Source organism: Neovison vison, chromosome 4 (genome assembly GCF_020171115.1).
Source record: "Neovison vison isolate M4711 chromosome 4, ASM_NN_V1, whole genome shotgun sequence".
In the NCBI taxonomy this organism is placed as follows: Eukaryota; Metazoa; Chordata; class Mammalia; order Carnivora; family Mustelidae; genus Neogale; species Neogale vison.
The window spans coordinates 137,378,834-137,513,123 of NC_058094.1; the positions used below are offsets into that span (position 1 = coordinate 137,378,834).

The following is a 134,290-nucleotide window of genomic DNA, read 5'->3' on the forward strand; positions in this document are numbered from 1 at the left end:
TTTCTTTTTTTTTTTTTAAGATTTTATTTATTTATTTGACAGAGAGACCAATCACAAGTAGGCAGAGAGGCAAGCGGATAGGGAGGGAGAAGATGGCTTCCTGCTGAGCGGAGAGCTCTATGCGGGGCTGGATCCCAGGACCCTGAGATCATGACCTGAGCAGACACTTAACCCACTGAGCCACCCAGGCGCCCCTGGTCTAGCTTTCTTTCATTGTGATAACTTTTGTCTGGCTTTAGTATCAGTGTGATACTGGCCTCATAGAATGAATTAGGAAGTGTTCCCTCCTCCTTAGTTCGTCAGGGGAGTTTAAGTAGGATTGGTGATAAATCTGTAAATGTTTGTAGAATTCAACAGTAAAGCATCTGGTCCTGAGCCTTCTGCTTTGGGTACTCTTGTGTGTTTTTAGGGATTTCATCTAAGTTACCGTACTTGCTGGTGTGCAGGTCAGAGTGCTTTCTTGCCCTTTTTATTTCTCTCAAGTCAGTGGTAGTGTCTCTACCTCCCATCTTTGATGTTAGTGATTTATGTCTTCTCTCTTTTTTCCTTTGTCAACCAAACTGCAGATTTATCAGTGCTGTTGATCTTTTCAAAGAACCAACTTTTGCTTCCATGAACTATTGTTTTTCTAGTCTGTTTTATTTATCTCTATTTAAATCTTCATTGTTCTTTCCTTCCTCTGGCTTTGGGTTTAGTTTGCTATTCTTTTTTGATTCCTTTTTAGTTTCTCAAAGTACACTTTGATGTGTAGGTTACTGATTTGCTCTTTTTCTTCTGCTTTAATGTAGACATTGGCAGCTGTACTTTTTCCTCCGCACACTGCCTTCACTGCATCATACGGCTTTTGCTCAGTGTGCTTTTTCATCAACTGTACATTCTGCTTTCATTCAAGAATGTTTATACCAGTTTGGGCTGAGGTTCTAGGGGTAGAGGCAAACCCGGAAGATGGGCAGGATCTGTGTTGTCATGGAGATGACATTCTAGGACAAACCAATAAACTAGCAATTGACAGCCACTGGAATCCTGAAAACAGAATGGTGGAAGCACTGCTTCAGGGTTTGAAGTCTATGTTATGAAATAGGGGCCATATTCACATAGCTCAGAAATCAGTAGTGTATTACAAGGTCTGCTTTGCAAAGTTTTCCTGGCCCCCTGTTACCATCCACTTCATTATCTGCTGGCTTGCCAGACCCCATCCCTGCTGGCAGCAACTCTGTTCATTGGATTCAGGGGCAGTCAGGTGGGGTAGACAGCAGAGATGGAGGGAATCCAGGTACGTGGGGCACGGCCGTGTAGCAACCAGGAAAGAATTATTTATTTTAGCCAGTACAGCCATACTGCTGAATACTCGCGTTACTCTAAGTAACCGCTGACGTTTTCCAGCTACTGCACACTTGCTTTCTTAACTTAGTAATGCATGCTGGATATCTTCCTGTAACCGAGCCTCATGTCTGCCAGGTTCCCAGGGAGGGAAAGTGGGGGTCCGTGCAGCCTCCCTGCACTGCCCTGAATTGGGCTGAGCAAGCCACAGGGCCCGGCCAGATTCCCATGGAAGGGAACGTCTTCCTCCTCCCCGAGAGGAGCAGAGCGTGCAGACTTGGTGGCGGGAGGGGTGCGTGACACCGGTCTTTGCAGTCATTCTGATGTAGGAAAGACTGTTAGTGTTTGAAGCCAATGGCCAAGAAAGAATTCTTGCAATGTCTTTGATGCCAAAGGTGATTTTATTAAAGCAAGGGAGAGGACCCATGGGTGGAAAGAGCTGCAGTGGGGTCAGAAGTAACCCATTGTATACTTTCAAGTTGGGAGAGGGTTAGGGACAGTGTGAGTCTCCCAAGGAATTTAGAAGCAAGGTTTCAGGACGCCTGGGTGGCTCAGTTGGTTAAGCAGCTGCCTTCGGCTCAGGTCATGAACCCAGCGTCCAGGGATCAAGTCTCATATCGGGCTCCTTGCTCGGCAGGGAGCCTGCTTCTCCTTCTGCCTCTGCCTGCCTCTCTGCCTGTGCTCGCGCTCTCTCCCTCTTTCTCTGACAAATAAATAAATAAATAAATAAATAAATAAATAAAACCTTAAAAAAAAAAAGAAAAAGAAAAAGAAGCAAGGTTTCCAGGACCTTGAACATCTAGTTATTGTTAAGAAAAGGTCCTTTATTACCATCTAATAAAACCGTAGTCATGAGACCCTTCAGATACACGTCTGTGGGCCATATGCTTGGGGGATGATTGCTAACATGTATCTTGGGTTTAGAGATAAAGGGAAGTTTCCAAAGGAATTTTTATACATTACAGTAGACTTTGCAGGATTCTGGGGGTTAGACCTAAGGTTGCCTTTTGCCCTTAGAAAAGTGTCAGCACTGAGGCAGTTGAGTCCCTAGAGGAAGGTCACTCTGCGTGTTTCAAGGACTTGTCAGTGGGCTGTAGGTAGTCCGGAAATCCAATAATTTTTCTTCTGCCTTTGTTTCCCACATCAGTTCTAGCACACCGAGACCCAGGGGCGGCTACATGCCTTGTGTAGTGCTGCACACCTCTGGTCCTTTCTTGCCAGCTCAGTTTTCAAGTACATTTCCCCCACATTTGTTTTTCTTTTTGACTTCAGTGTTCAGGAGGTAGGAGCCAACTGCTCCATATTCTGGATTTGCCTTGTTATTTCCTCATGGCGTACTTGAACTTCTGAATTTCCTGTGAACTGCAAGATGGGACAAAAGACCTGATTTAGGCTGCACGTTACTTAAAACAGCATTCTGATCCGTTGATCCTCCGATGTTCCTTTTCTTTTACATGGTTATCCGCTGCCTGGACAGGATCCGGATTTTAAAATCTGAGTCAGACATCATTCCTCATTCAGAATCCCCTAAGGGGTTCTCACTCATTTGCCAAGGTCCTTAAAGTGCCCTAAGAGGCCCACCCAACTCTCCTGCCCCCAGTTAGGACCTCATTTCCTCCTGCTTCCCTCCCATGCTTGTGCCTCTTGCTACACTGGCCTCCTTGACCTTGTCCAACTCATGACAGCTCTTCAGGTAGCCATGTGACCTGCCCTCCAGGACCTCTCTCACAGGGTGCCTTCTTGATGAGCCTTCTTTGGCCACTGCACTCTACCCCACCCCACTTCTAACTAGACCTTCCCTGTGTTGGTCTCCATAACAAATTAACCAACAGGATGGGTGAAGGCAACAGAAATTAATTCTCTTACACATCTCAAGAGTAGAAGTCCAAAATCCAGATGTCAGCTAAGTCGTGTCCCCTCCAGAGACTCTGGGAGAGATGGTCTTGTGTGTCTCCCAGTTTCTGGCTGATCCAGGCATTCCTGGCTTGTGGCTGCAGTGTCTGGCTCTGGCTGAGTGGTGAGTCCTTTTATCCGTGCAGCTCGCTCTTTCAAGCCTACACAGTTCGGTAACAGGCACCTCGTGGGACAGCTCTCCAGAACTGTTTTCATCCTACAGATCGGAAACTCTGTATCCATTAGACAACCCCCCCATCCTTCAGCACCACCTTACTGTCTCTATGAATTTGACTGCTTTAGATACCGTCTTGTTTGTAAGTGGAATCATGCACTATTTGTTTTTCGTGACAGGCGTATTTCCCTTAGCACGCTGACCTCAAGGTTCATCCATGCTGTGGCTCGGTGTGGGATTTCCTTCCTTTTCAAAGCTAAGTGGTAGCAGTGGTGTGTTTGTGCCGCTTTTGATTTCTTTTCTGTTCATCCATTGATAGACATTTGGGTGCTTCCATTCTCGGCCGCTGTGCACAGTGCTTCTGTAAACGTGGGCATGCAAGTGTCTTTTCGAGGTCCTGTTTTCAGATTTTTAGAGCTCTACCAGGCAGCGGAATGATTGGGTCATATGGTAGTTCTAATTTCTCGAGGTGCCTCCATGTTATTTTCCATAGTGGTTGCACCATTTATGATGCCACCCACAGCTCCTGAGGTTCTGATTTCTCCACATGCTCACTGATCGTTATTTTCTTTTTTTTTTTTTTAAAGATTTTATTTATTTGACAGAGAGAGATCACAAGTAGGCAGAGAGAGAGAGGAGGAAGCAGGCTCCCTGCCGAGCAGAGAGCCCGATGCGGGACTTGATCCTAGGACCCTGAGATCATGACCTGAGCCGAAGGCAGCGGCTTAACCCACTGAGCCACCCAGGCGCCCCTGATCATTATTTTCTATTTGCTTTTTACAGCAGCCACTCTGTGGGTGTGTGGTGTCTCTGTGTCTCTTGTAAAGACCCTGGTCACTGGATTTAGGGCCCAGGATAATCCAGGATTATCACATCAGGTCCTTAATTACATTTGGGAGGACCCCAAGGCAGGTCACATTCACGGGTTCCAGGGATTTCAACATCAATCCTTTGTCTTTGGTGGGGGCACCGTTCAACCCACTACATTCCCTAACCTCTTCCCTGCTTAATTTTTCTCCTTGACACCTTCTCCCTCTGGCATGCTATAGAGTATGTGATAACCAAAGGGTGATAACCAAAATAAACCCATGAGGACAAGGATTTTTGTGTTTTGTTCACCATTGTGTCCCCAGGGTTTAAAACACCAGCACAGTAGCTGCTCATAGATATTGGCTGAATGAAGGGGCAGCTGGCTTAGGTAAGGTTGGCAGAAATTGCCCACCATCTTTGGGGGGAAAAGTTTTCAGGCCTGGGGATTTCAACTACCTAACATAGTTTTTTTCCTGTGAGTAATGCAATCTCTTTACGATTACCCATCAATTAGGACAAATTTTAGGGTCCTCTTGAAGAAAAAACAACAAAATTAGAACTATGAATATCATTTCTCACCAAAGTGAATCAAGATCCTTAAGGTAAACAGCAGACTTTTTAAAAAGATATGATTTATTTATTAGAACGAATTCAGGGAGAGAGCATGAGCAGGGGGAGGGGCAGAGGGAGAAGCAGACTCCCCACCGACCAGGGAGCCCTAGCAAGGCCCCCAGGATCATGACCTGAGCCAATGGCAGACGCCCAACTGAGTGAGCCACCCAGGCACCCCCAAATGGCAGATTTTGTGTGTAGGGCAGGCAGTGTGCAAAGTGGAAAGCAAGGGAGTCAGTAAAGACTACCAGAGTTGTGTTAAAAGGGCGCAGAGCACTTGGACATCTTACGGGATGATCCGAACATTAAAAAGGGGTAATGATTGTAATGTATGCAGACACATTTAGTTTTACTGCAAATCCTCCCTGGTTGTGGATCTATGGTGTACAGGATACAGCAGTGACCAAGAGATACATCTGTAGTGACATGTTAAGATACAAACCCCCAGTCCGGAATGTGGATTCTACTGCTCGGGTGATCTGGGTGCCTCAGTAGGAAATTGCATCATCAGCATCAACAACAAACAGATTGAGGAGCTGTGTCCCTGAACGGCTTGACTTTACCTTGTTTGGACCCTGATTAAGCATTCTGAAGTTTTTTTGAGACAAAGAGAAGAAACTGAACATATGCTAAGTGTTAGATGACATTAACAGTAAAACTGTTTAATTTTGTTGGATGTGGAAATGGTATTTTTAAAAAGTCCTTGTCTATTAGAGACACAAGTATTTTTAGGTGAAATGATGTATTTTTTTTTTTCTGGACATACATCATTTCTGGACACAGTTTCATATACTTCAGGGAAAACACGCCAAAGAAATGAAACAAGGCAGGCAAGAAACATTTTTGTTGAAGGCGGGTGATGAATATATCAAAGTTCATTGTAACTATTCCCTCTTTACGTGTGTCTAGAAATTATCTTTATAAAAAATTTAAGGTTTTCAACCAAGCTCTGCTGTGATTCTATGCCCAGTAACAATGTCCTGGCTTGGTGTTCGTCTTCCTTCGTCCTAGAGAAGGGGGTGCTGTAACTAGGAGAGGCAAACACACCCATGGGTCAGGAAATTCCAGCACAACAGCTGGGTCAGAGGTCACCCTACTCATTCTGTTTCCCTCATTCTCGCCCTCCGTTTTTTTTTTTAGCCCAGATTTTCAGTCTCATCTTGCAGCGCTTAGTGCAACGGAAGGGGGGGTGGAGGGGCTGCAACAGCGCAGGGGTCGAGTCAGTTAACCCAAGCCCGTCGCTCAGATCGGAACTGGGATCAGACCGCAGAAGGTGGCCGAAGCTTATTTATTGTCCATTCCATTAGAAGGAAGTGAGCTAAATGCCTGTATTTAAAAATCGGGGAGTTTCATGCCAAACCCTAGTTTCCAGCTTCTGAAGAAAAGGGCTTTAAACAGAGGCTTTGGCCCTCACACAGAACTACTGGGGAAGCTTCCCTTTTAAATGACTTTCTTTGATCCCCCAGGATACCTGTGCTGGCTCAGAACCAGAACTTACAGGACACACAGCAGCATACGCAACACCAGCCATACCCAGAGCACCCAGAGCCCCGCTACAGCGCTTTTCTGCAAGGAACGGCTCTCAGAATAGGCACGCTGCACCTCCCGGTGGGCCCCCAGGTCCTCATCCCTCACCTAGGACACAGAGAGTAGTTCAGTCTGACTGGCTGGTAGAAGACCCCGGGGCTTGCGAGGACAAAATAAGACGGACTCGACCACACGCTCAGCCTTGCAGAGTCTAGTAAAAACTTGAGGAAGGGACCCTTTTCCTCATTAGTCCCCGTGCCACACCCACCACATCTCCTTTACCATCAGTGCGGTACCTGGCAACCTCCCGCCCCGCACCCAGTGAGTCCCTCCCACGCAAGGGTCAGGAAATTCCAGCACAACAGCTGGGTCAGAGGTCACGCATGGCGGTCACCACTCCGAGTGACACAGCCCCACCAGCTCGGGCAGCTCTCGCCCCGCCTTCTGCGCTGGACCCCTCCTCTCCAGGCTCCTTCCCAAGTGCTGGACCCGACGCCCCCCACAACGCTCCCTTCCCCGCCTGGGGACCCTCCTCCCCACGTCCCTTCCCCACGCCCCATCTCTTGGATGGGACCCCTTGTGTCTCCGCCCTGTCCCCCGCGCTGGACCCCACGCCCCCACGTTCCTTCCCCCGCGCGGGACCCCACGCCCCGTCTCCAGTACGAGACCCCCACCACGTCCCGCCCGCGGAGGAGCGGGTAGCGAGCTCATCCGCACATAATCGCCCCAAGCCCGGCTATGCAGCCTCTCCTGGAAGCCGGGCGCAGGCTTGCGCATGCGCGCAGGGGGGCGGGGGAGGAGGCGCGCAGGTAGGCGTCGGACAAAGTATCGTCTCCCGCAAAGCGACAAAGGGATCCCGGAGTCCTTCGCTTACGTACTCTCTTCTAGGCCAGGCCGAGCGGCGGAGCCAGACGGACGCAGCGCGAGCGTCATGGCGCATGCGTGCTCTGCGCTCGGCTCTGTGGCGTCGGCCGGACTGGGGCGCAGGCGCGCGCATGCGCGACGGCCGGAGGGCGCGCGTTGGCAGGTGTCGGGGCGGGTGGCGGCGGGCAATGGGACGACCGGCGCTGCTGCTGCTCGCGCTGTGCGCAGCCGGCGCCCGAGGGCTTTACTTCCACATCGGGGAGACCGAGAAGCGCTGCTTCATTGAGGAGATCCCCGACGAGACCATGGTCATCGGTCAGGCGGGGCGAGGGAGGACAGGGCCCTGTGTGTCCCCGAGACGCGGCAACGGCGCCCCGCGGAGTGTGGGAGCCGGCCGGAGCAGGCGGGTCGTGACGGCTGTGTCTGCTCCGCAGGGAACTACCGCACCCAGATGTGGGACAAGCAGAAGGAGGTTTTCCTGCCCTCGACCCCCGGCCTAGGCATGCATGTGGAGGTGAAGGACCCTGAAGGCAAGGTAGGGCCACTGCTGGTCTTGCTTGGGCTGTGGCACAGACGCTCTGCAACCTCCACGAGGCCACGCTTCCCCCGACTTCTCTGGGCCGTGCAGGGCTCCGAGGACAGGGCAGCGTGCAGGTGGGGGCTGTCACGGTGTGTCCCGTTGCAGGTGGTGCTGTCCCGGCAGTACGGCTCCGAGGGCCGCTTCACCTTCACCTCCCACACACCCGGTGATCATCAGATCTGCCTGCACTCGAACTCCACCAGGATGGCTCTCTTCGCTGGCGGCAGACTGGTAAGAGGATTGCCTCTTTAGCCAGAGCTCAGAATCTTTCCCCTGATTCTGCCGAGTTCTGACCTAACGGCCACTGTCATTTGGGACACTTTAGGACACAGTCACAATCAGAGATAGGTGTTGCATTTCTGTCTCACTGCTAGGGGACGAGAATAGGTTCCCCAACCTCTAACGGAAAATCCGAGGGTTTCCGACCTTGGGGCTTCGGGGCTCCACCCCGTGTCTTTGTAGCGTGTGCACCTGGACATCCAGGTTGGGGAGCACGCCAACAACTACCCCGAGATCGCTGCCAGGGACAAGCTGACAGAGCTCCAGCTCCGAGCCCGCCAGCTGCTTGATCAGGTGGAACAGATCCAGAAGGAGCAGGATTACCAGAGGGTAAGCATGCGTATGACCATACTTGGACGTGGCAGATGACCTTTGTGCCTGCCATGCCCCCTGGAAGTTTCTGTTTAAGGCCTTTCCCGCTTGGGAGCTCAACTGTTCAGAGAATGGGGTGGAGGGTGTCCGTGTACCTGGCTGCTTCCAAGCTTTGCAGACTGAAGTGCATCGAGCACCGCTCCCAGCCTGGCAGAGCTGGTTGTGGAGGGGCGGGCGGCACTCTCCCAGGGCACTCCCCACGGAATCCGAGGCTGCGTCTCAGGAGGCATTTGGTCCTGAAGCTGAATTTCACACAGCAGGGAAGGGCCTCACAAGAGCGGGGACCATCTGTCCTGCACGTTTAATCCCGGCCTGTTGTCCTACACAGTATCGCGAAGAGCGCTTCCGTCTCACCAGTGAGAGCACCAACCAGAGGGTCCTGTGGTGGTCAATCGCTCAGACGGTCATTCTCATCCTCACTGGAATCTGGCAGATGCGTCACCTCAAAAGCTTCTTTGAGGCCAAGAAGCTGGTGTAGTATCCTCTCCATACGATCCCTCCCCTTCACCTCGATTATTTCGTACTTTCCTCACCCAATACCGTATCCACCTGAATTTTGAGGGAAAGAAAATGAAAAAAGAATATAAGCCACATTGGTTCCATGGCAACAAAGCGCTCACATCAGCCACTCACTCACACTGGTTCTCAAGGACCCAGGACATTGGTCCAGGTTTTCAAAGGTCTGTTTTGGGGTTTGTTCAGAATCGAAACTGACCCCGGATGAAGTCTGGCTTGTTTCACCTGCAGTGATTCCTCTCCTCCTCTTACAAAAAGAGCAAGTGAAAAAAGTCTCTGCTATTCCTTTAACTTCTCTTTTTACGTCTACTTAGGCAGTAGGCTGCTGAAATGCCCCACCAGGGAGGCCCTGCCTCACTGTCCCTCGTGAGTCCTGGGTTTGCTCAGTGGCTTTGTGAATGTAAATAAGGGGCAGAGGCCTCAGAGGATTGAAATGTTTTTTCTATATATTAGAACTATTTTTTGATAAATTATATATATTTTACTTCCTAGTTGAAGTGTTCCTGCTTGTGTGTGACTAGCTGAAAACACCAGTGTGGCCTCGTCTGCTTTCTGTGTACCCGTACGTTTCTGCTAAGGGCCACAGCAGCTCGCAGACACCACAGGTGCTCTCAGGGCCTTCCAAGAGGGCCGAGCAGGGACTCCCTGGACACCGGGGATTTCATCCCGTGGGGCCCCAGAGTGAGGTGGTGGCGGAACTAGCACAGGCAGGGCCCTCCTCCCCTCCCTCTTCTCTTCACTTTTATTTAAGCTGTGCTAAATGTTTCTTCACAGGAACCACATTTGGTTCTTCATACAGATTTTTCCAGTGAAATAAAATGTGTTGTAGTAGCTGTGTTTGAAGTGAACTAAGAGGCTGTGGGCAGACCGGAAGCACAGAGCTGGGTGGAAGAGAGGTCCCAGCCTTCCGGGCTACTGTGCTGACCTGCAGTGGGTGGGACGTCCGCAGGGGGCGCTCATGCTGCCAGGGTTTGGCCTGATGGGCACCCGTAGGTATGGGAACAGTCCGTTGGTTGCTTGGCCACTCACAGAGGTCACCCCGGAGGGCCCACCAGTAGGGAATCATGTGAGGCAATGAAGCACCTTTCTCCGCCCCTAGACTTACACTGAAGCATCTTAGTACACTGCCCTTCTGCCGTATTAAACCTGGCTGCCCTTGCTTCTCCAGGGTTTTGTCATCAGTATTAGTACACATTGCTTATGTGACCTACAGAGCAAAATCTTTTTTTTCATGTTCTAAACTGCTCGTACCTATTTTTACCCATAAAAATACATGCAAGTTTGTTTCTAGGCTCTGTCTTGTAATATTTTTGTATTTTAAAAACCCAACTGTTCCTCATATGTCTCATTCTGGATGGCTAACGGTCCAGCGAGGTGAAATAACCGTAACTGACTTCTCTAAAGCTGGGTATTCAGGATGGTTTTCAGTTTTCTCGCGTTAGAATGAACCCGGAGAAAATGAGATGGTTAGCCCCGTGGGCCTCTGGCCTGAGCTTCCCGGCAACTACGGGACAGGTCAGGCAGGGAACACGTCTCTGCCACCGTGGCTGTTCTGGTGGGCTGTGGGAGGGCAGGGAACCCTGCAGCCTTTGGTGGTCTGTCCAGCTGTAGGCACAAGTCAGTGCATCTTGATTCTGCCAGTAGCTCCCAAGGTCCAGGTTTCCCCTGTGAAGGTTTGATGGGAAGGAGCGTTTGTCCTACTGATGGGGCAGGTAGGAACCGATGGACGGCGGGAGGATGGGCCAGCAGGTGGCGGCTGTGGGGAGGAATTCCAGGCTGCCGTGTGACATCCACAGATATCCCACGGTCTGGAGAAGTTGCATTTAGAAACCAGTTTGGCTACGTTGAGGTAATTCTGTTATTCCTCCCACCACTACCCTAGTTCTGTTCTGGAATTCTTGCTTGCTTAGACTGTACCACATCCTTCCTGCAAAACGCGCGTGGTGGGCGAGGCCTCCTCTCGGGCTCTGGGCAAAAGGGAATGGAGGTTGCTACCGACGGACTCTAAGATAGATGGTCTCGGACTAGGCGGGCGAGCGCAAGGCCATCTCCAGGTTCGTAAAAAGTGGCGGCCAGGGGTCGCCATGGTGGGACGTGAGGACTCCGGCCTCCGGCGCTGGCTCGGAGGAAGAAGTGGGACGCAGACAACGCGGAAGGCGAGGGAGGAAGCGTCCCTCCGGGTCTCCAGGACGACAGCAGCCCCGCGAGACCTTGCAGGACACCGGCGGAACCACAGCAGAGAAGCTGGGCTGCTTCGTGCCGCTGGGCCCGTGGTGACCGGCTAGGCCGCGACAGCGAGCCGACACAGCTGGGGACCGAGTCCTTGTCGTTAGTTACGCCGCTCGGGTGGTCGACTGGCAGTCACAGGCCAGCCCACCTCCGTCTCTCGAGCTCCGCCCGCCCGTGCCCCCGGACCGCGTGCTGGCATCACCACGGACGACCCGCCGGGCACCGCACGTCGTAGGTCACCGCAAGAGCCGCTGAGGGAAGCGCCGTGAGGCAAGGGAGAGCCGTGAGCATGACTTAAGCCCGAGAGGCCCCGGCAGCCGGCGACGGCCCCGCCTCCCCGGAGACCCCGGGCTCGCGCATCTGCGCAGCCGCACAGCCCCGCCGTCCGCCGGAAGCCCAGGCTCCAGCACTTCCGGGAGGGGGCGGTGCCCGCGAAGCTGATTGGTGGTGGCGCCCCACGTGCCGTCGCGCCCTTCCTGCCGTGCGCGCGTGCGCGCTGTCCCCGCCCAGCCGCGACATGGCGGACCCGGAGGCTTTGGGCTTCGAGCACATGGGCCTCGACCCCCGGCTCCTGCAGGTACCGGGGAGGGCTGAGCGGCCGGGCCAGCGGGGCTGGGGGCGGCGGAGGGGCGGTGCGCTGAGCCGCGCGTCGTGTCTCCTAGGCCGTCGCCGACCTGGGCTGGTCGCGACCCACGCTGATCCAGGAGAAGGCCATCCCGCTGGCCCTGGAGGGGAAGGACCTGCTGGCGCGGGCCCGCACGGGCTCGGGGAAGACGGCCGCGTACGCTCTTCCCGCGCTGCAGCTGCTGCTCCACAGGAAGGCGGTGGGTCGCAGCGGCGGGGTTGGGGGTCCGGGGCTCCCGAAGGCCGGCCTGGGGTGCCGCTGGGCTCCGCGCTCCGGCTGCATTCGCGTCGCCTGGCCCCGGCCCGGGCGCTGATGTCATCTTTCTGTGCGTCTTCTCGAGCGCATCCCTTTCTCTTCACCTGCTCTAAGAAGCGGGAGCTTCTCTCAGTCCTGCTTGTGGGGTTCGGGGGACCGTGCAGTGCTCTGGCTGCTGTGTGTTCACTAACGTGCTAACCACGGAGTGGCGTCCTTTGAGGGTCAGTGCGCGGGGAAAGAGCTCTCTGTTCCGCCCTCCTTCTGTCCTGGGGAGGGTGGCAGTCAGTGAGGGTTGGTCAGAACGCAGCTAAGTCGCGTGGAAGGCCCCAGCATTGGGTCAGACTGAGGAGGTCAGGAGGTCCTGAGGATGCGGCCGGCAGGCTGAAGCCTGTCCTTCGTGCTCTTGCAGACGGGCCCTGCAGTAGAGCAGGCTGTGAGAGGGCTTGTCCTGGTGCCCACCAAGGAGCTGGCACGCCAGGCCCGGTCCATGATCCAGCAGCTGGCTGCTTACTGCGCGCGAGACATCCGGGTGGCCGACGTCTCAGCTGCTGAGGACACTGCCTCTCAGCGGTGGGTGAGAGCCCCAGGGCCGCGGAGGAGTGAACCTGTGCGGGAATGTGGGATTGGGTTTGCTGGGTTGGTGTGCAGCAAACAGAGCTGGCCGGGGTGAGGCGTGGGTGCGTACTCCCCAACACGGAGGTGTTGCCCACCTGCAGAGCTGTGCTGATGGAGAAGCCCGACATCGTCGTGGGGACCCCATCGCGCATCTTGAACCACTTGCAGCAGGCCAGTTTGGTCCTGCGAGACTCCCTGGAGCTACTGGTGCTGGATGAGGCTGACCTTCTCTTCTCTTTCGGCTTCGAGGAGGAGCTCAAGAGTCTGCTCTGGTAAGGAAGGGGTGTGTGTGGCCGGGACTGACCCTAGGGCTTGGAGCTGGAGGCTAATGTGCTCTGTTTGGTTTTAGTCACCTGCCCCGGATTTATCAGGCGTTTCTGATGTCAGCTACCTTTAACGAGGACGTGCAAGCACTCAAGGAGCTGGTACTCCATAATCCAGTAAGCTTCTGGGGCCCAGGACATGACACTTGCTGCTCAAAGGAGTTTTCTGGTATTTCGGGTATGACACTCATTAGCGGGTTAGCCCTCTGGTCCTGAGACACCAGAAGCTGATGGGCTTCAGCATGCCCCATCTACTAGTCTGCAGTTGCTACGTCATTACAGGTGTTTGCTGGGGGTGGTCCAGACACGCTTACCTGAAGGCAGGAGCAGAGACCCCTGAGACTCGGAAAGGCTGCTTTGAGCAGCACGACCAAAGCTCTCACGTATCTGAACTTGGTTCTCCTGAGAGCTTATCATTGTAGGTCCGTGTCCTCATTTTCCATGTGTTCTCTTTTCTGTGCCTGCAACACTTTGTAATCTTACATCCTCTGCAAAGCGCACAGCTGGGGTGCATTGAGTTGTCACGTCCCCCAGTGGGCGGGGACGCGGGCTGCCCTGCTTTGAGCCAGCAGCTTGGGGTTCTTCCATCTCCTCCTCTTTCCTGACCGCGGGGTTCTTTCTCTGCAGGTGACTCTGAAGCTGCAGGAGTCCCAGCTGCCGGGGCCAGACCAGCTGCGGCAGTTCCAGGTGGTCTGCCAGACGGAGGAAGACAAGTTCCTGCTGCTATATGCCCTGCTCAAGCTGTCGTTGGTCCGTGGCAAGTCCCTGCTCTTTGTCAACACTCTGGAGAGGAGTTACCGGCTGCGCCTGTTCCTGGAGCAATTCAGCATCCCTGCCTGTGTGCTCAACGGAGAGCTCCCACTGTGCTCCAGGTGCGAGGCCAGGCCCCTCAGCTGAGACTTGGGAGGGGGAGATGGGGCAGGGGTGGGGCGTATGCCTATGTCTTCAGTGGGAAGTGGAGGCCAGGTTGTGGGCTCGACCAACTCTACTGGGTTTCTGTGTCACGGCCCTGAGATTTCCGCTGTCGCTTCGTCTTCAGCTGAGGAGCTGAGGCGTGAAGGTTACGCAGGAGCAGAGCTGGAGAAGAGGGAAGAGTTGGGACAATGGTCGTGATGATGTCGGGGGTGGGAGGGGTCCCCCGACTGGCTCTGGGGCTGAGGCTTCTTCCGCTCTTGGGCCGTAGGTGCCATATCATCTCCCAGTTCAACCAGGGCTTCTACGACTGCGTCATAGCGACCGACGCCGAAGTCCTGGGGGCCCCCATCAAGGGCAAGCGCCGGGGCAGAGGCTCCAAGGGGGACAGGTGAGTCCCTTCCCTGGCGCACTGCGGGGCCTGTTTCTCAGCCTTTCAGAAGGTGGTGAAACTGGAGTCCCTGAGCAAGGCGTCCTGCTTTGGGGTCTGGCTGCTGGTGGGGGCCTCGCTCGCTGCCACGGTCTGGAGAAGTGTGAAGGGCGCGCGTGCACATACTCCGGGGCGGCAGGCAGGGCCGACCCTGTGGGCTGTCGGGTTGGCGTGCAGCTGTGACCTGTCCAGAGGAGGTTTCCGAAGGGATTGGGAACCTAGCGTCTGTCCAGCAGGCTGTCTGGGGGTGGTTGCCAGGTTGCCCTGTGTTGCGGTGAGTTCTGTCCTTCCTGCAGCACTGAGGTCAGGGCGAGGGCTCAGCCATCCCCGCTACCCCAGCTTCTGACATAGTCCTGATTCCTGATTTTAGAGTTTTCAATCTGTTAGAGTTCCCTGATTTGCTGTAAGGCTTTATTGAGTGATTTTACTGGTAAATGGCTTGAGATTGCTGACCTTGGTGGGGAGGTCCGTTTGACTGTTGGGACATCTCCCCACAGGGCCTCTGACCCGGAGGCAGGTGTGGCCCGGGGCATAGACTTCCATCACGTGTCTGCTGTGCTCAACTTTGACCTGCCGCCCACCCCTGAGGCTTACATCCATCGAGCTGGCAGGTGGGAGAACTGGGGCGTGGTGGGCAGGCACCAGGACCTCGGGCCAGAGATTTAGGCTGGGTGGTCTGTTCTTGCAGGACGGCCCGTGCCAACAACCCCGGCATGGTTTTGACCTTCGTGCTGCCTACTGAGCAGTCTCACTTGCACACGATCGAGGAGCTTCTCGGAGGTAAGAACCTTGCGCTCTCTTCCCATTGACGCCTTAGGCTCAGCGGCGGTGACGGCAGCACCTCCCGCTCGGCCCCACCATGTGCTTCCTTCCTGCCCCATCCTCATCCCACCATGGGTGGCAGGCAGGGTCCTCCGAGATGCGCAAGCCGAGGTCCAGACTCAAGGGGCAGAAGAGCCAAGGGTGGGTAGAGGGGGTCTTGGGAGATGGGGCTGGTGGTGTCTCAGGAGAGGACCTAGGAGAGGGAGCTCATTGGGGGACAGGGGGTCCTTCTCTGACTCCCAAGTTGGAAGGCCCAAGCCTGGGCGCCACACCCCCCCCCCCCCCCCGCCCCGGGCCTTCTGGAGGCGACGCTGCGGCCGTGGCGCTATTTCAGGCTGTGAGTGGTGGTCGGCAGAGGAGGCATGGGGAGGCCTGTCCACCAGCCAGGGGGCTCCCCAAAGGGGCCTTGTTCCTGCCTTTGTTGGGGGTCGGGACAGACACTGGGCTCGTGCAGGCAGGGGTCCGGGGCGCTGGCTGGCGGGAGCGTGAGGGCTACTTCCGCACTGAGACGCCACTCTGTCGCGAATGTCGAGTGTCCAGAGTGGCTGTGGGGGAGGAGGGTGGGAGGTGGGCAGGTGGTAAGGCTGCTGTGACAGGTACCCAGGGCCCGAGAGGCTGCCCCGGCACAGTGTGCTGGACCAGCTGTTGTGGGCCGTCCACAGGACTCGGGCGTTTCACCGCATGTGTTCCTCACAGGGAAGGTGTGGGCTGGGGGCTGGGCTGCTTCATCCTTGGGAGGGGCTGGGGGCTCTGGGCAGATGGCCTCCGGTAGACCCGCCCCAAACACTGCCGTGCTCTCTCTCCACAGAGAGCGGGGCCCCCGTCCTGCTTCCCTACCAGTTCCGCATGGAGGAGATTGAGGGCTTCCGCTATCGCTGCCGGGTGAGTGGGGTCTGTGGTCGTGTGGGTGGTGAGTCCCCCCTGTTAGGCCCCTGCCACTGAGCACTGAGGCAGGCACAAGGGAGGACAGGGCAGTGCCCTGCCCCGCTGCCATCCTGATCTTTGGTGTGTACGCGCAGGACGCCATGCGCTCGGTGACCAAACAGGCTATTCGAGAGGCAAGGCTGAAGGAGATCAAGGAGGAGCTTCTGCACTCGGAGAGGCTCAAGGTGAGGCTTGGTGTCTGTGGAGGACGCGTGACTGCCGCTGTGGAGTTTGTCCTCGGGACACGCCGTGGGGAGGGCGCCCTGGGGACCTGCTAGGCAAAGACACATGTTTGCAGGAGGTGGCCCGCATGGGGCCCTGCGTGGAGAGCGTGTGGGGCGCGGCTGCCTCGCAGGAAGGGCAGTGTCCCCGCAGACGTGGCACTTGAGGGAGGTGGGAGACCAGCACTGCAGCGGCTCCAGGAGGGCATGGCACACCCGCTCAGAGGCCCCCGCGGAGCCACGGAAGGCAGACTGACCCTGTCGTGCGCCCGTCCCCCATAGACGTACTTTGAAGACAACCCGCGGGACCTCCAGCTGCTGCGGCACGACCTGCCGTTGCACCCTGCCGTGGTGAAGCCTCACCTGGGCCACGTCCCTGACTACCTGGGTAAGCTGCTGGGACCGCCGTGTGTGCTGGGCTGAGGCAGGACCTTGGAGGCCGGGCTGCTGGCACGTGCACGAGCACACACGGACACATCTGCTTAGATGTGGGCATGCTCCCCCTGCACCCAGGCAGACGGGAGCCCTCTCTGCTGTGGATGTGAGAAGCAGGCAGTGTGGGGACCCCCGTGCCATGGGTGTGGGCAGTGTCCACATGGAGGCCAGGTGCCTGAGGGCAGGAGCTGGTAAAGGGCCAGGCAGACACGGAGGTGTGGAAGGGGGTGTCGGGGGCGGGAGGCAGTGCCGCCCCTGTCAGAGGACACGGGGCCAGTCATCAGGCAAAGATGGGGTGGGGCAGCTGGAGTCTATTGTCCCCGGAGAGAACAGGCCTGTCGGCCACGTGGGTACCAGGGACCCCTTTCCTCTGCCCTGTAGGGGCAAAGTCTCTGGCAGGAATGTGAGGCTGGAGGGCCTCAAGGGTCAGGGTGAGTGGGGAGAGGGCAGCCGTGGGGTATGGAGGCATGTCGGGATCTGGGGCCCTGCCGAGGTCAGGTGGAGGAGAGACTGGAGGCCAAGGGTCGTGCCACAGGTGGCAGCAGTGACCATATGGCCAGGGGTGTTGGAAGGCTGTGAGGGGAGAGGCCCATTGTGCCGGGTGCACATGTAATTATGGGCCAGGTAGGGAGAAGTTACACAGAGATCTCTGTTGTATTTCAGCAGGTTTTTTTTTTTTTTCTCAGAAACATGCGAGTTTTTATCTTTCTGCCACGTGCTTACTGTGAGGGACTTAAGGGCAGCCGGGGAGGGATTCAGCACAGGTTTGTGCGGCCTCGCCCCGGCGGCGCCATTCTTGGCAGCCCTGGGCCCGTCAGAGGTGGGGCTGGTGTGTCAGAGGTGGGGCTAGTGTGTCAGGCGTGGTGTCGGAGCCAGCTGGAGGTGGGGTGGGCTGCGAGGGTCCGTGGCCGCGGCTGAGTCTGTGCCTCTTCTAGTTCCCCCCGCTCTGCGCGGCCTCGTGCGCCCTCACAAGAAGCGGAAGAAGCTGGCCTCCAGGAAGGTCAAGGTACGTGTGTTGGGGCCTTGGCCGTGCCGCAGGGCTTCCCTCCTCCCTCCTCTGTGTCATTATGGTTCGCGTGCCCCTTGCTATTTGGGAGGGATGAGCAAGGTCCCAGACCTGGCCCCAGACTCTTGGGTTGAGGGGGGGAAGTCGTGAGGGTCAGACACTCGCTGGGCCACCCCCAGGCAGCTTCAAGAACACAGGACGGTTTGCTTTTTTGTCCTCACTGCCTGGCTCGTGCTCTAGGCGGTGGGAAGAGGAAGGTGGTGTTTAGTGGGCCACAGAGGGTGACCAGAGTGGCTTCTGTCCTTAGCTCGTGGCCTGTAGGGCCTTGCCAAGGGGCCCCACCTCTCCCCTCCCTGAGTCCATCTAGGCAGACGGACATATGGTGCCCTCGGGCTAACCTGCGGCTTTGCCCAGCAGAAGGCCAAGACCCAGAATCCCCTGCACAGCTTCAGACATCGGAAAGAGAGACGCAGACCCACAGCTGTGCCTTCCTGAGGTCTGCGAAGCCTCGCCATCTCCCAGGGCCCCTTCCAGGGCTGCACACCGAGCTTCCTACCTGGCTGGACTGGATTCCGGGGAGGCCCAGCCAGGCTGGCCTTGTGCTTCATGACAACAGATTGCAGCTGTCCTGATTCGGGTTTCCTGCAAGCAGGAAGGGATGCTCATCCCTGGCAACCTTGGGAATTAAACTGCTTCCAGGAGGCCGGGCGTGGCTCTCTGCCTGCTGTGCATGGTGGCCGCCTGGCCAGCAGAGGTCACCTGTGAGGGGCTGCAGTGGCCTGTCTGGGTCCCTGGGCCAGCCCACTGCCGGCCAGACGGACCAGCCTCCCTCCCCTGCATCTCAGAGAAGGTGGGCCTGCCCAGCTAGGAGCCCTTTCCCTCCACTTACAAATTCGGGCACATTGTAAATTCAGCCTCTGTCCCGGAGCTGGGGTACTGGCTCCTGTCCTGTCCTCCCGTGGGCACACGTGTGCGTTTCCAGAGTACGCGTGCTGCTGGGCTGCGTGCACCGGCTGTTGGGTGCTCCCTGCCAAGCCAGCAGCTCCCAGCCTTCCCCGCCTGCGGCTTAGAAGGTGGGTCTTCTTTCCACTGCTCCACTGCTGTCAGCAGGTGGGGGTCTTAAGGGGGCAGAGTCCTGGTATCATCGTCACTGGCTTGTGGGCGTCCTGAGGCCAGTGTGGCGTTGGGAAGGCTGTGCCTCCACTTCGTCTGCGTGTGGTCTGTGCTTAGGGCAGGCAGGGTCTTGACGTTTCTGGTCCGGTTGTGTTTGAGGATTTCTGCCTACCTGTGGTTTGCAACGGGACTGCTCAGGTGGGGTTCTGCTAGCGAGCCCCAGTGGGCCACTGGGGTTCCAGCAGGTCTGGAGCCACCAGGCTGCAGGGCTTCAGTCCACGGGGCACTGTCCCACCTGCTTGAGGCAGGCAAGGCGCTGAGGCCTGGCTGTGGACAGCCTTCTCCCAGATGGTTCTAGGCCCTCTGAGTCTATCACTTCCAGTGCTTCTGGCCAGTGGGCTTGTGTCCCAGAACCAGCCTGGATGCAGATGCAGGAGCCTTGGGGGCCAAGAGAGCTGGTTTGGGCCTTTGTCCCTGCCTGGGGATGGAGCCGGGGCTGTATACCCGTCACCCTCAACAAGCCCCAGGAAAATTCCTTGGCATGCTGAGTGCATTGAGTGCAGGGAGCAGGCGAGGGCTGTTGGGTGGGCGTGACTTCAGGACAGTCTGCTCTCTGCTCCCAAGGAAGTATAGCCATCATGGCTGGCGCTCTCACCAGCTGGCGGGGCTAGTGGAGAAAGTGGTGTGTCTCTGCGCCCAGACCCCACAGAGGGAGGGTATCCCGGGGCTCAGAAATCTCACCCCACCCTGAGGACGGGCCCCACTGTGTCTTTACTTAATTTGTATATGGGGAAACTGAGGCTTCTAGGGACTTGTCCATCTGATGGATGCCCAAACCAGGGCCGGACAGACCTTGCAAGGGAAGGGCACCCTGGGCCTGGGTGGGGTACAGTGGGGTGAGCCTGCTCTAAGCTTGAGGCAGAAGCTCCCCCAGGGAAGGCTGGCAATGACCACCCCACTCCTTTGCTGCAGTCAAACCCACGCAGAAGCCTCAGCAGGTGCCGCTATTCAGGCAGGCGAGGGGCCTCTGAGCATCAGGCCTTGGACGCATCCAAGCTGTGGGCTCCACTGGCCGGGGCCTGTGAGGGGCTGGCACTGAGCCGGGGCAGAAGGGGTGGGGTGCCTGCGTGGCAAGCACACAGACGGGGACCGGTGTGTACGAGTACAGCAGGTGGGAGGGGACCCAGCATATCTGAGGTCGAAAGGAGTCAGAGGTGGTTGTCACCAAAATTGGGAAAAGCTAAAAAAACTGTCTTGTGTCAGAGATAACGTGGTGACGTACTGAAGACGCAGGAGGTGAATGGGCAGGTGTTTTTCAAGCTGGGGAGCACCCGATCAGATAGGCCAGTGGGTGATAAGGGCAGGAGGACACTGTGTTTCTGGGAACCTCTGGACTCGGAGCACAAAGTGCGCGGGTGCCCTGCCGGCGGCTACGCACCCCAGAGGACCTGGGACCCGGGACTCCGGAGCTCACTGCACCCTGCACTTTGGTCTCGGGGCAGCAGCAGGTGGGCAGGTGGAATCCGTGTGAGGAGGCACTGCTGACTTCCCGGCCGCGAGGGAGCACCAGGATGTCCTGCCTCGAGGCTCTCTGGTGTCTGTCCCTGCCGGGTGTGCCTGGGAAGCGAAACTGTGCTTACCCGCTGGGGAGGGGGCCGGACCCCGCTGGGCAGACACCCTCTCAGGACACCAGCTTGGGTTTTACCCACGAGCCTGCAGCCAAGCTGAGAGTGCCACGCCGGCAGGCCTTCAGACGACGTGCTGGCCTAGCTGGGCTTCAAGCGAGGCCCCTCACTTGTCTTGGCTTCCCCCTGGGGTCTCATCTGTGAGCGGGGTAAAGTGACTCACACAAGCGTTCCTGTGTTAGGACGTGCCATGAGGTCAGGCAGCCCCAGTGTCCCTGCTGGTGGCTGTGCCCAGAGTGCCCCTCATGTTGTGTGCCCCAGTCACAGGGGCCTGTCCCTAAGATGCGGGTCCCAAGCACCCCCTTGCCAGGGGAGGCCTTAAGGCCTGCGCAAGTACTGCATTCTGCAGGTTGGGAAGCCGACGCTTGCAGAAAGCCAAGCCAGGCCAGTGCCACCTGGCTTGGGACAGAGTGGGCAGGTGCTCAGATCGCAGATGCCACTCTGGAACCCTAGGTGAGCGAGTGTGACTCAGGCTCATCCCGTCCCTTCTCCAAGCCTGGTCTGCATCATGAGGTGCAGTGATGAAGAGTGTCAACTTGTTTTTTGTTTTGTTTTGTTTTGTTTTTAAAGATTTTATTTATTTATTAAGGAAATGGAAAGAAATCACAAGTAGGCAGGGAGAGGGAGAGGGAGAAGCAGGCTCCCCACTGAGCTGGGAGCCCAATGTGGGGCTCGATCCCCGAACCCTGGGATTATGAACTGAGCTAGAGGCAGCCACTTAACCGACTGAGCCACCTGGTGCCCCAAGAGTGACCCTTTTTAGCCTAAGTATGTCTTATGCAATACTTGTGATACACTAAAAAATTATTCATTGTCTGAAATTGATATCTGGATGCGTGACCTCCTTGTGTAAATTTGGATACACTCTTGCTGGCCCATGGCTTTCTCCAAATCTTCCTGACACCCTGCCTGGGCTGGGCACCCTCTTTGTGTCCCTAATACTGCCTTGGTCCCACAAAGCTGTTCTCTGGGGCTTGCTCTCCCCGCTGGCCTGTGAGGCCTGCAGAGGCAGGGCTGAGCCAAGTGGCGTTGCTGGCCCAGCTGGGACTCCTAACAGGGTCAAGCTCTTCCCTGAGACCATCCCTGTTCCCCGAGGCTCTTGACTGTTTCCAGTTCAAAGTGGAAGGAAAGGATGTACTGACCAGGCTGGACTCTGCCCCCTGAAGCAGCAGCCTGGACACACCCTCTGTGTCACCTCTGTGGCTCAGGGCAGAGACTGGGGCTGCCCCAGGCTGTGTCTGGTTGCCAAGGCAGTTTGGTTTCTGGTGAAGTCAGAGGTCCATCCCTTCCTACCCTCATCTGCTCCTGGACAGGGCGGTCCCCCGCCTGGGGACCCTGCTTCAGACCTTCTTCAGGCTCGTTGGGGTCCTGCAGCTCACCGTCTGACTCACTGACCCCTGATTCAGGAGTCCAGAAGCTGTGGCACCTTGAGGGACCACTGCGGGTGGACTGCCACAGATGGGCCTCCGTGAAGACAGCCCCCCAGCTGCCAGGGCTGGGAGGAACGTGGGAGCCACACAGTGCTTGTTAGGTAGAGAGCAAGCATCCAGGCTCAGCTTTGCAGACCTGTCCCCACTCGGCCCGGATGACTGGCTCCAATCCCAACAGCCCCTGCTCGGTGGCCTGGCTTCTGTGTTCTTAGCCCTGCCCGCATCTTGGTGTGTTGAGAGCTAAGGTCTCTGGTGGGTCCTGGAGGTGGGCCTGAGGTGCTTATGGAGACAGCAATGAGGAACAGATTGTCCGGGCTGCCCACCTGCCCCATCTAGGGGGCCCTTGGGAGGGGTCTGGGGTCTTGTCCATGGAGGGGGGGTTCTATAAAGCTGACTCTGGCTTCTGCTGGCCTCAGGCCTGGGTCACCCTCTCCATGGGCCTGCGGTTCCTTCCCCACTGCAGCAGGGGCCTGGAGAAGCAGCCTCCCAAGGTACTCGTGGCTGCCGCCCCGGGAAACAGGAACAGAGCCAGACAGCTGGACTGCTGCTGAGCCTCAAGGACAGACAGTCTCCAGTGTTCACCGAGATGTGTAGATTGGACCCTTAGATGTGTTAAGGATCGCTGCCCCCTGGAACCACAAACTTAGCCTTCAGGAGCAAAAGACACACACAGAAGGCCACAGGCCGAGTGCTGTGATGGCTGGAGCAGGGGGAGCCATTGGGGGTCCGGGGTGGTGGTTGCGGTCCCCACCATCCCCCCACTGATGGAGGGTTTGGTGTGAGCAGTAAAGGACAGGCAGAATTTGAGAAGCCAAGAAGGGCCTTGGTGGGGTCCCAGCCGAGCTGGGAGGAGGGCACCCATGCTTGTAGCAAGCAGTGAGTTGGGGGGGGGGTTGCTCAGCAGACCCTGTGGTTCTCAGAACACCTGGGGCCTCAGTCTGTTAACCTTTGCTCTTGACTAAGTTCATGATTCCGGGGTCCTGGGTTCAAGTCTTGCTTCGGGCTCTGCTCAGCAGGAAGCCTACTTCCCACCCACCCCCTCCCTGCTTGTGATCTCTGTCAAATAATTGAATAAAGTCTTAAAAAAAAAAAAAAAGAAGAAAAAGGTAATGGGGAGACAGGGACGATATGTGCTTGCAAGGGATCTGGTAAGGAGTGGAGACAATTTAGGAGGTCTGGGGGGCAGTGTTGCCAATGTGCCCTGGCTAGAAGGCAGGGATGCTGCTGAAACCCTCTTAATGCCCAGAAAAACCCCACACAGAGTCACCTAGCCAGGGAGTTTGAGGGCCCCACAGAGCAATGGTGGCGGGTGCAGGGGAAGCCGGGCGGTGGGGCGCGGTCTAGCCACTCGTGGCTTTGGAGTGCGTTCAGCTGCATTTGGAGAAAGCGAAGGGCGGGCTGATTCGAGGGGTGGCTTCTCTCTCAGGTGTCAGGAAGTCTGCAGACTATCACTACGCCTCAGAGACCCAAGTTATTCCATCTTGCCATCTTTTTTTTATGTATAAAAAAATGTCTCACCTTAATCATTTTAAGTGTCCAATTCAGTGGCATTAAGCATGCTCACTGCCCATGTACGGAACGTTCTTACCTCCTGTACCAGGAGCTCTGACCCCATGGAACACCAGATCCCCGGCCTGTCTCTGGCGCCCCCCACTCTGCTTTCTCTTCTGTGGACTCAACCACGTGCACATGGGGTCACGCGGTGTGTCCCTGTGTACTGGCTCTCCCCACTCAGCCTCTGTCCGTGCAATAGCCTGGGTCAGAGCTTCCTTCTGGGCTGAGGCTGCAGGATGGTCTGCGGTGTCCTCTGGTCCGCGGATGGGCACCTGGCTTGTGCCAGCTTCTGGCTGTTGTGAGCCGTGTCGATGCTGCAAGCATTCCATGTTTGGCCCTTGGGGACCTCACCCTGCGTCCCCCCAGCAGCGCCAGCGGCTGTGCCTCCGCGTCGTGGACGACACTTGCTAGTTTCCATTGTTTTGGTGACCGCCGGCCTGTTGGGTGTGAGGCCAGTGGCCTGACCGCGTGATCCACGCCGCGTCCTCCTCGGATGGATGGTGCTGAATGTCCTTGTGCTCACGGGCTCCTCGTGTGTCTTCTCCGGCAAGACGCCTGTTCCGCTCTTGCCTGCTTTTAAATGCGGTGGGTGGTTTGGCCACTGAGTTGCAGGTCCTCTTTGTGTATTCTGGGTATTAATTCCTTGTCTGGTGCGCATTTTGCAAATGTTTTCTCCCATTTTGTGGGTTACCCCTGCCCATGTCCTCTGATGCAATAAGCACGTCCACCCAGGCGCCCCTTCTCTCATCTTTGATTGAATTAATTGTCTTCTCCTTTTTCCTTAGTCTACCTAAAGTTGTTCTTTTTGAAGACCTAACTTAGTTTCATTGGTTTTCTCTACTGTTTTCTGTTCTCGATCTTGTCTGTTTCTGCTCTAAGCTTTATTATTTCCTTCCTTCTGCCAGTTTTTAAGTTTAGTTTGTCTTTGTTTTTCTAGTTCCGTAAGATACACAACTAAGCTATTATTTTGAGATTTTTGTTTGTTTGAGATCTTTTTTTAAAGGTATGCCTTTACAGCTATAAGATTTTCTGTCAACAACAGTTTCCCATGAGTTTTGGTATATTGTGTTTTCACAATGTGGGTCTCTGTATCTATCCTCCTTGAAATTGATTGAGCATCTTTGATTTATACACTCACATCTTTTATCAAATTTGGGAGTTTTCAGTCATTATTCCTTTGAATAACCTTTCTACCCCCTTCTCCTTGCTCGACTCCCATGATGCATCTGTTACTTTACTTGATGTTCTTCTGAAGTCCCTTAGACTGTGTTCGTTTTCTTCATGCTTTTTTTTTCAATTTCTGCTCCTCACGACTTGATCATTTCAATTGTTCCGTCTTGAGCTCATGGGTTCTTTGCTCTGCCTGCTCATGCGCACTCTTGAACCCTTTGGCGAGGCTTTCATTCCGCGTAGTGTATATCTGAGCTCTGGACTGTCTGGTTTCTCTGCAGGTTTTCCATTTTTTGTTGATAACATCATTTCACTGATACGTGGTTTTCTTAGCTTCCTTTAATCTTTGCGCCTTTTTCCTTTGCCTCATTGAGCATATTTTAGATGGTTGTTTTAAGTCTTTGTCTACGGGCTTCCTTGGGAGTAGTTTGTATCAGGATTTTTGTTCCTTTGGCTTGACATATTTTCTTTATTTCTTTGTACACTGTCATTTTTTGGTTGAGACCTGGACATTTGACTGTTATGATGTGGTTACTCTGGAAATAAGATTATTCTTCCCCAGCATTTGGTTTGTGTTTATTTGTTTTTATTGTGGAAGGCTGTCTTAGTCCAGTAATTTTGATGCTTTTCCAAATTACATGTTCAAGGACTGCCCCCCGTGTGCTAACTGTGGTTTCCACTCATGTAACTCACATTCAGCCCATACTTGGCAGACGTTGCCTTCAATACCAGGAGCTGAACGAATGGAATGTGTGTGCAGGCGCGCATGCACACGCACATGCAGGAAAGCAAACCAACCAACCCTCTTTCCCATCCTCTTGGATTGGCTCCATGCCCAACCTCTCCTTTAACGTTCAGCAAGGCTTGCTGAGTCTCAGCATCAGCCAGGGTGAAGGCTTTAGGTCTTTGCCGGTCTTTCCAATTACTTGTCTCTTGCTGCGTATGTGCGGGCCTTTCTAAGTACCCCTATATATGAAGCTGACTTTCCAAGCTTCTCCGCGGGGCCTGGATAACCAACTGTATGTCACCACCCGTAATCCTTTGCCCCAGGCATCTTTTATGAACAGTGACTGCTGCTTTGCCCTCCCAAGTCCTGCATCGGGTGAAAGAGAGTCGAGTGCCTTGCATCGGTCCTTTAGGTCCTGACACAGGGGAGAACATATGTACACAGAAACGTGCAAAGAAGGCTGGCTCTGCTCCCTCTGATTCAAGGGAGGGAGGGAGGTGATTGTGCTGCCATCAAAACCGAGACCTCCACCGAGCGGGGGACAGAATCGGGCAAGGGTGAGTGAAAGCACCACCAAACTTTCCCACTGTTTTGAAGACGGATTTTTCTTGGTTGCGCCTTTGGTCATTTTCCAGAGCTCCTGTGAGGTTGTTTCTGACTGTTGTGCTCATTATTCTTTATTCCTCCACTTCATTTTCTGCTTTATCCCCTTTCAGGATCTAGACATTAAGAATTAGGACATTCAAAAACAAGTGCATATACAGGGAAATTAGAAAGGGACTGTGCCCATGCCCAGGGAAAGGCTCAGAAAAGAAAATACCTCAGCAGATATTGCATTCATACCTCGGGCTGATCCTTGGCACAGAGACAGCCTACAACAAACCCCAATAAAAATGATAACAACCAAGCAAACTCTGGGAGGGAAAGGAAAGCTTTCCAGAGTTATCTCATTATTAGATTCAAATGCCCAATGTGCAACTATGACAAAAATCACAAGGCATACAAAGCTGTGGGAAAGTATGACCCATTCAAAGGAAAAAAATCAATAGAAACTGTCTGAAAAAGAAGTAATGGCAGACATACTAAGAAAATACTTTAAAATAACTGTCTTAACTAAAGGGAGATGTAGAGAAAGTGAAGAAAATATTGTATGAAATGCCAGTAATAGAGAACCTAAAAGATAATTCTGGAGCTAAGAGGTACAGTAATTGGAATGAAAAATTCACTATTGGAATTCAAGGCAGATTCGAGCAGGCAGAAGAAAGAATCTGTGAACTTGAAGACAGGACAACGGAACATACCATGTCTGAGAAAGGGAAAGAAAAGCAGTTGGAGCCTAAAGGACCCGTAGGACACCAGCAATCTACCAACACACCCGTCACAGGAGTGCCAAAAGGAGAGGAGAGAGGGGCACAGAGAGGATATCTATTGAATAATGGCCAAAAATGTCCCAAACATGACGAAAGGCATGAATATAAACATCTAAGAAACTCCGTGAGCTCCAAGTAAGATAAACTCAAAGTGACACACACCGGGACACATTACAATCAAATTTACAAAAGCCAAAGAGATAATCTTGAAAGCAGCAAGAGAGAAGCAAATCTTCTCATACAAGATATCCTCAATAAGATTATCAGTAAATTTCTCATCAGAAACTTTGGAGGCCAGAAGACAGTGCCAATATATTCAGGATGCAGAAGAAAACCAAACCAAGTATGAATGAGAGTCGCATCCAGAAAAAAACGGTCCTTCAGAAGTGAGGGAGAAGTTAAGACCTCAGTGAAACAAACCCTGATGGAACTTGTAGCCACTGGACCTGCCCTTTGAGAAGTGCTCAGTAGAGTTCTGCAGAGTGAAGTGATGTCCCTAGGCTGTAAATTAAAGCCACGCAGAGAACTCAAGACCTCAAGAAAAGTAAACACATGGTGATTATAAAAGCTATTTCATCATAACGGGGGTCCGTACCTTCACTTTTTGTTTTCTGCATGATTTAATTTTAACTAATAAATTTAAATTAAAAGACAATTATTCGGGGCGCCTAGGTGGCTCACTGGGTTAAAGCCTCTACCTTCGGCTCAGGTTGTGATCCCAGGGTCCTGGGATCGAGCCCCACATCAGGCTCTCGCTCATCTAGGAGCCTGCTTTCTCCTCTCTCTCTCTGCCTGCCTCTCTGCCTATTTGTGATCTCTGTCTCTCAAATGAATAAGTAAAATCTTTAAAAAAAAATACAATTATTCATTATCAATGAATAATTGTTAACAATAAAAAGTTAGACTATCTTGTCACCCCAAATCTTGTTTCTGCATAAATGAAGAAACTAAGGCATTTTAAAGAAAGGTAAGCTTATGTTTTGGGGCACCTGAGGTATAAAGGTGTAATTTTGTGATATCAGCAACTGAAAGAGGTGGAGTAGAGCTACAAAGAAGCAAATATTTTGTATATTATTGAAATTAATCTGGTATAAATTCAAATGAGAGTGTTGTAACTTTAGAATGTTAACTGTAATCCCCATGGCAACCACAAAGCAAACAGCTATCGAATATACACCAAAGGAAACGAGGGAGGACTTTAAACATGTCTCTATAAAATAAAAGGTAAACACAAAAGAAGACAGAAAATGAGTTCAACAAGCTGTAGGGTATATGGAAAACAAAGGACACGGAGTCAGAATGCACAGTGACAGAAGTTAAGTCCCTCCTTTTCTTAAAAAAAAAAAAAAATTATTTATTTATTTGAGGGAGAGAGAAAGAGAGCATGAGCTGGAGGGACAGAAGGAGAGGGAGGGAAAGAATTCCAAGCAGACTCCATGCGGAACCTAGAGCCAGACACGGGGCTTGATCTCATGACCCTGAGATCAGGACCTGAGCTGAAACCAAGAGTTGGACGCTTAACCCACTGCACCACCCTGATGCCCAGTTCCTCTTTTTTAAGTTACTAAATTTAAAGTAGTTACTTTAAATGTAAATGAATTAAACCATCCAATAAAAAGTCAAAAGTTGACAGAATGGATAAGAAAACATCCAAATTCTGCTGTCTACAAGAGACTCATTTGAGAGCCATATAAACCCACAGGTCGATAGTGAAAGCATCGAGAAAGATATTCTATGCAAATGTTACCAAAAGAGATGAGGGGTAGCCATACTAATATTGGACAAGATAGACTTTAAATAAAAAAGATTATAAGAGGGACACTTGGGCAGCTCAGTGGGTTAAGCCTCTGCCTTCAGCTCAGGTGTTGATCTCAGGGTCTTAGGATTGAACCCCGCATCAGGCTCCCTGCTCAGCAGGGAGTCTGCTTCTCCCTCTGTCTCTGCCCCTCTGCTCACTCCTGCATGCTCTCTTTCTCTCCCTCTGACAAATAAATACAATAAAAAAAAAACTACAAGAGACAAGGAAGGACATATATTAGTACAAGGTTCAGTACAGAGAAGATTAGTGTGTATGAACATTTACGCATCTAATGACAGACCATCAAAATTTATCAAGCAAAAATGAACAGACTGGAAGGGAGAAATAGAAAGTCCTACAGTGATAGTAGGAGAGTCCAGGACCCCTGTTAACAATGGGTAGGACGTGCAGACATAAGTATGGAAATAGAGGACATGAACAACACAATAAACCAACCAGATCTAACAGACAAATACAAAGCACTCGGCCCACCAGCAAAAAAAAACCCACTTTCTTTTCAAAATATACATGCAGTCAGTCCACACATTAAATCCCAACATTTAAAAAGGTAGATATCGGGGCGCCTGGGTGGCTCAGTGTGTTAAGCCTCTGCCTTCAGCTCAGGTCATGATCCCAGGGTCCTGGGATCGAGCCCCACATCAGGCTCTCTGCTCAGCGGGGAGTTTGCTTCCCTGTATCTCTGCCTACCTCTCTGCCTGCTTGTGATCTCTGTCAAATAAATAATAATAATAATAAAATCTTTAAAAAGGTAACTATCATGTGATATATTTTCTCTGACCACATCTGAGTAAAGATAGAAATCAGAAACAGAAGGAAAACTGGAAAATTCAAACTTGTGGAGACCATCCCTCACACTCACAAACAAACAAGGGCCCCAGGACCAAATCACAAAATCAGAAAATACTCAAAGCCTTGGTCACCTGGGTGAGTCAGTTAAGCATCTAACTCTTGATTTTGGCTCGGGTCATGACTGTGGTCATGGGATTGAGCCCCATGCCAGGCTCTGTGCTTAGTGGGAACTCTGTTTGAGATTCTCTCTCTCCTTCTCCCTCTGCACCTCTGTCCTCCCTCTCAAAAAAGAAGAAGAAGAAGGAGAAGAAGAAAATACTTTAAGATAAATGAAAACACAGCACACCAAAACCTAGGGTATGCAATGAAAGCAGTTACTAAGGCGGAAATTTGTAACCATAAATGTTTACGTTAAAAAAAAAAAAAGATCGGAAATCATCATCCTAACTTTACAGCTTAAGGAACTAGAAAAGAGGAACAGACTAAACCCAAAGATAGTAGGGGGAAGGAAATACTAAAGATGAGAGCAGAGATCAATGGAATTGAGAGAAGGAAAACAGTCTAGAAAATAATGAACCCTAAAGTTGGTTCTTTGAAAAGATCAACAAAATTGACAAACCTGTAGCTAGGTTGACTAAGAAAAAAGAAGAGAGGGGCCTCCAATGCCTAAATCATAAATGAAAGTGGGGAAAATTACTAGACTTTTGTAAGAGAACACAGTGGACAGTTGTGTGACAAGCAATTGAATAACCCAGATAAAATGAACAAACTCCTAGCAACAAAACCTGTCAAGACCAAATCAGGAGAGAACAGACAACCCAAACAGAGCTACACGAGTGAGGGGATTGAAACAATCAGAAACGGCGCCAACAAAGGGGAACACTGGTCCCGATGACTTCGGGAGTGACTTCTACCAAACATATGAAGAGCCACTAGCGCCCATTCTCCTCAAACTTGCCCTAAAAATTGAAAATGATGGGGGCAACTGGGGGGCTCAGTGGGTTAAGCCTCTGCTTTCGGCTCAGGTCATGATCTCAGGGTCCTGGGATCGAGCCCTGCATCAGGTGCTCTGCTCAGCAGGGACCCTGCTTCCCCCTCTCTCTCTGCCTGCCTCTCTGCCTACTTGTGATCTCTGTCAAATAAATAAATAAAATCTTTAAAAATAAATAAAGTGTATAGTTCAGTGACATTTAAAAAACAAAAAGGATGGGGGCGCCTGGGGGTTTCAGTGGGTGAAGCATCTGTCTTCAGCTCAGGTCATGGTCCCGGGATCCTGGGGTTGAGCCCCAAATTAAATCCCAACATTTTTTTTTTTTAAATCCCAACATTTGAAAAGGTAGATACCATATGCTTTGTCTTCTCTGACCACATCCTGCTACTTCTCCCTCTCCCTCTGCTGCTCCCCCTGCTTGTCTCTCTCTCTCTCTGTCAAATTAATAAATAAAATCTTTTTTAAAAAATTAAGAGGTGGGAACGCTTTTAACTTATTTGAAAAGGCCATCATTCCCGATGCCAAAGCGAGACAAAGAAACCATTCAAGAGAGGAAATGACAGACTAATATCCCTTGTGAATATTGATGCAAAAGTCAACAAAATTCTAGTGAGCAGAGTTTAGAGCATATTGGCAGGATTAAACACCATGACTAAGTATGATTTCGGTGTGTTACGCCACATCGGGGAAAGCCCAATAAATTTCTCATTTACATCATCTCAATTGATGGAGAAAAAGCATATGACAAAATCCAACATACTTTCATGATAAAAACACTCAAAAGACTATGAGTAGAAAGAATGTCTCGACATAATAAAAGTCGTCTATGACCAAGCCACAGCACACATCCTACCCACAATGCAAGATGGAGAGATTTTCCTCTAAGATCAAGAATGAGACAAGTATGCCCAAATCACAACCCACCCGGCATACTACAGGGAATCCCAGCCAGATCAGTTAGGGGAGAAGAGGAAATACAAGGCATCCAACTTGTAAAGGAAAAAGTAAAATGATCTCTGTTTGCAGACAATATGGTCTTATATGTAAAAAAGCCTCAAGACTTCACAAAAACACCTGTTAGAACAAATAGACAAGGTATTCAGCAAAGTTTCAAAGTCTACACAGAAAAATCAGTTGCATTTCTATACAAGAACAATGAACAAACTGTTCTGGAAACTGAGGGGAAAATTCCATTTGCAATAGCATCAAACTGAGTAAAATCCTTAGGAATTACATTCACGGGGGAAGTGAAAGTTCTCTAGACCAATAATGAGAAAACATTGCTGAAAGAGACTAAAGGAGATGTATACAGAATAGAATCCTGTATTCGTGGACAGGTTGGAATAGTTGATATTGTTATCCAAAGCAAGCTACTGATTTAATGCTATCCTTATCAAAATCTCAATGTCATTTTTTGCAGAAATGGAAAAATCTATCATATTGGAATTTCGTATTGGAATTTCAAGGGACCTCAAATAGATTAAAAAAAAAATCTTGAAAAGAGATGAAGTTGGAAGACATCACATTTCCTGAGTTCAAAACTTAACACAAATATAGAGTCATCAGGGGTCAGTCCGTGAAGCATCCGACTCTAGATTTTGGCTCTGGTCATGATCTCAGGGTCTTGAGATAGAGCCCCATGATGGGCTCAGTGCTGGGTGTGGAATCTGCTTAAGATTCTCTCTCTCCCTCTGCCCCTCTCCCCACTCTCTCCCTCTCTAAAAATATACAGTAATGAACACAGTGGTGCTGGCGTAAGACAGTCATATGGACAAATGGGATGGCACCAAATGAACAGCTCCTAAGCAAACCCTTGCATATATGGTGGAATGAGTTTTGAGAAACGTGCCAAGACCTTTCAATGGAGAGAGGACAGTCTTTTCATGAAATGTTTGGAAAAGTGAATATCCATTGTGTGAAATAATGAAGTTGGGCCCTTATTAACACCATATACAAAAATGACCTCAAACTGGGTCATAGATTGTGGGGGTGCCTGCCTGGATCCATCAGTGGAGAATGCCCCTCTCAATCTAGGATCATGAGTTCAAGCCCCACATTGGGCATGGGACCCCCTTTTAAAAAGGGAGAGTTTAGAGTATAAACTCTTAGAAGAAACCAGGACAAAAGCTTCGTGACATGGGATTTATCAGTGAGTCATTGGCTATGACTTCAAAGGCACCGTTAGCAAATTGGCAAATCTGATACGGTGAAAATTTAAAAATTTGGTGCCTCGAAGGTTGCTGTCAACCACGTAAAAAGGCAACCTACAGAACGGGAGAAAATATTTGCAAACCACATCTCTGATAAAGCATCAAATATGCAACAAGAAACAACCAAACAAGACACCCCGTCTGACTGCAGACTAGACACGGATCTCGGAGAGACCCTTCTCCAGGGATCTGCAGATGAGGACTTCAGGACTGCTGCTGTTGAAACAGTGGCAAACCCCATGCAGAGGGTGTGAAAAAGTGGGAGTGTGGAAGGCTGCAGTCACTGTGGGATACCATAGGCTAGCTCCTCGGAAAGTTAAAAATAAAGTTGCCTAGTGGTCTGGCAATTCCATGGCTAGATACATACCCCAAAGATTTGCAACAGGGTCTGGGAGGCAAGCAGCACACCCATGGTCATGACATTATTCACAGTAACCAACAGTGGAAGCCCCGGGCATCCTTCAGCAGCCCCTGGTCTGTCCACACCATGGCACAGCATTCAGCCTTAGAAAAAGAATTGCTGACACCCGCTCCAGTGGGCATGAAGCGTGGGGACCTTCCGTTCCGTGCAATACGCCAGTCACAGGAAAGACAAGGACAGTCTGGTTGCACTTACGTGAGGCACTTGGAGTGCACAGAATCGTGCAGACAGAAAGCAGAGCGAGGGTCTCGGGGGGCCGGGGAGGTGGGGTTTAGCAGGCACAGAGCTCCTATTTACAAAAGGGACGGTGGTGATGTCGGCACCACAGTGTGCAGGTATTGAATTTCAGACGGTGGACACGGTGAGTTTTGTGGTGTGTGTTTTGCCTCGCCAACAAACGTCTGCACGAAGAGCTGTGGTGGTCGGGGCTTTGGGAAGGCAGGATGGGTAAAGGAGGAGTGCGGGAGTTTTAGGCAGAGAGACTGTTCTGTACGATGTAAAATCCCACAGCTCCCCAAGGGTGAGCCCCAACGTAAACTGTGGACTCGCCTTAATAGTAACCTGTCCGTCCTGGGTCATAGACAGCAGCAAAGGTACCCCACTAACGCACGCAGTTAGTAATGGGCTGAGGCCCGTGGTGGGGCAGGTGGGATCTCCTGCAAACAGGGGACCACTCCAAAAAAATGACACATGAGAAAAAAAGTCTTCACACTGGCCAGAACAGGACCACAGGACCACGGCCTGCTGCAAAGGAGGCAGGGAGGGCAGAGAAGCGTCTCTCCCCCGCATGGCAGACACAGTCCTGCACACAGCACTGGGGCTCTGACAACAGAGAAGATGAAGGCTGCCCCGAGGTGCCAAGACCCTACATCTCCCCCTCCAGGCCGGCCGCCCAGGGAGTCCCCACAGCGCACCTGGGCTGGTCAGAGCGTCACCCGCACACCCAGCCCAGGGTCGTGCCAGGCTGGCCGAGTGCTGCAGCATGACCCCCACATCTCAGCCCAGACCGCGGACTCTCCGAAGGCCTGGGGTGCGCTGTCCAGCATCCGCCAGCTGGACCCCAGCAGGCTTCTCCCCTGCGCCGTCTTCTGAGCCGGGAGACCCGCTCCCACTCACCCCTCTCTGGCCCAGAGCGGGCCCATGACCCCATGTCCCTTGTCTGAAAGGAAACTGGGAAAGGAGGCGTCCGGCCTGACAGCAGAGATGGCACGCGGTGACGGCGAGGCTGCTGCCTGGGGCGCTTGGGTATCGCTGGTGTCAGCGGAAAGCATTTCGGCACTGGGGTTTCGGCCGTTTGAGCCCTTCCCCCGCCAGTGCCCAGGCGATCTGCTAATCACCGCGCTCCAGATTAGCCCAGGGAAGCGCCCGTGGGCCCGGCACGCAGGACAGAAGCTTGGCGCCTTTTGGCCCCCTAATCTGATCTCCAGGATCTCGGTCTGAATCAGTGCGAGATGGAGGAGCTAACAGTTGGGCACAAAGTCACGAACCGAATACTAAGGCATGATATGACACACGCAGGCACCGGCCCAGGAGCTGGATCTGTCGCTCTGTGGGACACAGCCTGGGCGCGCATGGATTGTGGGGAGCACGTCCGTCTTCTGCTCTGGACTGGGCGTGTGTCAGCTGAGACCCCGGAGACCACGCAGGCTTCCTTCCACTCCCTGGCTCATCCCTGCGCCCCTGCTGGGGCCATCTGGGTCACCTGTGATAAACTGTGTGCAGTAACATCCCCGTCTCAGGCTTTGCTTCTGGGGGGAAGATCCAGGAACAGGGACAGAAGCCCTGAGGGGGGCCTGGAGGCTCCACAGCTGCTGCACACGGATGGCCGGGCCCTTGACTCCTCTCTACGCGAGGTGACTCAGAGCTGACTCAGGGTGGGCCTGAGCCCCCCTCGGCTTCTGTCTTCCCGGCACGGCTGGGGTGGCTCCTCTGAGTCAGACCAGGGTCCTTGAGCCGCGGGAGGTTAGAGATAGCAGGCTTCTTCCTGCAGCTGCCTGGGGTGGGCGGCCACGCAAAAGGTGCTCGCACAGGCTTCCTTATCAGCCCAGCCTCCGCGCGGGGGCCAAGGTCTGGACCGCTGGTGATAGGGAGAGCCCGAGGGAGGGAGCAGAAGGTGAGTCCATGCACCTGCGCTGTTTGCGTGGGGCTCGCGGTGACACTGCCCCTCCAGGGATGGCGGGGACAGGCCTGGCCTGGCCGGGATGGGACGGAGGGGGGCAGGCAGAGGAGGGCCTGGGCTTTCGCATCTGGGAACTCTGTGTGCCGTCAGGGGAGCCGATCTTCCCTCTCCGCCCAGAGGAGGACATTTGTCACTGGTCACTCCACCCCTAACTGTCCCCTCTGTTATCAGGTTGTTAATATTAATTAACAACTGTTGCTAAGGCTGACAGTGCAAGGGTGTGTCCCAGCCCCAGCTGGCTTGGTCTCAAGAGGGGGCTGGGTAGAGGGGGGCGCTGAGGCTGGACAGGCCGGGGGCGAGTGTTGAGTGGGGTTCGGATGGCCTTCTCTTGCTTTGGAAAGTGGGCCCAGGGGAGACCCCAGCACCTCACTGGGAGGCTTATGGAGAGACGGGGACAAGGGCAGGAGGGAGGAGAAGTGGATCATTAACCAGCGGGGAGCCGAGGGAGGTGTGGGGCTCAGCCCCATTGGTCCTGGCCAAGTCAGGCCAGGCTGTCCCTGACGGAGAGCCCGCCTCACTGTGTACCCCGAGTTTCAGTACATGAGCTACCTCGACAAGCACTGTGAGTCTCCAAGAGCCAGCCCTTGGCTGTCCCCGGCTGTCCCCGTGGCCTAGCCCCACTGCCCTGGGACCCCTTCCCGTGCTGGGATGGCAGAGGCTGGCCCGAGGGGCTGGCTGCTGTGGGCGCTGCTCCTGCACTTGGTGAGTCTGGGTGTGGGCGGCCATAGCCACTCTGCCACCGCCGCCCTGGGGGAGTACTGTGCTGGCGGCTGCGTGGCCACAGTGAGGAGGGCCTGGATGGATGAGGGATCCCAGGCAGCCCTGGGAGGGGTGCAGGTGGGGGTCCTGGGGACCGGGGTGGCGGAGCGCCTCCCACCTCCCATGGACGTCCTGTCCTGAGGTGGGAGCAGAGGGTTGAGGGAGGCTCCCATCCCGGGGTGCTGTGGGAGAATCACCTGACGAGGATTTAGCATCTGGAGGCCGGGTAGTTCCGGGGTGCTTGCCTCAAGTTTCTCTGTCACTCGCACATCTGGGTGGATGGGCGAAGGCTCTGGGCCCCAAGAATCTCCAAGAGGGGCCCCGGGCCTCTGGGTACGGGCCGCGGCTCAGGCAGACGGCAGCCACCTTTGAAGCAACCATGCCTCGAGGGCAAGGCCACTTGGTCTCAGCCCCCGACCTGTCAGAGGCCACTGTGTCCCAGCGGGACTACGCGGCAGCCTCCGGGGGTCCCCCAGACCACCCCATTCTCCCCACCTGTCCCCTTGCCCTCCACTGTGACCTTGTGAAATGCAGGTCTGTCCGGCCACCTCCCTCTCCAGAGACCCCACCACTGTGGCCTTGCAGAGGTGTCCTCCAGACACTGTGGGAGGGGCCCTACCTCTCCCTAGGTCTCCCAGGAGTGCCCCCCACGCCTGCCCCTGCTCCGGGTCCTTCGGCCCCCGCTGCCCGTCAGCCTCCTGAGGTGCTGCCCGGCAGGGGGCCGTGCTGACCTCGCCCTGCCTGTAGGCCCAGGGCAAGCCGCACACGCCCATCCACGAGCCCGGCTACTGCGCTTTCTACGATGAGTGTGGGAGGAACCCGGAGCTGTCCGGGGGCCTGGCCCCGCTGTCCAATGTGTCCTGCCTGTCCAACACGCGGGCCGTGCTCGTCACCGGCGACCACCTGACCCTCCTCCGGCGCATCTGCCCCCGCCTCTACGCGGGGCCCAACTCCACGTACGCCTGCTGCTCCTCCAAGCAGCTCGTGTCCCTCGAGGCCAGCCTGGCGGTCACCAAGGCCCTGCTCACCCGCTGCCCCGCCTGCTCCGACAACTTCGTGAACCTGCACTGTCACAACACCTGTAGCCCCGACCAGAGCCTCTTCATCAATGTGACCCGCGTGGCGGGGGGTGGGGGTGGCCGGGCCCCGGCCGTGGTGGCCTACGAGGCTTTCTACCAGCACGACTTCGCGCAGCGGACCTACGACTCATGCAGCCGGGTGCGCATCCCTGCGGCCGCCACGCTGGCGGTGGGCGCCATGTGCGGCGTGTACGGCTCCGCCCTCTGCACCGCTCAGCGCTGGCTCAACTTCCAGGGGGACACGGGGAATGGCCTGGCTCCCCTGGACATCACCTTCCACCTGCTGGAGCCTGGCCAGGACCCCGGCAGTGGGATACAGCCTCTGAATGGGGAGGTCCAGCCCTGCAATGTGTCCCAGGGCAACGGCACGGCCGCCTGCTCCTGCCAGGACTGCGCCGCATCCTGCCCCGTCATCACCCGGCCCCAGGCCCTGGACGCCACCTTCTACCTGGGCCGGATGGCGGGCGGGCTGGTCCTCGTCATCCTCCTCTGCTCCGCATTTGTCCTGCTCACCACCTTCCTGGTGGCGACCCGCCTGGCCATGTCCCGCCGCCAGCACAAGACACCGGACCCCAAAGCAGGCACAAGCCTGTCCGACAGACTCAGCCTCTCCACCCACACTGTCCTCAGCCGGTGCTTCCAGGCCTGGGGCACGTGGGTGGCCTCGTGGCCGCTGACTGTCCTCCTCCTGTCCATTGCCGTGGTGGTGGCCTTGTCGGGGGGCCTAGCCTTTGTGCAGCTGACCACGGACCCCGTGGAGCTGTGGTCGGCCCCCAGCAGCCAAGCCCGCCGAGAGAAGGCCTTCCACGACCAGCATTTCGGCCCCTTCTTCCGGACCAACCAGGTGATCCTGACGGCCCCCGGGCAGCCCAGCTACCACTACGACTCCCTGCTGCTCGGGCCCAAGAACTTCAGTGGGATCCTGGCCTTAGACGTCCTGCTGGAGCTGCTAGAGCTGCAGGAGAGGCTGCGCAACCTGCAGGTGTGGTCGCCCAACGAGAAGCGCAACATCTCACTGCGGGACGTCTGCTTCGCGCCCCTCAACCCGCACAATGCCAGTCTCTCCGACTGCTGCGTCAACAGCCTCCTGCAGTACTTCCAGAGCAATCGCTCGCACCTGCTGCTCACGGCCAACCAGACACTCACGGGGCAGACCTCCCAGGTGGACTGGAGGGACCACTTCCTCTACTGCGTCAAGTGAGTCCCCCACAGCCCGCCCCAGCTGGGGCTGCTGTGCGTGCCGGGGCCTTGCAGCCACTGGGCTCCCAGGTGGCTCTATGTCTGGGTCTCAGATCTAGACCCAGACCACCCCCTTTCTCTCCATGTCTCCCCCCAGGGCCCTCTCTCTCCGTGGGCTCTCACTGGCTATTGCAGATTTGCATGGGGCCATTTGGGCCTCCCGACTTCCACTCCACTCGGACAGAGCAGTGGCATCCTCGCACGTCCTTCTTTGTGTGTTATAGAGTGATGTGACGGCCCCACACGTGCATGGGCTTCTGCACAGGCCCCGGAGGCCAGCAGGGTCCCCAGCAAGGTGCCCTTGGGCCAGGGCAGGGGCTGGGGCTCAGCTCAGGTTCTGCACTCCTGGGCTGGGTGTCCCCTGGGCAGGAGACGGCCACACAGCCTGGCGCTTCTGGTGCTCAGTCCCAGCTGCCTCCTCTCTGCCACAGGGCAAACCAGGAAGCTAAGGAGGCTTCTAGGCCTTGGGGCTGGGAGCGAAGGCTCCCAGGCCACCCCAGCCCGGAGGGCAGCATGTGGGCAGGCAGTGGCTGAGGCTGTCTGAGGCTGCAGTGGACAGAGGTCCCCAGCATCTGGAGAGACCCAGGTCCCCCGACCTCTCCCACATGAGAAAGCAGAACAGAAAAGAAAACATCTGTGTTAGTTCTTTACAAACAACAGTACCGAGCCCATCGCAAGTCCACAGAGGTGGCACAGCGTCTCGCTAGATAGAGTCCAGTCGGGCCCTGGTCCGGAGCCCAGTGAGAATGCGCGGCCTCACCCGTATGCACCAGACAAGGGAGGGAGGCTGCAACAGCCTTCCACGGGCTTGGGATTAGCTTTGCTACTGCACCGGAGTCAACAGGGGTTTGTCTTAGCTGTCGGTTGCAATACGGAGCCTGAACCTGTGTTGGTGAACTGTCTGTACCCCTTAAATTGTCAAATGAGGGGGAAGGCAAACAGCATCTTAGTGGTTATAAGAATAGTTCTGGCCTTGCAGACCCTGGGCCCTGACGCCACACTGAGAACCACTGGATTAGGGGTGGGAGACCCAGGGCCCTGCCCCTCGGGGAAGCCTATGCTCTGAGCCGCTTCCCAGAGTCTGTGCTTGGCCCTGGCTGGCGGGCTGGGGAGGAAGCTCTGGCCCTGGGTCCAAAGCTCACACTGGCTTGATTTTGATTTCGGAAGCTCACGACAGCTCTCCGGTGGCTGATGATGCCTGTTCCAGAGATGGGAAAAGAGGCCCAGGGGTGTCGTGAGCCTCTCCAGGTCCCAGGCAGCCAGCATGCCCAGTACAGCTGGTGACGGACGTACTCACAAAGAACACTTCATCCCCATGCCCAGGATGTGTTTGCAGGAAGGCTCAGTAGAGACGTGCCCGAGGCCCCGGGCTGCTCACCTGTCCGCAGAAAGAAGGATCTGAACTCGGGCCTGGAGGGCTCCAGGCTGGCGAGGGAGGAGGCTGAGCGGTGCGAGGCCCATGCAGCTACTTGTGCTGACCCCAGGGGCGAATTCCTGGTTTCCCCCAGGGAGCTGTGTGTGTGAGGCCCACCCACCTTGTCTGGGTGCAGCTTTTAGCCCAGATCCTTGGGCAGCTGTGCAGGGAGAGGGTCCACTGTGGGTTGGGTCGCATGAAATCTTACTGGGAGAAACGGTTCTGACCATGGGGTCAGGTGCCGGTGCTGGCAGCCTGGGGCTGGCACCAGGCCTGGCAATAGGCACAGGGCCAGGAAAGGTCCTTCCTTCTGCCCCCAGTGCCCCACTCACCTTCAAGGACGGCACAGCCCTGGCCCTGAGCTGCATGGCTGACTATGGAGGTCCGGTCTTCCCCTTCCTTGCCGTGGGAGGCTACAAAGGTAAGCCAGGTGGCCCTGGGGGAGGCCAGCGAGGGGGCCATATGGGGCAGGGGCAGTGCTGGGAGAGAATAGTGATGGGCTCTTGCTGCTTGGGGGTAGCCGGTCCTAGCAGGGGCTGGAGGGGACCGTGGACCTGCCACCTCCTTCAGCTTTCCCCTGCTCGCTCAGGTCCTCTGGTCTGTGCCTGGGTTCCCAGATCTGGCCCTTGACTGAAAGAGGGAGGTCGGGTGGAGGGGTTAGACCATGACTTGGATAGGGAGGAGAGTAGGTGTGATGCTGGAGAGGGGAGGGGAGACAGGGATGGGCTGGCGTGGGGGAGAGGAGGCTGGGTGAGGAGGGGAGCAGAGGTGAGGAAGGAGGGTAGCTGAGCATTTTGCATCCCAGGGAAGGACTACTCTGAGGCGGAGGCCCTGATCATGACCTTCTCCCTCAACAACTATGAACCTGAGGACCCCCGGCTGGCCCATGTTAAGCTCTGGGAGGCAGCCTTCTTACAGGAGATGAAAGCCTTCCAGCGGCAGACAGCTGGCAGGTTCCAGGTCACATTCATGGCGGAGGTAGGTTTCGGGGTCCCTGGCTCTGTGGGGAGGGGACCCGGGACGGGGCTCAGGTGGGTTCCTCCTCTCCTGAGCAGCCCTGGGCTTGCTCATCTGGGAGGACGGACCACAGCCCTGCTGGGGCTCCGGGAGCCCCTGGGTCAGCGGGGCTGACGGGGTGTGTCCACAGCGCTCCCTGGAGGACGAGATCAACCGCACCACGGCCCAGGACCTGCCCATCTTTGGGGTCAGCTACATCGTCATCTTCTTGTACATCTCCCTGGCCCTGGGCAGCTACTCCAGCTGGCGCCGAGTGCTGGTGAGACTTTGGGGCAGGTGGGAGGGCAAGGTGGGGTGGCTTGGCTTGTCAGGATATCTGAAACCTTCCCCACAGGGGCTCCCCAAGGGGTAACGCTTCTTGGAGGTGCGCTGCTCTCGGACAGGCCCCCGGAGCAGACGCAGAGCTGACCCTTAGAACACCCTGCGACGCGAGGCAGCCCAGAGCTAAGCCTGATTCCCTTGCAGGTGGACTCCAAGGTGACGCTGGGCCTGGGCGGGGTGGCGGTGGTGCTGGGAGCAGTCACAGCGGCCATGGGCTTCTTCTCCTACTTGGGGGTGCCCTCCTCCCTGGTGATCCTTCAGGTGGTGCCTTTCCTGGTGCTGGCCGTGGGGGCCGACAATATCTTCATCTTCGTTCTGGAGTACCAGGTGAGAGGGCGGGGGGCTCCTGCAGCCCCCGGGGCCAGGCCGACTCTGTTCGTGCGTGGGCAGACACGGGCACATAGACCACAGACGGTTCCGTGTCATCTTTGTGATGCATGTGTCCCCTGCACTTACTCTCCCTCGGGCCGCCATGCCCTCTGTGGGGCATCACGTGGCACCACACAGCCTCCCCCATGGCATGCCACGGATGGGCAGTGCTAGTTGATCTGCTTTTCCTGTGGGCGGACGTTGAGGGACCCAGGGGCATGCTGGAACGAGTCCCGAAGTGCGCCAAGCATGTGTCTGGGCCAGACCCTAAGAAGAGGTCGAGGCAGAGAGCATTGGTGGGCTCTGCTCCTGACGGGCAGACCGCGGGCACAGACAGGCCAGCTCCCTGCCCATGGCTGGCTCTGGACACTGGCCCTGATGTCCCCATGCAGAGGTTGCCTCGGAGGCCCGAGGAGCGGCGAGAGGCCCACATTGGCCGCGCGCTGGGCAGAGTGGCCCCCAGTATGCTGCTTTGCAGCCTGTCTGAGGCCATCTGCTTCTTTCTCGGTGAGCCTGGGCGGCCAGGGGGGCTGGGGGCACTGGGGGTGGGCAGCCCCCTTCCCTGCGCTCCTCTGAGCAGACACCATGCCCTGAGACTCACCCCTGCACCTTCCAGGGGCCCTGACCCCCATGCCAGCTGTGAGAACCTTCGCCCTGACTTCCGGCTTTGCGATCGTTCTCGACTTCCTGCTCCAGGTGTCTGCCTTTGTGGCCCTGCTTTCTCTGGACAGCAGGAGGCAGGAGGTAGGGGTGGTGCAGGACCCAGGGACCTGCCCGGGCTCATCTCTGCAGGGATGGGGGTGGGGGAGCCTCATGCCTTCACAGAGCAGGCTCAGAGAGAGGGGCTGGGTGCAGGGACAGGTGCTGCGCTGTGTGGGCATGAAGCCCCCAGGGCCCCAGAGAAAAGGTGGTTTAGGGGAATACAATCAAACCTGCAAAGTACAAAAGGTCGAGTAAAAAAACGTAAATGAGATGAGGGAGCTAGCGTTTCTGCGACAGTGCAAAGTTTAGAGGTGTTTAATCAAGACAGAAAAACAAACAACAAAGCACTCTGGGACGTCCCCTGGGGAGGCACTTCCACAGGAGGGAGGCAGTTCTGGGGGCTGTTTTGGGACCATCCCAAGGGTCTGCCTCTTTCCAGGCTTCCCGGTTGGATGTCTGCTGCTGCATGGGCGCCCCGAAGCTGCCCCCACCTGACCAAAGTGAGGGGCTCCTGCTCTGGTTCTTTCGCAAGTTCTATGTCCCACTGCTGCTGCACCGGGTCATGCGCGGAGTCGTGGTGAGTGGGTCGGGAGGTGAGGCAGGGGGGACGGGTGGGTCTGCTCAGCCTGGCGCCTGGTCCTGCGGCCCATGGAGGGGTTGATGGCTTGCCCTGGCCCGCTGGGGCTCATGTCCTGGATGGCTGGGATTCACGTCCGCCCAGGTCCAGAATATTCCCCCTCTCCCCAGCTGCTGCTGTTCACGGGCCTGTTTGGAGTGGGGCTCTACTTCATGTGCCACATCAGCGTGGGGCTGGATCAGGAGCTGGCCCTGCCCAAGGTGAGCCTGCTTGGTGGCCTCACTCCCCTGGGGTTCAGGAGAGTCAGGGACAGGGCTGGGGGCAGGGGCTTGGCAGGTGGTGCTGAGTCAGCGTGGGTTGGACGCCTCCCAGCACCTCCCGGAGCCAGGACCCTACAGCGTGTCCTTCTGTGCACGGCTCCTTCCACTCAGCATGGTGTCCTCCAGGGTCAGCCGCGTGGGAGCGGGTCGAGGGCTCCTTCCTCTTCCAAGCTGGGGATTTTCACGCGCACACACACACACCACATTTTGTTTATCCATCATGTGTCTGCTATGACACGGGTTCCTTCCATGTTCGAGCAGGTAGGACTGAGGCTGCTATGAACAAGCATGCAGAGCTGTGTCTTCCAGAACGGGCTTCCCATTCTTCTGGATGTGTTCCCATAGGTGGGACTGCTGGATCGGATGATAATCCTAATTTTAATTGGTTGAGGACCGCCATACTGTTTCCCACGCAGCTGTTCTGTTTTACACCCCCGCCATGGTGCTCCAGGGCCAAAAGGTCTTGACGTCCATGCCAACACTTGCTGTTTCTGGCTTTTTTCTTTTTCTGCTTTGATGGCAGCCATCCTGACTGGTGTAAAGGGGTATCTCAGTGAGGTTTTGATCTGCTTTCCTTGATGATCAGTGATGCTGGACACCTTTTCATGTGCTCATTGGCCATTTGTGTGTCTTCTTTGGAGAAATGTCTGTTCAAGTGTTTTGCCCATTTTTGAAACAACTTCCTTTTTTTTGTTGTTTTGTTTCTTTGTTGAATTTGGGGAATTCTCTAGATATTCTGGGTAGAATCCCTTATCAGATACATGGTTTGCAGATGTTTCCTTTATTCATATCTGTTGCCTTTCTACTCTATTTGTAGTGTCCTCTGATGAATGAAAGGTTTTTTTTTTTTAAGATTTTATTTATTTATTTGACAGAGAGAGAGATCACAAGTAGGCAGGGAGGCAGGCAGAGAGAGAGTGGGGGAAGCAGGCTCCCTGCTGAGCAGAGAGCCTGATGTGGGGCTTGATCCCAGGACCCTGAGACCATGACCTGAGCCAAAGGCAGAGGCTTAACCCACTGAGCCACCCAGGTGCCCTGAATGAAAGTTTTTAATTGTCGTGGTGCCTGGTTGGATCAGTTGGAGGAGACTGTGACTCTTGATCTCAGGGTCGTGAGTTCAGGCCCCATGCTGGGTACAGCAATGACTTAAAAATAAAACCTTAAAAAAGTTTTTCATTTTCATAAAGTACAATTTGCCTATTTTTCTGTTTGTTCACTGGGCTTTTGGTGTCATTCAAGCAATAGTCACCAAATCCAGGATCTTGAAGCCTTTCTCCTATGTTTCTGCTAAGGGTATTAAAAATTCAACTCTTAAGTGTTGGATCCATTTTTTATTTATTTATTTGACAGAGAGAAATCACAAGTAGGCAGAGAGGCAGGCAGAGAGAGAGAGAGGGAAGCAGGCTCCCCGCTGAGCAGAGAGCCCGATGCGGGACTCGATCCCAGGACTCTGAGATCATGACCTGAGCCGAAGGCAGAGGCTTAACCCACTGAGCCACCCAGGCGCCCCTGTTGGATCCATTTTGAGTTAATTTTTGTACATAGTTATATATATTTTTTCTTTTTTTTTTTTTTTAAGTATGCTCCATACCCAGTGTGGAACCCAATATGGGACTTGAACTCACAACTCCGAGATCAAGACCTGAGCTGAGGTCAAGAGTCAGACGCTCAACTGACCAAGTCACTTAGATGCCCCAAAGTTGTGAATAATTTTTTATTGTGATTACTTTATTAATGTAAAAAATTATCATACCTATGTCACAAACACTTCCTTATATAATTATTTTTCTTATAGATTGCATAGTCACTTCATTATCTGACTAGGATGAGGCACACAGAAATCAAAGCAAGTTTTACATTATTAAAAGCTAATCACAGAAGAAAATGTCCTTATATAAAAGAGATAACACATTAGAAAGAGTATAAATCTTTGTATAAAATTTATAAAGAGATACAGGTATTTTGATAATTGTTTAATAGCATATAACCAAAATTATATGTAATTATATGTATATATATATATAACGTATATATTATTTTTTTAAATTTAAGCTAAATTTGGTTAACATGCAGTGTATTACTAGTTTCAGAGGTAGAGGTGAGTGATTCATCAGTCACATATGACACCGTGTGCTCATCACATCACATGCCCTCCTTAAGGCCCATCACTGTTACCACTTCCCCCCACCCACCTCCTCTCCAGCAACCCCCAGTCTGTTTCCTAGAGTTAAGAGTCTCTTATGGTTTGCCCCCTTCTCTGATCTCATCTTGTTTTATTCTTCCCTCCCTTCCCCTGTGATCCTGTTTTGTATCTTATAATCCAGGAGTCAGATCATATGGTAATCATCTTTCTCTGACTTATTTCATTTAGCATAATACCTCTAGTTCCATCCATGTCATTGCACGTGGTAGGATTTCTTTTTGATGGCTCAGTAATACTCCACTGTGTGTATAGACCACATCTTCTTTATCCTTTCATCTGTCAATGGACATTTTGGCACTTGTGGACATGGCTGCTATAGTTGTGTATATTTTTGAAGGTCCAACTTCATTCTTTTGTGTGTGGATGCCCCATTGTCCCAGAACCATCTGCTGAAGAGACTCCTTTTCCCCACTGAATGGCCTTCACTCCTTTGTCAAATTCCATGTCACCATATATGCCAAGGTTTGTGTCTGGGCTTGCTCCTCCATTCGGTTGGTCTGTGTGTTTTTCTCCATGCCAACACCTCACTGATTTGATTACTGTATTTTTTTAAAAGACTTTATTTATTCATTTGACAGACAGAGTTCACAAGTAGGCAGAGAAGCAGGCAGAGAGAGAGGAGGAAGCAGGCTCCCCGCTGAACAGAGAGCCCAATGCGGGGCTCGATCCCAGAACCCTGGGACCATGACCCAAGGTGAAGGCAGAGGCTTTAACCCACTGAGCCACCCAGGCGCCCCTGATTACTGTATTATTGTGGCAAGTTTTGAAACCAGGAGATGTGAGCACTCCAACATTGTTTTTAAAGATTTATTTATTGAGGGAGAGTGAGCAAGCATGGGGAGGGGCAGAGGAAGAGAGAATCCCACGCAGACTGCCCATTGAGTGTGGAGCCTAAGGAGGGCTGGATTCCACGACCTGGGCCAAAATCAAGAGTCGGACTCCCAACTGACTGAGCCACCCAGGCGCCCTGAGTCCTCCAACTTTGTTCTTTTAAAGATTGTCTGTGCTATTTGGAGTCCCTTGTGAATTTTAGGGTGGATTTTTCTGTTTCTGCAAGAAAGGTTATTGGGTTCTGGACCAATTGCACTGAATGTGGAGACTCTCTAGTGGCTTGAACAATAGTCAGTTTTCCAGCCCACAGACGCAGATATCTTCCCACTGGTGTGTCCTTTAGTTCCTTTCAGTGATGCTGTGTGGCTGTCAGCGTGTAGCCATTCACCCCTTATGTGACCATTAATTCCTAAGTACTTTATCCTTTTCATGCTATTAAAATTAGGCTTTCCCTAGTTCTGTTTGGGCTAGTGAGTGCTCGTGTACAGAGATGTGACTGATTTTTTTTTTTGGTGTGTGTGTCAATCTTGTAACTTGCAACCTTGCTGGATTTATTTAAAAGGGGTTTGGAGGGCGCCTGGGTGGCTCAGTGGGTTAGGCCGCTGCCTCCGGCTCAGGTCATGATCTCAGAGTCCTGGGATCGAGTCCCGCATCGGGCTCTTTGCTCAGCAGGGAGCCTGCTTCCTCCTCTCTCTCTCTCTCTCTCTGCCTGCCTCTCTGCCTACTTGTGATCGCTCTCTGTCGAATAAATAAATAAAATCTTAAAAAAAAATAAAAGGGGTTTGGAGTGGAATTTTAGAGTTTCATGTACATAAGATCATATAATCTATGACCAGGATTTTTCATGTAATCCTCATACTTTCCAGCTCAGAAATTCCTTTCTGGGTTCTATTTCATGTTTTCTGTTGGTTAAGTGCTCCCGTGTGCTCACACTTGTTTCTCCTGGCTTTGTCCGGCTGCTCTCTGAGCATCCCTAAGACAGGAGTTTGAAGTGTTTGTCTGGTGCATCCACCATCTGGTCTTTCTCGAGATCACCTGTTAATGAGTGCTGGTTCCTAGGTATGGGCCATACTTCTCTGATTGATTGTGTGTCTGTGACGGTTGTTGAGAAATGGACAGTTGAGTCTTACCGTATGCTAACTCTAAAGATCAGATTCTCCCCATTCCCTGGGGGTTTGCTTTAAAAAAATGTGATTGTTGCCGGTGTCCCTGTTCTGGAGATTAGCCTGAGCTGTAAAATTAAAGTCTTATCAGGTATTTTCTGAGCCCAAGCCTTGCCCGGGTAATGTGTGGTGACTTCACTTGTATTTGTGATTACCTTTGAATGTCCCATTCTTTATATGTCTGGCTGCCAAAAGGGGGAAAAGGGAAAACATGAAGAGGCAACTTAATAAACCCGTAACTAGTCACTTAGACACCTCGACAATCGCGCCAGCTCGAGAAGAGGAGCTGGCAGCAGCAGCCTGACTCTGCACCACTGAGGTCAGAGCAGTGGCCAGTGGTCAGAATGCAAATACGTGATCTTTGGGGGCCGGGGTCTTCGTGTCCCACACTGGACCCCGCAAGCTGTGTGCAAAGTGCCTGCACGTGGCCGGCTGGCCACTACCATGCTGAGAGCTAAAGGCCTCTGCCATGGATCATGATTCAGCTTCCGGGCCTCCTCCAGGGTGCTGTGAGCCCTTTGCAGACCCCAGAGTGCCAAGCTCTATCAGACAGGTGTTGCCCGCGCAGGGCTGCCCAGGTCAGGGGACAGATGCCTGGTACCTTCTATGCCATCTTCTCTGACACCACTCAGGGGAAGGGAATAGATCAGGTAGCTGCCTGACACACGGCCTTGCAGGTGTGCAGGCAGACGTTCACAGGTGCACACACGTGTGGGCTCCGGTCACAGAGCAACTCATTAGACTGTTGCTGTGGTAGAAAAGAGATAATGGGAAGGGGTGGCAGGACCTGAACGTGGGTGTGTCAGAGTGTGCTCACGCGCGCTTCTGTGCTTACACCTACGTGGGTGTGCTCTGTGTGTGTCCCTGTGATCACGCAGGGATGTGACTGCCTTTGAGTGTGTACTCTGTGGGTACAGTTCCGACCAAACCCCTCTGTGAGGTGACTGAGAGTGTACTTCTGTGGGCGCGGGTCTGTGTGGGCGTGGGCGTCTGTGCGGGTACCTCTCACATGTATCTGTTAGGATGTACCTCTTGCATGTCTTCTGTGAGTGTGTGCCTCTCTGACCGTGTATGTACCTCCGTGAATATGTATCTCATGAGTGTGTGTATATGTGTGTCTGTGAGTGTGTATGTACCTCTATATGTGCCTCCATGTGTATGTGCTTCCGTGAGTGTGCACTTGCCTCCGTGAGCCCCTGCAGGAGAGTCAGGCCCCAGCCCCGGGACTACCTTCTGTTCCAGGACTCATACCTGCTGGACTACTTCTTCAGCCTGAACCGCTACTTCGAGGTGGGGGCCCCAGTCTACTTTGTCACCACAGGGGGCTACAACTTCTCCAGCGAGGCGGGTATGAACGCCATTTGCTCTAGCGCAGGATGTGACAGCTATTCCTTAACCCAGAAGATACAATATGCCACCGAGTTCCCCGAGGAGTGAGTGCCCCTGCCGAGCCCTGTCTGTGCCCCCCGCCCCGCTTGCGGACTCCTTGACCCCACGCAGCTGTCCTCCCGCTGCCCCGTGCCTGCGGGGGAGGGGGGCACTGCAGGAAGGACTCACTGCCCGCCCACCGGGTCCTGCCCCCACCCAGCCTCCTCTCTCCTGGCCCTCAGGTCGTACCTGGCCATCCCCGCCTCCTCCTGGGTGGATGACTTCATTGACTGGCTGACCCCGTCCTCCTGCTGCCGCCTCTACATCTACGGCCCTAATAAAGGCGAATTCTGCCCCTCAACAGTCAGTGAGTATGGGGTCTCTGGGGGCACCCGGCCTTCCAGCACTTGGGAAGCTGCGGCAAGGGAAGGAGCATGGCTAGGCCCTCTTCACCCCTCCCGCGCTCTCGCAGGATCAGTCAGGATGGGGGTACGGGCTTGGGGCATGTGCGGGGGTGAGCGCACCCCAGGCTGCGGTCATGCGGGTGGGAGGGAGAGCCGCACCTAGCATTCGGCCTTGGCCTCAGAGGAGTCTCCTCTGTCGGCGGAGAGGGGAGGCCGTGGGGGGTCATTTCTTGGCCCCCTGCTTGGCTCTCCCACCTGCTAGACTTGCAGGCAGCTTCCGTGACTGAGAGGGGAGCCCCTCCTCTGCCAGAGTACACCTGTTACACGCGTGTTGTGTGTTTCGGTGGCAGCAGTGCCCGGGGACCTGCAAGGGAATGGGGGGCCGCCCGTCCCGGGCTGGGGGGCCGCTGCCCAGAGTCCCCCCATCTTTGCAGACTCCCTGGCCTGCTTGAAGAACTGCATTAGCCTGACGCTTGGCCCTGTGAGGCCCTCGGAGGAGCAGTTCCAGAAGTACCTTCCCTGGTTCCTGAGCGATCCCCCGAACATCAAATGTCCCAAAGGGTAAGCCTAGGGTGGGGAGCACAGCTGGCCCTCGAGGGTGGCCAGGTCCCTGATGAAGCCCTTGCTCTGGCCTTGCAGGGGACTGGCTGCATATAACACCTCTGTACATTTGGGACAAGACGGCCAGATTTTAGGTAAGCCTGGCCTCACTTGGTGGGGACGGCCAGAAGCAGTGGCCCTGGGGGGTCACCGCAAGCCCCTGGGAAGAGCCTCTTGATCTGGGATGGTCTCCCCTTCCTCCTTCCTGGGGAGCCTTCCACTGGCCCTGTCCTCAGAGGCCGTGGTCCCCATTCTCTGACTTCACCCCTGTGTGCCTTGTTCCCCCTCCCCTCCCCCAAATCCTCAGTCAGCGGGACATTCTGGGACTCCTCAAGCGCTGGGGGGTCAGCCACACCCCTCACTCACATGCACAAACGACCGCCGATGTGGGCAGCGGGCTAAACGGATGACCATTGCACCGCCTGCCCTCACCCTGTCAACGGAACGGCTCCCGCCTTTCTGTCTCCCCTTCCGGATCTTCCCTCTGGAAGGATGCATGCTAGAAAAGTAATTGACTTAGTCTGAAAAACCCAAGGCATGTTTTGAAGCCCTAGAGCACAGCATATGGGTATATCTGGGAGGCGTCTTTAGGGTGCACTGGGCAGAGGCAGGCTGGGCCTGGGGCTCCCTGGGGGGTAGGACTGACACTGCAGGGCTGCGGTTGGAAACCCAAAGGCTGGGCCCCTTGCTCACTATGGAAGAATGTTCCACTGTGGTGGCCTCCGAACCCTGATTGCGCCCGGATGTGCCCCAGGGTCTGAGGGCACCTGCAGCGGGTTCTGACCTTGCCTCTGCCCCCTGTCCCCTTCGGGCGCAGCCTCGAGGTTTATGGCCTACCACAAGCCGCTACGGAACTCGCAGGATTACACGGAGGCTCTGAGGGCATCGCGCGCACTGGCAGCCAACATCACTGCCTACCTGCGGCAGGTGCCCGGCACCGACCCGGCCTTCGAGGTCTTCCCCTACACGTGAGGCTGGGAGGGGAGGGGGAGGTGGGGGACGGGGGCGGCGAGGGTAAGGGGGTGGCAAGGGGTGGACGTGGCCCACGCAGGAAGCCACGCGCCCCAGCGGTGACAGCGCCCTGCCGCCTGCAGGATCACCAACGTGTTCTACGAGCAGTACCTGAACGTGGTCCCCGAGGGCCTCTTCATGCTCGCCATCTGCCTGCTGCCCACCTTCATCGTCTGCTGCCTGCTGCTGGGCATGGACCTTCGTTCGGGACTCCTTAACTTATTCTCCATTGTCATGATCCTCGTGGACACCGTGGGCTTCATGGCCCTGTGGGGCATCAGCTACAATGCTGTGTCCCTTATCAACCTGGTCACGGTAACCCGCCCTCACCCGACCCTCCGCTGCCTTCCGGAGACCCTGCGCCCTGGCCCTTGCTCGCCTAACGCCCCTCTCTGCCCCTAGGCAGTGGGCATCTCCGTGGAGTTCGTGTCCCACATTACCCGCGCCTTTGCAGTCAGCACCCGGCCCACCCGGCTGGAAAGGGCCAAGGAGGCCACCGTCTTCATGGGCAGCGCTGTGAGTGGGCCCACCGCCTCCCATTGCCCCCTCCGCCCCCCACCGCCTGCTTGGCCTCACGCCTGCCTGTGACCCCCAGGTGTTCGCTGGCGTGGCCATGACCAACCTGCCTGGCATCCTCGTGCTGGGCCTGGCGAAGGCGCAGCTCATCCAGATCTTCTTCTTCCGCCTCAACCTCCTCATCACTGTGCTGGGCCTGCTGCACGGCCTGGTCTTGCTGCCAGTGGTCCTCAGCTACCTGGGTGAGCACCCAGGCGCCTGCGCGCAGGGCAGGCCCTCCCTCTCCGCCGCCCCTGCAGTCCCAGCCCAGCAGGACCCCGCCCACCCCGCGGCCCCGCCCCCGCCCCGTCGTTCCCTCCCAGCAGGGCCCCGCCCACACATCAGCACCACCCCCTGCACCGAATGGGGCCTCCCCCACCCCGCACTCAGACTCCCAGCCCAGCAGGTCCTCTCCCACGCAGTCGACCCCACCAGTCCTATCGCTCTATCTCGCAGAGCACATCCCAGCCTCCCTGTGCACCCCTGTGTCCTTTCTTCCTGGAACGTCCTGTGGCTGTACCCAGCAAGGCCTGCTTGCTAAGAGAAAAGCTGTTCCTCCTCCCGTTGACCTACTCAGGGCAGCGAGGAGCCTCCTGCTCAGCACATGGCCCCCCTGACCGTGGTCCTCTGTGGCTGTTCCCTGCAGGGCCTGACGTCAACGCAGGTCTAGTGCTGGAGCAGAAGCAGATGGAAGAGGCCACCAGGGTCAGGATGGCATCCTGCCCGAGCCACCCAGGCCCGACATCCACCTCCAGCAGTACCTACGTCAACTACGGCTTCGAACATTCCTCCAAGAGTGGCCTTCACAGCTCTCTGCCCCGCAGTGGACACTAGTTCTGATGATCCCAGGGCCATGCGGGTTTCCTGATAGGGGTCCCTGGCAGGTCCTCCCACTCAGATCTGGGAGAGGCTGTTCCCACGGGGGTGCCTGTAGTGGGATCTCCTTTGGACATCAGGTCAGACTGGTAAGGACATGATTACACAGAAGCACAGAAGGTGGCATGTGGCAGCGTGGGTGTGACCTGTTCCTGTCCCTCGAACTTGGCGTGTGTCTTCTTCGTGCAAGTTTTGAAACTTTAATTCCATGTGTCTATATGTAAACAATGTATAGTATTATCTCAGGTTTAAAAATGTTTCGTAAATGGAATCATGCTTGACGTCTGCTTTCGCGAGTTTCCCAGGCTACACAAGTTAGATCTATTCACTGGGGCCGTGCAGACCTGCCGAGTCCTCGTGGCAGTGGCCCCACTGGGTTCCCTTGTGTAACCAGTGGTTTCCTCCCGTCCCCTTGCTGGCACATTGCTCCTGATTACTTTTCCACTCCAGCTCCATAATCGCTTATGCAGAATTCCCAAATCCCCAAATCTCTGGAAATCTAGTTTATCTTCCTCCTCTTTTGTAAGTTTGGGGCAAACTCATTTGGTCACAAAAACTGACCAGACAAGGTATGTCTAGTGTGTCTATTTATACTCTTCACGAATGGGGTGTTATACCCTTTGGTGTCCTTGATGGGCGTGGTCAGGTATTGGGCACACAGCGAGCCTGGTTCCACTGTGTATAGCCACAGGCCCTGGTGCGGGGTAATACCTAAGGCAAGGTGAGCATCATGTTACTTTTCTAGAAACCTAAATCCTGAAATTCATTGCACCGGTGGGATTTCAGGTACAGAGCAGGAACCTCTATGAGGCTGAGCATGGATTTGTACGTCTCTTTGTGCATACACAGGAGGGTTACCTGGAGGTGGTGTTGCGGAGCTAAGGACCGGGTACAGATGAAACGTGCCCAGAGCGGCTGCTCTCTTCACACTCCCACCAGCAGCGGATAAGGGAGCCTCCCTCCCCAGACCCACACCAATGCAGCACATCCCACTTGCTCTTGGTTGGGGGGAAGGGTAGGATTACGGATGATTATCATTTAAAAAATATTTAATTTATTTCTTTGAGAGAGATCACAAGTAGGCAGAGAGGCAGGCAGAGAGAGAGAGAGAGAGGAGGAAGCAGGCTCCCCGCCGAGCAGAGAACCCAATGCAGGGCTCGATCCCACGACCCTGAGATCATGACCTGAGCTGAAGGCAGAGGCTTAACCCACTGGGCCACCCAGGCACCCCACAAACTTAACATTTGTAAAATAGTTTTCGATTTACAGAAAAATTGCAAAGATAGTAGAGAGAGTTCCTATAGGCCTCTCACCCATTTTGCCTGATTAATATATCATACTAGCATAGTACCTTTATCAGTGCACAATTCATAAACCAGTATTAATAACGGCTAAGTCTACCTGGTGTCCCTCTTTCTGCCCCAGGATCCCATGCAGGACAGCACATGACATTTACTTGTTATATCTACTTACGCTCTTGGCTGTGACAGTTTGTCAGACTTTCCTTGTTTGTGATGACCTTGACAGTTAAGGAGCACTGGTCAGGAGTTTGGTAGAATGTCCCTCAAATGGGGCTTGTCTGGAGTTTTTCTCCTAATTAGACTGAAGTTACAGGTCTTTGGCTGTGAGACCACAGAAGTGGAGTGCCCTTCTCAGCAGATCATATGAAGGGTGCCTGGTATCCCTGTGACTTCCCACTGCTGGCATTGACTCTCGTCGCCTGGCCAAGGTTGTGTCTGTCAGGCATCTCAGTACAGTTACCCTTCCCCCGTCCAGTCTGGTTATACAGTGCTATTTGGAGGGAAGTCGCTGTGCACAGCCTACACTCAGGGAGAGGGGTGTTATGTTCCATGCCCTGGAGAGCAGAGTACTTACATAAATTATTTGGAATTCTTCCCAACAGGAACATTGTCTATTTCCTTCCATAGGTGTATTCATTCAGTATGATACATACTGTATAGACTCATGGATATTCATTTTGGGAGGTCTCTCTGCGGGCTCCTACGTCCCTTTGCCATACCCCCATCATGGAGGGTTTTTCCTTTTTTCTTGCTGCCTGGCATGACTAGCAAGTTGGTCCAGGTTCAGCTCGTATACTTTCTGCCCCAGTCCCAGAATCAGCCATTTCTCCAGGGAGTCTTGGCCCTTTGGTTGGAGATGGGATTCAAACCCAGGATCTGGTGCTCTGTGTGCACTTTGCTGCTGGGGCATTGTTGCTCAGTCGAGAGAGCAACGAAATATGTGTGTGTAAACTGACACATGTATGTGCCCATTTCTATAAATAATTCTACATGCAGCCATTTGCAGCTAGACAAAGCTAAACTCAGTTCATGCTGACGCCTCCAGCTCTAATTCGCCGCCACACAAATCATTCTAGGCTCCTTCCTGGCTTCTCCGTGAGCTCCCACGCCAGCAGTGAGACGCCTCAGTTCACCACCCGCACAATCTGCTTCATTGTTCACCTCTGCTGTACGTGAGTCATGTTTTCAGAGATGACAGCCCACACCCCCCTGGGAAACAACTTTAGGGTGAAACGCCTCTTTTTAGCTCCCTTTGCCTTTAGCAAAAGACTCTGCTCATTTCCAGAGGTACTTAGGTCAGCATCTTTTTCTCCCAGCCCTGTCAGTTGAGTGTGCCACACATCTGTGATTCAACAGTCTGCATTCCGATCTGGTGTTAGGAAATCGTGCCTGTAAGAGATCCAGTCAAGGTTCAGGACAGACCGATGGGTGTTAATGTGACAATTAGCAAACATTGGTGTTTCAGATTCCATATTACCACTGTTAAGAAACTATTGCCTGTGCAATTTCGATTTAAGCAAAGTAATGTTTTTATTTGAAAAGACAATGAAAATGCTCCTTTCCTTTCCAACTACAATCTATGTAAGATGGGATTTCTTCATGCATATCCATCAAAACAACATATTGCAATGCAGTGAATGCAAAAGTTCCGAATATCTTGCTGCCTTCGATGAAGCCTGAGATTAAAGGGATTTGTGAAAATGTAAAACCATGCTACACTTCTCAGTAATCCTAATTGTTTGAAGAATATTATTTCTTCATAAAAATGTTAGCACGTCATGTGCTTTTTGTGGTTATTTAAAAACGAATAAATATTTAAAATTTGTCAGTTTTAATATCTGAGATGGTACCTATCTATAAGAATGAGACACAAACAAGGTCTTTGGGGTCTTCAATAAATGTTAAGAGTGTAAATGACTCGGAGAAGTTTCAGAATCACTGCCCGAGGGCAATTCTCCTGGTTCTGGCTGTATTTGCAATTAATTAGAGCCCGCAGGCTATGAAGATGCACGTTCATTTGGAGATTTTAGTCCAGCGGAGATGCAAAGCGTTTCTGCCCGCTGGAGTAGCTAAGCCACGGTCGCGTCCTCCGGCGGGCCACGGCCAGCTCTGCGCCCAAGCTGACGATCTCGCTGTTTCTCAAAGCGCTCATAAACGCCCAGCTCCTGCGCACGCTCCTGGAACCAGTCCTACCCTGCGCTGCTTCCCGCAGGATTCGGCCGTCGGACGGCATCCTCGGCAGGTGCTCGTCCCGCGTCTGACCGGCGTCGCGGTCGGAGCTAGCCGAGGCCGCACTCAGGCGGACCCTGAGGACTCGCCGTCCGGCGCAGACGACGCGCCCTCGAGGGCGCGTCACACAGCGTGCGTACGGGCATCGCACGACGAGGGCACGGCAGTGTGCGCCCCGCTCCGAGCTCCCTCCACGGCGCACTCGCGCACGCTCATCTCCGCGTGCTCACTCCCGGGGCCGCTAACGCCACGCGCCCCCGGCGGGGACTCGGGCAGCCCCGGACCAGCTCTCTACCGAGACAGTGGCGGTGCCCCGCCCACCACGTGACAACACCGGGCTCACGTGACGCGGCCCGAGCCACACCCCTTCCGCCCGTTTTCAGCATGGCCGCTAGGCGCTCTCGGTCCCGCCGTCCCGGGCCTTCTCGCGCCTAGGAGCCACTTCGGGGCTCGTGTGTGGTTCTCCGCGAGGCTGCCCCGGAAGGCCGGCCGGGCGGCGGGGGCGGGGCTCGCGGCGGGGACTCCCGGTGCGCAGCGGCCCGGCCCGACCAGCGGGGGCCGGGCGGGCGCGGACCGGAAGTGGCGCCGGCGGCGGAGCCGTTACCGCAGCGTGCCGGAAGTGGCCGTGGGCCGGCGTCCGGGCCGCGCCCGCAGTGAGTAGCGTCTCCGCGGCCGGCGACGCCATGGAGCCCGGGGCGGCCGAGCTGTACGACCAGGCCCTGCTGGGCATCCTGCAGCACGTGGGCAATGTCCAGGACTTCCTGCGCGTGCTCTTCGGCTTCCTCTATCGCAAGACCGACTTCTACCGGTTGCTGCGCCACCCGTCCGACCGCATGGGCTTCCCGCCCGGCGCGGCGCAGGCCCTGGTGCTGCAGGTAGCGCGCGGCGGGCGGCGGGCGGCCTGGCGGGGGGAGTCCCCCGCTCCCGGCCTCGGTTCCCCTCGGGTGCTTCCCCGGCCCCGCCCCCCGCGGCCGCGCCCGCGAGCTTGCCGGGACTCCGCTGGGCGCGGGAGCCGAGCGGCCGACGCGCCCGGGTCGGGTGTGGGCGGGAGCCGTCGCGGGGCAGGGAGGCCGGGGGTCCGGCTGCGGCGCGGGCCCGGGTCTCCTCCGCGCTGGGCACGGGGGCCGGGGCGGGGCTGGCGCCGGAGCAGGTGTTACCAAAGGAGCGTGCGTCGTCCGCGGAGCACCTGGCCCCGCGGGGCCGGGCTCTGACTGGGACGCGCTCGCCGCCGTCCGGGCGCTGACAGAGCCGTGCGGGGCGGCGCGGGGCCAGAGCCCTAGCCGGGAACGGGGCAGGCGGCGGTTCGGAAGTCAGAGGACCGTCTTGCGGGGCAGGCGGGGTGCAGGTGCTGGCGGGCCCGGAGAGGGGGGAGCTGCTGCCGCGCCTCCCATAGCTCCCGCGGCACTTTGCGGTTTGCGGGGCGCTGGCAGATGGTGTCTCCTGGAGTCCCGCAAGCCGCGCGCGGCTGGCTGTCCTGCTCCGCGGTGCCCGTGTGGAGAAGCAGAAGCTGGGTGTCGCGGGGCCCGCCAGGAAGGCCCCTCCGTCCTGGTGCTCCAGCGGCCAGCGCCAGCCCAGTGTCGGGATGGCTTCTCAAAGGCCGTGAGGGAGGTGCGGGCGGAAGAGCAGCGGTCAGGCGAGGGTGGCCGCCCAGGGGTCTGTTCAGCGGGCGTAGGTGATCTCACCGCACTCCTGGAGCTGGCCCCTGGGCTCCGCGGTCGCCTTCCGGCTCTTTCCGCTGCAGAGTGGGAGAGCCTCCGGGGCTTGCAGGAAGGGGGTTTGCTGAGTACCTGGGGGGCAGCCCTTGCCGTCTTAGCTGTTCCTCTGTTTAATCCCACGGAGCCGAAGGTTGGACTTTGCCCTTGTTTGAGGGGTGATGTGGTTGCAGTGTAGGATAGACCCGTTTGGGCACCGCAGACAGGGAGGGGTGGGTGGGAGACAGCCTGTGGTTTCAAACCTGGGTGACGGGAGTAAGGATAGTGCCGTCTCTGAACTGGCCCTGCGTTGAGGGCGAGAAGCTTAGTTTTAGGCAAGCCCGAATTGCAGATGAGTCCGCGGGACAGGGTGTTGCAGAGATGAGGAGCCAGAGCGCTGTGAGGGGAGGAAGAGCTGACAGTGGAGGGCAGCACCTTGCTGGACGACCCCAGTGGAGGGATGAGAGAGGCGGGGGGCTGCACGTGCGGTTGGGGGTGAAGGGAGTGGGCAGAGCGGAAGGCTTCATAGAAACCCAGGGGCCGCTTCCCAGCGTTTCTGCAGTTGGCTCCCAGCAGTCTGCGGTGCCGGAGGACCTTTGAGAAAGCAGGTGTTCCCCGGGTCTTTTGTCGGGCCGCTGAGGGCAGGTCCTGAGCTGCTGTCTCTGCCCGGGGCCCCGCGCTCGTCCTGGGTCCAGTCTCAGAAGCCGGTCAGGCCTGTTGCCCGAGCATCAGGAAGGCCAGCTCCTCCTGGGCCTCGCTGAACCTGCCGGGAGAGTCTCCTCCGTGTCAGCAGAGGGGCTGGCGGGAGATCACCGACGTCTCCTCCCTCCCCACATGGTGCGGTTGCTGAGTGCGGGCTGGGTGGGCAGAGCAGTCGCATGTGTGAAGGGAGAGGCTGTGGACTCTGCGAGGAGCGTTGGGCCCTGTGTCTGGGAGGTCCCGGGGCTGAGGGGACCGAGTCCTTGCTGTTGATTTTTTATGTGGAGTGAGGATGAAGGGCTGGGACGTCAGGAGGATGAGTGGCTCTGAGGACACAGTAAGGTGTCCTCAACACCAGTGTGAGAGGTGCGGCCAGGGGCTCTGGTTCCCGGAGGGAGTAGAAATGGGAGTAGAAAAGGGTTCCGCCTTAGCGCGGCCTGTGTCTTCCTCTGCGTGCATGGCCGCTTCCAAGCGGAGCGCCGCCTGGACGACCGCTCGCTTGCCTCTTGGGCAGGACCGCCGGCGAGTCCCTTAGCTTCTCTGGGCGTAGTTCTTCCTCATCTTTGAAGCATCAGTGCTGCCTTCCTCCCAGCATCTCCTGAAGGTTGTGAGAGTGTGAAAGCAGGTGGTGTAGTTCAGTAGTTAGCGACCTTCCGGTTTGTCGTCCTGCTCCGTGCAGGGAACTGGATGGTTTGATAGACAGGTGCATTCTGGCCGCTTGGAACGGGGCTGCTCCCGACCTGCCAGCACTTTCTGAAAGCAGCTTTACATTCAGGGCCCAGTGGAGGGGCAGGTCCAGGATTCCCGAGCGCCTTCTGTCTTGCCGGCCCTTCCTGCTGGCAGCATCTCCACAGAGGGGCCCTTTGCTGAGTCCACAAACCCGTCCACATTCCACCCCAGACACCCGCGCCTTAGTTGGCATTAGGGTTCAGTGTTAGTGGTGCTCATTTTCCGGGGTTTGGACAAACACCTAAAGACAGGTATCCACCACGCAGAGTCTGTTCGCTGCCGGAGAAATCTCCCGTGCTCCCCTGCTCATTCCCCACTCCCGCTCCGCCCCGGCAACCGCCGATCTTCAGCGTGTCTGTAGTTTCGCCTTTTCCAGAATATCCTGGAATTGGAATCATGCAGAACATATATAGGCTTTTCTGTGGGCTTCTTTGACTTTGTGGCATGATTTCAGTTTCCTTTAGGTCTTTTCATGGCGTGATCGCTCGTTTCTTTTTGGTGCGGAGTGATAAGGATGCCGTGGTCTGGATGGACGGTTCACCCGCTGGCAGACAGCTCGGTTGCTTCTGTGACATGTATGAGCAGTGCTGCTGCGGTACCCGGGGGCAGGTTTCTGTATGGATGCATCTTCAGTTCCTCTGGGTGGATAGCAGGGAGCAGGCTTGCTGAATGGACTGTAACAGCCCCGGTCCCCCCACACAGCCCTCAGGGAGGCTCTCCCAGCCTTCCCTCTCCAGCTCCCGCAGACGGCCCTACCTCTCAGTGCCGCGTCCTTCCCCCGATGGTCTGCTGGCCAGCGTGAGCTTTCCTTTGGGGTCTGCCACAGAGCCCTTCCTCACAAGGAACTTCCGTAGATTTCCAGGACTAGAGTGGGCGTCTGTGCGCTCATCCTCCTCACGGCCCCTCCTGTTGGTGCTGCTGTGAGAGGGTCTGTGCCCATGAAAAGTGCACACAGAACGCGTGTTTCCCGTGTCCTTTGTGGGTGGAGAGTCCCAGGGTGTGTATGGATGTCACTGTGTCCCGGGGAGGGCTGGTCCTCACACCGCAATGTCGAGTTCTTAGAGGGTGGGATATTTTTGTCTTCCTCACTCATCGTAGGCACATGCAGAGGTTTGTGGAATTGATTGCCACATTCTCTTTTTTTTTTTTAAAGATTTATTTATTTATTTGATAGACAGAGATCACGAATAGGCAGAGAGGCAGGCAGAGAGAGAGGAAGAAGCAGGCTCCCCGCCGAGCAGAGAGCCCGATGCGGGGCTCCATCCCAGGACCCTGGGATCATGACCTGAGCCGAAGGCAGAGGCTTTAACCCACTGAGCCACCCAGGCGCCCCTCTTTCTTTCTTTTTTAAAAATTACATATTTATTTGTCAGACACAGCGAGTACAATAAGGGGGAGGGATAAAAGCAAAGGGAGAAGCAGGCTCTGAGCAGGGAGCCCAATGCAGGGCTTGAGCCCAGGACCCTGGGATACTGACCTGAGCCGAAGGTAGAGGCTTTGCCGGCTGAGTCCCCAGGCGCCCCCACTGCCAGGTTTTCTGAGAGCCACACCTGTGCGGTGTAGGAAGGCAACGGCAGCTTGGTTATGCTGCTTACACTTTGTGTTCAACTCAATTCCCATCTTCTCTTCTCGAGTTTGAATTGCTGGCACCTTTGCAGCTCTTGGTACCAGGACAATATGTTCTTTCCCTGGCAGACAAGTCTTGCTGGGCACTATGACAGAAAGGACAGGGAGGCCACGTGGTGACGTCTCCTTTAGACCCCAGTGTCCAGCTCGTGGGCGTGTGGATACCGTGGCTTACAGAGTTTCGCTTCTGTTGCTCTCAGAACGCCTGTCAGAGATTACTTTGTGGTGGCTCCTGGTCAAGTTGAAGCGTCTGTGTTTTGCTCGTGGGAACACAGCACAGTTTCCTGTTCAGTTGCTCTGCTCTGAGCCAGAGTTTGGGACCTTCCTGCTGCGCACGTGGTTTGGTCCTGGGCAGGCGGACTCATTGTTGGGTTGCTGTTTGGTTTTAGGTGTTCACAGCCTTCGAGCACATGGCCCGGCAGGACGACGAGAAGAGGAGGAAGGAGCTGGAGGAGAAGGCCAGGAGGAAGGAGGCAGAGGAGGCTGTGGCCACGGCTGCTGAGCAGGAGCCAGTCCCGGCCCCAGGACAGGAGGTGGAGGTCGGCCCCGGGGCAGACTCAGGCGGGCCTCCGGGCCCACAGGGTGCCGGACTGGAGGTAACCCCCGGCTCCGAGGAGGCAGAGCCACCAGGAGCTCAGGCGGGGGCCACCGAACTTCCAGAGGAACCCCCGGCTCTTCCCAAGTAAGAGTTTGTCCTTCACAGTTGTTCTCATGCTCAGTATCTGCTGGCTTTGGGAGTCGGTGGTACCCCGCCCACTCTGTCTCTGCATTTATGGCACAAACAGTGCTTTGGTTACACGGGGCGGGAGGTCACTTGGCTGTGGTCTTTTTTTCCCTCCCTCGACGGCAAAGTAATGAACTGCCTGCCGTATGGCCAGTTCTGAGCCAGAGTGAGCGAGAGCGCGGGTGCCCGGACGCTCTCCCTGTGACCTGCCCGCTGTGTGCCGCTGGGACTCGGGGGCTTGGCTCCGTTCTTCTCATGGGCGCGCTGCTGGGGTGTGGGCCCCAGACCTTCGGGTGGGATGGGGGACCGTGGCCCCAGAGTCCCCTTGGAGACTGCTACTCTGTAAACGGCCTCCTTGGCACGCAGTGTTCCCTGTGGCTCAGTTTTCACCTCTGCAAAGTGAAGGTGAGCTTGCTGGCCCCTGCCTCAGGCTGTTGCAGTGGTCCGTGCGCCTGGGGTCGGTGTGTGTGCCCAGGGTCAGTCTGTGCGCCCTGGGGTTGGTCTGTGAGCCCGGGGCCCTGCGGCTGGGGCTTGGCTGCTGCCGGCTGGCCTTGCATCCGGCCCTGCGGGGCTCCTGCCTCCCGGTGCTATGCTCTGTCCTTCGCTGCCCCACGTGGGTGCGAAGATCTGCTTGCTCCCGTGTGCAAGCTGTGGTGGTGTCTGAAAGGCAGCGCGATGCTGTCAGCCTGCTCCATTCTGGCACAGTCTGCCATCTTCCCGATCCTGCTGTGGTCCCTCCTCTGGCTTGGCTTCTTTGCGGTTCTCTGCGCGCTCTTTGACCTGTTTTAGTGTCTCTGTGGTTCCTAGACAGTGAGGCAAAGCCGACAAGCTGTGGGGTCATAAAACACGGGAGTGGGGGGATACACTTTGTGATGCTGATGTGGGGCAGGAGTGCAGAGGCGGAAAGGCCAGGCTGAACAGTGTGGCTCAGAGACCTCTGGGGAAGAGCAGGGCTTAGATTTGGAGCTCGGGTGGAGAAGGGGCAAAATAGGGTCTGGGGCCTGGTTGTGGGTGGGGACTCGATCAGAGAGCAGAGATTGGATAGTTTCTTGGAGCCCAAAGAGCTTTCTTTTTTTTTTTTTTTAAGATTTTATTTATTTATTTGACAGAGAAATCACAAGTAGGTGGAGAGGCAGGCAGAGAGAGAGAGAGGGAAGCAGGCTCCCCGCTGAGCAGAGAGCCCGATGCGGGACTCGATCCCAGGACCCTGAGATCATGACCTGAGCCGAAGGCAGCAGCTTAACCTACTGAGCCACCCAGGCGCCCCCCAAAGAGCTTTTTGCAGCATTTCCTGTAGTGTGGTGCAGGTCTGCTGCTGGGCAGTCTTTTAGCTTTCTGAAAGATTTTTAGTTTTCTGAAAATCTTTATTGGAGGTTCATTTCTGAGCATGTGTTTGCTGTCTGTAGGGTTCCTGATAGATGCTGCTTTTTTTTTCAGCACTTTAAAGAATGTCATGCCCTATTCTGTTGTCTTCTGATAAGAAGTGAGTGTTCTTTTGTTCCCCTCTGAGGGTCCCCGCATGCTTGTGAGATATTTATGATAAGTCTCAGCAATCTGGTGACCACCCGCTTCACGGTGGGGTCTCTGAGTTTGTGCCACTGGGGTTTCTGCACTTTGTTCCGCCTCTGTGTTGTGAACCCCCTTGTAAGATGCTCTCTGTGCCTCCTTGGGAGCCTTTTATTGCCCTGTCGTCAACTTTATTGTCTTTTCTTCTTCAGTGTCTGATCCTTAGTTAAATTCATCACTGATTTTATTTATTTATTTTTTAAAAAAGATTTTATTTATTTATTTGACAGACAGAGATCACAAGTAGGCAGAGAGGCAGGCAGAGAGATGGGGAAGCAGGCTCCCTGCTGAGCAGAGAGCCCAATGCAGGGCTGGATCCCAGGACCCTGGGATCGTGACCTGAGCTGAAGGCAGAGGCTTTAACCCACTGAGCCACCCAGGCGCCCCTATTTCTTTTAAGGTATTTTTCGGCTTTGCATTTCCTGTTGATTCTCTTTTACGGCTTTGATTTCTGTTACCCTTATTGTTTCTCTTAAAGTTGTTTAATATGTTTATAATAGCTTTTTATCGTCTTCATCTGCTAATTCCATCATTTCTGTAATTTTTTGTTTTATTGGCGGTTTTCTCCTGATTTTGGGACATATTTTCCTTCTCCTTTACATATCTGGTAATTGTTTTTTAAAGATTTTATTAATCTGAGAGAACCAGAGTGCATGTGCAAGTGAGGGGGAGAGCAAGAGAGAGGAGCTCAGGCAGACTCTGTGCCGATCTCGGGCTTGATCTCAGGACCCCGAAATCACAACCTGAGCTGAAATCAAGAGTCAGACACTTAACCGACTGAGCTACCCAGGTTCCCCATATCTGGTGATTTTTTATGGGATGCCTGCCGTTGTGGGTGTTATGTTGCTCCATCTCTGGATTTTATTTTTTCCTTTAAAGAGTGTCGAGTTTTTATCTCGAAGGTAGTTATTCGCAGATCAGTATGACCTTTCAGAAACTTGTTTCTGAGCTTCTTGGGGGAGTATGTCCAGAACACCTTTGATTCTATGGCTAGTTCTCCTTGTTTTAGAACATGGCCCTCTTGGGCTCTCCAGAATGTTCTGTTGCTGCTTGAAACAGGAACACCTCCCACCGCTTTGTTAGTTTTGGGGTCATGCAGGCTAGTTCCCAGGAATGTCTGTCCTCCCTGTTATATCGCACGTGGGGGTGGTTGATGGCAAAGACTCAGAGACACTGCAGTTTTCTGAGCTCTCTCTGTGTGTAGCTGCCCTCTTCCAGGGCTCTTTGCATAAAATATTCAGGTATCAGAATAAAGTCTGAGCATATACTTACTCACTTTAGTTTTATTTATTCTGGTATTACTCGTTTCAGCAAAATTTTGGAAGAGTGCCACATTTGCATTTGGGGAACAGTTATGGACATTTATAAACTATTTTTTTTTTTTAAAGATTTTATTTATTTATTTGACAGAGAGAGATGACAAGCAGGTGGAGAGGCAGGCAGAGAGAGAGGAGGAAGCAGGCTCCCCGCCAAGCAGAGAGCCCGATGTGGGACTTGATCCCAGGACCCTGAGATCATGACCTGAGCCAAAGGCAGCGGCTTAACCCACTGAGCCACCCAGGCGCCCACATTTATAAACTATTTTAAAAGCTGACCAGTGTGGGGATGTGACGGTCCATTTTCTGTGGCAGCCTGGCCGGGCCCCATCCCTGGGTATCATGGAGACGCTGACCTGGGTGTTGCTGTGAGGGTGTTTGCTAGAGGTGCTCAGCATCTGTGACCTGGTGGCTTCAGGTAAGGGATATCGTCCTAGGTGACTGAATGGGTCTTACCCATCAGTTGAAGGGCACTGACAGCAGAGCCAGGGCTTCCCTGAAGCAGAAGAAATTGATGCCATGGAGGCGGCTTCACCCCCTTCCTGGAGAGCTCCGCTGTGGCATGCCTGTGGATTTGGGCGCGGCCCAGCTGGCCTCCACGGCTGCTTGAGTTGGTCTCTGGCATAACTTTCTGAACGTGTGTGCGGGGGTCCTGCTGGTTCTGTCTCTGGTGAACCCTGATGTTCGCAGATACTCTTGTCCTGGAATGTTGTATGGCAACAGCGGTTTTCAAAGTGGTAATAAATTTGAAAACGTTTGAGGCTGTAGACATGCAGAGGAGAAGGCTGGCAGGAGACCAGTGACAAGCAGTGGCTGTCAGGACTGGTGGATTCGGGTCTCATTGTCCTCTGTTCCCTAATTTTCCTGCAGTGAACATACATTTTGTTTTATTAAATTTTTTTTTTTTTGCATTTTGTTTTATTTTATTATTATTATTTTTTAAAAGATTTTATTTATTTATTTGACAGACAGAGATCACAAGTAGGCAGAGAAGCAGGCAGAGAGAGGGGGAGGCAGGCTCCCTGCTGAGCAGAGCCCCCTATGCGGGGCTTGATCCCAGGATCCCAGGTTCTATTATTATTTTTATTATCTTACTTTTTATATTATTTTATTATTTTTATATTATTTTATTATATTATTTTTAAGATTTTATCTGTTTGTCGCAGGGAGTTGGGAGAGCAAGCATGAGCCCGGGGGGGGGGGCGGCAGGCAGAGATGCAGAGAAACAGGCTCACCACTGAGCAGGGAGCCCGATATGGTACTCGATTCCAAGACCCTGGGATTATGACCTGAGCCAGAGACAGATGCTTAACTGAGCTGCCAGGTGCCTTTTTCTTTTCTTTTCTTTTTTCTTTTTTTTTTTTTTTTTAAAGATTTTATTTATTTATTTGACAGATCACAAGTAGGCAGAGAGGCAGGCAGAGAGAGAGGGAAGTGGACTCCCTGCCGAGCAGAGAGCCTGACGCGGGGCTCGATCCCAGGACCCTGAGATCATGACCTGAGCCGAAGGCCGAGGCTTCACCCACTGAGCCACCCATGTGCCCCGTTTTTCTATTCTTGAACCCACAAGTTGTGTCCTGGGCTAGAATGAGAGCGAGTTGCTGGAGTTTTGTGCTGATGTGGGTTCAGCGAGGCGGTGGGGCGTGTTCTGGGAGAGCCGGTGCCGCAGGGCTGGCCCTTCCCTGCGCGGGAGTCTTCTTGGCCTTCGGGTACTCACTGGCTTCCCATGAACAAAGCAGGAAGTTGTGGCTCCCCCTGTCTCGTTGCAGCGGGAGGGCAGTGTTGTGGACGGTCGGAAGGGCAGTGTGGAAGCCAGCCTTTTCCTCGTTCTCCCTTTAGTGGCACCCCTCGTGCCTCCCGTCGGTGCCAAAGACTGCGTGTCCCGTAACTGTAGCGCTCTGCGCCTCCCTTGACAGGTTGACACAAGGTGGGGGCTCTGGCCGTGGGCACGCAGAAGCATGCTTGTTCTGGGCCCCCAGTCCGGCAGCCACTTACCCACAGTCTGGGCTGGTTGGCTGATTTCTGCTGCTCCTATTTGCCACCCCCTGCCAGTGGTCCTGCCCCGTTGGCCGGTAGGGTCACATGTGTGCTCCTTGAATCGAACAGGAGCCTGGGCACTGGGGAATGAAGGAAGACAGCGCAGGCGCAGGCTCCTGCGTCCTCCGCACGCACGCATGTCCTCTGCTGTCTGTCATGTGCGGCGCGGGCTGAGACACACTTACTAGAACGTGGCGGCTCGTCTCCAGATAGATGAGGCTCTGTCTGCCCGGGTCCCGGCTGCCTCTATGAAGTCACCCTGTCCCCCATCCAGGCCTTGCCAGCCACAGATCTGTTTTCTGCCCCAGAGATGGTGCAGGGTACACTTTCTTTTGTATACAGTTACATACTGATTTTTATAGTAAAGCCACATGAGTGGTATTTTGGGGTCACTGAGGGGATGTTTGAGGGAAACTTGAATTGGGTTTAGTTTTCCCATTGCTGTGAATTTCATTCTTTGTCCTGCTCTGCTGTCCTTGTCAGCAGGGATTTTCCAGGGAAAATCGGGAACGGGGCCTGCCCTGCTACTTCAAGTGCTTGGTTTTGTTCCTTAGAGAGGAGATTGAGGTCCAGCTCACAGAGTTCCTGTGCACGCAGGGTGGCATTTGAGAACATGTCTGTGTCTGCACGGAGTCGTCCACAGCACACATCCCTCTGTCCCAGTGTTCACAGTGGGCTTGACTCCCGGGGTGCTGGGAAGCTTTAGAAACTGCAGCCCAGCATCACTGTACTGTGGAAGGAGAGGGGGACAGGCTTTGGGCCCCTCTCAGAGCTCGGTGGGGCTCCGGTTTTGCGTTTTGTGCCTGCGGTCTTGTTCTGCACGGTGGTGGTGGTGGGGGGCTGGGCAGGCGGTGGCAGAGCCAAGGGTCATCCCTGGCCTGGCGTCCGTCCGCTGCCGGCCTGCCGTGGTTCCTGCAGCCCCCTCTAGAGGCCCGCAGGTGTCGCTGCCGCTGCCGCACTGATCCCTGCATTTGCTGGTGCTGGCATACCGGCAAGAATCCACAAACGCTGTTGTGCCTTGTCTGGCTTTTGCCTTCATAAGTCACAAACAGAATTCTTTAAAAGAGAAGAAAGGGAAAGGAGAGATAAGCAGAGAGTAAATAATGACGTGGAAATGGTGTCTGCCCGGGAGCTGTGCCTGGATGGAGGACGGGTGCTCCGTGCTGCCGAGGTTGTGCAGCCATGTGCGTGGGGAGCACCGAGGCCGCCTGTTCCCTGCGTGGGAAGGGGTAGCAGGGAAACCCCGGCGTGCTGAGAGCATGCAGTGCTGGGCAGCTGCTCGGTGCTCTCTCTGGCTTCGGTGGCGTGGCCTTCATGTGCAGCTGGTAGAGGGGTTGGGTCGGGGTGCTGCCTGGGCAGGGGATGGCCTAGCTTGGAGGAGAGGTTTCAGCCTTCCTGCGCATACCCTTGGCAGAGGCTTTGTCCTTGTCCTGCTTCTCCTCTGGGTTCGGCTGCCCTCAGAGCCAGGTGCCGCCCTGTTCCTTGGTGCGCCCATCTATGCCCACCCCTCAGCAGAGCCTTGCAGCGCCTCTGTCCCTCCCTTCTGCACGTCTCTGTGCCTTCTCGGAGCCCATGTCTCATCTCGCTGTCTGCTTAGACTGCTTGTTCCCCCATGTTTCAGTGCTGGGGCCGAGAGCTGCGCTGCCCTGGGTGAGGGGAGCTCCCGATGCGTGCTCAGCTCCTCTCCCTTGGGTCTAGGCCCTACGTGGCCTTGGGGAGGCTGCCATGGGAGCAGAAGGTGCAGCTCCCTGCTGGGGCGTCTGCTCCCTGAGAGCTGGGGTCCTTGGGTTTGTTGCTCAGTGGCTCCTTGCCTTTTCAGGTGCCTGTGGGAGGGGGCCCCTTGGCGGAAACATGTGAACATACTTGAATGGCACCCCTGATGCCCGCTGTGTCCTCTGAAGAGAGAGGATTGACTGGAGGGCTGTGCAGGGAGCACTCCTCTAGGTCCCGGCTGCTGTTAGCAATGTTACTTCTCTTAAAAACAAGCTGTCCATTTTTCTTTCTAGTTACACACAACATAGATTATTTGGAACATGAAGATGTGTCTAAAGAATAAGAACATTCTGCCGTTTCCAGTGTTCTGTGAGATTTTCTGGATTTTCTACCTTCTCTGTGTGTGAACGCGTGTGTGCTGGTGTACACACATGCGCACGCAGAAGTTTTTCCAGTCGTGTTACGCTGTGGCTTCTGTTTCGCCGAGTCTCTCCTGCCTCCCTGTTGCTGACTTTGAACCCACGTCACCCACTGTGGAGGGCTGTGTGCCTTGAGCTCTTGTGCTCACACAGGGGTGTTGGCTGTCATCCTGTGCGCAGAGAGCCGTGGACAGAAGCTGTGCCTAGGGGGGTGTCTGCCGGCCTTCCCTGTGGATTCATTTGTGCCTGCTCAGGGCTGTGCCTGGGTGAGTGGCCTCGGGGTCCATGTTCTGTGACCTCCGGGGCAGCAGCTGCTTCCTGGCCCTCTGACCCCTCTCTCTGAAACTGCCCCTCCTCTACGAACCTGGGACGCCGAGCCCTCCGCAGGATGTATCTAGATCCTGAGGCAGGAGATCTGATTTGGGTTGTTTGTTACGAGTACTTACTTCTTTCTAGAAGCTGCGTTTTGTCTTTATTTTGCAATGCGCTGATAGGCGACAGGCTTCGTTCTTAGAAGAGGCTGGACTGCACATCTTACGACAGTGACTTCTCTTGACTGTTTTCAGTACTGGAAGTGTCTGGGCACAACGACCGGGTACCCTAACGTTCAGGGTGGAGGGCTGTGGGGAGCGCATGTGTGCGTCGGCGGGGAGGCATGTGGGGAACCTGGGGAGCTCGTCCGTTTGAAGTGTGTGTGGAGACGGAGGACCCGGTGTGCTTGCTTTTTACAGGTGAAGAGATCTGCTTAAAATCATGCGGTTAGAAGATAGGGTTGGGGGACTCAAGTAAGAGTCCGTGCACGCAGAGGCCTGAACTCGGATATGTTTGCTTCATTGTGTTAAGAAAAAGGCGACTATTAACGGAATAATCTGACAGATCCTTTTCAGAAGTAAAAACAACCGGTTTCGGGCGCCTGGGTGGCTCAGTGGGTTAAGCCGCTGCCTTCGGCTCAGGTCATGATCTCAGGGTCCTGGGATCGAGTCCCACATCGGGCTCTCTGCTCAGCAGGGAGCCTGCTTCCCTCTCTCTCTCTCTCTGCCTGCCTCTCTGTCTACTTGTGATCTCAAACAAATAAAATTAAAAAAAAAAAAAACAAAAAAAAAACAACCGGTTTTTAGTTAAATGTTTTTCTAGAACATTAAAGAATATAATTTTGTATGCTAGCTTTTTTTTTTCATTGGAAAGGGCGTATATGCCCCTTGCTGAAAATGCATTAGGTAGAATTTAAATACAAAGGAGAGCAGACAGCAGGGAACCCGCCCATGTGTGCTCCGGGACCCTGTGTGTGCGCGTGTGGGGTGCTCAGGTCAGCCTTAGCGCCTGACCCCTCCCGCGCCGTGAAGCACGTCTGCCTCATCATTTCATCTGTACGTACTCCGAAACCCTTGAAGCTTCCAGGTTTTTCTATAGCTTACTTAATGATAAAGTTCTGTTGGAATCTACAAATACGGCTTCAGCCACACGCTGTTTATTTCTCTTTTCTTTTCTTACACTTTATTTGTTAAAAAAAAAGCCCGGGTGTCTGGCCGTGGAGCACGTGACTCACGATCTTGGGGTCTTGAGTTCAGGCCCCACATTGGGCATATAGCTTTCCTGAACGCACATCAGACTGTGGTGCGTGCAGTTTCCCGCTGTCTGACCGTCGCACAGTGAAGGAAATCGGCAGTTACGTTTATGGTGCATGTGTTGGGCGAGTTACATACAGTAGGAGTGTGTAGTGGAAGTGTGCTCTCCCTAAGGGGATTGTTGTGTGTGCTTTCTTTTGTAAATGTTTCTGTTTTATATAGTTCCTGTGTGTCGTGTTTGTAGGTATATACATCTGCCTGTCTCCTGGCCCCCGTCTGTACGCTGTGTGTGGACTTCCTCCTACCCCCCGAGAGTTCTGAGGTCTCCCCGCTCTCCTGGCGCAGGCGCCCCGGATCAGGTCCCTGTGCTGCAATGAAGGACCCAGGGAACGTTGGAGATGAGCCATGGAACCTGGGTTGGCCTTGAAATTGCTGGGGCTTCAGAATGCTGATTACTGGGTCAGCCCGCAGTGATCTGATTGAAATTCCCTGGGTGGGCCCTGTGTTGCGATTTCTAGAAGCTTTCCAGGCTCCTCTGACTGTAGCCGAGATTCCTCCTCCTGGCGGCCTCCAGCTCCCCCACTGTGTGGCGTAGTGCCATGGCTTAGAGTCCCTGTGGGGAGGGTAGCTAGCTTGTTTCGGGTGTGCTGCTGTCGCAAAGGGTGCTGCACTGAGTGTGCTGTACGTGCGCCTGGGATAGTGTGTGAGTGTCCGTGGAGCGAATTCCTGGGGCAGGAGTGACTGGGTCAGAGGGTGCAGGGTGTGTAATTGTGATGGTGTTGCTAGATTGGCCCCAGGGGGTGTACCAGGTTTCTCACTGCCGGGGTGTCTGACTGTGGTGTCTGACCCAGCCCAGGTGCCAGCTGGTGGCCCTGGGCCTATTTCTTGGCTTCTCTTAACCTTTGCTGCATCGGTTCGATTTGAAATGCCATTCCCTGTGACTTATGTTGGATTCTGATTGTCTTTGTGTATGCTTCTGTGTTTTCCTTTCGTGTTGTGCTTATTCTCAGATACGGAATCCTTTGTCCTCTTGGTTTGCCGGTACTGGGCTCTTTGGTTCACAAGGGCTTTATTGTAATATGGTTGGTTTTCTTAAAAGATTTTATTTATTTGGGAGAGAGGAGAGAGAGCATGGGCTCGGGCAGGGGGAGGGGCAGACAGAGAGGGAGAAGCAGGCTCCCCGCTGATTAAGGAGCCCGGTGCAGGGCTCTATCCTGGAACCTGAGATCATGACCTGAGCTGAAGGCAGATGCTTAAGAACTGAGCCACCGAGGCGCCCCTATTGTAATGTGTTTTTACGCTTGGTAGGACTAGTGTTTCATCTCTCTGTCCCCTGTATCCACCCCACAACTTTTCTGGAAAAATTTTCCATATGAAAATTCTTTTGAAATCTTCATTGGGATATATCAGATATATGTTTAAAATTAGAGGCAATTGGCATGTTTACATTATTGAGTCTCTTTGTTTAAGAACAGGCTAGGTCTTAGTTACTTGTCCTATTTTACACTCTTCTAGAATTTCACCGGCATAGTACTTTATTACTTTGTTGAAAGAATACAGCAGGTACGACGTACGACGTACAAAACAAGCTCATTGTGTTCCTGCTGAGGCTTCTAGTCAGCAGTCGGCTGTTAGTCTTTAGGGAGTCAGAAATCACATCTGGATTTTCTAATGCAGGGGGCGGCTGGTGCCCTTAATGTCTGCATTGTTCAGGGTTCATATCTAGTACTTACTATAGTATTTTAGTAACTGCTTAATACATTCAATATATTTTTAACATTGAGAATTTTCAAGGTACCTGCGTTTTTTCTGTCTCTCAAAATTTGCCCAGAGCAGCTGGAACTGTGGGGCTGATGTTAGCTGAGGAGGCAGGAGCAAGCGAGGGGCTGGTTCTTTGGGGCCTTGGATTTGGCCTTGGCTGCCTTGCATCTGAGGAGCTGAGAGGCGTGTGTGTGGAGCCCAGGCCTGGATGTGCTGATTTCCGGAATTCTGTGTATCACTTAGTGCTCAGCACGACAGGTGTACGCCTTCATCCCCATCACCTGTTTCCCAGCTCCCCCATCACCTTCATTGTGTTCTTATAGTTAAGAGTCCGTTTCTTGGTATTCTCTCTCTCTTTTTCCTTTTGCTTGTTTGTTTTGTTTCTTAAAATCCACATACGAGTGAAATCGTGCTACTCATTTTTCTCTTACTTCGCTTCACGTTACATTTTCGAGATATCCGTGTTGTTGTAAATCGTAAGATTTTATTCGTTTTGTGGCTGAGTAATATTCCAACAGTGTACGGGGGTTCCTTTTCCCTCATATTCTTATCATATTTCTTTTCTTTTCCATTTCAGCCATTCTGACTGGTGTGAGGTGGTGTCTCATTGTGGTTTTGACTTGTATTTGGCTGATGCTGCATGATGTGGAGCAACTTTTCATGTGTCCATTGGCCATTTGGATGTCATCTTTGGAGAAACGTCTGTTCCATGTCTCCTGCCCATTTTTTAATAGGATTACTTGGTATTTGGGTGTTGACTTGTATAAGTTCTTTATAGATTTTGGACACTAATCCTTTGTTGGGTATGTCATTTGCAAATACCTTCTCCCATTCTGTAGGTTGCCTTTTAGTTTTGTTCATTGTTTCCTCCACTGTGCAGAAGTTTTTTTTTTTAAGATTTTATTTATTTGACAGATCACAAGTAAGCAGAGAGGGAGGCAGAGAGAGAGGGGGAAGCAGGCTCCCCACTGAGCAGAGAGCCCCATGCGGGTCTCGATCCCAGGACCCCGAGACCAGGACCTGAGCTGAAGGCAGAGGCCTAACCCACTGAGCCACCCAGGTGCCCCATGTGCAGAAGCTTTTTACTTTGATGAAGCCCCAATAGTTTATTTTGGTTTCATTTCCCTCGCCTCCAGAGACCTATCTAGAAAAATGTTGCTGTAGCTGATTCAGACATTACTGCCTTTGTTCTCTTCGAGGATTTTTATGGTTTTAGGTCTCACATGTAGATCTTTCATCCATTTTGGGTTTGATTTTGTGTGTGGTGTAAGAGACTGGTCCGGTTCTGTTCTTCTGCATGTGGCTGTCCAGTTTTCCCAGCATCATTTGTGGAAGAGACTGTCTTTTTCCCATTGGTTATTCTTTACTGCTTTCTCGAAGTTTAGCTTACCATAGAATTGAGGGTCTGTTATCGGGCTCTGTATTCTGTTCCATCGATCTGTGTGTCAGTTTTTATGCCAGAACCATAATGTTTTAATAACTATATCTTTTTTTTTTAAGTTTTTTTTTTTTTTAAGATTTTATTTATTTGTCAGAGACAGAGGGAGAGCGAGCGAGCGAGCACAGGCAGATAAAGAGGCAGGCAGAGTCAGAGGGAGAAGCAGGCTCCCTGCCGAGCAAGGAGATGCGGGACTCGAGCCCAGAACCCTGGGATCCTGACCTGAGCCGAAGGCAGCTGCTTAACCAACTGAGCCACCCAGGCGTTGACAGAGAGAAATCACAAGTAGATGGAGAGGCAGGCAGAGAGAGAGAGGGAAGCAGGCTCCCTGCTGAGCAGAGAGCCCGATGCGGGACTTGATCCCAAGACCCTGAGATCATGAGCTGAGCCGAAGGCAGCGGCTTAACCCACTGAGCCACCCAGGCGCCCCAATCACTATATCTTTATAATACAGCGTGAAGTCCAGAATCATGAAGCTACCACTGTGCTTTCCTTTTTCAAGATTTTTCTGGGTATTTGGGGTCTTTCTGGTTCTGTACAAATTTTAGGATTGTTTGTTCTAGCTCTGTGAAAAATGCTGTTGGTATTTTGATAGGGATTCCATTAAATCTGTAGACTGTTTTGGATAGTGTAGAGATTTTAACAACATTTGTTCTTCCAGCCTGTGAGCATGGAGTGTCCTCCCATTTCTGGTCCTCTTCAAGTTCTTTCATGAGTGTTGTACAGTTTTCAGAGCGCAGGTCTTTCACCTTTTTGATTAAACTTATTCGTGGGTATTTTATTTTTGCTGCGTTGTAGATGGGATTGTTCTTAATTTCTCTTTCTGCTACTTCATTGTTAGTGTATAGAAATGTAATGGATCCTGTATGTGGATTTTGTGTTGTGTGACTGTCCTGAATTGTCATTTCTAGTAGCTTTTTGGTGACGTCTTTAGGGTTTTCAATATCTAGTGTCCTGTTGTGTGCCTAAAGTAGAGGTTTTATTTCTTCCTTACCAGTGTAAATGCCTTTTTTTCCTTTTCTTGTCTGATCGCTGTGGCTACAGTCTCCAGTACTACGTTGAATAAAAGTGGTGGGAGTGGACGTCCCTGTCTTGTTCCTGACGTTAGGGAGAGAGCTCTCCGTTTTTCCCTGTCGAGTAGGGCATTGTAGGTTTTTTATGTAAGGCCTTTGTTCTGTTGAGGTGTGTTTGCTCCAGACCTACTTTGTTGAGGGTCCTTACTGTGAACTGATGTTGTACTTTGACAGTTGCTTTTTCTGCATCCGCTGAAATAATCATATGGTCTTTATCCTTTCTGTCACGGATGTGATGAGTCACACTGATTGAGTGGCATACATTGAATCATCCTTGCATCCTGGGAATAAGTCCCTCTTGATCATGGTGAATGATGCTTCTAATGTGTTGCTGGATTTGGTTTGCTAATGTTTTATTGAGAAATTTTCTGCCCTTGCTCATCGGTGGTACTGGCTGGTCCTCTTTTTTAGTGGAGTCTTTGTCTGGATTTGGTATCAGGGCAATGCTGTTGACCCTGTTTACTTGTGACCCTCCATCCTAGCACCTGGAACGTGCCTGGCACGTAGTTGGCCCTTGGTACCAGCTGAGTGCATGAGTGGTTCAAGTTTAAAGTCAGGTCAGAAAACAACCCTTTGAGCTTGAGCGCATCTAGTGAAAGTCGTGACCTAGTAGCTTTCTGTGTCTCTTGAGTTTTCGAGTACTGCCCTTCACACCGGCATCTGTTTCGCTTGTCCCTCATGCCTTTTAAGGCAACTTGGTGTTCTTCAGACTCCCTAGCCAGGTCCTGAGGCTGCTGTGGCCTTTCCCTGAGAGGTCAGGTGCTCAGCCTCCCTGGCGACATGAGCTCCCATGGGAGGGAGCCAGGACGGTGTGCCGGGGGCCTACTCCACACAGGCCTCAGGCTTGTGAGCCAGACCAGGCTACATGCCTCACGCCTGGAAGTGGAACCTGGGACGCCCTCGGTGTAGTATGACAGGCGGAGTTTGGGCACCTGCCCATTGGAGGGTCGGGGCCTCAAGCAGGGCCCGGGTGTACGGGCGGCCTCGTCTGGAAGCTTCCATGACCATGTACTTCGGGCACGTCCGGTCCGCCGCCAGCAGAGGAGCCGGCCCTGGAGCCGGGTTTGATGGCCGATCAGGGCCAGCGCGTGCTCCGTCCGCGCCTCTCAGCTTCTGCCTGCCCGCGCGCTCTTAAAAACTTCGCGTTTGCACCTAACTCAGGTCTGCGAAGAAAAACGTTGCCAAGATCGTACTGAGAATTCCTGCGTCTCCCGGCGCCAGTGTCTTCCGTAACCACGGGCAGCTGAGAGCTCCCCTGAACCTTGTTCCATGTTGCTGTTTTTCCAGTAGTGTCTTTTATCCCAGCCCAGGAGGTGGCCCGTGGTCATCACTGCGTTTGGGGCCCAGTTCCTCCATCTTGTCTCTCAGGACCTGGACACTTTTCGGGAGGGCCGGCGTCTCTTTCTCCTGTCAGGGTGTCTCTCAGTGTGGCTTTGTCTTGCTCTCTGCGACCAGCTGAGGTGGTGGCAGTGGCCGCCGTGCTTCTCTGCTGAGGCGTTCCTCTGCCCCCTGTGTCACTCCTGAGGTGTGTTGTTGGAGGTGTGTTGTGACGCAGTGTGCATCTTGTTTCCCCAGGTAGTTTTCCCCACAAACAGCTGTCAACCATTGTCGCCTGACGCTGTGATCGCTGAGGTGGCCGCTAGGTTGTGACTCTGCTCCCATCCTTGCTTCTGCTGTCATCCCAGGAGGAGAGGCTGCTCTCTCTCCTCCCTTGCTCAGTCATGGGTGCGACTGTGTGTGTGCATTGTGCTCACTGATGATGTCCCCTCCTTGGTTTTGCTGCTTGCGGTGTCCCTTCCAGGGGATGCTTCCTTTTCACGTGTGGATGTTGTCTCTCAGCCTGGCTCTGTGTCCCTGCACCACGTGACGTGCGGGTCCTCCCATAGGCCCGTTGGCAGCCTGGGCCTTGGACCGGAGAATCAGGGTTTGGGGCTGGGCTCCAGGCCTGGTGTTTGATGTCTTTCCTGGTGTGTTTCTCGTCACCCTCTGAAACCCTCCTGCTCAGCTTTTCCCCTCCTGACTGCAGCCCTCTCTTCCCTTCTTTGAAATGTGGGGTACAGATGGGAGTAGAGTACAGATGGGAGAATGCCCTCTGCATTCATGTGCCGGCTCTGAGTCACTCAGCCTCTGGTCTTGGGCCCGCTGTTGCCTGCCTGGGAACAGGGGAGGCTCCAGGCTTCCAGGCCCGGCAGGACTGTGCGCGGCGGTGTGGGGAGCATGTCGTCTGGAGCTGAGCGCGGGGCCTCTGCTTCCACTTGGTGGGGCCTGGGGCGTGAGCGTGTGGGTCCTTTGTCTCGGGACCTGGGCGGCTGGTGGGCAGGGTTGCCAGCCTGCATGGGCCTCTGACTGGAGGCCGGGGGGATGGAGGGCTGGGCGCTCCTCCATCACCGAGGATGCGAGCCGTGCTGCTTCCTGAGGCCGCGCTGTCGCCTTGTGGGGTCGGAAGGAGCTTCTCCCCTCTGTGGGGCAGCTGTGGCTTACCGCAGGCCCAGCCTGGGGGGTGGCAGGGGGCCGTTGGCAGGAAGGCGGCCTGCGCTCTTCAGGGGTCCACAGGAGGGGTCCCGTGCTCTCAGACAGCATCTTCTCTCCGGGGGGGATGGGCGCAGTGGGTTCCGGCCTCTCCCCCCATCCCCCAGGGCTATCCTTCCCCATGCACGGCATCCCAGTGCAGGCAGGCCCCCCGAGAGCCTTCTGTTCCGCTGCTGCCTGAGCTCCACAGTAAGTGGGTGGTAGGATGAGCTGTGACCTAAAAACACTCGAGCGCGTTCCAGGAGTCCCTGGGGAAGCGGAGTACAGTAGGAGGGATGTCATTTCAGATGTTCGTGTCCGCCCAGGAGAACACTCTTCCAGGTCCTTGTTTCCTCTTGCTGCGGAAGGCGGTGCTGCTGACGCCACGACCTGCTGCCTGTGCCCCAGCTGGAGGGGGCGGGGTGTACGGGGTGGGCATGGGGGCGACTGACTCCCTGACTTGCTCCGGGGCTGCCTGCCTATCCTGCCCCCTCTCTTGGGTCCCACGTAAGAGAAGAGAGAGAACCCTGCTGTACCCCCAGGAAAATAAGCCCCAGAATCCTCAGAGAGCGGAAGTAGCAGACCCCACCTCACAGGAAGGCGGGGCGCAGCCCCCTACGAGGGCCCGCACATGCCCCTTTGCAGCTGGGGAGAGCTAGCTGTAGCTTGCCACGCATTTCAGATTGAGGCTGCATCTGCTTGATGACGGGGACGCTGAGGGGGCCCCTGGACAACGCGCTCTGTGGGCCTGGTGGCCTGTCCTGGCTGTGTCCAGCGGCTGCCCCCGCCGCGGGTCCAGCGGTCACCGCCGCACTGCCTCTCTGCGCCAGCTCTCGTCCCCGCGCCGTGTCTGCTTGGGCGCCTTGGGTTTCGCCTGTATTTAGATCGGTTTCCATGGTAGCCCTCCTGCCTTGGAGCTTCCTTCCCCCCAAATGTTTTTTTCCTGGCGTTTTGGACGTGCCGCCTGCAGATATTTGAAGAGATCGTGGCAGTGGAAAAGAGGGTGCGGTGGATCTTCTGTTTCCTTGACCGGGACCCCTGCCTCCGTGTCTCCATGGGGAGCCCTTTCGGGAGAATTGTGCAGGCAGGAGGATCCTGGCTGCCTCGGGATCCCAGCCAAGTGAGCGGGCACGGTTGTCGCACACCGGTCCACACTCAGGGCCTCCCCCACATGCTGCCCGCACCCCCTGCCGCCCACGGTTGGTTTCGCACGGTGGTGGCGTGCCCACACATCCACACCGGCCTCGCCAGTGCTGCGGATTCTCTGGGCCAGCTACCTGGGTGCCTTGCTCAGCTCTGCCCGTGGCTTGGTGTCTGCTCTGCTGGCTTTGTTCTGGAATCAGAGCTCAGCATGGATGAATCACTTGACCATGAGGTCTGCAAAAGGGGCACTTGTTCATTGAGGAAAACTAGGAAGTACACGTTCAACCAAGATGAAAGGAGTAGGAGTATCCCCCGAGGGCCACCCCGTGGCTTAGTCCGGCTCTTGGTTTTTGGCCTAGGTCATGATCTCAGGGCTGTGGGATCAAGCCCCACGTCAGGCTCCTTGCTCAGTAGGCTCAAGACTCTCTTTCCCTTTGCCTTCCCCCCATGCTTTCATGAGTTCTCCCTAAAATAAACAAGTAACATCGTTTTAATAAAGTGTTTGTCCTGACACTGAGGGAATGACCGTTGTGTGTCCTGTGGTCACCAAGTCCTGCCCTGCTGGGCCCCCACTGAGTCTGGGCCCCTCTTGTCCTGCAGACGCCTAGAGCCCACCTTCCCGCATAGATAGTGTGAGTCAGCTACCGTGGCGGATGCGTGCCCTGCTGGCAGGGTGGGCCCGCCTGTGCCCAGCAAATGGGCGCGGAGCAGGGGGAGCAGCCTGAGGGCCGAGGGTGGCCGTGAGTCCTTCCCAACGCCGGTGGGCATGCAGGCAGGGCGGTGAGGGCCGGTGCACATGTCTGGGCAGGCCCGCGGCGCAGGTGGCCAGGACCTTCCCCTCCAAGGGCCGCCACCCCGCAGCTGGGGTCCAGCCCTGCGTGAGGTGAGCCCCATTTCCCACGGGAGCTGGATCGTGTGGCCTTCGCTTTTGCCAGTTAGCCTGCTGTCGTCCTGTGGGACGGTTTTCTGGAGGAGCCTGAAAGGTCGTAAAGACCCAGATTCTCCCCATTTCATCTGGAGAGTGTGTTTTCTTGCAGTGTCTCCTTATGCTTTGGAGCAGTGGCAAGACCCTTGTGAGGAGCCGCAGAGCCACCGGAAATGACTCCCCGAGTTCAGCTTCGGAGCCGCGCTGTTCACTTTCAGTGAGCGCGGCTGGCCCGTGCGTGGACAGCGGCTGTGGCGTTGGAGTCAGTCTGTCCCCGGAGTGTTTTGGGGACGTGAGCGTACCTGCTTGGCATCCCGCGGCCTCAGCCTCTCCAGGAAGCTGGCTTTCCTCGGGCTCTGCTGAGCCGCGGCTGTGCATTCCAGGTTCCCATCGCCCAGCGAAGTCTGTCCCTTTCCATGGCTGTGCTCTCCAGGTTCCCATTGCCCAGCGAAGTCTGTCCCCACGCGGCCTGGGCTCCAAGCCGGCTGCCGCACTGTGGGAGCGGAGCCCTGGTGTCTGCCTCCCAGCTATGCTCTGGACTATGTGCTGCCTGTTCGGGTGTGCGTGTGTGCGTGTGTGTACGCCCGTGTGTGCAGAGGGGGTATGCGCACAGAGCTGGGCTTTGAGTCTTCGCCCCCCCACCCCGTGCCTGCTTGTTTGCCTGAGCGTGCAAACAGGCTGCCCCGTGCGTATGTGTGCACACATGAGAATACACGTGTGAGCCCCACAGCCCTGCCTTGTGTGTGGGGGTCGTTCTGCCTTCTCTTCAGGCCCCACATGGCCTGTGAGCGCTGGGCTCCAGCCCATGTCTGTTGTGTGTGCCCGCCAGCCGAGGCTGTGGCCCTGTCGAGCGTTTCACGTTGTCCTCGGGCGTCTTCTGACTCAGAGCTGTGCGGGAAGGGGGTGCAGGAAGACGGGCCCCCGCAGCCAAGATGACATGCCTCCCATGTCTGCTGTGGGTGTAGCTTCAGGTACAGCCTGGCGTGTTCTGCGAACTGCACATTGCCCTAAGTCGCCACCCAGAACGAGCTCTTCTCAGATGGGAGAGAACTGGAAGCTTCCCCAGGACCACCCCCCCCATTTTCCCCGTTCCCTGTTGTTAGGTAGGGCACCCCAGCCCATGTGGACAGCTCTGCACAACATGTGACAGCCTGTCCCTACAGCTGGGCCAGGGGCGCGCTACGCTCTGGAGTCGAGCTTGCCCGGAAGAGGGGCGTGCTGACAGCTTAGTGCTTACCTGGATGACGTGTGACATCATAGTTCCACACCATATCGTTTTCTGAGAACGCTCTCTGTGTCTTCTGCCTGTTTTCTGTGAGACCGTGAGACCTTGTTGTTTTGTCCTTCGGTTTTTCAGAGCTCCCTATGTATACTGGGAAAATTAGGTCTTTAACTGTAATATACTTTTTCCAATTTATTTGTCTTTTTTTGTTTTTGACGTTGCTTATAATTTTTTTCCAAGCAAAGGTGTTTAATATTTAAAATGTTTGTTATAAAATGCATTAGTCTTTTATTTTTATTTATATTATATTTAACGTTTATATTTTTATTTATTTTTTGCATTGGGAATTTGAGTTAGAAAGCCCTCCCTACAATGAGGTTATGAAGGATTTGGCCATTTCCTCGTTTGTACACTTTGTAATTCCATGGACGTGATCTGTGGCGTCCTCGCCATGTTCGCGCCTTAGTCCATCTCCTGCATCTGTGTACGTGAGCCACGGTCCCCCTGGTCCCCCTGGCGTTTGTTACAAAACGCAGGGGCTGGGTTCAGGAAGAGAGTCGAGTTGTTGGCGTCAGCAGGCTGTGGGACCTCTCAGGACAGGCCCAGCTCGTGTGCCCCTCTGTTGGGGCTGGGGCAGTGGGCAGACCCGCATGCATGTGGACCAGCGTGCTGCTCGGGTTCACGGGAGCGTCATGCTCCCCCATTGGACCATCTTAGTCTGGAGCTCTGTGAAGCCGCGCGAGGACGGGGCTGGGCCTTCACGAGCCCACCGCGTCCCCCGGAGCCAGGCAGAGCCCTGTGGACGCCCCTGCTGGCAGTTGGCAGTGTCCTGCCTCATGTCTGGTTTCACTCTTCAGACCCATACGTTTATCTGCAGAGATGTCTCCAGGAGAGACGTCTCTCTGCCGGAGAGCAGCTTGGTGTCCATTTATATAAAATGTGAAAACTAGGTTTCCTTATAAGCTGTTCTCTAAACCCTGCCTGGTCGGCGCTCACCCCCTCTTTATAAGTGTTTTGCAGCCCTGCCCAGCACTACCTTGAGGTAGAGGCTCCCGGTGTGGTCACCTGAGCAGTGCTGCAGGGGCTGCGAGTTTCAGGAAGGTGGGGAACTTGCCATAGAGCTCAGAATCAAACACGCTTACAGAGTTGTGTGCTTGGGAAATGCACATTGTAAGGGACCAGGTGAAAAATGGAGTTTCTGTCTACGCTAGAGCTGGGCTCCAGGCTTCCACCTGCTGGCGCCTGGTGGGGTGTGTGGAGGGTGTGGGGCCTGCAACCACCAGCCCCCACCAGGCCTCCCGTGCTGGGCAGCACCGCTGCCTCTGAGAGCCGCCCCTCAGCTGGGACTTTCCTTTTTGCAAGGGTGGGGTGACCTGCTTCAGAGTTTCCTTAACCCATGGAGTGTTAAGGTCGTATCTGGATGAACTTTGGCTGGGGATTTTCCTGGAGACACAGCTGTCGGGTGATGGTGCGGGAGCAGTGTGTGTGCTGCTCTGCAGGTGACCTTGCCGCGGGCGTGCTGAGGACGCTTGGCAGGGTCATGTCTGTCCTCATGTTAACATTTTTGTATGAAATTTCACAGCAGTTTATGGAATATGTTTTTTTTTTTTTTTAAGATTTTATTTATTTATTTGACACACAAATCACAAGTAGGCAGAGAGGCAGGCAGAGAGAGAGGAGGAAGCAGGTTCCCCGCTGAGCAGAGAGCCCTATGCGGGGCTTGATCCCAGGACCCTGGAATCATGACCTGAGCGCAAGGGTGACGCTTAATCTGCTGAGCCACCCAGGCGCCCCTGGAATATGTTGTTTGCAAGCAAAATATGTCCAGATCTTTGGTGAAGTTGCTGGACATGTCCTTTAGGACACGGGCACTGTACAGTTCTCTGTGTCTCCTCCTCCCCGTGTGTGCACATAGGTCTGTGCAAGACTACTGGCTCTGGGTCATGGAAGAACTCTCTCTGTACCTGCGCTGCCCGTGTTCGTGCTTCGCCGTGCTGAGGCATCTGCCTGGGAGACAGCCTGCTCAGCCGGCTGGTCAGAGCACTGTGCCATTTGCTGTAGAAGCCCCGGCATCACATGCTCATCCCAGGTGTGGGCACTTTCCTTGAAGGCCCCAGGAGCTGCCGTGCCCCGTCTGTCTGAGCTTGGCTCCCAGGCTTCTCTCCATCTCTCTTATAGGCACTGAGGGCTCCACGAGTGATGCTTGAGGGGCCGGCCGTGTGCAAACACGGATGGACAGCTGCATCCCAGCACCCAGGACACCCAGCATGCTTCTCTTCTGCAGAAGGTGTGCTGGGCAGGCCACGGGACCCGTGTGGGGGCCGGTAGGCAGGAGGGCCCTCCCTGGGGGCCTGGAGTCTGGAAGGAGCGTTGGCGGGGGGCACCTAGGGAATGTGGTGCTGGGAAAGAGTTAGGGCACAGTTCAAGCAGCTTTGAAGAGACAGAGTTCTTCCAGCAGAGGAAAGCTGGAAGCCCTCCATGCAGGGCTTGTGGGAAGGCTGGTGGCCACCGTTGGGTGGTGGAGTCAGTTCCCAGGGAGTGTGCTGTGCCTTGTATGAATGCAGTGCAAAGTGCAAATTGGAGTTTCCTCTGAAGCCGGCACTTAAAATCTAGATCTTTCTTTTCCCCACAGAGTTGAAGCACTGGGTCCTTCTGTCCTTTATGTCCATGCGCCCCTCCAGCTCTCCTCTCCTCATTTGAGGAGGCTGATTCTCTAACGTCCTTCGGGGAGAGGACAAGGGTCACTAGGCGTCAGGGCTGAAAGCTGTTTTTTTGTGTGTTTTGGTTTTTTTTCCTCGGGTCATCTAGCTTTGGTGTTGGTGACATTACGTGTACCGCTGGGTGTCGGAAAGGGCTTGTGACTGAGGGTGGTGTGCTCCGCCGACAGCCTGTGGGCCGGGGGCCGTGTCCTGACCGCCCGTCCTGGAGAGTGGGTTTCGGTGGTACTGAGACCTGCATGACATTACCTTCGCTTAGGTTGTGCCGCTGTGGTGAGAAGAGACATGAGGTTTCCACACCATGATTTACCCACGGCGTTTGCCTCTGTTCGTTGCTCTGGCGCCTGGATTCTGGCCACTGCCCTTCTCTTGGGTTTGTAAATAAAATTCGTGTTCCTTCTCGTGCACTGCTTTCCTCTTTCCTGTTGATCCTGCCAGGGATTTGATCATGTGTCTTGTCTCTGGTGATTTCCCCTGTTGGATTTTAGGAAAGTTCTGTCTCCCTTCATGCCACGTTGTGGATGCACCATCGTCTGTGAAAGGGACCAAGACTGCACTTTGATGTTTGATTCCTTTAAAATGAACATCACTTGACATGGATAGCTTCTGCCTTACACCCTTGTGGTCTTCAGCTGATGTCACGGTGAAACTGCGTGTAACTGGAGAGTTATTGCTGGTTTCCTCTCGTGAACTGTGCTGCGGGAAGCTGGCATGTCGCGTTGTCGCAGCTTCCACTCCTCTCCTGCTGTATTCACATGTGGAAAGTCATCCTGGAGAGTGGGACACGATTTCGTGTGTCCCGAGATCAGTGGACAAGCAGGTATTGATTATGTGTGTTGCATTTAGGAATGGCATCTTTCCCGCTGTGTGCTACAGCTCGTGGAAGGGAAGCGGTTACTTAATTATAAGAGTAATAAAAGCAAGGGCGAGAAAATTTGGGAAACAAAATTGTTCAGGTTTCATCATGATTAGTATCTTGTCGAATTTCCAGTTAAAAACTACATTTACAATTTGTTAGATCGTTTTAACGTTAGAAAATCTTTGGCCACTGTAACAGGTGAGTCACAAATACGTATGTGTAAAAATAAATTCTTCCTCCAATTCCGTAGCTGACGGTGGTTAGTACGGGGAACCTGTTCACGCACCTTTCTCATGCTCGCATGCGCGCAGATGGCTGAAATCGGACCCCAGAGCCTGCACCACAGGTCCCTTCAGCAGGTGCGGTGACGTCCTGAGCGTCGTTACAGGATGCACAGCCGTCGCTGCCGTCAGGTCAGTCCTATGCGTTGTTAGTACCCCAAAAAGAGCTTCCCTCCCCATTTCTCCCCTAACTTCCCAGCTCTAGGGAACCTCCAGTCTACTTTGTGTGTCTATAGTTTTGCCATTTTCGACAAAATAGTGGCATTTTGTGTACTCGGAGTCACGCCAGCTGTGGGTGGGGGTCTGGCTGCTTTGGCTCCGCGCAGCCTCTGCCAGTTCGCCCGTATTAATGGGAGGTGTCAGCACCTCATTCCTTGTGCTGAGTCCTACTCTGCTGTGTGGACGCGCCAACTGGCTGATGAAGGCTTCACGGACATCCGGCTTGTCTGTACGAGGAACAGTGCTGTAAGTATTTGTGTCTGTGTGGACACACGGCTCTGTTTCCCCGGGCGCAGCCCTGGCAGTGCCTGGCGGAATCCGACACTAGCTTTGTGTTTAGCCATTTGAGACACCATGAGACTTCTCCAGAGCAGCTGCCCCTGCACACCAGTGCCCGGTGGGGTGCCGGTTTCTCTACAGCCTTGTCAACACTTGTTACTGTCTGTCCTTTTGGTTATAACCATCCTCCTGGTTTAGATCGGCATTACCCAATGACTGAAAATGTCGCATATTTTTTTCATGTACTTATTGACCATTTGTACATCTTCGTTGGAGAAATGCCTGTTTGGACCTGTCACTCACTTTTTAATTGGGTTGTCATTTTATCTGTAAATAGAAGAGTTCTTTATATATTCTGGATGCGAGACCCTTTTTAGATAAATGATTTGCCAGTATTTTCTCCCATTCTGTGGGTTCCCTTTTTTCTTTCTTGACATTGACAAGATGCACAAAAATCTTTAATTTTGATGAGGTCTGATTTATCTCGGTTTTCTTTGGTTGCATGTGCTTGTGGTAGCCCAAGATCACCATGATTTACTCTTGAATTTTTTCCTAGAGTTTTATGTAACCTACTGAGTTCTTTTCTGTGTGTGTGAGGTCATGTTCCATATGGATATCCGGTTGTCCCAGCATCGGTTGTTGGAAAGACTGTCATTTCCTTGTCCAGTGGACCTGGTTTCCTTGTTGAGAAGCCATTGGCCATGAACCTCCAAGTTTCTTTTTGGACCCTCAGTTTTATTCTGTTGAATCTTGTGCCTGTTCTGTGCTAATGCCGTGCTGTCGCGACTACTGTGGGGGTCAGGAAGCTGTGAAATTGGGACGTGTGAGTCTTCTAATTGGCCTTCCTTTTTCAAGATTGTTTGGGCTTTTTTTTTTTTTTCTTAAGAGAGCATGAACACGGTAGCAGGGGCGGAGGCAGAGGTAGACTCTCCAGCAGACTCCCCACGGAGCACAGAGCCCGCTGCGGGGCTCGATCCCAGCACCTGAGATGATGGCCTGAGCAGAAATGAAAGAGTAGGGACGTGTACCCGACTGCGCCACCCAGGATCCCCTGTTTTGGCTGTTCTGTCCTTGCATGTCCATGTAGGTTTCGGAGTCAGCTTGTCTGTTCCTTCCCAGAAGCCAGTTGCAGTCCTGACAGACGCTGCGCTGGTTGTGGACTCGTCTGGGGTGCATTGCTGCCTTAGTATTGCTTGTCTTCCTGTCCGTGACTTGAGGTGCCTGTTTTATTTGCTCTTCTTTAGTTCTTTCTGCCATGTTTTATTGTTTTTGGAGACTCAGTTTTGTGGGGTTATTTTTGGCCATTAAATTTCTTCTTCAGTATTTTATTCTTTTTTTTTTTTTTTTTAATAGTAAGTTTTATTTATGTCAGTAACCTGTGCACCCACATGGGGCTTGAACCCAGGGCCTCGAGAACGAGCCTGCACGCTGCATGGGCTGAGCAACAGGTGCTCTAGATGCCGCCGCAGGCGGAATGGTTGGTGTGATCTTCTCAGGTCGTTTGTAGCGACGGCAGAGAGACACGGTTGAGTACTACATTGGTTTTGTAAGCTGCAGCTTTGCTTAACTCCTGCATTAACTTCAGTTAAACATTTAATAGATTGTTGAGGATTGTGTGTGTACACCAGGTCGTACCATCCATAGACAGAGTTTTGCTTCTTCCCTCTGGCGAGTGCCTTTTACTCGTTTATTCTTCTGCTTGGTTGCCCTGCCTGGATTCTCTCACTGAGCAGAGGTGCAGAGAGTGGGCCCCTTGTCTGGCCCCTAGTCCCAGGCCAGGGCTCAGACCCACCCCTAAGCGCGCAGGCAGGTGGGGTGGCAGCTAGGATGTCTCGTCCCTGTCAGGAACGTCCTCTGGCCCCTTGCAGAGGAAGTGACCCTGAGAGGAGCCCCTCTGAGATCCCGGTTTTGGGAGATCGTGGGATGAGGACTTGCGCAGTCTGCCCGTGACCTGGTGGGCCTCTGGTGCTGCCTGGAGGAAAGCCCGGGACCCAGGATGCCTGTGCGTGGCGGGGACCCCTCGCGCAGTGGCCCTGGCTCTGGGAGGGCATGCTGGTGTGGCTGCCGCTTGGACGTCTGTCCTGCACGTCCATGGACGTTGCTGCGGTTCTTTCTGGTTCTCGCCTCCCCTCTCTACGGCTCCCGCTTCCAGCGTCCCAGCCACCTCCTTCTGTGCTCCCTCTCTGGTTCTGTTCCATTTCCGGGGAGGTGCACGCGTCTTCTTCAGCTGCATCTGCTGGTCCTCGTGTTTAGTTGGCTTTGTCTTTGCTGTCATTACTCATTTCCACAAGCTCGTTGTTTTTGAGAGGGATTGTTGCCGCGGATCTTCAAGTACCACGCTGTTCTCGTGTCTGAGCTCGGTGTTGTCTTGCTGTGAGAGCGTGGATGCCTGCAGATGCGCCTCTACCTCCAGTGCCCTTGCTAGTGTGGAGTGGGACGGGCTCCTCCTTCCTGGACACAGGCTCGCTCCCTCCCTGCACTCAGCCCACCTTTCTTCTCTTAAGGGGGCTCGTGTCCCGATTCAGCAGCCTTTGGGGGTTCTGTGGTATAAATTGGTTGCTTTTTAAGTCTGTTTTTCAATTTAGAAAAGAGTTTTTGAAACTTATCTTTAACTTTGTGGTAACAGAATTTGAACTAAGAATTCTTGACTTAATTTTTTTTTAATTTAAAGCCTGAATTAAACCTTTTTCCTACTCTTGAGTGGGTCTCGTTTCTATATTTGTTTCTAATGCTTATGTGTCGAGAACACGTGTTGTTTGCAGAACAAGATCAAATCCAGGCAAATTTAAAAGCAGTAGAACTTATTTCAGGATAATTGATTCTTTTTCATCTTTGTGGGATTGTGTATGAAGGAGGTTTCTCTACCACTAAACACAGTGGTGGTTACCTTGTGCTGATTCTGGAGAAAAGTTCATTTAATAGAAACCTTGTAGTTCCTCATGTGCTTCCAGAATGGTGATGGCAGGCATGTGCGTGCGGTGAGGGAGGTGTGTGCCTGGGTCCAGGTGGAGAGCCAGTCCAGTCTCGCGCTGATCATTCCAGGTTATGGGGCTTGTGCAGATGAGGACCAGGTGACAAAGCTGCTTGGAGAGCATGGAGGCTTCCTGGGGACACCGATCAGCACGGACACCCTCTTCATGCCAAGTGCTTGGGTCCCCAGGCCTCCCGCCCCCGGCCTGCTGTGCTGAGATCCCGTCTGTCCAGAGCCCTCCACCAGGGCCGCTGTTGGTAGGATGCATCTGTCTTCGGGGGATTTGGCTGCTGAGCCTGCGAGGCTGGGGGGGGAGCTGGCCCCAGGGTGCAAAAGCTGTAGTTTTGATGCGCATGGTAAGGGCCAGGCGGGAAGCACGGGGACGTGCATCGTGCGACATGGGGGACAGACATGCCAAGGAGGACAGCTCTTCACGTATGTCGGGCAGGAGAGCTTGGTGTCAGGTGTATGCGGTGATGGCTGGAGGCAGGGCTGCTGCCGACCTGACCTGCGGGGAGTTGTGCCCTGTGTGTGGGAGGTGCGACGGACAGAAGTCCAGTGGGGCGACACGACGTGCCAGGGCCTGTGCCGAGGTCTTGCTCACCTGCGTGGCTCAGACCTGCCGGTGGCAGCCTTTCCACGACCCCTGGAGCCCTGTGACCCTGCCTCGTCCCCCAGCTCTCACATCTTCCCTCCCGCCGAGTCCTGGACCTCCGAAGACCCACTGCCCTTTCCAGCCTCTGCAGCGTCCTTTGCCCAGCGTCTTCGCTTTACCTGTTGTGGAAGTGACGCCTGCCCTGGCTCTGCCAGTGTGGCACTTTGCAGTTCTCAAAGCTTGGCCCACCTGCAGCAGGCTGGGGGGTCGGCGCCCTGCCGTGTCCGTCTGCGTGCGTGCGTGCATGTGTGTGTACCTCGTGTGCTGGCATGTGGTGGCCCCAGAAACCGCCATGTGCCCCGCTGGCCTGACACGTCTGGCAGCAGCTCGCCTCAGGGACAGCCTCCCAGAGGCCTTCCAGATGGCAGTGTGGGCTGGGGGCCCGCCTGGGGCTGGGTGCCGCGGGGTTCCCGGTGCGAGGAGCGGTTTGGCTCTCATGCTGGGGCTCTCTGGTTTGCGTGTCACCCTGACCGGGCCTCCTGCCGCTGGGGCTTCTCTGCATGTGCTGTGTGCGTTTGGCCCCAGGGCTGTGCTGTGGGCTGCGTCCCTCCGGCAGGGGATCTGGGGTCCAGTAGTGTCCCCCGTGTGTGACTGCTTCTCCGATGGGTATTGTGTTACGTCGAGCATTGCAATGGGAAGGCTGGTTGGGCTCGTCTGAGCTTTTAACGGGTAAGAGTCGAGCGTTCTGCACCTGACGCGCTCCTGGCGTGTGTTACCTCGTTTTGTTGGGAGGTAGGAGTTTTACACGCATGTGCTCGTGAAACGTTTGGAACGCTCTTTCCCTTGTTCAGGTAATTAACGTGATTTTAGAAAAAGTCTCACCTAACAAGCTTCCCCTTCCGGTGAATGAGCACAGCGTGCAGTAAATACCGATGAGGTTTGTTTGGCGACAGCTGCGCACATGGTCCCAGGTGCTCCTGTGACTTGCAGTGAAACCTATCAGATCGGTCATGGTCATATTCTGGCGAATGTCACCTATCTTGCCTCATTTCTCTTAGGTAGAGAATCATCTGGGATTTTTAAATTGTGCTGCAAAATTAAAATGTTAAAAGCAGATTATCGAAATATACTTGTCACTAGAATTTTGTATGAAATCCTGACAGTGGTGGGCAGAGTCCCTGCCAGTCCTTCTGGACCTCTTGGCCTTAACACTCTATCTTCATATGGGCTTTTGGTTCGCCTGGTCAGGGCCGAAGTGTGAACACACATGAGCAAGGATAGACACAGGCTGGTGACTGGAGGACCATAGGGATCAGAGCCCAGGAGGGGGCCCTGGTAGGCCATGGGAGGGCCCCCAGCGAGGGAGGGCCCAGGAGCCGTTTATTCCAGAGATGGGGCTTGTGTTAAACAGACATCATGAGGAACGTGTGAGGAGTGCTTACCCACCAGGAGAAGATGTTTGTGAGCTGTGAAGCTGACAGAGTTCCCCTCCCATGATTATAGAGTCCTGGTGCAAACCAGGGACAGTGCCAACAGAAGCCGTGCAGGACTGCCACAGAGGTGAGAGGACATGGCCAGGAAGCCTGGGCACACACAGGAACGTGAGTGCAGGTCGCACTGAGACACTCTGTCCTGTGCACTTGGTGGGCAGAGGCCCCAGGGGTCGGTGGGACCCCATGCAGGCACACTGCAGGGGCTGGCTCATGGGGCGGCCTTGGAAATCCACAGGTGAGGTCTTTTGGCGGGGTGCTTCCCCCACCGCCCAGGTCTGTGGGTCCCCCACTGGGTGCACAGCCAGGACAGACCACCCCCGCCCCCGACTTTCACAATTCCGTGAAAGGAGAGAGCCGCACCGTCTGCGCCCACGAAGCTTCCTTCTGCTTCCTCACCTGGCATTCTTGATACCTCGTCCATCTTTATCTGCCCCGACTTTGTTTTGGTTTTGGTTTTGATAGGACAAATCCAGAAATCGTGAAACTTCACCCATCCAGACTTCAGTAAAGTAGGACCGAAGCTTAATGTACTTGCTGTGACCTTCTGTTGGTCGCCCACTGCCAGACTGTGTCCAGTGTTCCGCTGCTGCGCAGTGCCTCATCAGTGGCTCTTCTCAGATGCGCCTTCGGGCAGCCCCAGCGTGCTGTTCGCTGGCTGCCTCTTCTGAGCCTCTGGGTTTAGAATACTTCCCCTCCCTCTTTAATGTCTTGCTGTTTGCTTGTAAAGAAACTTGGAGCTTGGAGCGCCCGGGTGGCTCAGTCTTTAAGCGTCTGCCTTTAGCACAGGTCATGATCTCAGGGTCCTGGGATCGAGACCCACATTGGGTTCCCTGCTCGGCGGGAAGCCCGTTTCTCGCTTTCCCATGCCCCCTGCTTGTGTTCCCTCTCTCGCTGTGTCTGTCAGATAAATAAATAAAATCTTAAAAAAAAAAAAATAAAGAAACTTGGAACTTTTCTTAGATTTCCTACGTTCTGGACTGGGCCGCCAGTGCGTTCACGGTTCTGATGACCTTGTTCTCTGCTCCTGCCCTTGTACCCTGCCAGGGGTAATGGGTTTAGGCCCGGCGCTAGGGACTGTCACAAAGGTGGGGACATCGCAGGAAGCACCTGGGGTCTGGCATTGTGGACATGGGTATTCTAGACCCTTCTTTGGGCAGACCCCCACCCCCCTTGTCAGCCCTTCAGCCAATGGCCCCCCGAGCACTGCTGCCCAGAAATGATGGTTTCCAGTGCAGGCGACGAAATGATGACTTTCTCATGCTGGTCTGCCTTCTTCATTTGCTGTCTGGAGTCCTTGTAGAGGGACAAGGCTTTCTGAAATTCTAGCTCCTGTAGAACAGTTTTATTAATTTTCAGATGGTTCTGTACTCTGGATGTCAAGGGGGCTGATGAGCTTTTGTTTCATGAGCTTATGGAGCTTTGGAGACATCACATGTTTCAGTCTTCTGTGGACCCTGTGTTTTGGCAGGGGAGCAGAGAACCTTCAGCAGGCTCCACGTCCAGCACGGAGCCCGCTGTGGGGCTCGGCTCGCAGCACTCCGGCACACTGACATTGTTCTCTTTGGATTTTCAAATGGTCTCATCTTTGCCAGCAGGAGCCCCTTGAGGGCTCATGTGTCCCTTTCTCGGGGCCTCCTCGTCTTACATGGTGTCCTTTCTCAGGCTCTGGTCCTGGTAGGACACGGGTCGCTCCAGCTGGGAAGACTGAGTGGTGCTGGATGCTGACCTGGTGATGCCAAGTGGAGAGAACAGAACTGAGGCTGGATTGTTGAGAGGGAAAGGGTAAAGCATGAACATCTTGGGATGTGCAGTGTGTCTCCCCAAGTGCCCTAGAGGGCCAGGAAGCCTCCCTTTCTTGTGAAAGTGGCTGGCCAGACTGTCCAGGCTCCTGTCCTGTTCAGGCAGGAGTGCGCTGAGAGGATGGCGACAGTGTGACGCCCTGGTGACCCTCGCAAGAAGGGACAGTGGATGTCAGGGAGGCTCCTGGACTTCATGAAGCTGGGCCTGGAGTAGGGCACCCCACGCTGTGGGCTCTCTTGCCCCAGGAGCTGGGAAGAGGTGGCGGCTGGAGAGTCACCCGTGAGGGTGGGGGGAGGAGGGCATGCAGCTGCTGCTGGGAAGGGAGGCTGTGAGCATGGTGGACCTCCCTGGAGCCCCCAGGTGGGTCGCTGCACACACTGCAGTCTGACCTTTTCTTTCCAAGCTGCACGGTGACCCTGGCGGTCCCGTCTCGGTGCCACTTGCAGGAGGGCGTGGCCGGCAAAGGGTCCTGCAGCAGGGCCTTGGCCTGCAAGGGTGGGCTCACCTCTTCCAGCTTGCGGAACGCAGACACCCAGAGAAGAATCCCTGTGTTCTCACGTGCTGTGGCTCCTGTCTGGGTGCTGGATGTGGTGGGGGAGATGGAGCTATGGGGGAAGGGAGAGATCTCACTGCTAAAACATGCACACGCTCCCCATGCCCCCCACACGTGTGTGCACATGCACACGCTCAGGTCCCGGTCCCTCCCACTAGGCGCATTCCAGGGAGCCACCTGCACTCCCAGAAGCTGGGGAGGGGCGTGAGGATGGCCCCCGGGCGTCCCGTTATACAGCGGTCCCCGTTCTCTGTGCGCACTCGAGCCTCTGCTCAGACCCCTTCATGCTGGGCCTGCGGCCCCTTTCCCCACCGTGTCTCCTCCTGGCCACTGCTGTTCCTGCCTGCGGGAGGAAGGAGGCCCCTGGGTGCCTGCCACGCACCGGAGCCCACGTGGAGGGAGGGGCTGAGCAGAGCTCCCACGTGTGCAGGCCAGGGAGCCTGGCCTCACGTTTCCTTTAACACCCGGTCAGAAGCCTGTCATGGGGCTGATGGGCTCCTTGGACGTGGGCGCTGCGGGGAGGCCTGCCTGCTGTCTGCACCCTGGCTGCTGACTCACTCTTCCCCTCCCCTCTCCCCACCCCCAGTGTACTCAGAGGCAGCTGCAGGGGTGTGGCTGCAGGCCCAGCAGGGATGACAAGGCGAGAGGGGCCCTGAGCACCTGCACATGACAGGAGGCTTATTTTTACTCATCATTGGCTGGAAATAATCAACTTTATTTAAAGAGAATGTGGATTCCAAGTGTTAAAAAAAGCACCCAGCCATGTGCCTGGCTCCATGGGGAGGAGGCTGCGGGTCCGCTCGGGGTGAGCCGGCCAGGGGCCCGCCTAGCTGCCCGGCCTGCGGTGCTGCGTGGCCAGAGCCCCTGTGTGGGAGCCCGCCTCTGGGTCCACACCTTTGGCACAGCCCCACGGGCAGGGGGCCCCTTGAGCAGGTGTGGCCCTGTGTTGTCTCTGGAGGCATCTGCTGTGTCTTACAGTTGAGGGATCATGGGGACCCCAGCTGGTGTGGGCTCTGTGCTGCGTGTGGGATGGAGCCTGCTCTCCACTGAGAGGTCCCAGGGTTTATGTCTGGATTTCTGCCAAGTGCAAAGCCACGTTAGCCTTTATTTTGTGTGTCTCTTCGGTATGTGTTTTAGTAGCGTTGCTGATTTCATTATTAGTACACGCAATTGAAAAGGCCGTGTAGGGAGGATGTCTCCTGGCGCCATCCTGGCCGGGTGTGCTGGAGCTGTTCTCTGCACACTCGAGCACGTCCGCCTGATGAAAGCTTCCGAGCCGCAGTGGGCGCTAGAGCAGGTTGGGGTGCAGGTGCTGTCTCCTTGGCCCCGTCCCAGCTGCAGGGACGCCAGCAGGCTGGTGCGAGAGCTGCCTGGTAGTGGGCTGCAGGGCGGGTGGCTGCCTGCCCTCTAAGAGCTGTTTTTCTCTCGATTAGACATCTGTGTTGCCAGGAGCTTGAGTGAGGCATAAAGGTACAGAGAAGAAAGGCGGAGTGCTCATGGCCTCCATGCCCAGGGTGCGTGGCCGTGACCTGTCCTGCCTCTTCCACCTTGCTCTCTACGGCTCCTTTCCGAGCTTCCTTCCAGGCTCTGAGGAGGGTCGTCCTGGCGTCTTTCAGCCCTGTGGCCTGCGGCCGCACAGCCGCATTCCTGCCGTCGTCCCTCTGTGGGCATCTTCGTGTCCTGGTGAGGCACAGGTCGGCTCAGGGCCCCACTGACCTCATTGTCACTTGGAAGTGAGGCGCATCCTGAGGTGCTGGAACTTAGGACAGCGTTGGATTTGAGGGGGTCACATTTCAGCTCCTAATGGGAGCTAGCTAGCAACCCCACGGGCTGGGCTGTGTTGGATGCCCAGGCTCTTGTGTAAGGCGTGTGAGGCGTACCCACAGGAGGTAAACACGTTCTTGTCCTACAGCTTCGGCCTGAAAACGTGCATCCCTGTGAACCGCCACCTGGCCGAGGTGAGGGCCTGGTGGGGTGCGTGCACTCCGCGCCTTTTCCACGTGTGCGCCCGTGCACCCCTGAGACCCTCGCAATGCTGTGTCTCTCCACGGGGCTGCTGGCCGGGCTTCCTTCCAAAGGGCTGGGGATGGTGGCTGAGCTGCATCGGTCGTTGGGATGGCTGCCTCCGTGACTGGGCTTCTGTCTTTCGTTGAGGCGTTAAACTCGCCGTTGTGAGCTCACGAATCCACACGTACTGTGAACATGCTGTTTTTGCTGTGCTTAGCGCCGTTTGGTTTCACGGCAGGCTGTACTGTATTTTGTTGCACCTTGGCCAGGCCCATGTGTGTGTACACTGGGCCGGCCCGGCAGATCCAGGGGTGTGACGGGTGGGTTTCTGGGCAGTCCGTGGCTCGGTATGTTGCCCTCGCTGTGTGCTCTTTCCCAGGAGAAAGCTGGGGCTGTGGTGGGTTAGGGTGGGAGCTGAGCGGCCACGGGCTGAGGTGGTTGTGCTGTGCTGTGAAGAGAGGCCCTGCTGAGCAGGTGGTGCGAAAGCAGGAGCCTGGACTGGTCACTGCAGCCCTTTGGTGAGCGACGGGCCTGGTTGGGGAGCTTTGGGAAGCCTGGCAGGCGCGGCATGCTGTGGGCCGTGGCTGCGGATGCTGTCCCCAGCCCTAGGGTGCTGCCCTCAGGGGCTTCTCTGCGGTGTCTCTTGTTCCCTGCGGTTTTCTGGGAAGCCCAAGTAGGAGGGTCAGGAACTGTGCCTCTCAGGCGAAACGTCTCGGGAGTTGGAGACAGTGTGTGGTCGGGGCCTGCGGCGCTCCCATGGGCGCCGTGCGGCTGGGGCCACTAGCATGGGGCGGAGGCTGGGCGCATCTCACCTGTCACTCTTCCGCAGGAGGCAGGAGCAGTTCCAGAGAAACCCTGACAGCTACAACGGAGCCGTGCGCGAGAACTACACCTGGTCGCAGGACTACACTGACCTAGAGCTCAAGGTGCCCGTGCCCAAGCACGTGGTGAAGGGCAGGCAGGTAACCATGGGGCTCCTCCGGCTTCTCCGCGCGGCCTCTTTCTTCGGGCACAGGCATCGGGGGTGGCCACCCTGTCTTCCAGAGGCGCCTGCCAGCCCTGCCGTGCTGCGTGGGTGTACCTGGTGGCGGGCAGTTCGGGGCCACTGCTGTACCGTGGGTCATTCATTGCACGGTGTCTTCGCAGGAAGCGCCACAGAGGACGCAGGGTGGTCGTTAGGCCCATGTCATGGGGAGAAGGTGATGTTCCAAGCAGGGGCCTCTGGGCTCTGCAGTGGCATGTGGCTGCCCGGTCCTGGCTCTGCGGGGTTCCCCCACGGACCAGTGGCGCTCACAGCTCGAGGTGGTCTCCCCACCTCTGCAAGCCTGAGTAGAAATGTGATCTTTCATCAGGAGACGCGTTTACTCGTTTTAAGTAGGTGGGCTTCACTTTAAAGGGAACAGCCCCACGTGGTCTATGGAGCGGGGTGAGCGGAGAGCGTTCTCACGCCCGTCGGCTGGGGTGCATCCTTGCTGCAGGCATCGCATGAGCCTGCGGCCTGTGAGGGGAGCAGCGCCTACCATGTTCCGTAGGCAGGACAGTGAGGCCGAGGGCCCGCTCAGCCTCCTGAGTTGACACTGGGAGCTTACCGTGTCTGCCACTCTGGCCGGGCCCGGACACTGAGTGCGCCGGAGCGTGTCTGGGTGGCCGTGGCCTGTGTGAGGCTGTGGTTGGCGAGGGGGTGTCAGCTTCCGAAGCTCATGCTGCTTTCCTACGTGTCCGAGCAGCCCCGTTGGCTTCTTTCCAAGGGAAGGTCCCAGAGCACATGAAGTGGAGCTCCTGCGTGAGTTGCGTGTATGTTTTCTGGAAACAACTGCCACGTGAAGTGGCACTGGCCTCTGCTGGTCTGGATATGTGTGAACCAGGCTGGGCAGTGCGCGGCCCTCCAGTTCCCCATCTCTGCGTGCCGACCCCGGACTGCCAGGCTCTACCTGTACGGGCCCACCCTGCGTGCGGGAGTCTGCCTCCCGCCAGTGTCTGGTGAAGGCGGCCGGTTCTGCTGCACAAGCTTCGTGGCTCCGTGTAGATGTGGCTGGCGGTCATGGCACTGTCCCTCGTTTCCCCCTTCAGCCCTCTTCCCACCCTGTCCGAGGAGCTCTCACCAGGGTCACTGACCCCGATCAGGTAGACTTTGGGATCCAAAGCAAGACCTGGCGACTGTGGGTCACCTGCACAGGATCTGGCTCTGCTGAGCCTTTCCCCTCTGGTGCTGATAGGTCATGTCAGCTGGTGCAGGTGGCCTTCCTGGGGGAGCACTTTGCCTGGCATTTTCTGAGGGTTTATGGGGGCAGGTGTTGATTCAGGGCTCATTTTTTGGTGGGGTTGCTTAGTGCACAGGTGAAGGAACTATGAAACGTGCTACTGACTTTGCTGACTTCCTGTCCCCTGACCGATCCATGAACCTCTGGAGCTTCTCCAAAAGAACTTTGTCAGACCTGGCCCAAAACTAGTGATTTTCTGTTGGCTCTGGAGACTCAGGGGACCTGACCTCTCCCACTGTCCTTTCTGCCCAGGAGGTGAACTTGCTGGTGATGGCAGTGTGTCTTCCTGACTCTGCTCTGCCACGAGCCGTGTATCGCAGGGTTCCTGCTGCCCTTCACCACGTCGCCCAAGGGACAGGCCATTGTACCTGGGGGCCACATCCACCCTTCCTGCCATGCCGGTGGCCTGAGCTCTGGGATGATGCACCCTCACTCTCACCAAAGGCAGCCCTGGGCTTTGCTTGTTCCTGCAGGAGACATTGACGGGGCCCGTGGTGGCCCCCAGGACTTGGACGAGATGGCCACTCTGCAGCAGACGGCCGTGGGGCTCAGGCGGTGATTGTTGGCAGCTGGGTGGTCCGCACTGGCTCAGGGCCAGACCCCTTCCTGCCAATGCTCTGTGGCACCTGGGGTGCGCCCTGGAGGCCATGGTGGACAGTGACCCAGCAAGGGTGTCGCGGGCCGGCCACGCTCCTGGTGCTGACGGTGGCACACGGAGGGGCCGCATCCGTGCGATGCCTGCTGCCAGCCTGTCTGACGTGCGGGAAACCGCCTCATTCAGGGCCGTCCTGTCAGGTCAGCGTTGCATCTGGTCTTCTTAGCCGGGATGCGGCTGACGCGCTGGGATCAGACATGCCCCTCAGTAATTCGATCCTGGTCTGCGGCCAGTCTGGCGGACGCCTGTCGCCTTGCACGGGTGCGGAGTCTCTCCTGTGACCAGGACGCTTGGGATCTCATCTCTGAGTTACTCCCACGTGGCAGCCTGCTCCTAAAACTCTGTGGTCTCTCATTGTTTCAGTGATCTGAGCTTTTTTTTTTTTTTAAAGATTTTATTTATTTATTTGACAGAGATCACAAGTGGGCAGAGAGGCAGGCAGAGAGAGACAGGGAGAGAGGAGGAAGCAGGCTCCCTGCAGAGCAGAGTCCGATGTGGGGCTCGATCCCAGCACCCTGGAATCATGACCTGAGCTGAAGGCAGAGGCTTCACCCACTGAGACACCCATGTGCCCCTGATCTGGGCGCTTTTGCCTTGACTCACTTTAAACTTGGGAATACGTTTATTTTGTGTGTCTTGGCTTTTGCTGGTCTCAGGGTTTTTCCCTCTGAGTCGCGGCATTCTTCCAGACTGGCTGCCTTCCCGCTCTCCCCTGAGGTGCCTGTCACAGCTACCTGGGAGCAGTGTTTATTTTTGGGTTTTGTCTGTGGCACCTGTCAGATGTCATCGTGACAGCAGCTGTGGTCGCAGCCGCTTGGGGACGAAGTCACACTGGTGGGTGGGGGCGGCAGGGGGCAGACCATGTGCTCAGGAAGGGCCCCTGCGCCTGTCCCCGCAGCTGCAGAGCGTCGCGTCTGTGGGCTGGGTTCTGGGGTAGCGGCGGACAGGAGGGAGCATGTGCGGGAGGCGTCCCGCAGCCCGTCGGCTGGCGACCTGGGGAAGAGCTCACAGTGAAACTCTGGTCTCGTGTGGGAGAGAGATGCGGTCAGCTCTGCTGAGGAAAATGGCATCCCTGTCCTCAGTGCAGAGCGGGGAGAAGGAGCTGCGTGGTCACCACAGGCATCACCGTGTCGCCCGTGTCAGCTGGGGCCGGGTGGGACCCTGGCCTGGCACCGAGTCCTAGCATTGCAGTGCCAGGACGCCGGAGCCCAGAGACTGGGGTTCTAAACCTGTCTGGCTGGTGCCAAGACCACAGACCCTCTGATAGAACAGTGGCAGAGTGGGGACCGGGACCCTGCCTGTTCACCTGCGGCCTTTCGGAGAACAGTGTCACGGCGTTGCTACAGAGTCATGGCTGAGTAGCCGAATGACAGGCAGATCCTGTCCTCCTCAGCGCGCTGCTTCCTGCTGCGGTGGGGCTGGTCTTCGCCAGCAGGCGATGTCCTGCCGGCCGGGGGGCTCACGGCTGTGCCTCACGCAGTCTGTGTCTTCGCAGGAACCTTCCAGAACAGCGCTCAGGCTTCTGGCATGTCTTGGACGGCACTGCTTTTCCCCTGAGCTCGGGGCAGCGGGTGAGGTTTGTCTGGAAGCTCCGAATCCCAGTTCCCATCCTGGAGGGTGTCGGGAGAGCCGGCCTTGGGCGCGGAGGCTCCGGGCTCCCGTCTGCTGCGCGTGGCACCCTGCGCCCAGGACGTTCATCTCTGCAGAGTGCCGGCACGGGTGGCTGAGCGTGTCTCCCCTGCGCCCATCCTCTTGTCCTCTCCCAGTGCCTGCCCAGACCCCAGCATCACATGTGAGCTGCCAGGACGTTCTGGCAAATGACATGCATGCGACCAAGTAGGAGCGTCTGCTGTCACACACTCCCCGCCCCCAGCACGATGACATGTTTCTGCCCCCGTTCCCAGAGCGGGCCATGCTGGGCAGCTCCGGGCTCTGGCACCGGCTACCACGTCCCCATGCTTGAAGCAGGCCTGCTCAGGCTGCCAGAACCCTGCGGGTGCCCCAAGCCCACAGCCCCTCACCCAGGCTCCCATCTGCCTCTGTCCCTTCTGGCAGCAAGCTGGGCATGAACCGAGTCCCCTGGTGATCGACACTGAGGCTGTTTCAGCCATCCGCCATTATAGGCAACAACACGACAAATGCCCTTTAATGAATTTTATTTGGGGGGCTCCTGTGTGTATCAGTTTGTTAAGTATCTGACTCTTGGTTTCAGCTCAGTTCGTGATCTCAGAGTCGTGGGGTCGAGCCTTGGGTCGGGCTCTGCACCCAGCGGGGTCTGCCTGAGATTCTTCCTCCCTCTTTCTCTGCCCCCTTTCCCCCAACTCACACATGCACACTTTCTTGCATTCTTTCTCTAAAACAGATCTTTATTTGTATTTCTATTTTTTTTTAAAGATTTTATTTATTTATTTGAGAGAGAGAGCGCAAGTGGAGTGAGGGACAGAGGGAGAAGCAGACTCCGTGCTGAGCAGGGAGCCTGATGCAGGACTCGATCCCGGGATTCTAGGATCATGACCTGAGCTGAAGGCAGACGCTTCTCCGACTGAGCCACCCATCACCCCATAAATAAATCTTCTTTTAAAAAAATAGGTCTGTTCAAGTCCTTTGACTTTTTTTTTTTTTTTTTAAGATTTTACTTATTTTTTTGACAGATCACAAGTAGGCAGAGAGGCAGGCAGAGAGAGAGGAGGAAGCAGGCTCCCTGCTGAGCAGACAGCCCGATGTGGGTCTCGATCCCAGGACCCCGGGATCATGACCTGGACCGAAGGCAGAGGCTTTAACCCATTGAGCCACCCAGGTGCCCCAAGTCCTTTGACTTTTTAAGAAATTGGATTGTCTTTTTGTTGAATTTTAAGAGTTCTTTTTAAGTGTAAATACTGTACTGTTGTTGGATAATTTACAAGTATTTTCTCCGTCTCCATGAGTTGTGTTTTTACTTCTTTTTAAAGGATTTTATTTATTTATTTACTTACTTATTTACTCACTTACTTAGAGGGAGAGCATGCCCAAGTGGGGAGCAGAGGGAGAAGCAGGCTCCCCGCTGAGCAGGGAGCCCAACACGGGGCTCGATCCCAGGACCCCAGGATCACTGACCTGAGCCAAAGGTGGACGCTTCACTGACTGGGCCCCCCAGGTGCCCCTCTTTTTACTTTCTTAAGAGATGGTGGGTTTTATTTTGTTGTTGTTGTTGTTTTTTAAGATTTTATTTATTTATTTGACAGAGATCACAAGTAGGAGAGATGCAGGCATAGAGAGAGAGAAGACGAAGCAGGCTCCCTGCCGAAGCAGAGAGCCCGATGTGGGACTCGATCCCAGGACCCTGGGATCATGACCTGAGCTGAAAGCGGAGGCTTTAACCCACTGAGCCACCCAGGCGTCCCAGAGATGGTGTTTTTTGAAGCACAAGAGAATCTTTAGTTTTGATAGGGTCTATAATTTATTCATTTATTTTTGGTTGCTCGTGCTTATCTAAGAAACCATTGGCTAATCCAAGGACATGGATGTTTACATTTTTGTTTTCTTCTAAGAGTTTTATAGTTTTAAGCTCTTACATACAGATTTTTGATTAATTTTGAGTTCAGTTTTAGACGGGGTTTGACAGAATTGTCTAACCTCATTCTTTGCATGTCAGTATTCATTTGTCACTGATGCATGTATTAGAAACGATAGTCTTGCCCTCACTGAGTTGTCTTGCCACCCTTGTTTAGAATCAACTGACTGCGAATCTGTAGGGTTATTACTGAATTTTAAATTCTATTCCGTTGACCTGTACGTCTGCCCTTATGCCGGTGCCACAGTTTTGATGATTGTTTCTTTGTAGTAAGTTTTGAAATTTTTGTTCTTTTTTTCCCCCTCCTTTCTTTTATGTTAAATAACAGTTTTCTAGTGTAGTATTTTATTTATTTTTATTATTATTTTTAAGAGTTTTAAGATTTTTTTCTTTTTTTTAGAGTGAGAGAGAGAGCATGCCAGGGAGGGGCAGAGGGAGAGAGAGCATCTCCAGCAGATTCCCTGCGAGTGTGGAGCCCAAGTGGGGCTCAATCCCAGGACCCTGAGGTCATGCTGTGAACTGAAATCAAGAGTTAGGCACTTCTTTTTTTTTTTTTTAGGAGATTTTATTTATTTGACAGATAGAGATCACAAGTAGGCAGAGGCAGAGAGGCAGGCGGAGAGAGAGGGAAGCAGGCTCCCCGCTGAACAGGGAGCCTGATGTAAGACCCCAGGGCCATGACCTGAGCCTAAGGCAGAGGCTCTAACCCACCGAGCTACCCAGGTCCCAACCGGTTGAGGCACCCAGGCACCCTGGATAGTATTTTAATTGTCTCATCTTTTTTTTTTTTTAAACTATATTTTTTGGTTATTGTCTTAATGTTTTCTCTGGGATTACAATCTGTTTCATGTTTCAGATCAATACGACTTAATTTTAATGTGTACCCGGAATTGGCTTTTATATGATAATTTCTGTTCTCTGTTCCTGGGGTATAGTTGTTTTAAATTAAATAGGAGAGAAAGAGTTAACACAAGGTACACTTACCCTGTCTTATATTTATCTTCACCAGCACACTCTAGTTCTTCACATGGATTCAAGTTGCTATCTAGCGTCCTTTCATTTCAGTCTGAAGAACTTTCTCTAGTTTCTTGCAGGGGTTATGTAAGAAAAGATAGGCTTGTTAGGGATGAATTCTCTCAGGGTTTTGTTGTTGTTGTTTGTTTTTTAAATCTGCAGTACTCAATTTTTCCTTCATCTTTGAAGGATAGTGTTGCCTGATACAGAATTCTTTGCTGATGTGCCTTCCTGTCATCCTTTGACTACTCCGCCCGCTGCTTTCTAGCCTGCATGGCTCGCTCCTTCCTTTTTTTTTTTTTTTTTTTTCATTCCTTTTTTTTTCTCTCTCTTTCTTTCAAGATTTTATTTATGTATTTGAGAGAGAAAAAGGGAGAACATGAGAGGGGAGCAGGGGTGCACAGAGGGAGAGGGAGAAGCAGTCTCCCCGCTGAGTAGGGAGCCCCACATGGGGTCATGACCTGAGCCAAAGGTGGATGCTTCACCAGCTGAGCCACCCAGGCACCCTGGCCCATGTGCTCTCTCAGGCCAGATCCGCTGTTACCCTGTTGAGGAGCTCTCCTGTGTGAGAAGTTGCTTTTCATCCTACTTCAAAGATTCTTTCTTTGTCTTTAGCTTTTTTGACAGTTTGATTTTGATCATCTAGGTCTTGATCTCTTTGAATTTATCCTGCTTGGCATTCATTGGGCTTCGTGAATGTATGTTTTCAGTCATTTTTTTTTTTTCAGTCATTTTTTTTAAAAAAGATTTTATTTATTTATTTGACAGACAGAGATCACAAGTAGGCAGAGCAGCAGGCAGAGAGAGAGAGGAGGAAACAGGCTCCATGCTGAGCAGAGAGCCCGATGCGGGGCTCGATCCCAGGACCCTGGGATCATGACCTGAGCTGAAGGCAGAGGCTTTAACCCACTGAGCCACCCAGGCGCCGCTCAGTCATTTTTTTCATATATTCTTTCTACCCTTTCACTTTCCTTTCTGTGGCTCGGTTGTGTGCATTGTGCCTAGTGTGTCCCTCATGTCTCTGAGGCTCTGTTCATTTTTTCTGTTCCTCAGATGGAGTAATCTCATTTGTCTGAACTTCTGATTTCCCGATTTCTTTCTTCTCACTGCTGTGATTTACTTTTGAGACCCTCATTTAGAACTTCTGCTTCAGTTTTTTTACCCAGTTGCTTTTAAATTCCAGAATTTATATTTGGTTCTTCTAAAAAAAGTAGTGTCTCTTGCTTTATTGATACTCTTCATGAGATGCTATTCTCTTACTTTCTTTTAGTTATTTACACATGGTTTTCTTTAGTTTTTTGAGTATATTTACAATAGCTGATTTATAGACTTTCTACCAAGTCCAGAGCTAGACTTCCTTGGGGACAGATTTTATTGTTTGCTTTTGTTTCATGTGTATGGGCTATCTTTTCTTATTTTAGGGACTCTTGTCATTTTTTGTTGAAAATTAGCATTTTAAATAACAACGTGGCAACTCTGGAACTCAGATTCTCCCTTTTCCTCATGGTTTGTTGCTGTTGGTACTTGATGTGATTGTTCTTGGTTTGATGACTCCTCTGAATTAATTTTCCAAAGTCTGTATTCTTTATTGTGTGTGGTCAGTGAAGTCTCTACTTGGTGAACTTAGTGATCAGCAAATGATTGGACAGACTTTGTTTAAACACCTAGAACCAGTGAATTTCTCTCCTAAGGGACTCCACGTACGTATTAGGGCCTGCCTTTAACACTTAGCCTGGCAGTTGAAAATTTTGCCTTAGCCTCCACTTGCGTATGCTGAATCTCAAAGTTGGCCAGTGATGAGAGGTTAGGACCTCACCGAAGGGCTTTTTCTAAACCTACTCATGGTCTGCACATTCATGTGTCCCAAGTTTTCAAAATCTCCATGGACGTTATATTCCACAACTTTTTCTTTTATTTGCCTCAGCTGTTATTCACTATTTCAGTCAGCTGTGAAGTTAAAATACTTGCCTCTAATTGTTTTCAACAAACACTTCATGGGGATAAAGGCTTTTCTGAGTCCATTTAAAAATAGCCTAACAAGTGGGGTCTTCTAGGGAGCCATCCCACAGCTCAAGTAATCAGTTCTTTGGGAATGAAGCTTTGAAAGAGCTCTAGGTTCTTTGTGCTCTCTCTTATGGCTGCCAGGCTGTACTGGGAATGTGGATTACCAAGGGGCTAGAGAGTGAGAATGGATCTAGGGGTAAGTTAAAATGTCATAAAGCTTGTTTTTCATGAATAAATGCTCTCTGGGTTCCTGCAAACCTTTGGTTAGTTTCCAAAGTTCAGAAAAAGTACATATTGACAGTTTTTGCCAATGTTCTTGTTGCTTTTTTGAAAGAGCTTTTTTGAAGGTGTTACTCTACTATTTTCATTTTTGGATCAGGAATTTCTTGGGTAGCTTTTTGTTTTCCTGGTGTTTCTTGCTTTCTTTTTTAACTTGTAAAAAATAGTATCCTTTCATCGTAATATCCAAATCACCCAGACTCACTAGTACAGTGTATTTGTCTAGAATCGCTTGTCCTGAAGTCCTGTCACCTCTGATTACAGTCTGGACCAGTTGTGTTTCAGTTCTGCTGTATAGCTCCCATCCTGGAGCTTCCATTCACTGTACTTCTAGATTAAATTCAGTGTTTTGGATCCCTTTTGGATCTTCCTTTCACACCCAGTTTTATTAAGATATAATTGACTTATAACACTGTATTAGCTTTGGGGTATAACATAAGACTTTGATATCTGTATTGCAGAATGGTCCCCATGGTAGGATTTGTTACACTTGTGACTGTACGGAGAGTTTTGTGTGTGTGCGATGAGAGTGTCGGAGTTCTTCTTTCTTAGCAGCTTCTGCATGCATGGTACCATGTTGTGAGCTGCTGTCACCATGCTGTGCAGGAGGTCTAGGGCCCCACTGACCTTCTTAATGGGCGTTTGTGCCTTTGGCCTTCTTCTCCCCAGGTCTTCCTCTGGTTTGTTTTTTTCCCTCATTTTGTTGGGCTTTTGCCTCAAGGAACTTTTTCAAGGTACGTTGTAAGTAAGGGATTCTTGAATGTCTTAAATTGTAGTTATTTTAAACTTCCCCATATTTCATGGTTTGGGTGTGAATGCAAATCTAACTTCAAAAAAACTCTCCCCTTAGCAGATCGAAGGCATTGCCTGTTTGTCGTCCTGTGTCCGGTGTTTCTAGAGATCTCTTCTGTTCAGGTTCTTGTGAGTAAACTTTTATCCCTGGTCTTTGGAATTTTTAGGGCCGTAGTTCGGATTCTTGGTGTTCTGAGCGCATGCGCTTGTGTGCATCATGTTTCGGTCCTTCTGCACAGCTCTTGGTGTGCTTTTGTCCGAAGGCACGTTTTCCTCCACTCGGGAGTGTTGTCTTGCTGGATGGTTTCCTGCCACCCTCCCCACCCTCTCTGCCCGGATTGGTCCTTGTCTCTATCTTCATGTTTTTTGACTTTGTTTTCCAGTCTTTTTTATGTTTTGAGATTCTGTTTTAGCCTCTGTGTATTTAATTCTAAGTGGTGTGTGTATGTGATTGTTCTATTTTCATATTTCATTTTAGTTCCATAGTCACACCTCTCACACCTCCCTGAGGATATATACTGGAAATAGTTTAGAATTTCCTTTTTTCCTATTCATCCTGTAGTCTTTTTTTTTTTTAAGTCTTTGTTTTTTAATGTTGCTGGTTTAAGGATGCCTTTCTTTCTTTTTTTTTAATAAAGAGAGAGCACAAGTAGGCAGAGAGGCAGGTAGAGAGGCAGGTTGAGAGAGGGGGGGAAGCAGGCTCCCTGCTAAGCAGAGAGCCTGATGTGGGGCTCGATCCCAGGGCCCTGAGATCATGACCTAAGCTGAAGGCAGAGGCTTAACCCACCGAGCCACCCAGGTGCCCCAAGAATGCCTTTCTTAATTCCCTGGTAGTTTTTTTTTTTTTTTTTTTTTAATTAAAAAATACATCTTCTCATTCTTTTGAGTAGGGGATGGTATTGATGGTTTCTCCATTATGTATCTGAGGTCTGCTACTCTATGGCTGCTGAGAGCTGAGGGGTCGACTGGCTATCCTTACTTACAGCACATGGGGCCGACCGCCTGCGCAGTCCCCTCAGACTGCTGATCGGTGTCTCTGGAGCACAGCCCCCATCGGTCTGTACCACAGTGGGATCCTGTCCCTTCTGACGGGACTGCGATAGCTGTCTCAGGACTGACCCTGAGAGGCTCTGCTCCCGTCCTCCTTACCTGCCGACTGCCAGCCGGAAGCCCCTTGCAGCTGAGGCTCTCAGATGCAGACCAGCAGACCCTTCACCCGGCCCTGTTCTTTTCCTGGTCTTCTCATTTCCTCTTCCTCCTTCCTCCCTTGCATTGTCTGGGGGCGGTTTTCTCTTTGTGCCTTGTTCCTGTCGTTTCTGTGGGTCACAGAGGCGGGGACACACACGATCACCCTTACCAGCGTGACATCTAGAACTGGAAGCGTCTCCTGTCTGTGGGTCCCCTTTGGTGCTCTGGCTCATCCCCTGTTGTGCAAGCCTTGCAGTGTGAGAAGCTTGCCCAAATTTGGAAATTACCGTGTTATGTAAAGTTGGCTGGGAGGATTTTATTAAAGTGAGCTTGCTCCTGGGGCGCCTCCACTGCACATCGAAGTTCATGGTCAGGGACACCATCTGGGAGTGTGCCAGGCTGCTGTTGAGTTGGCCATGGGATGCCGAGTAAGCCAGTTGGGCCCATGTCTTTGCAGAGCCAGCCAAGTGAACGGGACACCCGCAGAGGTGGGGTGAGGGGGCAGCTGTGCCCACAGGACACCCCTGCCCCGGGTTTGGGCACAGTGTGGGCCGTGGGTCACTCCACTCCATAGGAGCTCTTTTGTCCCTGCCCGCTCAGTCCAGGAGGAGCTCCTGCTGTCTTGCCAGAGAGCCGCCTGAGGGTGCGGACTCCAGAGCCGCAGCCCTCCTTGGCCCGTCTTCCACGGGAGGGCATTTGCAGTGCAGTTAGGCTGCGGGAGCTAAGCTCCAGTCCTCCGGAACTTGGAGAGTTTCTGCTCAGTGCCATACGAGCTTTCAGTGAGCACTTACCAAGCCATGTGGGAGGGTCGTCTCCAAACAAAAGCAGATGGAGGCCCCCCGCCATAGGCCTGAGTTCTCCCTTCCAGTGTCTGTTCGGGTAATGCACGCATTTTGCAGACGCTGTCATGAAAAGATTCTGCAGTACAGACGCACGTTTTAGAGTTTACAAAGAATTGAAATGGCGTAGCGATGAGTTCTGCGTTCTTTCCTCTTCCAGTTACTGACCCTGACGGACCTCCAGGTGTTCACGAGCTTTGGACGCTGCCAGCCAGGGTCCCAGCAGGGCCCAGTGTGGTTGTGGAGACAGATGACGGGGAAGAGGGGAGAGACTGTCCAGGACAAGTGTCCCCAGTGAGAGGATGGGGAACTGAGAGGCTGGGTTTTTCAAGAACAAGGGTGGAGGGCACAGTGGCTCTCGGCTGGAGACCGGGCAGGCATGTGGGGGTTCGGCCCTCCTGGGCATCCTCCGGGGCTGTCCTGCTGACAGGGCCTGACAGCAAGATGGGGATAGGAGGCACCCCCACACCTGCACCAGCCATGCTTGCTTTCCGCCATGGGCATTGGTCTCCCCTTTGGAGAAGGGATTTCCTTGGAAAACCAGCAGTTTTCCGTGCGTCGTCATTGCGCATATTGAAACAGAACTTCCAGTAACATTCTCTTGAAGGAGTTGGCAGTGTGCGGGCTGCTCCCGTGCTGCTGGGTGGGTGGGACGCTCTTTGTCCAGAATGCCCGTGGGCCCCCAGGACGGCCTTGCCTCCTGCTCCTCTGTGGTCTGCAGCCAGGTTCTGCTCGGGAATGTGCCGGGCGCCACTGTCCCAGCAGAGTGACTCCCTTCTGCTCGGTTCCAGGTCTCGGTGGCCCTGAGCAGCAGCTCCATCCGGGTGGCTGTGCTGGAGGAGGATGGGGAGCACGTCCTCATGGAAGGGAAGTTCACGCACAAGGTCAACACTGAGAGCTCCCTGTGGAGCTTGGAGCCTGGCAAGTGCGTCCTGGTGAGTGTGGGTGTCGGTGCTGGAGCTCAGGGAGGGGGTAGGGGCCGCACCACTGCGAGGCCTGGATTCTTGCTGTCCGGGGCATAGCTCGGGGGCGCCCTTGCTGGCCTTGGCCCCGTGGGGCCCCAGCAGGTGGTTCTCTGGAGTGGAGCTCATGTTAAGGTGAAGTGCCTGGTCCTCCGTCCTTGCCCCCCATGGTGGCCACACGTGGTGACCACAGCAGAGCTCCTGTGGGGTCACCCCCAGAGCGTGGCTGTGCCTGTATGGGATGCCCCCTCTGTCCCAGAGGCTTCCGCTCGCCTGCGACCTGGTTACATCTGAGGCAGAACCAAATGAGTGAAAAATTGGAAGGCAGATCGAATTTCACGGACGTCCTCCCGGAGGGTGCGGAGCCGGCAGGTTCACACAGACAGCTCATTTGACAGGGGGGCTCAGCGGTTCGCGTCCCTGAGGCTGGAGAAGCCAAGCAGAGAGCTCTAGTGCTCCCGTTCCAGGTGTCCTCGGTGGCCCCGTGCCCTCCTTAGGGCCTCACGTGCAGTCTGCTGAGAGGGTTTAGTTCGTCAGGGACAGACCAGGTCAGGTCCATGACAGAACCTCAGGATTTCACACAGACCCACTCCTCACATGCGCTGGAAGCAGGGAAGGGAAGTTTCAGTTTCACGTTCACGGGCCGGGCGCCCGTGGGGAAGGGTCTGCTGTGCAGGGGTGCTGGGGAGTGCTCACAGAGCCCTCTGCGTGATGAGGACACCAGGTCATGGGCACAGGCCAAGTCCACCTGCTCTTGTTCTCAACCTTGCTTTGTGCCCAGCCCTGCCCTCTGTGCCCCTGCTTTTCTCTGGGGGAGTGGGACAGTCGTCGTCCTGGGGCTCTGCCCCTCTCGCCATCACGCCACGCTTCCGTGTCCCCCGGTACACCTGAACTGTTCCCATGTTCCGGCCCTGTGGCTAGTCGTATCTCTGGGCCCTCCCAGCTGCACAGTGCTTGCACAGGCCTGTGGGAGGTAAAGTCAGGGTCTCCTCAGCGCCGCACCCCAGCCTCCCAGCAGCCGAAGGCTCAGCCCATCCTAGTAGAGCTACGAGAGTTGAGATCCAGGGTGCTGCTGCCCGCGGACAGGGCGGGGTGGCTCCTGGGCAGCGCCCCCGAGGGAGGCCCAGGGGCACCCGGTTGCTGTGCGCCCACGAGGAGCACGTCCAGGAAGCCAGCAGCACGTGGTCTGCTGTGACACCACTGCCAGGATGTGTGAAGCAGCAGCCCTGCACACATGGGCTGGCCGCACGCTCGCTGGTGCTTGAGGCCCCTGGCTGCTGCCCTGGTGGCCGTCAGGGTCGCCGCCCGCATACTGTCTGTTACTGCTGTGGGATCTCTGAGCTCGTCTGGTCCAGCCTTCGGCTGGTAGAGATGACTTGTGACTTTGTCACGGCCGTGTTGCCATTTTCTGCGTTTTGTGTGCGAGCGCCTGGACACAGCTGTGGCTCGTGGCAGACGGTGAGCTCCTTGTCACCCCGCTGCCACTTCTGAGCACACTTGGGGCCTGTTTAACTTCCCAGAAGCTCGTCTCACAGATGGGGACACGGATGCACCACAGGGTTGTGACTCGCCCGAGGCAGAGCCTGACCCCTTCCCCAGAGCCCACCTGCTTCCTCCCCCTCTCTGCCTCCGGCTGTGGCTGCAGGGCACCCTGGAGGGGGTCGGGGGAGCGCATGTGCGGCCGAGGGAGGCCTTCCTCCCGTCTGCCTACATGGTGTCCTGCTGCCACTGGCCTTCCTAGTTTGCGAGTTCAGCCAGGTGGAGCTGGCCGCGGGCAGAGGCCACTTGGCACTGCCCATGAAGGTGACTTCTGGGAATGTTCCCCGCTGACCCCTGCTGGCAGGGTCCGTGTGGGAGCCCTTGGGTGCACGGGCGCTGGACGGATTCCTTCCTGCAGGCCCCGGAGCAGCCTGGCTGTCAGCAGCTTGCACTGCGTGTGCAAGGGCCTCACCACTTGCCCGTGCTCCCCCCGAGCTTGCCCGTCGGCACAGCCCCGGCAGAGCCGGTATGCTCTGCCCGTGGGAGGTGGGGCTTCTCCCTGCCTCCCCTCTTGACCATGGGCCATATTCCGGGCTTTGTGGCTCATTTGTTGGTGGTGTTTGGGGTCGCATATCTGAGATGATACCACAGCTGAGCAAGCATGTTGCTCTGACACGTGAAGACCCTCACTGCTTTTGCTGCCAGGAGCATGTGCAACGTCCCTGAGGCCTCGGGGGCGGGCAGTGGAGCTGCCACACCTGCCGCAAACCTCAGCTACACTTGGCACTGCCTGGCTTTGTAGTCCCGTCAGCCACATGGGAGCTCTATTCCTGACCATTAGGATGAGGTTGAGAGCCTTGGTTGGTCCGTCCGCTGACATCTCTAGGTTGCTGACGGTTCAGGGCCAGGCCCTGTGATGGGCACCAGGTCTGCTGAGGAACATGGCAAGGGCCAAGGGCTGTAGCGGGCTGCAGCGAGCTCCAGTGTCCTCGCCAGAGCCTGGAATCTGCGAATGGGACCTTACGAGAGAACAAGAGGGAGGCTGGGGACAGAGGAGGGCATGCAGGAGGACTGGCATGAAGACAGGCAGACGCTGGGGAGATGCAGCCGCCCCCTATACCTGGAGACCTCGGGAGGGAGCCCAGCTCTGCAACACCTCGTTGTTGGACTTCCGCCCTCTGGACTCAGAGAATACAGGGCCCCAAGGGGCAAGACTGCCTTGAGGGCCGCGTGGACCACGAAGGGTGACCCAGAGTCTGTGGCACCCGTGCCTCTGACCTCCCAGCGGGCGAGGCCCTCCTCCCCGAGTGGATGCTCATCAGACACGACCGGCAGGCTTCCCAAGCAGGCAGGGGTGGCAGCTAAAACCGGATGACAGCTCTTGCCTCCCTCCCTCCCACACTCAGGAATGTTAAACGAGGCTCCTTGCCTCTCAGGCAGGCTCCTTTCTCGGCTCGGAGACGTGGAGTCAGCGCCTCCCCCGTGCCATGCTGTCCCAGAGGCGCCCCGGCGCCCTGTCCTTGTTTTCCCCCAGGTGGTGCCGGTGGCCCCCTCTGCTAGGGCGGGTCCCTGCCCGGCTTAGCGCTCGCCGAGCGTGTGTCTTCCGTGGACCCCAAGTGTGTGCGTGCAGGCTGTGCCCCCACATTCTCAGATGACTTAGGTCGTCCCCTCAAGTTCGGTTCTCGGCAGCGGAGCTACAGGCTCACCGTAGTCTTTGGCCATGTGCCAGCAGATATGCTCCTACACCCGTGTGTGGGGCCGCCAGTTCCTGCGCAACTCTAACTTACCATGGCTGGGCTGCCCACACTCCTTCCTCTGTCTCACTCGGTCTCCTGGTGAGAAGTGCTGTCCTGTCGCTTGTCTCCTCGGCGGCCAGCAAGGTCACAGAGCGTGCATCATCCGTTCCGGCTGTGGGCTTGGGGACCTCTGCGTTTTGGTGAGCGCTGGAAGCCTGGAAACCTGTCCACCTAAAGGCCTTTGACGCTCGGGATTGTCAACACCATGGCGCTTCCCAATCAGCTGTTCAGGAAAACACCGGGAAACAGGCACGCGGAAGGATGGCGGCATCTTCGGGCATGGAACCATGAACCAGCACCACAGCAGCGCGCCCCTTCCTGCCTGCGACTGTGGCCGCTTGGTGGCGCGGACAGACCGCGGGGATAGCCCGGTTAAGTGCAAGCAGCGGGGTGTGGGGGGGGCAGGGGGGTGGCAGGGTACCTGGTGTGCGCAGTGGGGGAGGGGAGCATGATGACACGGTGGTGCAGGACTCCTTTCAGGGTGAGGATGGTGTTCTGAAGCAGACAGGGGCGGTGTTTGCCCCATACCGAGCAGGACTCCTTTCAGGGTGAGGATGGTGTTCTGAAGCAGACAGGGGCGGTGTTTGCCCCATACCGAGCACTCAGCGCACTGAATTGTTTGTGTCGGAACCATCAGCTGGTTTCATATCGAAATGTGGTGTTTTTAAAGGTCATGCTGGGCTTCTCTTGGGTTTTGTTGGGTTTATGAAGGGCCCGTGCAGGTAGCAGGGCCCAGGAGCTCCTTTGTTTGCAGAGTCGGACTGCCCTGCAATGTGGTTCTCCATCCATGTGGAAGGGCCGGCAGTGGGGCTCCTGGCAGTGCGGGGCTGACCCCTGCCGTGGCCTTGGGAGGTGGGGCTGATGGCCAAGGAGCAGCTCTGCCCTTAGCCGTGCACGGTCAGGCATGTGAGGTGCTAAGTCCGGGGTGTGTGCAGTGCCCTCTACAGAAGTGATGACAGGGGACCTGCAGGTGGGAAGAGCCTGAGGGTCTCTGTCCCCCAGAGGGAGAGCGGCCTGGAAGCGCCTCGGAGTGCCGTCCAGGAACAGCAGGAACAATGAGGCCTCTCCCCTGGAAGGTTCTCATGCATTGGAACCCAGATCTGTATTCGGTGGAGGGGGGCTGCATTCTCGACTCTGGGGTCTCAGAGGTCTGGGTCAGGTCCCCGCACACAAACTGGGGAGCAGAGTCCGGGAGAAGCGGCTAAACGGAGCATCTGCAAATCCAGTCTACCCCAGACGCCGGCCATGGCGTTGGCAGGGAGCAGTCCCTCGTCTCTGAGCCCACGGCCTCATCCTCCCATCTTCACGCCCCACACCTGCTGGGGTACTCGGCACGGGAGAGGCTTATTCCATTCTCAGACATTGACACCCTGCTGTTACCCGGACACCCTCTCATTGTGTGGCCTGCCCTGCCTCTGTGCCTGCACCCCGAGTCCTTCTGCAGGACTGGGATGGAGCCCTGCTTTGGTGGCCAGGGCCGGATGTTCCGGGGGGCTGGGCTCAGGCACATGGCGTTCTCACAGCCATCCCTGATAGGGGCCAGTTCTGGGCCTGTGGTGTCACAGTTGTCCTCTGGCCAAGAACCCTCCTCTCCTTGGCGTGCTGCTCTGAGTGACAGCTAACCCGGGGCAGGCCTGTCTTACCTGCCCTACCTCCCAGCCTTCAGGGTGTGATTGGGGGTTTTGTGCTTTTGGAGACTACGTGGACAGTGGGCCGCCTACCAGCCCATTCTTGGCCCCTGAGGAGCTCTGCTACCAGCCCACAGGGAAGTGTGCTGTCTGGGTCCTGCCCGTGCGCTACTCTGGCTTTGGGGTTGTGCTGGAAGCACAGGAGGTCCTTGGGGATGTCGTGGGTGAGCCAGAAGGACAAGGGAAAAGGATGTGGATGGAGGCCCCTGTCCCTGGCGGTGTAGGGAGGCCGGGGTAGGGGCCAGGCTGGGGTCCCGGCGGCAGAGCAGGTGCGGGGTGCTCACACCCACGGGTCCTCCGCCTCTGGGAGAACCTGGGGTGGGGGGCGACGAGAGCCTCCCCCACATGGAGCGCTGTGTGCCCGCATGTCCCAGGTGAGCTTGAGCAAGGTGGGCGAGTACTGGTGGAGCGCTGTCCTGGAGGGCGAGGAGCACATCGACATCGACAAGATCAACAAGGAGCGCTCCATGGCCACGGTGGACGAGGAGGAGCACGCCGTGCTGGACAGGCTCACCTTCGACTACCACCAAAAGCTGCAGGGCAAGCCGCAGAGCCATGAGCTGGTGAGGGGCGTGTGGGTGGGGGCTCTGGGGGCCGCTGGGCGGGGGGCGGGGGGTCCTACCGCGGGGTCCTTGCCGGGGCTGTGGGGCGGGGTGCCGTTTCCACTGTGCTCCAGAGCCCGAGGGGGCGGGGCTGGGACACGCAGCTGGGCCACACAGAAGTGGGACCACGCATGGGAGGCCGGCTCTCTGGGGTTGGGGCGGGGGTGTGTGGGGGTGCTCAGATAGCCCCTCCCTGAGCCCAGGGAGGACCCTCCGCAGAGTTGTGGGGAGCCAGGCCCAGCCTTGCCGCAGGGCCCACGGGAAGAAAGAAAGCATCCTTCTGAGTCCCTTTGCAACGTTGGAGGAGGGGCAGGAGGGGTCCGCGTGGGCAGAGGTCGTCCACACCATGCACAGGCAGAGGTCCACAGCGCATAGCATGTGCCGGGGGCAGAATGCAGGTGGGCCGGGCGCGCTTGCTCTTCCTTGTGTGGCCGCTGAGGCGAGGAAGGGTCGCTTCCCTCCGGCTTGTGTGCGCTTCTCAGCGTGATGGGCAGTGGCGAGGGCCCGTGTCGCGGGGGCGGGGTTCCTTGTTCGTTCCACCTGTGTGGACACAGGGCCCCCATGCCACTCAGGATTGAGGTGTCCTCACTGTTCCTCCCGGTGTTGCTCCTGCCGCCCTTTCCTCAGGGCCCCCATGCAGACAGCCTCGTTCCCGCGGCGGTCACTCAGGGAGTGCAATTGCACGCCGGTCGGTCAGGGCTGGCTGGGTCATGGACTCCAGCGCCCCCGAGAGGAGCATCAGGTGCTGGTACCAGCTCGTGTCCAAGGTGGCCAGGTGGCTCGGGCACCAGGGCTGCGGCCCCAATCCCACAGTCCTCCTCAGGACTGCTGCCTCAGTCCTCCTGCCCCGAGTCTCCGAACCTTCCCCTGGTCAGGCTCCCTGACCACCTGGGCCTACAGGGCTGGAGGGGCCGAGGTGGCCTGTATCTCCCACTGTCGCAGCCAAGCTTGCAGGTGGGGGCTTTGCCCTCGTGGGCATTGGAAACTGCCTTGGGCCGTTATGGGACTGCTGCCTGTGGCCACCGGAAGAAAGCCCTGTGAGTTCGGGGCCATGGAGGGGCCCCGAGCACCGCCGCCTGCAAGTGGCCAGGCTCCCAGGCCCACATACGCCTGCGTGGGGAGCAGGAGGCTCTCACCGACGGTCCCAGGGACAGACACCCGATGGGGACGTATCTGAAGAAGAGCTTTAGCAGTGCTGCCATCTCACAGACAGGTCTCTGTGCCTCGAGTCGGAAGGGGGCCCCACGAAGACTTGACGTGTGCCAGGGGCAGTGTGCGGCCCGGGGGCACGTGCATGCCGGGCACTCCGAGCCCACACGGGGGAGCCGGGGCTGCTGTGCCCCTCGGCCAGGTGACCCACTCTCGAATGGCTGGCACCAGCACTGCCGTCCAGGCTTCCTCTGGGCTCAGCAGGGATTTCGGGAGGGTATGTGCACACGTGGACCGTCCTCACATGTGGCTGTGAGGGATGCATCGTGTGGGGAGCGGGTTCGGACTACGAGCATGAAGGCAGGAGCACTGGGCTAGGAGCTGGTGGTGAGGGAGCCAGATCTGGGAAGCATATGGCCATGGACGTTTGAACTGGAGGGAAGCAGGTCCCTGGGAGAAGTAGGAAATTTGGGGGCAGGGGGTCAGCAGGACTGGCTGGTGGCTCCCGAGGAGACAGGGCCTGGGGATGCAGTGGGGGGGGTAGCGGGAGTTGGACGACCCTGGGTGGCCCCAGTACACAGTCCTCACCAGCGGTCAGGGCTCACGTGGGGCTCCTGTCCAGAGAGTGGCTGGCGGGGAAGGGGCTTGGAAGGGGGCGGCAGGAGCTGGAGAGGAGGGATGGTTGGGCCTGTGAGGGGCTGGGGTGCTTTCCAGGCCCTCGGTGTGGTTATGCACCCCAGGTCGGCAGAGATCCGTTAACCTTGGGACGTGTCGGCCATGCTCGTGGCTGCACCACTGAGCTTAATGCCGAGGGAGAGGGGGTATGGGCAGGAGGGACGGCAGATCCTTGTGTGGAGGATGGGAGCGAGTCCCGTTCTGGGCCGTGCGTTAACCTCTGTGTCTGTTTTCTATTTGTAGAAAGTCCATGAGATGCTGAAGAAGGGCTGGGATGCTGAAGGCTCCCCCTTCCGAGGCCAGCGATTCGACCCGGCCATGTTCAACATCTCCCCGGGGGCCGTGCAGTTCTAGTGCCCAGAGGAAAGGGAGCGCGCCCCGGGCTCCCTCCTGCCAGGGACTTGCTGGCGGGTTTGCCCTCGCCGTCGTTCCTTTCCAGGGTGGACCCGCGGTGCCCGGCGCTGCATCTCTGGACTGTTGGGAGCAGCAGGGGGCCAGCGGGACGCCGGCCACCCGCTCTCCTCTGGCTGCTGTGCGCACGCTCTGCTTGCTTTCCTTGTGCTGAGGGCTGGGCGTGGGTGCCAGGCCAGCTGCTGACCTGCAGGGGGTGGGGGGGCGCCCTGGCCGTGACCTCTTCCTGCACCTGTGCGCGTGTGGTGTCGCTTGGCGTTTGTATGCGTCCGCTGCCTGCTCAGCCCCGTCGCAGAGCAGCAGAAGGTGGGTCCTGGTCGCTGCTTCTGAACGTGGGGACACAGCCCCGAGTGGCCACAGGCACAGCAGGAACTGTTCTCCACGTCTTCTTGTGGGACCCGGTTCTTGTCATAGAGCCAACCGGGTGTCCTCGGGAGAGCAGAGCGCGGTGCCCCTTCTCCTGTGTCTGCTGTGCCCCTGCTCTTCCAGCTGGGACCGCGGCGTGTTGGGCTATCGGCCAGCGCGTCTCCCGGGGCCTCCCCTCGTGGCTCTGTCCTTCCGGCTGACAGGGACTCCTTTCTGGGTGATGGTACTTTTGGGAACAGCCCCCATCACCCGAGTAGGTGGGAACTGGCTCGTCAGTCCTGTGGGGGCAGGTATGTGGCTCGCGGAGGCCAGAAATGGGTGGGGATTCCTGAATGCCTCCTTCCCAATATCCCTGGGAAGCCTCGGGTGGCTCTGGTGCCGTTAAGGGAAGTGCAGACACCAGGTCGCTGGGGGGGAGCATTTTCGGGGATGCGGAGCCCTGTCTCCTGTAGTTGGCTCTGTGGCCAGTCGTGGAGCTGCTGAGACTCGTCCTCGAGGCCTCTGGGATGTGCACGCCTGTCCCATGTCACCAGCGCCTTGTGTGAGAACTGTTCTGGGTGGTCTCAGGCCTTGGACCACGCCGTGAGGGTCTTCTGGCATGACGAGGTGCGGCATACGCCCGCACCCCAGCTACTTGGGAGACTGGGGAGCCGTGGACTCTGTGGTCCCTTGTCTTCCCCTGTCTGACATTATAGTCAGTGTTGGTTTCTGCCCATATTGCCTGTCGTGACAGTGGCTCCCCGGCGTCTGGGAGTGGTGGGCTGGGCCGAGGTGCTGGTCCACATGGCGGAGGGCGGGCTGTTCTCACGGGTGTCCTCTGACCCTTGCTGCCGGCCTGGGCCCTGGAGCCGGTGCAGCCTGCGTGTTTTCTCTCTCCAGACGCGGCCACCGCCGATCGGCCACTGAGCTCCGTCAGCCGAGGTCCACGGAGAGCAGGGTGCCCGTCTGCGAAGTCCCTCTCCAGTGTCGGTTTGCAATAAATCTGTGTTTAAGCACCGTGGTGTCCGTGTGTGTCATTTGCTGCCGAGACTTCTGTGTGTGTGTGCATGTGGATGTTTCTGGAACTCCAGCCATGAGGTCCCCGGCTCCATACAAACCAGACCCCAGAGTGGGGGATTTCTGTGTCTTTTGAACATCACTTGTCTCTGACGTGTGATTTTCAGGAGATCAGAGGTTTTGATCTAGAAAAAAGGATTGCGGCTGCAGAGCTCACAGGGGTTTCCAGCAGGTCCTGAAAACCCAAGATGAGCACAGGGTCCCGAAGCCTCCACCAGAGGACCCCTCCTTCCGCGCCCCGTGGAACAGCGCTGGCCCCGCTGTGCTGGGCGCTCTCATCTGCCTGCACCCTGGCGGGCTCCGTGGGATCATGTTGCCCCTGTCCCTGGGGACTGTGCTCAGTGGGCAGGACCTGGCAGTGCTTCTTGAATGAACGGAGGGAGGATGCATGGTTCATTAGCACACAGATGTCCAGGACTAGGCATAACCCACCAGGGACGAGTGGCCCCATCTTTGAACAGTTTGCTCCCAAGTGTGTAGGAGGGTGAACAGTACATGTTCCGTGTGGAAGAAATATGTCTGGGAAGTGGCAACCTCTGTGCCAAGGTGCCCACATGTGTGCCTGGGACTGACTGCCTAGGGACAGACCCGAGGCCACCGACCCGGGTCTGCTCCACGTGCAGGCTGGCGCTTACATGGACGTGGCTGGGCGCTCGTCCCAGCTTCTGGAACCATCGGCCCCCACCCCGCTGTCTGCTCAAGCCTGGTGGTCTTCTCGCTTGCTCCGACTCTTTGCACCTGGCCTGCCGTCAGACATCAGCTTGCTGCGGGGCCTCAGATCTAACCAGGCCTCGGCCACCGAGTGCCAAGCTGGGTGCCGCCTCATGTCCTCTCCCGCTGCGGATGGCAACAGCCCTTGCCCCCAGCATGCTTGGAGGGGTTGGGCTGCTGCTGCCTGCCTGGATGGTGTCGGGGGGCAGGACCAGTTCATGGACACTAGCCGATGTGGGACAGAGTCATGCCCCGGCTGCGGACAGGAGCCCCGGCAGCCTGGTGTGCTTGTCCAGGGTAGGTGCTGTCCTGCTGGGCTGGCCCGAGACTGCTTTCCCTGGAGGAGGAAACCAAGCCAGGCCTCTGACTTTCTCTCTTCTGCTGCTTCCCACGCTTTCTTGCCAGAGGTGAATGGACCTTTAGGGACATTCTATTCCAAATGCTGTATGATGGCCACAGAGAAGTGATGCCCTGAGGCTCGAGTTGGACTCACTCCTGCCCCACACCCTGTGGCGCCTGCTGGCTCCTTGCTCCAGCCCCACGGCACTCCCCTGCTTCTGCCGTCCGTGCAGCACAGGCCTGGCACTGAAGGACGCTCTGCAGGTGGGGGGTACGTCCCCGGCATCATTTGCTAAGTGAACCAATGGCTCAGGCGCCCCTCCCCAAGGAGGGGTCCCAGTGTGGCTATGGAGATCGAGCAGCTGGAGGCTTCTCCCGCAGGGCAGGGGGTTTGAGAAGCTGCCTAGGTGGTAACCTTCCAGGGGTTGGGGCCAGGATGGTCCTGTGGCCTGGGGAATGTCTTCTGGTGGGCCGCAGCAGGGGACTAAGGAGCTGTCAGGCCCGAGGAATGCTGGGCTTCACTGGCACCTGTGCATGAGGCTGGGCCCTGCGGATTACCTGTCAGCCTCCAGTGCTGAGCGGTCCACAGAGGGGCCGCTGGAGGCAGAGGCTGGGACGTGGAAGAGGGAACTCCTGAGCCACGCTGTGAGAGCAGCCACGGTGCTGGGGGAGAGGTCTCTCATCCTGCCACACAGCTCCTTGGGCTCCTCCCTCCCCCAGACAGGGCGCTCCAGACGCCTCCCTGCCTAAACCTCCAGGCACTTGGGTGCTTTGCCCACCCTGTGTCCAGACCACCCTCCTGCCAAGATGTCAGATGGAGGGTTTGGGGGCACACCACTGGAGACCACCTCTGGTAGAGAAAGTGGTGGGACTCAACCCAGCCCCCTGGGGCCCCTGACTCCACCCTCCAAGCGGCAGCTTCCTTGAAGACTCCTTTGGGGACACCTGGCTGGCTCAGGACTGCCCCACGAGCCAGGTGCGTCCCTGCTTTTGTCTCTAGACGGCTGTGTCAATCCTCTTGGTTAAGGCGAGGCAGGCGGTGTTTCTGGAGCACCGGACACATCATCAGAGGCCATGAAGGTCACCCTGGGTACCCGTTGGTCTCAGCGGGGATTGTCAACGCCCCTGATGCCAGCCACAAGACGGTGCGCACCCCGTGTTTACAGGTGAGGTAAGTGGCTCATCAGAACTCCGGGTGATCGGGGCTAGTGACGGGACTGGGGAGGGTTCAGCAGGTCACACGGGGCATCGCCCCCCTCAGGGCCAGGAGGGTGGATGGAGAGGTCCCACAAGCTCAGGACTTGAAGGCGAGGGTCAGGCCTTAGCTTTGACCCCAATTTCTGAAGTCTGGGGCAGGGAGCAGCTTCTGATGTGCACTGGAGAGGAGAGGCCCTTGCCTGGCAGAAAGGTGCAGGCCGGCGCCCGGGTGTGCAGGATGGCAGGTCTTGCAGGGGCACCTGTCAGCCCCTCCAGGGCCCCTCCTGCGGGTGCTATGACCACACAGACGTCCACCCTGGAAGCTGTGTGCGCCTGAGTGGCTCCTGACCCCACCCCAAGCCAGAGGGCACCATGGAGGTGTGGAGGGGCCTTCTGCTCCTCCATGTTCTTGGCTGCAAGATCGTCCCGCCCAGAGGCCTCAGCACCCGGTGGGGGGGTGCCCCCTTGCCTCCAGGAACCCTCCGGACCCCACAGACCCCTGGTCCAGCCACCAGAGTGTGGGGCAGCTGTCACTACTACCCCCCCCTTCAGAGAGGGACACCCCTCCCCACTCGCTCAGGGCTGCCTTCCTCCCCGACCTCTAGGCAAGAGGGAACCTGGCACCCACGCCCTTAATGATACTGTGCCTTGGGGCCCATTCCCTACTGTCATAACTATGTTCAGGTGCATGGAGCACATTCCCCTGGTGCAGCCGCCACCGTCCGTCCATCTCCAGAACCTTCTCATCTTCCCAGAGGGAAATGCCATACCCATTACAGTGTCTTTTCATTTGTTGCTGGTGGTGAAGATGAGGTTTTTCCAAAAATTCTGATTTCTGGGTTCTCGTAAACTTGGGAGCCAGCCGGGTCCGGCAGCTGTGGCTGTGGCAGAGGCAGAGTTGACCCCACGGCCCCACCACGCTGCCTGCTTACCATGGGCTTGCCTGTGACCCACCTCTGGCGGCCTCTCCCCCACCAGCCTGGCCCTGTGTGGGGCCCAGCTGGACGCCCTGGCCTAGGGGATGGCCCAGGTAGGTTCCGGGGGCAGGGATGTGCTCAGGGCACAGGGGCCAGAGGGAGAGGCCTTGGGTGCTATGCGGACAGGGCTCCAGGGTTCGGTTGCAGGCAGATGGAGGGGCTGGGCCAGACGCGGCACAGGAGGCACACAGTGGCAGGTCCCCTCTGTGGCCACGGAGGCTGGAGCTCCATTTCAGGTGCCATTGGTCCTAACCCGTGACCCAGGACAGGTGAGGGGCTACCCAGAATGGAGAAGTGACCAGGCCCTGTGTCTCGGCCCCCACGAGAGGGCAGTAGGGGCACTGAGTCTGTAGGAGGTGGCAGGCTGTGAGAGGCAGACCTGTGAGAGGGTCTCCCCTGCCCCCGAACCTGGGTTGTGTCCCCTTACATGGTAATGGCAGGCCAGGGGTCCTCGCCAATCCCTCTTCAAAGGGGCCGGGGGCTCACGGTTGGAGAAGGGAACGTGACCTTGAAATAGGGGGTGGAGCGACGCGCTGGGCTGTTGCCTTGGGCACGAGGGCTCTGGTCATGGAGGGATTGTCCCTGATGGCTGTGGCTTCTGCCCTGTACTCTGTCTTGCCCAGTCCCAAGCCAGCATGGCTCGGCTGGGGGTCGCCCAGCACCAGGACCGAGGTCCAGACCTACGTCTGCCCCACAGCCCTGGCAGAGCCTCTGTCAGTCTAGTCAGGTCCTGAGAGCCTGGGGGTGTTGAGGGGGGTGGTGTGGGAGGGGGCAGCCCCAGCAGAGCCTGTGTAGAGGTCCCAGGATGGCAGAGGGGTGGGCTCTGACCACCCCACCCCCCTCCTACTGGCCAATGCCTCAGAAAAGCAGGATCCCAGCGTCTACACTGGCCAGCGGGAGGGGGAAAGCAGGGGGGAGCTCCACGTGCAGCCAGGGGCTGTCTTCCTCACTTGAGCAGATGGGATCCGGGGCAGCTTCTGGGTCAACTTCTAACTTATGATTTGGAGGTACAGTTGGGGCTTCAACAGCGCAGGGGGTCCCAGCCACACAACTTTGGACCCCCTCAAGCCACCACACCACCTGGCTGTTGACCGAAGCAGTGTCGATAGAGTAGCCATCGGTAAACACGCACTTTGCGTGTCATGTAGTATGTGCTGCATTCTCACTGTGTGGGAGGCCGGGAGACAGCACTAAGGAATCATAAGGAAAAAAACATACATTTGCACTTTCTGCTGTATTTATCGGAAAAAATTTACATACAGGTGGACCCGCCCGCAATTCAGACCTGTGTTGTTTGCGGTCAGTGGTAGAGTCGAGGAAGTTGTGGAGTGTCCCTGTCCCCTGGGGCCAGCCTGACAATCACTGGGACAGCTCACAGAACTCATTCTGAGTCCTGTTCTCCAGGCCCCACAGCGGGTGTGTGTGCATGCGTGTGCAGCACTGTGTGAGAGTCACGGCCCTCTCCGTGCACTTGCTGCCACAATGGGGACACGGAACCACAGGTCTGCCCTGGGCATGCTGACCCCATCCCTAACCACGGCAAACTCTCATCAGCTCCCCGCCACTGTAGTCCATGCTCCCGGATTGCACTGTCCGTGTCTGTGACGTCGGGTTTTCACTTGTGTACTGGGCGGTTCACTGGAGCTCACTGCGTATCAGTAGCTGACTCTTGTCACTGCTGGCTGCCAGACCTCGGCTGCAAACGGGCCACCCATCACCCCAGGACCCTTGGGTGGTCTCCAGTCTGTCTACTAGAAATAAAGTGCTATGAGTGTTCCGGAGTAGGCTTTTTGTGTGAATGTAAGTTTCCCTTCCTTTGGGGGTAAATGCCCAAGAGCACAGTTGTTGGGTCACGTAAATGGACACTGAACTTCACGAGAAACTGTCAGACGGGTTTCCAGCGAGGCTGTGTTCTTTCACGCTCCCACCGGCCATGGGAGAACTCTAGCTCTGCTGCGCCCTACCCACATTTGGTGCTGTGACAGGCAGAAAGCACCCCGCAGACGTCCTTGTCCTCGTCCTCAGAACCCAGGAATAGGCCATGTGAGGCTGTGAAGGTCAGGCGAAATGAAGGAATTCCTTGACTTGAGATAAGAATATTTTGGGGATGCCTGGGTGGTCAGTGGGCTAAGCCTCTGCCTTCAGCTCAGTTCGTGATCCTGGGGTCCTGGGATTGAGCCCCACATCGGACTCTCTGCTCAGCGAGGAGCCTGCTTCCCCCTCTCTCTCTGCCTGCCTCTCTGCCTCCTTGTGATCTCTATCAAATAAATCTTTAAAAAAAAATTCTGGATTACCTGGGTGGACCCAGTGTAATCACAAGGGCTTTTAAATCCTAAGGTGCAAGTCTAAGGCTGGTATTGAAGATGGCCAGAGCCATGAGCCAAGGAGCTTGGGTGCCTCTGGAAGGTGGGAAAGGTGAGGAGAGGGATTCTCACCCAGAGCCTTGGAAGGAGCCAGCTGTGAGGACACTGACTAGCCCTCCAACACCCGTCTCAGGCCCTGCCCTCCAGGATGGTCACATGACCACCACTGCAGCAGGACCCTGATAATGGGGACCTTTCTGACCCCTGTGTCCTGGCACCTGGCCAGGGTGTGACCTACATTTCCCCAGTGGCCAGCTGACCAACCTCATCATGGCCTTTGTCAGCCACGTGTCTCTCTGAAATGTCTGCCCCATCTTTGGCCTGTTTTCTAATTGGATCAGTTGTTTTAATGTCAACTTTTAGTTCTTTAAAATATATTCTAGGGGCACCGGGGTGGCTCAGTGGGTTAAAGCCTCTGCCTTTGGGTCAGGTCATGGTCTCAGGGTCCTGGGATCGAGCCCTGCATTGGGCTCTCTGCTCAGCAGGGAGCCTGCTTCCCCCTCTCTCTCTCTGCCTGCCTGCCTGTGATCTCTGCCTGTCAAATAAATAAAATCTTTTTAAAAAATAAAATAAGGGCGCCTGGGTGGCTCAGTGGGTTAAGCCTCTGCCTTCGGCTCAGGTCATGATCTCAGGGTCCTGGGATCGAGTCCCATATCGGGCTCTCTGCTCAGCGAGGAGCCTGCATCCCCCCCTCTTTCTGTCTGCCTCTCTGCTTACTTGTGATCTCTCTCTGTCAAATAAATAAATAAAATCTTTAAAAAAATTAAAAAATAAAATAAAATATATTCTAGATAAAAGCTCCTTGTCAGATGTGTGACTTGCAAATAGTTTCCTGCAGTCTCTAATCAGTCTTACCCTTTTAACTGACTCTTTTTCAGAACAAAAGCTTTAATGTCCTGGGGTCCAGCTTCTTAAACTCTGATGAATCATGCTTTCTAGTATCTTTATGGAAGATCTTTATGTAGATCTCAAAGATTCCTCCTATTTTTTTCTTATAGTCTTATAGTTTGTATTTTCACTTATGTCCACGATCTGTTTTGAGTTCATTTTTGTGTAAAAAGTGAAGTTTGGGATTAGGTTGGCCTGTGATTGAGCAGTTGCTGCAGCACTGCTTATTTTCCCAAGTTCCATTTTAATTAATTTATTTATAATTATTTTTATTAACATATAATGTATAATTAGTCCCAGGGATACAGGTCTGTGAATCGCCAGGTTACACACTTCACAGCACTCACCATAGCCACATACCCTCCCCAATGTCCATAACCCCACCCCCCTCTCCCAACCCCCCTACTCCCGGCAACCCTCAGTTTCTTTTGTGAGATTAAGAGTCTCTAACGGTTTGTCTCCCTCCTGATCCCATCTTGTTTCATTTTTTCCTTCCCTACCGCCCACAACCCCCGCCCTGCCTCTCAAATTCTTTGTATTAGGGAGTCATATGATAATTGTCTTTCTCTGATTGACTTATTTCGCTCAGCCTAATACCCTCTAGTTCCATCCACTCCTCACAAATGACAAGATTTCATTTCTTTTGATGGCTGCATAGTATTCCATTGTATATATGAACCACATCTTCTTTATCCATTCATCTGCTGATGGACATCTAGGTTCTTTCCATAGTTTGGCTATTGTGGACATTGCTGCTATAAACATTTGAGTGCCTGTGCCCCTTCAGATCACTGCATTTGTATCTTTAGGGTAAATACCAGTAGTACAATTGCTGGGTCATAGGGTAGCTCTATTTTCAACTTTTTGAGGAACCTCCATGCTGTTTCCAGAGTGGCTGCACCAGCTTGCATTCCCACCAACAGTGTAGGAGGTTCCCCTTTCTCCGCATCCTCACATCCTCGCCAGCATCTGTCATTTCCTGACTTGTTAATTTTAGCCATTCTGACTGGTGTGAGGTGGTATCTCATTGTGTTTTGTTTTTTTTTTTTCTCATTGTGGTTTTGATGTGTATTTCCCTGATGCTGAGTGATGTTGAGCACTTTTTCACGTGTCTGTTGGCCATTCAGATGTCTTTTTCGCAGAAATGACTGTTCATGTTCTAATCGTTTCTTGATTGGATTATTTGTTCTTTGGGTGTTGAGTTTGATGAATTCTTTATAGATTTTGGATACTAGCCCTTTATCTGATATGTCATTTGTGAATATCTTCTCCCATTCTGTCAGTTGTCTTTTGGTTTTGTTGACTGTTTTCTTTGCTGTGCAAAAGTTTTTGAGCTTGATGAAGTCCCAATAGTTCATTTTTGCCTTTGCTTCCCTTGCCTTTGATGATGTATCTAGGAAGAAGTTGCTGCCTGTGTTTTCCTCAAGGATCTTGAAGGATTCCTTTCTCACATTGAGGTCTTTCATTCATTTTGAGTCTATTTTTGTGTGTGTTGCAAGGAAGTGACCCAGTTTTATCCTTCTGCATGTGGCTCTCCAATTTTCCCAACATCATTTGTTGAAGAGACTGTCTTTTTCCATTGGACATTCTTTCCTGCTTTGTTGAGGATTAGTTGATCATAGAGTTGAGGGTCCATTTCTGGGCTCTCTGTTCTGTTCCATTGATCTATGTGTGTGTTCTTGTGCCAGTACCATACTGTCTTGGTGATCACAGCTTTGTAATAGAGCTTAAGTTCCAGCACCATTTATTGAAAAGACTCTCTCTTTTCCACTGAATTGCTTTTGCCCCTTTTTCATAAATTAATTGGACACATTTTTGTGGATCTGCTCCTGGGTTTTCATCTCTGCTCCATGGATCTACATGTCTGCCCCCCGCATCGCCACCCTGTCTTCATTCCTTGAGCCGAGGGTCGGCCATGACACTGTATGTTATTCTTATTCATTGTTGTTTCAGTTATTCTGGGGTGTTTCCCTTTTCATAACAGCTTAGAATAAGCCCCTCTGTGTCTACAAAACATCTCCCTGGGCTTTTGGTAAGAATTGCATCAAACCTGTGGATCAATTTGGAAGGAACCAACACCTTTGCTATGTTAAGCCTTTCAATCCATGAACATGGTAGGTCTCTCCCAAACATTTCAGTCTTTCATCTCTTCCGTGAGTGTTGTGTAACTGTCCTCAGGTAGACGCTGTACATGTTCTGTTAGATTTATATCTAAGTATTTTGTGTTCTTTGGGCCAATTGTAAGTCGTACTGCATCTTTAGTATTGGTTTATTCTTGTTTATTGTTACCACATACAAATGAAGTTGACTTTTGTCGATCTTATATCCTGTGACCTTACTAAATTCATTTATTAGTTATAGGAGTTTTTTGTAGATTCCTTAAGATTCTATTTTCTTTGTAGTCAGTCATCTACAAATAAAGATAGTTCTGTTTATTTATTTCCAATCTGGGTGCCTTTGATTTATTTTTACTTACTTTTTGCATTGTCTGTGCTGGCTAGTACTATGCTGGCTAAGGGTGGTGAGTGCAGACTTCCTTGCCTCATACCAGAACTTAGAAAGCTGTCCAGTTTCACCAGTAAGTATGATGTTAGCTTTAGATTTTTGGTAGATGCTCTTTATGAGGTTGAAGAAATTCATTTTTGTTCCTGGTGCACTGAGAGTCTTTTCATGAATGGGTTGTGAATTTTGTCAAATACTTTTTTCTGCATAAGTTTATATGATATGACTTCTTTTCCCTTTAACCTGTTGATATGGTGTGTTACAATGATTGATTTTTGAATATTGAACTTGCCTTGCATCCTTGGAATAAATCACATTTGATTTATTTGCTGTTGGATTCAACTTGCTAATATTTTACTTAGGATTCTGTTTACATATAGAAGTTCATGAGAGATTTTTTTGTGGTTTTCTTGTGTGTTCAGTTTTTTAAATGGTTATAAGTCTGTTTGGGTTGTCTATTTGATCTGAGTTTTGGTGGTTTGTGATTTTTTAAAGAAATTGATCTATTTCTTCTAAGTTGTCCAATTTCTGAGGATAAAACTGCTCACACCACCCTCTTATTCTCCTTTTATTGGCTTCAGGATCTGTCATTATATCCAAGTTCATTCCTAACGCTGATGATTTGTGTCTTCTTTTTCTGTCTTTGTCAGTCTTGAGAGAGGCTAATTAATCCTTTTGTTTTTATTAGCTTTTCATTTCATTATTTTTTTTCCTTCAGTTTCTGTTTTCTGTTTCATCAATTTCTTCTATCTTTTGTATCTTCTTCCTTCTGCTTTATTTGGGCTTGTTTTGCACTTTTTCTAGTTTCTTGAGGTGGGAACTTAGGTATTTGATTTATGATCTTCTTTTCTGATGTAAGCGTGATGCTATAAATTTCCCTTTCAGCACTGCTTTAGCTGCATCCAGCAACTTTCGATTTTTTTTTTCATTCAATCATGTATATCTTAATTTCCTTTGAGATTTCCTCCTTCAGAAATGTGTTGTTAAATTTCCAAGCAAGTGTTTGGAGATTTTTTTCTGTTGTCTTTCTCTAATGGGTTTCTACTTCAATTCCATTATTGCCTGTGTGACTGCAGTTCTTTTAAATTTGTTAATGTTTGTTTTAGGACCCAGGATATTGTCTGTGTCAGTGAGTGTCAGTGGGCACTTAAGAACTTTTGTGTATTCTGCTGATGGGTGGAGAGAGTGTTCCATAGACATTGAGTCCTGATAATTGATGTTGGTATTCAGTTCTGCTATATCCTGGTTCATTCTTGATTTAGTAGTATCATCAAGTTGCTGGAGGTCCCCAGCTCCAACTGCACATTTGTCAGCTTCTGCTTTCCAATGTCCCGGTTTTGCTTCTGGATTCGGGAGCTCTGTTGTTTGGTGCACCCACATTTAGGTGTTCTACCTGTTCTACCTGTTGGGCAGTTTGGTCATTTTATCCTTACATAATGTCCTTCTTTGTCCCAGGTAGTTTTCTTTGCTCTGGAGTCCACTTTGCCTCAATGAAATGTGACCACTCCTGCCACATTAACAGAAATAGTATTTGTGATCAATGATTACATGATGTGTATTTCCCCAACATTTTACCCTCAGCTTTTCTGTGAACTGAGTTCCTCTGAGGTGGCACATAGTTAGGGCATGTTTTTATCCATCCTGCCAACCTGTCTTTTGATTGGGATGCTTAGACCACATGTGCTTAAAGTAATCATTGCTGTGTTGGGCTTTATTCCGCTTCGTTATTTGCTTCCTGTTTGTTCTCTACACCTCATTCCTGTTTGGTTTTCTTTGCCTTCCTGCAGATTTCCTGAGCCTCTTCCGTAATTCCCTTCTGGTTTATCGGTCATGTTTTTAGTAAATCGCCTCGTGTTGTTATTTGGGGGTTTCTGTACACATCTCCATGTACACATATGACTGCTGTCGCTTTGAGCAGGTGTAGAAACCTTACTTCTGTTAATGTCTCTTTATCCTCCAAAATTTTACTTCTACAGTTGTCTTTGTTCTCTTTTAGGAGCCCCATTAGATGGCGTGAGAACTTCAGCCATAGGACAGATGACAGAATCTCATCATGTGAAGTTGTCTGTTATGTCTGCCCTTAATTTCACCCTTTGATCGTTCTTCTCCCAAAGAAGATTTGTCTGGGGACCCTTCCTCAGCCATACGCTAAAGACAGGTCCGAGTGTCTTCATCTTGGACTATCTTTGTTCCCCTGCACTCCTGAGGGATACTTTCACTGGCTGTGAAGCGTGTGATTGTGACATTTCCTTTCTGTTGACACTTGAGGCGAGTTGGGCTGCTCACTTCTCCCGTCCAAGTAAGCAGGCCCCACCCTGCTTAGCTTCTGAGATGGGCTGAGACTGGGCGTGTTCACGGTGATGTGGCGTAGACCAGGCTGCTCACGTCTGCCTACCATGACTACAGGGGATAAGCCTGTCGTCTTGTCAGTGTTGCTCTTCTGCTAGAGATACGTCACCTCTGTCCAGCTGCTTTTAAGATGTTTTCTTCTTTGTCTTCAGTTTTCAGAAGTTCTTTCATTTTGTTGTTGTTGTTGGTGGTGGTTTTTTTTGTTTGTTTTTTTAGGAGCGAGAGGGACAGAGAGGAGAGAGAGGGAGTCTCAAGCAGGCTCCACACCCAGCAGGGAGCCTGATTCTGGGCTCCATCTCACGACCCTGAGATCATGACTATAGCTGAAATCAAGAGTCGGACTTGTAACCACATGAGCCACCCAGGTACCCCTGGTTTTCAGAACTTCAATCATAACGTGTCTTGGTGTGGATCTTTTTAGGGTTCCCTGCTGGGGTTTGTTTAGCTTCTTGAATTTGTAGGTTTATGTCTTTTGTCAAAATTGGGGCATTTTCAGATATTACTCCTTTAATTATTTTTCTGCCCCCCATCCCCATTTTTTCTGTCTTCTGGGACTCCACTGACGTGAATGTTGGATCTTGTGGTGGTGTCCCACAGATCCTGGAGGCTCTGTTCATTCTGTTTCCCAGTCTGTCTTCTCTTTGTTGTTTAGGATGTGTGCCCTGTGTTGGTCTGTCTTCAGGTGTACTGGTTCTGTCTTCCGTGGTCTCTACTCTTCTGTGGAGGCTCCTGGCAACGTGCTTAACTTCATTAGTATATTTTTCCTTTCCATTAATTTTTACTTTATAGAACATTTCTTTTTAGAGAGAAGAAGCATACAACTTCTTAGCTGAGATTTTATGTCTTTATTTGTTTACAGAGAGTTTGTAATTGCTTGTTGAGGTGTGTTTGTGATGACTGCTTTAGAACCCTTGTCCGGTCCTCCCAGCATCTGCTTTATCTTGGCCTGGGCACCTGTGCACTGTCTTTTTTCATTCTCACTGTGCTTCCCCAGTTCTGGTGGGGTGCAGGACTTCCTCCTGTAGCCTGGATGGGTCGATTGCGCAGTGAGGACAGTCTTCACTATTTTAGCAAGGCAGCCTCCCTTCTTAGCTTCTGCATGTGGCTTCTGACCTCCTTTTGTGGACTGTGTTCTTGCCGTTTGGTTCTCAGAGTCCTTGCCATGCTTCTGCCTGTGAGGGCGGGTAAGGTCCCCCTGGGCTGGGCTTGGGGCTCCTGGATGCTGTCTCCCCTCCCCCACTTCGCCAGAGCAGCTTCTCCTGTCCTCTGGACACCTGGTGGCAGCTCGGGGCACAGGCCTCTGTGCCCAGCATCACATGGCACCTGGTTTTCAAGTCCTGAGGCCCTTGGCCTGTCTGCCTTCTCTTTTCCATGTCAGGGTCCATTTGTAGTGTCTGTTGGATTGTGTCCAGGGAGGAGGAGCTGGGAGATGTGTCCGCAGCACCCTCTTCTAGAGCTGGACGTTCACAGGATTTTCTCTGTAAAAGCAGGGACCATAATAGGATCACTCCTGTGGGACAGCTTGGCCAGTTCAGGCTGCATCAGCAGCGAGAAGGCAGGTGGTGGGTGAGGAAGTTCTCCAGGGCATGCTGCAGTGAGAGAGGGACCCCAACCCCACAGACCCCTTGTCCGTGGAGCACAAAGTCCAGGGCTATTGTTACCCAGCATGGGATGGGCAGTGCAGGACCTCTGGGGTGTGGACACGGGAGGGCAGCAGGGCGGAGACCGGGAGGGGCTGGCATTCCTCTCTGGAGACTCTTGGGATCCCTCTGCTCCACATCCTGGGACTCACAGATCCCCACCAGTGAGGAAGGGAGGCGAGCAGGCCTTGGGCCAGGAGTGTCGGGGGGTGGTGGTGGTCCCCAGGTGGCACAAGAGGAGGCCACTTTTTTCAGCTGTGCCAGTCCCAGAGATGAAAATAACAGTTTGCAAAGTCAGCTGCTAATCTTGCTGCTAGGTAGAATTCAACTCCCGAGCTACTGTTTTGTGCTAAGTGTAGCTGAACAGTTTTCCTGGGAGTCAGACGCTCAGCTGTAGGCCCAGGCCCTAGAGGGGGCACAGGGAGACTGGCCTTTGGCTCATCACCTTTCAAAAGGACATCCTGGTTATTATCCTCAGACAGGTACGTGTCATACCTGGACTGGCTGGGTGGGCTAGGGGCAGGGGACACCACACTGAGTACCCCTGGGGGCTGTGTGTCCTAGCAGAGGTCCTGAGGTTAGAGGGACAAGGCAGACAGGTGCACACCACTGAGGGAGCCTTCTCGAAGACAGTGCTCATGCCCTCAGCCACTCACTATGGCCTCTGCACAGGACCTGACCCCTGAGATGTTCAGGGTGGACACGGACAGGGAAGGTGCACCAGGCCCTCTGCCTGGGGACCCAGCCTGTGCCCTGTGCAGCAGCGTGTTGGGAGCCCTGGGGGAGGCCACTGAGGTTGAGGTGCTCACAGCTTCTGCACAAAAAGGCCAGGAACTGCTGACCCAGCCACAGCGAGGGGAGGCATCTTAATGACAGCAGTGAAAATGCCAAGGCAGGCCTATAGCAGTTGCTGAGTCCAGATGAAGAGCGGCAGGTGCCTCGAGACCAAAGCCACCGAGCCAGCCTGGGGCCTGTGGCTGGGGATGGGAAGGACATGGGCAGCCCTCCCAGCTTCTTCGTTGTGACCTCACACACCTTCAGAGGCGGTGTTAGAGCCTCCTCTGAGCCCCACCCTACTGAGAGGCAGGGCCTGGGAGGATTCAGTACCCTTGGGGCCCAGTGTGGAGAGCCTAGTCAGACTGGCTCAGGCCCTATGCTCCCACTCCAGAGCCTCTGCCACACAAAGGGGGCCAGCGTGTGTCTGGGACCATACACAGTCTCTTGGCCATCGTCTTCACCCAGCGCCCTACCTCCTCCTTTCCAGCCCTTGTACGCATCCTCTTCCCAGGAAGGCCACCAATGTCACCTCTCCAGGACTCTGCTGAGTGCCGGGCGAGGATGTTGACTCCTGCCCAAGCCCCTGCCCCTCCGTGTGCAGGAAGACAGTGTATTGTCCGTAGTTGTGAAATCCAGGGGCCGTGCTGTGCTCTGCACAGAGGGAACTTCCATACTCCCACCCCAAAACCAGCCACAAAGAGGCCTCATGCAACTGACCAGTGACCACTCTGGGCTCCTGAGAAGCTGCCCACGAATCCAAATGCTCAGACCCTGTCTGGAACCCCCGATGGCCTGGTCACAGAGTCCATGCCCAGTCTCAGGCTGGCCTGGCAGCAGGTAGACAGATAGCTCACCAGCTCTGTTCACGGCAGGGGACAGACTGAGTCCAGGCCCACCTTCCACAGATGGGATACAGGGCCCAGCCAAGTCTCCACCTCACCTAGGAATCCAGTGGGACCACCGGGGCCTGTCTGTTCTTTGGGGCTCCGTCCATGCCTCAGGAAGAAAGGCGGGCACAGGAGCGGCTGCTTGTGGCCTCTCACTCTCTGGACTGAGTTGCCAGGATAATGGGCTGACAGCATTGGGCTTGGGGCCAAAGTGGGAGGAAAGTTTATGAAAGAAGACCCTTTATTACCTGACATGTTGCACTGAGGGGAAGGAAGACTCAGGCGTGGGCCACATGTCTGGTGTAGGGCAGGAGCCTGGCCAGCAGCCACGGGGGCCACGGGAGGGCAGCATGCCTACTCCCCTGGAAGCAGGAGGTGGGGCTGCCAGGCCTGTCCCCTCCCACGGGCCACCAGCTGCTCTTTTTGTTTGTTTTAATAACAGCTTTATTGAGGTATAATTCACATGGCGTAAAATTCACCCTTTTAAAGTGTACAATTCGGTGGTTTTTAATGTATTCACAGAGTTATGCAACCATCAGCACTAAGTTTAGAATATTTTCATCTCCCCCCAAAAGCCACACACCCATCAGCAGTCACTTCCCATCACCCCACTCACTAATCTAATTCCTGTCCCTGTGAACCCACCTGTTTCATAGGGTGAAGTCAGACCCCTACCTCACACCACACACAAAAATTAACTCCAAGTAGATCAATCACCTGAATGTAAGAGTTAGACCATGAATCTCCTAAAAGAAAACATAATTCTTCCTAACTTTGGATTTGATAATGGCTTCTTACGTATGGCAACAAAAGCACAAGCCACAGCAGCAAATAGATAAAACAGACTTTATTAAAAATAAATTCTTGTGCATCAAAAGGCCTTCTCAAGAAAGTGAAAATACAGGAGCGCCTGGGGGGGCCAGTGCTCAGTTCACCAAGCATCTGCCTTCGGCTCAGGTCACGATCTCAGGGTCCTGGGATCGAGCCCCGCATCGGGCTCCCTGCTCAGTGGGGAGTCTGCTTCTCCCTCTCCCACTCTCCCTGCTTGTGTGCTGTCTCTCTCTCTCAAATAAATAAATACATAAATAAAATATTTTTAAAAAATATTTATTTCTTTTGGGGGCATAGAGGGAGGGAATCTTCAAGCAAACACCCCTCCCTCACAAGGAGCCCGACTCAGGGCTCCACCTCATGACCCTGAGATCACGATGTAAGCCAAAACCAAGAGTCAGATGCTCTACCAACTGAGCCACCCAGGCACCTCTCTCATTATTTTTATTACTTTTACCTCTGGACAGACATCCAATTTTGTGCCATCTATAAAATGACCCTTTCTTGAGTTTCCACTTCCAGTTTTGGTGGCATGGTGGAGCAGAACACTGTTTCCACAGAGAACAACTAGTAAATGCAGATGAGAAAAAAAAGAAAGAAAATTGGTTTAGGTAACCTGCTGCTGCAAATGACCTGGAGTTGAGGAGGCCATTAGAAGAGAAATGGAGATCGGTGAGTGGACATTTTGCACACTATAACCCTCCTGGTGTTTACAGACTCTTCGAGAGGTGGGAAACTGGGCATAGAGCTGCCACTGCTAAGAAGTAAAGAAGCCAACAGAGCTTCAGCAAGTTCTTGGTGGGGGGGGGCTGGAGGGGGGAGTGCTGAAATGGCCAGTACTGAAGACACTGGAGGCCCCAAACTCAGGCATTTGCCCCCCAAATCCTTCACCTGAATATCAAATGCACATGCTAAGATAGCAGTGAAAAGCTCAGTGGTGTTTTCAACTATTTCATGGTTATGAAGAGAAAAATGGGAGCTCAGGATCTGAGTTGGGACCTGGGGACAGCTACATATTAGAGATGAGCTTGACCCATGGATGGACAGACATCAGGACAGCAGTCCTGCCTCATGCACCAGGATTGAGGGAGTCTTCCACACCCAGCTGCTCCCGGAGAATAAGGTGGACCCTTTCTGGAGAAATCCTCTGTAATTTCTCATGGACAGTGTCCACCTTTCAATTATGAATTACTAGACATACCAAGAAAAAAACAGAGAAAAAATTCTCAGATGACACAGATACTGAAGTTCCAGACTTTAAAGTAATTGCTATTAATGGGTTAAAACAATAAGATGAAAAGTTTCAATGACATAGTCTTGAGCTGAAAACACAATAATTTGTACTTAGAATGCAATGAGTGGTTTTAAGATGGGACTGGAGGAAATCTCAAAGCTGATGCATAGAGATGGAAGAGAGAGAAAATATAGAGAAGAGTGTGACAGATCGTGGAACATGTTAAAAAGTTCTGGGGTCCCAGAAAGAAGCAAGAAAAGAAAAATTTCTTCCTGAAGCAGAAGAAATGTTGGAGGACATGGTGGCTGAGAATTCTGAAAGTCAGAGAATGCCATGAGTCCACTGATTCAAGAAATGCCATGATCCCCACCAGGAGAAGCACAAAGATTGCCTCAAACAAGCCAGAGTGACAAGAAGTACTACAAAGCAGTAACAATCAGTGCAGACTCTCCAACACAAACACATAGTCAGAAGGCAATAAAATTACACTCTTCAAGGATGGGCGGAAAGCCCTGACAACGTAGAATTCTATAGAATTCTGCAGCAAAAATATTCTTCAAAAGTGGAGGCAGAAGTTCAGGAGTGAATAAAGAGCAACGGACAGAAAGGGTTAACAGTGATGAATATTGACTCCATAACAATAACAATTCTGCCTGTGGTGGAAAATATGTAAAAATAAAACATGTGACAGTAACAACAACAGAAGTGAGGAGGATGGAAATGCAGCAAATAGAATGTTATAGGGCCTGGGATGAGGTTAAAAAAATAGTATGCCAGGGGTGCCTGGGTGGCTCAGTCTGTTGAGCGGCTGCCTTCGGCTCAGATCATGATCCCAGGATCCTGGAATCAAGTCTGGCATCGGGCTCCCTGCTCAGTAGGAAGCCGGCTTCTCCCTCTCTCACTCTCCCTGCTTGTGCTCCCTCTCTTGCTGTGTCTCTCTCTGTCAAATAAATAAATAAAATCTTTAAAAAAAAAAAAAAGCATGCTGGCTTGTGGCAGACCCTAGTAAGTAAAGGGGGCATGTTCTATTCTACCACTGAGTGAGCAGTAGGGGAGTGTGTAGTAAATAGTGAAATAATAGCAAAGGGGTGGATAGCTATTAGACTACTAGATGGGGGGATGGGATAATAAATAATCCAAGAAGAGTCAGGAAAGAGGATTAAAATCATATAACACAGGTGAGATAAACAGAAAACAAGCACTCGCATGGTGGGTGTAAGTTCACCTGTATGACAAACCACACTAAATGTAAGTGGACTAATTTCTTCCAGTGAATTGGAACAAAACTGAACAGTACACTGTGCTTTGCTACAAGGGGCATCTTAAATAGAAGGACACATGAGCCACATGTACCATGGC

General features: G+C 54.4%; 4 protein-coding genes across 4 annotated transcripts; all 4 read left to right on the plus strand.

Annotated features, from left to right (window-relative positions):
* Positions 1-7,368: 7,368 nt before the first annotated feature.
* Positions 7,369-9,779, plus strand: TMED4 (transmembrane p24 trafficking protein 4). Its single transcript, XM_044245748.1, has 5 exons — positions 7,369-7,516; positions 7,636-7,736; positions 7,887-8,012; positions 8,244-8,390; positions 8,761-9,779. Exons 1-5 carry the CDS (start codon positions 7,390-7,392, stop codon positions 8,908-8,910), a joined length of 651 nt encoding a protein of 216 aa, XP_044101683.1. The 5' UTR covers positions 7,369-7,389; the 3' UTR covers positions 8,911-9,779.
* Positions 9,780-11,647: 1,868 nt separating this feature from the next.
* Positions 11,648-18,447, plus strand: DDX56 (DEAD-box helicase 56). The gene is made up of 14 exons (XM_044245746.1): positions 11,648-11,754; positions 11,840-12,001; positions 12,467-12,627; positions 12,774-12,944; positions 13,022-13,112; positions 13,623-13,867; positions 14,179-14,298; positions 14,835-14,948; positions 15,026-15,117; positions 15,968-16,041; positions 16,179-16,268; positions 16,587-16,692; positions 17,675-17,745; positions 18,163-18,447. Exons 1-14 carry the CDS (start codon positions 11,695-11,697, stop codon positions 18,238-18,240), a joined length of 1,635 nt encoding a protein of 544 aa, XP_044101681.1. The 5' UTR covers positions 11,648-11,694; the 3' UTR covers positions 18,241-18,447.
* Positions 18,448-33,337: 14,890 nt separating this feature from the next.
* On the plus strand, positions 33,338-52,282 carry NPC1L1 (NPC1 like intracellular cholesterol transporter 1). The gene is made up of 20 exons (XM_044246998.1): positions 33,338-33,385; positions 35,015-35,137; positions 36,710-38,238; positions 40,015-40,115; positions 40,500-40,672; positions 40,842-40,970; positions 41,177-41,359; positions 41,794-41,908; positions 42,018-42,145; positions 42,543-42,680; positions 42,851-42,940; positions 48,440-48,630; positions 48,808-48,932; positions 49,404-49,530; positions 49,609-49,664; positions 50,387-50,537; positions 50,664-50,895; positions 50,983-51,096; positions 51,176-51,338; positions 51,782-52,282. Exons 1-20 carry the CDS (start codon positions 33,338-33,340, stop codon positions 51,967-51,969), a joined length of 4,104 nt encoding a protein of 1,367 aa, XP_044102933.1. The 3' UTR covers positions 51,970-52,282.
* Positions 52,283-56,134: 3,852 nt separating this feature from the next.
* NUDCD3 (NudC domain containing 3) lies at positions 56,135-116,175 on the plus strand. Its single transcript, XM_044245749.1, has 6 exons — positions 56,135-56,416; positions 60,676-60,968; positions 94,300-94,432; positions 106,844-106,987; positions 112,352-112,540; positions 114,647-116,175. Exons 1-6 carry the CDS (start codon positions 56,225-56,227, stop codon positions 114,755-114,757), a joined length of 1,062 nt encoding a protein of 353 aa, XP_044101684.1. The 5' UTR covers positions 56,135-56,224; the 3' UTR covers positions 114,758-116,175.
* The last annotated feature ends 18,115 nt before the right edge of the window (positions 116,176-134,290 follow it).

What these genes read in the sequence shown, in the direction of transcription:
- TMED4 (XM_044245748.1), top strand. Translation starts at nt 7,390, where the DNA reads ATGGGACGACCGGCGCTGCTGCTGCTCGCGCTGTGCGCAGCCGGCGCC. An exon ending in TGAAGGACCCTGAAGGCAAG is followed by an intron (nt 7,737 to 7,886) that starts GTAGGGCCACTG and finishes GTCCCGTTGCAG; the next exon opens with GTGGTGCTGTCCCGGCAGTA. An exon ending in TCTTCGCTGGCGGCAGACTG is followed by an intron (nt 8,013 to 8,243) that starts GTAAGAGGATTG and finishes GTGTCTTTGTAG; the next exon opens with CGTGTGCACCTGGACATCCA.
- DDX56 (XM_044245746.1), top strand. Translation starts at nt 11,695, where the DNA reads ATGGCGGACCCGGAGGCTTTGGGCTTCGAGCACATGGGCCTCGACCCC. An exon ending in TGCTGCTCCACAGGAAGGCG is followed by an intron (nt 12,002 to 12,466) that starts GTGGGTCGCAGC and finishes GTGCTCTTGCAG; the next exon opens with ACGGGCCCTGCAGTAGAGCA. An exon ending in GAGCTCCCACTGTGCTCCAG is followed by an intron (nt 13,868 to 14,178) that starts GTGCGAGGCCAG and finishes CTTGGGCCGTAG; the next exon opens with GTGCCATATCATCTCCCAGT.
- NPC1L1 (XM_044246998.1), top strand. Translation starts at nt 33,338, where the DNA reads ATGTCGGCACCACAGTGTGCAGGTATTGAATTTCAGACGGTGGACACG. An exon ending in TGGACAGCAGGAGGCAGGAG is followed by an intron (nt 42,146 to 42,542) that starts GTAGGGGTGGTG and finishes GCCTCTTTCCAG; the next exon opens with GCTTCCCGGTTGGATGTCTG. An exon ending in GCCACCGAGTTCCCCGAGGA is followed by an intron (nt 48,631 to 48,807) that starts GTGAGTGCCCCT and finishes CCTGGCCCTCAG; the next exon opens with GTCGTACCTGGCCATCCCCG.
- NUDCD3 (XM_044245749.1), top strand. Translation starts at nt 56,225, where the DNA reads ATGGAGCCCGGGGCGGCCGAGCTGTACGACCAGGCCCTGCTGGGCATC. An exon ending in CGCAGGCCCTGGTGCTGCAG is followed by an intron (nt 56,417 to 60,675) that starts GTAGCGCGCGGC and finishes GTTTGGTTTTAG; the next exon opens with GTGTTCACAGCCTTCGAGCA. An exon ending in AGCCGCAGAGCCATGAGCTG is followed by an intron (nt 112,541 to 114,646) that starts GTGAGGGGCGTG and finishes TTCTATTTGTAG; the next exon opens with AAAGTCCATGAGATGCTGAA.